Raw genomic sequence first — 121,896 nt, 5'->3', positions numbered from 1 at the left:
GACAGCCAACAGCTTGCTAGTCTGAGGAATGGAGAAAATAGAAGCAGCAGTAGAAACACTGGCTGTGACAATCCCTGTAAGAAACAGCCATGTGGATAGAGGCGGCTCCTGAGACCGTGGGAAGAGGTCTTCTGGGCATTCAGAGGGACATCATGCCAGGACGCCAGCATGGTGGGCAGGCCATGAGCAGCATCTGCTTCATCTCATATTACTGAGCTTCTGACTTTTTTTTTTTTTTTTTTTTTAAGGGGTGTGAGACTGTCAGTTGAGGAAGACAGTATGAAAAAGTTGGAGATGATTTATCTGGTGATGTTTTCTGCATAAATTGCAAAATAACCAAATGAGGCAAATGGATTTAGTTACTAGAAATGGGAACAGGAGGCAGGATGCTCACCTGAGTATTTTGCTTTATTCAATGTAATAAACATTTTATTTATATAAAAGACAAACAATGCATAGAATGAAAATAAGTGCTTGAGACTTTTGATATAAAAAGAGTATATAGCATTCACATTCCTATTTTAATAAATGAGTACAGCTGAAGTGTTCCATAAAAGAATAAAACTTTCCCTTTATGTATAGTAGTGAAAAAAGTCAGTATTTTTAGGAACTACAGAATGTTATTCCTTGGTCTTTTTTCTTGAATAAGGAAAAAAAAAAAACCATAAACAAAACAAGCCACAGTATTGTCTGACACTACATTCCAGTTTATGCTGATAACCCAGAAGTGAGAATACTCTTGAATCTTGAATATCTCATGAATGGACCAGTATTCTAGAAACTCACCACTAGAGGTCAATGAGCAACAGCGATTGCGATGGTATCAGCGTGCCCTACGGCGCAAGTGGAATTTCTAGGCGCCTCTATGCTCCTGGAGCCACACTGTCTAACTCTCAGCCCACTCACACCGAGTAAGGTGCCTGGAGGTTCTGCCTAATTCCAAACTTCTGCATGTATCCTAACAATCTCAATAAAATGAGACTTTCCAACATCCAAACAGAGCTGATATTCTCACTGCCAGTCCCTCTCTAATATTCCTATTTGGCTGAAAATAAGTAGCTTCAAAAACAGTTTTAAAAAAAGAGATTACTTGCAGCATTAACACTTCTTTGCTGATTAACATGTTTCCTATGGAGTTTCAAAGCTCATGCTTTGTTCTTGTCCTTGTGGACACAAATTTCCTAACTGCAAATGGGATTTCTGTGTCCCACATTCAAGTCCTCTCTAGTAATTTCTGCAAAGGTTGGGAAGGCTGGCATGATGGGGACAACAGGAACCATGAGGAAAGCTTCTGGGAGTAAAGCGCTCTTCTCTCCAATGCAGAGGGTAAAACTATGAACATATAAGCAAAAGAAACTTGGGCTAACAGACCCTTAAAGGAGTTCCCCTTTAGTCCAATAAAAGGCCAACTTCAAATCTTAACACCAGATAAGGTAGTCAAAATCATACTATATACCCAGAGAATGACTGCTTGCATGGACATTTCTTACAAGGGACCAAGGAGATTTAATTCCTAGACGGGGGTCCAGGTAGGCAGTGGAAAGAGCTAATGTTTACAGTGAGAAGTGAGGCAGCTTTTAAATGTCTCCACACCTTCACATTTCCTGAACATGGACTGGAGATCACTGAAAGCCATCTGCTCTCCTTACCTGGGGATCCAGATTTTCCTGCAAAATCTCCACGTATTTATAAAGTGGCTTCACTTTTTGAAACGCTGTGCTGACCAAACAAAACATATGTTCAGAGTGCCCAAGGTCATAGTCCTGACAATGATAGTATTGTGTAGTTGAAATCCCCTTCATTAGGCCAAACTGTGCTTGAGCAATCAGGAGCCCAGAAAGATGGAACCCATTGGTGTTTGTATAGAAAACTAGAGAATCAAGTCAAGTGTAATGAAAAAGTAAACATGATAAAGCGTAGAGTGGGGATTTGCTCCTTTTTAGAAAATGATGAAGGCTGGGAGCAGAGAATAGTAACGTAAGTGCAGGGGAAAGATGAAAAAAAACAGAACAATTTTTCATTAGTAGATGGTGGGGCAATCGCATGGATGGGGAAATCTGTTCTGATTTTTCTGCAACTCATGAGGGTAAAAAGTGGGGCTCAAAACATTCAAGGTAGTAAAGACAGGGTAGAGTTTCTAAACTAGGTTAAGGGAAATTTCTAAACTAGCCCCCGCAGATGTGCTGCTTGCAGCTTAAATGAAAAGTCCAGGAGAAACAAGGGCACACAGGAACCCCGGGAACACTGGTTCCCAAACAGTGCCACTGTACTTAGTTCCATGGCCGGAAGAGAACTGCTAGGCAGGGAATGATTATTTTGCAAAAGCAAGTGCAATGTGGTCATAGCTGGCTGTGAGACGTGCAGCCTCTTGCCTCATGCAAAGTTCCCTGTTACACAGTTGGAGAACCACTGCATGTGTGATTGTCAAATGCTAATGCTGTCATGGGTCCCTTCCTTCTCTACTTGGTTCTGGAGCTCTCCAATAAAACCAATTTCCTGGGAATATTTGATCTTTTTCCTTGTCTCTTTTCAAGGTATGGCTATATATATAGAGATATAGACATATATAGATATATAGATATATATATATAACATAGCTATTCATATTTATATACAGGCATTAATAAAGTGCAAATGTTATTGGCTGTTGTAAAAATCAATCTCATTTCCTGAGGAAGTGCTAACACAGCTTATCCTATGACAATGTCAAAGGCATAGAATGCTCGATGTCACCTACTCCCTGCTGCTGTTGTTTCTGCTTATCCCCACAGCTTACAGGGAGGGGAGGGACCCCCTTGGTTTTCCAGGAAGCATCAGTTCAGGGGCAGCTTCCTGCTGCCTCTGTTCTTTGGTGAGAGGGGCAGCCTCTTTGGACATGGCCCAGCCTGCCCCAGAAGAGCTATTTGGTAGTGTTTAGGGAGCCGTCTTCAGGAATCTTCTCCTCGGAGCAGCTCCTCCCCGAGAGCCTGTCCAGGTGCTCCAGCTCACTGAAGCGTTCTGCCACACACTGGGCTGTGAGGCGGGCCTCTGGGTCGTGGTCCCAGCACTCAGTCAACGTCTCACACACCATCTGGATGCCCTGTAGTGGGAAAGAGATCCAAAGGGCACCATTAGTTGGTGGGCTCTGCGGAAGGCAAAGTGGCCTGCTGACCTGTTGCTATAGAGAGTGCAAGCAGGGTTCAAAAGTACCTGTGTATTTAACATGCGCTGACTGAGTGCCCGCTGCTGGGGGCCAGCCAGTTCCATGTGGAAAGCGAGGATTGTGCTGGGGGCGGCTGTGCTTGAAACCTACCATACTTTTTTGGCTCTGGTGCTATCTGATCACAATAGGTCCTGACAGCACAATGATCCTCTGCTGGGCTTCTGGGGTACACTAACACTCCCAACACCGGAAAATTCCCCATGCAGTGGCCCCTAATACCATTTTAACGCCTTTCTATTTAGAGAAGTTCTTGGTTCACAGCAAAATTGAGTGGAAAGTACAGAGAGTTTTCACAAAACCCCTTCCCCATACAAGCACAGCCTTCTCCACCACGATATCATCCGTCCGTGTGCTACATTTGTTCGAACTGATGAACTAACACTGACACATCATTATCAATCAAATTCATAGTTTACATTAGGGTTCACTCTCGGTGTTGTATATTCTATGGGTTTTGACAAATGTATAAAGACATGTATCTACCATTATAGTATCATGCAGAATAGTTTCTCTGCCCCTCAAATCCCCTGTATTCCACTTATTCGTTCCTCCCTCCATTCCCCTACATTTCTAGCAGCCACTGATCTTTTACTGTCTCTGTAGTTTTTGCCTTTTCCAGAGTGTCATATAGCTGGGTCATATATACACTGTTCTATTTTAAAAGGGCTGATTACCCCCGTCAGAGCTGTATGCAGGCATTAGCGTGGTTTCATTTTCTATAGGCCACATATTTTGTAGAGTGATTCAGTAGCAGCTTCTACGAGCTGCCAAGGATGACCTCTGGGATACTCCATTCCTCTCCAACAACATTAGGTTGGACCCTGTGAAACAGCTGCCTTTGAGGGTCAGGCATGCTTAACTCTATGCCGTTTCACAGGGTTCACCCTAACTGAATCAAGGCCCCATCCAAGGAGCCCATCCAGAAGATCCTGCCCAGGAAGGTGGCAAGAGTTTTCTCTCACTGGCTTAATTTTTATTTTGCATTGCAAGTATTTTTGGTATCATTTCAAATCCTTTTTGGAAATAAAGCAGGCAGGAGTTAAGCAAATGGTCTGATAGGTGGAAATAGAGTGTGCTCCTCCCAATTATAAGATCAACATTGCTAATGGGGGATCCATCACACAGGTGGCTGGGAGTGGGATGGATAAATCTCAAACCTACCTGGGAGAGCTGGCACTTTCTCTACTTGCTTTCTAATACGAACAACCTTCCAAACACACCTAGGAACCTATCTCTTTCCCTCCCGACACCGTGAGTTCATGATGTTAAATTAATTGCATAATTCACCTAATTGACAGTATTGACAGATGGCCCTGTTAAGAGTAGAGTACTATTGTTGGTACACAAGTAACATTTATTTTATTCTGGCACTGTAATTACAGGCAGTAAATTAAATTAAATATTAAGCATTAACTTGAAATCAATAGGGCAACAAATCTCATTATGAGAAAAAATGTATTATGCAAATTCTTTTCAGAATTTTATCATCATGAATAATGGCTTCATTACGAGAACTATATAGCAGAGGAGGCAACAGAGTTTGAAAGAAACATAATACTCCAGTACATTCTGATTTCAGAATTTATGCAAAACATTCTTACAGTTTTAGTGTCAAAGAGGATTTGCCCAAAACTCTAGCGAAGCCCGTGACCCACCACAGCCTGGTTCACCCCCGCCCCCTCCTTGATGAAGGACTTTATTAAGGTCTGTCTGCTGAAGTGGCTCTGCGCCAGGACTGGCACAGACCAGGCTTCCTGCTCCATTTGTCTTCCCGATTGTGCCTGATTTGTTGTTTCTGTTTCTTATCTGAATTTGCCTTGCCCTTAGGGAAACCTACAACTTAGCCTCAGCCTTCATGGTTGAGGGAATTCATCCAAAAGAGGCAATAAAAGGTTTTAGTCAGTAGAAAGAACAGTTTTCTCAGTGAGATAGGGTCACACAGTTCTCTCTCATTCTTCACTAAGGGCTCCTTTCTGGGTATGTCAGACATATGGCTGGTTCTGACTCACTCACAACCTATTGCTTTCTTTTTTCTCTGACCATTGCCCTCATCAAAGTGCCCCCACACAAACAATCTGGATCAGCCTCTTTATAAGTCCAGAACGACTGCCCTGCTATGGACAGCCTTAGCTACCATTTCTTAACGAGAAAAATTAAGAGGCCATTAGAATGTTCCCAACAGACAGATTTCTCGTTTCTTCCTGGGCATACTCCTCTTCTTTGCTTTCCTTAATTCCAGAGTGAGGAGTCAGTCTCCTCTTTCCCATGCGTGCTCACTCAGACCTCTCCCAAGTCTGTGAGCACAGTCTGCAAACACCTGTACACAGCCCTCTGCATGCCACAGTCACTTCTCAGTACAGTTGCCTGACAAACCCTGCTTGTTTGGCACGTGCTAAGTATTTCCTTATGGAACTGAAGATTCCCAGAAGAAAACATTTGGAATCCAGAGGGAATGAAATGTAAACTCCTGACGTGAAGGCCCAGGAGTAAGTAGCAAAGGCTGCAAACAAAATGTTTTAACCCAGGACCAAGGGGGCTTGGAAAATGTGACAAATGCCCTCCAAATGTCTATTCGTGAGCTCTCAGAGTATATATCAGCAGGTTGGAACCTATAATAATTGGGTCATCCTCTTTATTGAAATTTTCTTTACAAACAAAATTTAACAGGGCCATAGAACACAATGGGACCTTCCCTCAGATTTAAGGTCAATATTCCAGAATTTTCTGCCACCTAAGAGGCAACTTTGGTTGAATCTTACTGACCTTTGTAAACACTCACTCCTTACCTGGTGGTTGAGCCAGAAGCTGGGAATTTCCGGTCGTCCTCGATCTCTCAACACGTTGTCCTTCATGCTTTCGACACAGGGGTGCTCCCGCACCTTGGAACCAAATGGAGGCTCATAATCTTTTACTTCTGTGAAGAAAGCCAGCAAACACAGGGTCACTGAGAATGGTGTGTGCAGCCAAAGGAAATGAGCATGGTGAGATGCCTGACTGGGGAGCATGAAGGACTAAGTAACAAAATACATCTGTGATTACTCTAAGAGCAAACTTTAATAATAATGGATTAAGATAAGAAGGAAGGAGTGGTTAGGGGAAGGGCTAGAGAAGTATTCAATAAATGATTGCTGATAACTTAAAATGTGCTAGGTGTTATGCTGGGGGACAGAGTGGACAACAAAATAGAGAGGGTCACGGAGCTTACGTTTTAACACAGGCATTCTCTACAGGGTGATACGGCACCAAAAGGGTGAAATTGGTTCTTGGGAAGTGGAAAAATCTTATGTATTACAACAGTTTGTGAGCCTCCAAAGGCTCAGAGTATTCAAAGAGATTTAAAATGTGGTATTAAATTTCATGCAGGTATTGAGGCATAAAAAGGAATGAAACTCTGGCACATGCTACAACATGGATGAACCTTGAAGACATTATGCTAAGTGAAATAAGCTAGACACAAAAGGATAAATATTGTATGATTCCTCTTATATGAAGTACCTTGAACAGGTATATTCAGAGACAGTATAATGGTGGTTGTCCAGGGGGCAACCTGGGAAGAAGGGGGTATGAGAAGTTATCCTCTAAAGAATTTCAGTTGAGCAAATGAAAAAGTTACAGAAAAATGAATAATGGTGATGGTTGTAGAGCACTGTGAATGTACTTAATGCCAGTAAATTGAACACTTAAACATGGTTAAGATGGTAAATTTTATATTATGTCTATTTTGCTACAGGAAAACATCATGAAGAGTAGTGATTAGAAAAAAGTTGTCTATAGGCCAGGTGCTGTGGCTCGTGTCTGTAATCCCAGTACTTTAGGAGGCTGAAGGAGGATTTCTTGAGTCCAGGAGTTTGAGACCAACCTGGACAACACAGTGAGATCCTCTATCTATACAAAATAAAAAACAAAACAAGCAAACAAAAAAAGTTGTTTAAAAAGGCTCCTTATGATATCACTGATTTTAAAAAAGGTTGAGAAATGCTGTTTTAGTGGGAAGACAAGGGACAGATTAACAACGTTAACAACATTTTAAAAAGATTTTTAAAAATTTTAAAATTTAAAAATTTTCCTCAGATGGTATATTCAACAAAGAAAATGATAAAGGAGGAGGTAACCCTTCACCAGGGCTTCAGGCTTCAACTAAGATCAAATTCTTTATAAAAACTTCCTTGAACATCCTTAGAGTCTATCTTGGTTAAATATCCTGGGCAGGGCTCTATCCTTGCATGTGCCCTATTTTATTTAATATATTCACCTGTTTATTTTTCTCCCCTAACTGGACTGTGAGCATTTGGGTGCGAGTTGAGTCCCTTTCTCATTCTTGCATTCTTGGTGCCAATTGAAAGGGTATCCCATGCCAAAAGGCTGTCAACAAATGCTTTGTTGAGTGAGTGAGTGAATGAATGAATGAATCTTAGATTCTCTCCAAAGTGGCAGTGCATAAACTCTGGCCGAATATTAAAACAAAACACCAATGTAAACGAGCAGATTAATATAGTGTAAACAGAGCACAGGACAGTTAAAAAGACAGAAAACATCCCAGTACTAAAACATGTCTGGGCTGAAAGGAGAGACTGGGCTGAATTCAACACTTTTCTCCAAAGTTAAGTTGGATCTTTGGCCTTTAGCTTCAAAATAATCTTATGTAATGAGTAAAAGTTTCAATAAATTTGCACTTCTAGGTAACGAAGAAGCTTTCATGGCAAGATGGCATTTTGAAAAGGGATGGCTTGTTTTTGTTCTTTGTTTCATTTTCTTTTTTCCCCTTTTCCAGAACTCTGCTTGAATATTTATCTTTTTCAGCTTCACCCAAATAGTAGAGCTGCCAGGATATGTTCTTTTTTATAGTTTTAAATACAGGGGAATGTGGGATGAAGGCCTCCCATCACATTAAGACAAACCACAAACTATCCTCCTGTGTGTCATGCTTTTGCCTTCAAGTGCCCAAGCACTTAATCCACACTGCTCTTGGATGAGATCCGAATTGTGATTTGCATAGTATTTACACTCTTATTTTTTTCTTTCATTCCCTATCTTCAACCAGACTGTAAATGCCTAAGGCACAAGGCAGTGGCTGAATTTGATGTCTTTTAGTTATCTGCTCAGTGCCTAAAACTGTGCCTTATACGTAGTAAGAATTTAATAAATATGAGGTGGGTTGAATTCAAGCAAAAGAGAAAACTGAGAATCAGATCTAGTTCCCAGTAAGTGTTTACTCTCACCTACTTCTTCTCTTCTGTAAAATGAATAGACTGAACTGAGCTACCTCCTCTTCAGATTTATCTTGTAATCCAACCTAATCAAATATGATGCCTCTTTGATAACATACCTTGAGATATATGTACTACTATATAATAGTAAAGGATAGGATTTGAATATGATATAAATTGCTCTTTAGATAAGGTACAGTCCATAGACCTTCCATCTTCAATTGTTTTGGCTTCTGTAGCAGTTGTAGTTGGTGCCTGCCGAGGTCCCCTTCACCAAGATAGGGCCAGCAGCCTAGAGTTGCCACAGGTGTTGGCTCATAAGGGCTCACACCTTCACCCTTTTCTGGGGGATTGCCCTTGGCCAATGGGAGTTGCCTATCCTGGAGATTCCTGGACATGACTGCCTTACTCTCAGAGGCAGCGTATAGCCAATGACAAATTAATGTTGAAGTTTAACAGTCCAATTCTCTTGGCTCTTGGTGGGTAACTATGGTGCAATTCACACTTTCCAGAGCTTTCTGTGAGATAAAGCTGAGGTTAGACCTCTCTTGAACTACAAGTTCACTTAACTCCTTCCATGCCTCTTCCTGCTTCTCTTATTTCCGTCTCGTGAGAGCTTATCCTTAATAAATCATTGCACAAAAGTGTGTCAGACTCCACTTCTAGTAAAGCTGGTCCGATACAGCTTTCTCTTCTCTCCCTAGGCCTTTGTCTCAGTGAATCTGCACCATCTGACTGTAGTTGCAAAGCTACCTTGGGGAAGCCTTGATGTAGCCCCTTCTTCTGAAGGTGAAATTACTAAACCAGGAAGAACATTCTGAATCTCACATTGTATTACTGTTACTCTGATGAAACTCCTTTGCCTTTCCAGGAAGCTTTCATGCTTTTTCCTTTCTACCAAGCATTTCAGATAGTTCTTTCTCCTCTGACTATCAACAACAATCCTTATACTCATGGTCAGAAGTGACAGAGGAGGACATAACGAACACCAGAGGAGGAAAATGTTGGGATCAGAATATACTCCAGCTGTCAATCTCATGGCTGACAGTCCTTGAGAACAAAGAAAAAGTCTTTGTCCTTGAGACTAGAAACCCAGAGCCAATTCCTTTCAAGTCCTAATCTTCCAAGTTACATAAACTATAGAATTTATTGTAATTTTTTTATAGGTACTCTGTGGACCAAAGCAAGTTTCCATGGGGAATGAGAGAAGATGGCACTAGGCGTATTTTTACTTAAAGAACAATTAATGAATGCTATTTTAGAAAGGAAGACAAAGGCAATAATCCCTTCCCAGAACGAAGAGATTTATAAATAGGTTACTTCCTATTTTTCCTAAAATCTTGGAAAGTTGTGAGATTCCCTAATATTCCCAAGGGATACAAGGCCTGCTTCCCATCTTTGAGTTATGGGTAAATTTCACAAGGAAGGGAGGTCACGGGTAGTCTGAGAGGTGCTGGTAAAGGGACTGGCTCCTTGTGCCCCACTGAGAGAATTTATGGCTCTTCTGATTCCTCCTAAGCTTAAAATAGACAAGTCTGGGGAGGGACGATCATCATTTGACCCAAACTGTCATACTCTAATCCTTTAATATTAGTTTTTCAGATAAGGAGTAGGGATGGGGATATGCAGTGTGTGCATGATTTAGGCTGACCTTTCTTTAACTTCTGAAAAATGTCCTATTTATGTAATATAGATTTACCGAAACAGCTAAACGCATGTTTGCTTTTTTCTTTCTAATTATGGATTTTTTCAATTCTTCTTTCTTTACCCTTCTCTCTCATTTTGGACATCCTACTCCTAAGCCCCATTTTTTTTTTCTCATGCCCTGCAATGTGTAGGAAGACAGTTTAATGTTTAGCAGTGTGTATACATGTGGCTCTCAGTTAACATCTTTGATATTCAATTGCAGTGATCAGGCAACGTTGCTCGTTTTTCCTTCTATGGCCATCAAGGCAATGCCATTCTCAGGGCCTCCATTAGGACTTGTAGGATGACCATGTCCCATGGAGGCCATTCCCTCCTGGAGGGTATTTCTTAATTGCTCCTCAGTTCTAAGTGTCCCTCAGAATGCCTCGGATATTTGCTTTGACTCAGCAGAAGAAGGGGGAGAAGGTGGCCAGAGCCAGCCTGAACCCTGTGAGAGGAGGGAGAAAGCAGAAAGTCCTCTGTCAGTCAGGTGGGTACCAATGGTCCTTCCTAGGATGAGACCTCCTGTAACAGAACCCAGGCAGTCCTGGGGAACTGGACAGAGCTGGTGATTGGCAACGAGTTGATGGCCTGAGACCTTGGACACTCCAACTTTTTCCCCAGGGTTTCAGGCAGCTGGGACTGGGATGTTTAATCCACTCTGGCAAATGAGCACTTCTCAATCTATTTTTTATAAAAGCCCAGATGTTTTGCCCTCACTTCATTGGGAATAAAGGCTTTGGTAAAATACAGTAGAAATGAATTACAAGAAAAATGAATCCCACTTGAGTGTTGTGGCAACATCAAACTGCTATTAAAGGTACTAAACACATCTTGGTTTCTGTCCTTATATTGCAAATCTGAAACAGAGAGTTTGAGGACCAGCACCTTCCAAAGACCACATGTGGGGCAACATTGCTTTAAATGCTTCCTAAGAAATGTGAGATGCATTTTGACACAGGAGAAATGAACACAAGTTATTAAATGTATTTTAAGGGTTTCAAATGAGTCAGACAAAGATTATTGAAAAAGTCTTCAAAGACGGGATCCAACATCCTCATGTTACAGTTGAGAAAACTGAGGCCCAAAGAGTACACTGGATTCCAGGAAGAGCATTTAGAATTGTGCACTGTATTACTGTTACTCTGAAGAAATTTGCCTTTGCCTTTTTAGGAAGCTTTCATGCTTGCTCATCTCTGCCAAGCATTTCAGAGATTTCTCCCCTAACCAGAGCAAGTACAGCTGGGGCAGTCCCTGGTATGAATACGCCCTTCCCAAATGTGACAAGGGTGCCCCTCCCTGCTTTGATGGGGCCCTCTTTAGCATATAACCTTGAGAAGGGGAACCTTATGGGGTCTGCCGGATGGTTATTTGTAATTTCTAAACAAGCTATGCAAAAAAACAATGACAAAGAGCAGCCTTCTCCTTAGCTGGTATTATGTACTCACATTAAACCCCAACACTTGTCCTTTCTGGGTTTAGGGAAATAGATGTGACTGGTGGTGGAGGTAAGGATGAGAATCTCATTTTAACCACAGGCATCAGATCAGGGCATAGGTGGCAATAGAATTAATGCAGTTCCTCTTTGCACATTTGATCAAATGATGTTTGACCTTGGGCCTCTCTCTTGTGAAGAACTGCATAGACAGCAAGTTCAGGAGCATGTGAGATGAGTCCCGAGAAAATGTTACACCTGGCTAACCTATAATAAGAACCACCTTTTTAAAAAAATTGGAATTGCCTCTAAGAAAAAAGTGAAGGGCTTAGAGAGTAATGACTGAGTTTAGCACTTAAAAAGTGGAAGAGCTAACAATATGCATTGCAAGTCTTATTTTGTTGTTTTTGCCCTGACTCCTTTAAAAAGTAGATATGAGGACTTAGAAAAGAGATGTCAAGAGTTTGTGCCTCACTTCCTATATCCACAAAATAAGAAGAGTCACATGTGCCCCCCACCATTATTCAGTGTGATGCTGCAAGGCCAGCTGCACCACCACCTCCCAACCCCATCGCAATGGCCCTTCCGGTTAGGCTGGCCCAGCTCCAGGAAGAACAGGCGAGGAGGGCTGGGGAGTGAACCCTCCCAGCTCGGCCTGGAGCAGCCCTCCAGCAAAGACTGATGGGAGTTGGAAAGATAAACACCCGGCTTCCTTAACGTCAGGTGGTATGACACTGAGGTGTGTGTTCTATACCGCCCGTAGTTATACTCCAGTTGCCCACAGTGGTAACTCACTTGATAAGATATCCTTTACTGGTTTCCTTCCCTCTTCTGACTCATTTCCTCATTCTCTTACTGGCATTTCCTGCAATCTCTTCCCAACTAAACTACTTGCACTCAAATTCTTGTTCCAGGGTCGGAGGCACTCCACCCAAGACATATGCCTACACAGCAGAATTAGTTCATCAAACCAAGTCTTTGTCTCACCCTCAGACTGTTTCTGAAGCCAGACGGACAGGGCTGAACACCTCAGAATTTCCTTGAGTGCCTCAAACAGCATCTTTTCTTAAAAAAAACCCTCTTTATTTCACTGCTTGAGAACAACTTTCTCTTCCTTCCATCTCCCTCCTGCCACCTCTCCCTGCAGCCCTTTCGCTGACGGAAGCCACCCACAACTGCCTGGCCCTCGCAGCTTCTTTTAATTTGTCTCAAAAGGCTCCTAAGAGAAAACCATGCTTGCCTGTCTCTTCCCAGTTCCGCAACACTCAGAGGGCAGGTCTCTGGGACAGCAATGGTATTCTTCGGAAAGTCAGCATCTGGTGCACAGCTGTTGTTTCGACTATAGTCCCAACGTAACAGGGCAGCAAAGTGGTTGATGCTTTTCCCCAAAGCAGTACCCCCGAGTCTTCATATCTGCTTTCCAAACTGTGCTGCCTCGGAAATCCAGGAAAATGAAGTGTTTCAATCCTGGTCTCTCCTCAGCCCTCTTTCCAACGCCTCCTTTTTTTCTCTCTCTTTCTTGCCCCTCCCCCTTCCCTTTCTTTTTGGTTCATTTGCACTTTTTTTTTTTTCCCCATCTTACAAGACTCAGCAACTTGACAATACGCTAAGGAGCCCTTCTTGGAGTTGTGCTACTCCTCGTTAAATACTTGCTTAGCTGGCTGCTATGAGTCAGCTTCTATTCGAAGGCCTAAATGCCAGGGATGTGGAAGTCAGTGTGCTTGTGGGCCAGTTTGGCTGGGGATGACGAGAGTATTGTGCCTGCTGTGTTCACCAAAGGGTTCCTGAACGGGAGCACCTTCACCCGCCTTCCACACAACACACAAACACTTGTATGAACACCAAACAGACTGAAAGCCTGGGACAGAGACTTCTTTGTAAGAGAACCCGTCTCCAGTTCTGTTCTTGCTGAACGGCGACTTCATGAAGAAGCTTTTTCTCCTTCTTCGTAGAACAGTAACACACCAGTCACCTCCTCCTGTCTTGTTCTTACTTCAAACAATTGTGAAAGATTTGTTTTTTCTTTCTTTTGTATTCTTTCAGAGGATTAAAATGTCTGAAATGACAGCCTCTTTCATTATCTATCCCCCAAGTCTATTTTTCTTTCTAAAATCATCCCACCCACCCCACCCAACTCCAACATTATACTACGTATCTCTTTGTTCATTACCTGTCACTAAAATACTGGCTCTTCACTAGACTTCCTGTCTCTCGAAGAAAGACACTGCTTCTTAAACTACAGTATCCCTGGCATTTTAAATAATGCCTGCGACACAAGAGGTACTCAATAAATAATTTTTGAGTGAATGAATGAATAAATGTATCTTTAGGGAAATAAAGACAAAGCAGTTATCTCAAATTTTAAGGCATCAATACTGTGACATGCTACACAAATTAACAGCCTTGGGTTCTGTTAACAGGGATTCACCCAGAGAAGTGAGGCTATCACTGAACGTTCCTCAAACATGTGATTGTCTCCTTAGCTTCTGCTGGAAAGGCTTCGTATCAACTGCCAGGATGCACAGAGTAGCTCTGACTATCCTATCCACACTGCTCATAGGAATCCTAGCTACTATTTTTAGGGGCAGGGCTGGGGACGGAGTCTCGCTCTGTTGCTGGAGTGCAGTGGCGTGATCTAGGTTCAAGCAATTCTCTGCCTCAGCCTCTTGAGTAGCTGCGACTACAGGCGCCTGCCACCATGCCCGGCTAATATTTGTATTTTTAGTAGAGATGGCGTTTCACTATCTTGGCCAGTCTGGTCTTAAACTCCTGACCTCATGATCTGCCCGCCTTGGCCTCCCCAAGTACTGGGATTACAGGCGTGAGCCACTGCACCCAGCCATAGCTACTATTTTTAAAACATGTTCTGCATTGGCCAGGCTAGCAGTATACCTGCAATACTACGGCCAGTGAGCTACAGAGTCAGACAACAGGGCTTTGATTCCTGGCTCCACAACTTTCGCACTTCCTGAGCCCTCAGTTTTCTTGTTGTAAAATGGGATTCGTAACAGTACACACCTAAAAGAGTTTAGGTAGATTAAATGAGTTGTCTGGAGCAAGTGCTCAAGAAGTGGTGGTTATTCCTTTATGGCTTTATCTGGACCAAATGTACTTTCAACATGAAGCTGTTCTCTCTGACCAGCCTCTTTACCTAACTGCAGCACATCTCCCGAGCTCCCTGGTGGAATTTTGTGCTAAATGAAGCTGTACCACCTGGCTTTTGAAGAGCTCTATTATCATCTGCTTATGTTTTCTCATCTGATAAAAGTGAGGCTTCTCCAGTGTAGTGGTGTTCTTTTTGTTTTCCCTGTGCTCCCTTGCAGTGAGGAGTGATTGGCTGATAAAGAAGTAACTCAGAAGCACGTCTTCCTCTTCCTTCAAGAGCTGACCTAACTCTCGTTCCCTGACCCTAACACTGCACTCCCTGAAGCCAACCTGGGCGTTCAGTCCCTTGAGCTCACTGCTTTCCCGTCCTAAGCATTTATCACAACTGAACCACACTTGCCTGTTAAAAACAGTCTAGTTAAGTGTTCCAGTGCCAGGAAATAGCGTGAGACAAAGCCTGGAGGTGAGACCTAAAAGACTTTCATCACGATGAACTGATGAACACAGAATGAGAATGTGGCGTGGAGGTGAGCTTGGAGCCTTAATATTCATGTTTATGAGTCACTTAAAGGCAGGAGACATGGGACTTCACAGTTTTCTGTGAAATTGTCCCTAATCCTTGTATCCTACTTCATTCAGTTAGATCTTCTGCTACTTAGAACATTTTTCTTCAAGTAGTGAATAGTGTAATGTCAACATCCAAGAAAGTAAAATAAACAGTCACTTCTGCAACAGCTCATTAACAATTGGTAATGGAGAGGTTAATGTTCCATAGCTTAAAAAGGTATCAGTACAACTGGGGACTCTGTCAGTATAGGATGGGGTGCTATATCCATATTACCAATGGCAGTCATCCTAAGAAATCCAAGGAGGCTCATTTATCCTCCTTCAGCGGGTAGATCCACTACACTTGCCATGTAGATTAGCTGTTTTCACTGGAGACTTGGATCCCACCATCCTTCTGCACACAGTTGAGGTGGATCATACCTCTTGAGTAGGCTTCTCTGTAGGTGCTTGGTAGCTGGCTCAATGGGCCAGATCAAAAGCCTTTCATGTCACAGAAGTGGCCCCGATCCATGATCCCACAAGCACACAGACTCAGAGCCTACAGAGAAGATGACCCTGGAGATCTGGTTCCCTTTACTGTCCATCTATGATTCATCATACAAAGGTAAGCATATTCCACATTTCCTTTTTTGAAATAAGACTGCTGATTTTTTAAAAAGTGGTAATTACATATGTTGCACTGCAAACTGTGGAAGTTCAAGCTTAAGGAAAGACCTTTCACATCCTTCCCTCTTCCTTGTATCTTAAAATTAAAGTCTAACATCAAACAGGGGGATTCACTATTTATTTAATTTGTAAGGTAAGAAACTTATCTGCATGTGTAAGTTTTTGAAAAAGAAGGGAGAAGAAACAAACAACTATTTCCTGTAGACTATAAGCCTCTTGAGGTCAAAACCTGTCCTTCCATCTATGTTTCTACAAAAGCTACAGTTGGGACAACATCAAGATGCATGCAGTTGGAGGGAATCCATCTGTCTTCAGGCTTCGTGTACTTTCCAGAGGATTTTTTGAATGTAAAAGAAAAGCCCCTGAAACTAAGACTAGACTGAAAATCTGTCTTTAAGGTTTTTGAGACACACCAAAAAGAAAGCAACAAACAAAAACCACTAATGCTTTTAAAAGAAGAAGTCAAGGTGGGAGAAGGAGCTTACTACGTGAGTTCACATACTTAATCAAGCGAAGGGCTTTGTGTCAGGACGAACGTGAGGATGGATAAATAACCCTGGTGTCTGCAGCCTGAGCGAAGATGGGAGAAACAGGACTGTGGGCTTAAGATCAAAGGAAATGAGAACTGGGATGGCCTCTTTCCCATTCCCCAGGGCTGTCTGTTCTTATCCTAAGGTTATAAAAGATTTTTTGAGACTAGCTGAATAAACCAGATCCTGTTCCTTCCTTGGGAAAACTTGTTTATACTGTAACTGTTTTTAGACCTCGTAAAAGTTGGTGAACTTCTTCCTCATTAGCTTAAATTTTTCCACACTCAGCAAATATCAACAGGCAAGGGTTTTAGTCAGTGATAACAATGAAAGCTGGGAGCTCACCTAGGGCCTTAATAAGCTGGCTGCACTGACAGAGGGAAAGACAGAGACACAATCTCCCGCTCATGTTTATAGAATAACAGGGTTGAAAGGATAGGGAACGATACTGAAATCTAGGTAAATTTATTCTGACAGTGACAACAGCATTGTCTCTGACACAACTCATACCCGGCTTAAGATTCATTTTGGAACTGTCAGAGCTTTCAAGCAGAAAATTATTCTCAGTGGCTGAAACTTGGTTAAACAAATTTCACTGTGCAAGGAAAAACAAAGTTAACTTTTGGAAGTGTTTTGGGGGAAGAAACTTTGGTCAAGAAACTAGAAAATAACTATGTCAGCTAGATAGGAAGTGCCATCCCCATGCCGGGGTCTCAGGAAAACACATGAGGTTCAGCAGCATGCAGGATGGGAGAGGGTGACCTAGACCCACGCTGGAGAATTGGCTCTGCATATTCTGAACAGGATGAAGAATCAGAGCCAGCAGTGGTGCCAACTGAAAAATGCTGGGTAGTTTGGACCAGTGACCCAAGCTGTTGCAACCTGAGCAACGAAATAAATAATGACAATACTGGATATCCATATAATAAAATAAATATCCAAAATCCCCTGCTGATATAAATGCATAATTAGTAAACAAAGAACAGGGGATGGTGACAGAAGAGACAGCTCTTTCTTAAAGTAGAATGCATATTAATAAATGTAGAAGAAACAAAAATAGAAAATCTTCCTTAAGCAAGCATTATAGTAATAATTATTATAGGCATGAATTAGTCACAGATCGTCAAATTAGTGGGTAAATTATGAATAAGAAAGTTCTAAATAGGTATTTAGTACTTGCTAAATTTTGCTAAAATTTTAAATTTTGCTAAATTTTCCTTAAGTTTGCTAAACAGGTATATAGGATCTTTAGAAACAGGTCAAAGGGATGTATTACTTACAAATGGACAAATAGTATTTTTTACAGAGGAGAAACCAGCAGGTCCCACTTTAACCAAGAGACCAAATTTAACATTAGTCATCAGACACATGGACATCTTACTCCCCCTGATATGACACACTGAAGACAGGCACACTATCGTTTCTGTGGTAATTTTGCCCAAAATATGTAATCTCAACAAATCATGAGAAAACATCAGTGAAACCCAAGGTGAGAGACAGTCTAAATAACTGTTTTAAACTTTTCACAAATGTCAAGGTCATAAAAGACAAAAATAGACTGAGGAACTGTCACAAGGTCAAGGAGACTAAGGAGGCGTGCACATTAGATCAATGCAGGATCCTAGACTGGACCCTGTTTCAGAAAACAACATTACTGGGGACTTGGAAGTACAGATAGGTATATGGATTAATTAAGAACACTGAACCCAGGCTAATTTGCTGTTTTTGACAGCCATACTATGGTTTAGGTTAGATATTAACAACAGGCAAAGTTGAGTGAAGAGTATATAGAAACTCCACTAGTTTTGCAACTATTTTGTAAGTCTAAAATTATTACAAAACAAAAAGTTAAAAATGGAATGGAGGCTGGACACGATGGCTCACGCCTGTAATCTCAGCACTTTGGGAGGTCAAGGCAGGCAGATCATGAGGTCAAAAGTTTGATGCCAGCCTGATCAACATGGTGAAACCCTATCTCTACTAAAAATACAAAAATTAGCTGGGTGTGGTGGTGCGTGTCTATAATCTCAGCTACTCAGGAGGCTGAGCCAGGAGAATCACTTGAACCCAGGAGGCGGAGGTTGCAGTGAGCCAAGACTGAGCCACTGCATTCCAGCCTGGGTGACAGAACGAGACTCTGTCTTTAAAAAAAAAAAAAAAAAAAAAAGGAATGGAGTTAGTTTGGCTTCATTTGGCAGCCAACCAGGATGAACTTGGGTGCACAGATTTCTCAGGTGAGACCTAAGACCTTTTCTCACCTGAGAAATAAAGAAGGACATGAATAGAAACACACAGTGGACAGGAGACAGCAAAAGGCAGTTCTAGTTCAATGAAAGCTTGTGCTCGGCTGCTTTCATTGGACAAGCATGCCAGAATTCTGTTGCTTTATGTGTCATTCATCTGCCCTCCACGGTACTGAGAAGAGTCAGGAAAGGGTATAGTAATGTACACCTTAACTGTTCTTGCCTCCTGGACAATAGGGGACAATACTTCCTAGAACAATAGCCTCACCCTGGCACCCCAGATGTTTGTTGCTCATCCTATCCACAGGTTCACGGTCAATAGTAGTAACAGCCTCTAACAGTGAAAAGGACTCAGCATACAACCTGCAAAGAAGACATAGCAGAGGGCATCTGGGAGGCTATGACAGTGTGTTCAGGGAAAAATGATCCTTATAGAAAAACAAACAGTAGGTGGCTGAACTTGGGGAGAAAAAGAGCAAGCCAGCTGGACACCTTGGGCTTTTCAGGAGAAAAGTAGGCCTCCCAATCAGTCTTGCAGGCTTAAGCAGTGAAAGGACAGCTTTCCTCAATAACCTCTTCACTAGAATTTTCAAAACCTAAACAAATATCTCAAACAATGATTTTCTTTTTTTGCCCAATAAAAGAATGTCATGTCCATAAAAGTAAATTTTAAATCAAATCCTTTTCCCAGACATAATTCTGAAAAACCTTAAAACACAAAGTAAAAGAAATCAGATGCTTATCTGAATATCATCCTATGATCATTAGAAGTAATTCTTACACATTTTATTAGTATTCATCTCTTGCCAGATATTTAAATAACTGTGAAGAGATGTGTCAAGAGAAGAGTAATTATACAAAGCTTTATAAAAGGAGATACAAAGCTTTATGCTCTAAATGTGGCTTTCGGTTTAAAAACCTAGGCTGTTTAGCACAACCCCAAATAGTTCTGGGATGGTTGCATAGTATCAGATCTCAAGTAGCTCTAATAACTGCTTTGTAACCCCTGGAATAATGATCGAAGCAACACAGGATCTTTTTTTTTTTTTTGAGACGGAATCTCGCTCTGTCTCCCAGGCTGGAGTGCAGTGGCCGGATCTCCACTTACTGCAAGCTCCGCCCCCCTGGTTCACGCCATTCTCCTGCCTCAGCCTCCCGAGTAGCTGGGACTACAGGCGCCCGCCACCGCGCCCGGCTAATTTTTTTTTTTTTTATTTTTAGTAGAGACCGGGTTTCACAGCGTTAGCCAGGATGGTCTCGATCTCCTGACCTCGTGATCTGCCTGTCTCGGCCTCCCAAAGTGCTGGGATTACAGGCGTGAGCCACCGCGCCCGGCCAACACATGATCTTATTTTGAAGACAAGTTTACCACTACACAGTGATGCTGGTCCATACCTACCTCCCACCGCATTACAGCGTGATGTCATTTCCCAGAGCACCAGAGCCATGGAGTAGACATCGGTCTGCTTAAAGGACTCTACATTCTCCAAATTCATCCTGGATTCTAGGACTTCTGGAGCCATGTATCTTGCAGTTCCCACCTACAGCAAAAACAGACAGTGAGGCCCATCATTTAATTCCAGCTGCATTTTTATTTTCACAATATAGCTGATAGTGGCTCCTGACATGTGCAAAGGATTTTTTCAAAAAAATCACAGGGCTGTTTTAAAGAATGAGAAATGCACAGAAAGGTACAGGTAGATGGTTATTTTTTAAAAGAGATGTTCTCTCCCTGAAAACCCTCTAAAGACTATAAACAAAGCATGCCAAAACAGGGAAGTGCCAAACCCCACAGCTGCCTTATCTAACCCCATGACTTGTGTCATCACATTTTTCAGTAACATCCTTACAGATAACCTGAGAGACAATATTTGTGATATTTTAAATGTTTATTTTTGCTTTTCAAAATTAAGTTTTTTTTTTATTCCTGAAGCTCCACGACTTATGGTAAAAATAATAATTGCTATCAGTTTTGATCACTTCAGGACTGAGTCTTAATCTTTATTTATCCCATGGCACATTCCAGTGTGCAAAGGATATAGTACCATTGCATATCATCTCTATTAAATTAAATTGTATAAAAGCATTTTCACAGAAAAAGACCAAATCTGGATCACTTTATAATTTTCACGTGTGGGCCATATAGTTTTATTTTGACTTTTAGGCCTGTGCTAATCTCTATGACTAATAATATGCAAACGTGGGATCCATATGAAAAAGGAAAAAAAAATTCCAGGGAATGGATCACTTAAATATTTAGTATTGTAGTATGTATAGACTGACTAAATAACAATAAAGTCCTGCCTTCCCAAGGATCTAGGGAAGCCGAGTGAGTTGATATTATCATTCCAAGGAATGTTTCTCATTGGCATGTATTAGAAACAATTTTTCTTCTCAAGAGGTCATTGCATGGCTCATTACTCTGGCACATTAGGCTGCCCATGTTTCGATGTTTACCTCAACACTGCGTGTGCTGCCATGGACACAGAGCTGACTGAGCAGTAACCAAATGCTTCAGAGTGTGTCCTGCCACCTGGCTAAAGAAGACAGTGCTGCTCTCCACAGACTCCACTGTGTGAAAACACTGGGCTTGTCATTTATAAGAGATGTTGTGGTGATTTCTAATCACCTTCCAATAGTTTCTTAGCCAAAAACATTTCCATTTTAATCTGTGAGAGTGCTTCAAGAGTGGAAGCGCTCACTCAGTTGACAAGTACTTATTTTACTTTCAATGTTCGAGGCATTGTGCTAGGTATCTTGGGTGACCATGTGGATGTAGATTTGGACTTCAGGGAGATCCATGACATTATTAATAGGCCTTCCATGACCCTATTAATACAAAGAATCATACAAAGAAACCAACACAACTACAGCTAATATAGAGTAGAAAGGACTGAGTACAACCATAAGAGAGGGAAAAAATAGAGGTAAAGTACTAACAGCGCTTGAAAAAAAGAAAAAACCTTTGCTGGAAGAGAAATGAGAATTGATCCAGGAGGAAAAAATGTGCTGAATTGGGAGGGATTTGAAGACAGGAGGAGAAATGCTGTCCATTAGCAAAAATGCTCAGGCAGGAGAGAGCAGAGCATGCTCAAGGCAGACTCGGTACTTTGGCTAGATTCCCTAGACCAGCGTCCAGAGTATAGGGCTGTTTGAGATAAGAGCCAGGAGATACGGATCAAGAGGTAGGGTGAGGCCAGGCTCAAGGTAAAGGGGATCTAGCACTATCTCTAACTTACCTGCCCGCTGTTAGCCAGGTCATCCACAGACAGAGTAGGGTCCAGACGCAGGGAAAGCCCAAAGTCACACAGGCAGCAGGTCAGGTCGTTCTTCACGAGGATATTGGAGCTCTTGAGGTCCCTGTGCACGATGGGCATCTTGGGCCTCCCGCACGGAGTGTGATCACTGTGGAGGTGAGCAATGCCCCGGGCGAGGGAGCTGCCCAGTTTGCGCAGGTCCTCCCAGCTGATGACATGCCGCGTCAGGTACTCCTGCAGGTTGCCCTTGGCATGGAAGGCAGTGATCAGCCAGTACTGTTTCCCCAACTCCGTCTTGCGCTCCTCAGCTGTCAGGAACTGGAGTATGTTCTCATGCTTCAGGTTGATGTCTGAGAAGATGTCCTTCTCCGTCTTCCAAGAGGCATACTCCTCGTAGGGAAAGATCTTGACTGCCACTGTCTCAAACTGCTCTGAAGTGTTCTGCTTCAGCTTGGCCTTATAGACCTCAGCAAAGCGACCTTTCCCCACCAGGGTGTCCAGTTCAATGGGCAGCAGCTCTGTGTTGTGGTTGATGTTGTTGGCGCATGTGGAGCTGATGTCGGAGCGGTCGTCTTCCAGGATGATGGCACAGTGCTCGCTGAAGTCCATGAGCTTCCGTGGCTTGCCAGCTTCCCAGGATGAGCTCAGCTTCTGCTGCCGGTTAACGCGGTAGCAGTAGAAGATGATGATGACAGATATGGCAACTCCCAGTGGTGGCAGGAGGCTGATGCCTGTCACTTGAAATATGACTAGCAACAAGTCAGGATTGCTGGTGTTGTATTCTGATGGGGAAACAAAACAAGGAGAGAAGGAGTTGGATGTGGTAGGTATGTACTGTCAGGAAGCGGGTTCATGCCCGAGCATCTACAGATTTTAGCGTCTGTATAGTTTTTGTAGATACTACCTTGTTAATTTTTATTTCAGGGATGCCAGTGCACACTTGTTCAGTCTTCCCTGCCTCTGGCCATCTATTTGACATCTCCTACTCTTCCTTCAAACTTCAGCTTACATGTCACTCCTTAAGAGAGACCTAGAAAAACTTGGAAATTTGTCTTATTTTATACATTTTCATTGCACCTTATACCTTTCCTAGGTAACAATTCAGTGCAACTTAAATTAAATGACCTATGACTCCACCTCTTGATTTCACGTCTGTCTTTCCCCACTTTCCCCATCCCCCATAGACAGGGAACTCCATGCTGGCAGGGACCATGTCTTCTTCACTACAGTAAACTGCACGTAGCACACGGCAGATCCTCAATACTGCCAAATAAAAAGACAAAGCATTTATTGAGTGTTATCGAAGCTCAGAACATTGGGAACATGGAAAAAAATGACACAGCTTCTGCCTTCAAAAAATTTGCATGTATGATATCTGGTAAAAACACAGAGCATGCCACAGTTTCCACCAAAATCTTTGCTCTTTTTCAAGCTCCAACTTGTTCTGCTCTGATCAGCATTCAGGCTACCCTAGGCCTATGGGTGACAGGGAGAGAAGTCCGTGGAAAGGATCTCTTTGGACAGTTATCTTACACCACCCAACATTTCTCTTTTCAGTGTGCATGTAAATTGTAGTTTCATGGAACTGAAATATTTAATAGCAACGATGGAAACATTGCCACAAAGGTAAGATAAGTTAAAAATGGAAATGCTGCAGTTTTATGACTTGAAATTCTGGAGCAGGCCCCTGTGAGCTGATGAATAGAGTCCTTAGCACCAGATATCTAACTATAATATCTTGTGCTTCAAACTTTAGTTCATATGCTGGCCTTGTTGGCTCTGGTGAAAGTTTTCCTCTTTGGAAGAAGGACATGAATAGAAACAGACAGTGGACAGGAGACAGCAAAAGGCAGCTCTAGTTCAATGGGAGCTTGTGCTGGGCTGTTTTCATTGGGCAAACATGCCAGAATTCTACTGCTTTATGTGTCATCTATCTGCCCTCCAAAGTACCCATTAATCAGCGGGCCTCATGCTCAGATCCTAGAATCATTCATTAAATATATCACTACTGTCTACGGTGGGCATGGCACTGCCCTCAAAGAGTACCCAATAGAGGACTTAGGGCATATATACAAATAAGGAATATATGGCATCTGGGATAGGGGCTAAATGTACAATGCAATCTATATGTTAGAGGAATGTGGCAAAGTTTAGAGAAACATGGAAAGCACAGTAGCAAAAAATTGCCTTTAAGTTGGTCTCTGAAGAATGGGAAAAGTCAGTGATGAGTGGAAAGAGTGCTCTGTTCAGGAGAAAGAATATATGATCTATCTAAGGAAGAGCAATTCTCCCATACTGACCACCCTGCACCTGGGGAATAGAAAGGAAAAAACGGGTAGGTGGTAGGGAAACAAACTCCATGTCAGAGAAGGATCTTTTGATTATTCAATTGTCAGTTTTCACCTACAGTAGGTGTTTGAAGTGGAAAAAAAAAAAGTGATGAGAATATAGTCCAGGTGGAATGAGGATATAACCAAATTCTCTCGAGGGGAACCCATTACCTAAATGGTATTGATAAAGGAGTTAAGAAGAAATTACTTGGGCAGATAGTAAGGGTATGGGAGTCCAAGGTAAGGCTTTTCTTTTTAATGAAAAGCAGCCCCAAATCATTTTCTAACAAACAGCAGCCTGTAAAGTCGAGCTTCAGACACAGGCAAGCTGGGAGCTTGCACGGGTGAATGCCGGCAGGAACTAAGGACATGTTCAAGACGGTGGCTCCATCTTCCCTTCTCTGTCAGCCATGTGTACAGTAAAGAGCAGACAAGATGGTGCTGATCAACTGGAAAGTCCACTTGCATAAGATTAGGGTGGGGTGACCAGTCCTCCCCATGCACTATGTAAACGTCATACCTGATTGAACCAATCTGTGAGCCCTATGTAAATCAGACACTGCCTCCTCAAACCGGACTATAAAATCCAGCACATTCACCGCCAGCCCGTCGTTTCTGCTTGGAGACTCCTTTCTCTGTAAAGAGTTGTTTCTCCTTCTCTTCTCTTCTGCTTATTAAACTCCTCTCCTAAACTCGTGTGTGTTCATGTCCTAAATTTTCCTGGCTCACGATGATGAACCCCAGGTTATATACAGCATCTGATACTTTCATGGTTTTTTTTTTTTTTCCTAAAAATGGAGTCTTGCTCTGTCACCCAGGCTGGAGTGCAATTGTGTGATCTCTGCTCACTGCAACCTCACCTCCTGCCTCAGCCTCCCAAGTAGCTGGGATTACAGACGTGCACCATTACGCCCAGCTAATTTTTTTTTTTTTTTTTTTTTTATTTTTAGTAGAGACGGGTTTTCACTATGTTGGCCAGGCTGGTCTCGATCTCCTGACCTCATGATCCGCCCGCCTTGGCCTCCCAAAGTGCTGGGATTACAGGCGTGAGCCACTGCACCTGGCCCAGAATCTGATACTTTCATTTAACAAAACACAGTGAGAAATGGAGCTAGTATATATCAATTTTTAAGGTTTAATATGATTACTTGTTCTTAAGGTAAGTCTAAGTAGAAATGCCAACTTCCACTGACTGTATATTCTAAATGAAAATCTTGGGTCTAGTAACCAGAGAAGTAACCCCAATATATCAGAATTCCAGAAACCAAGAGAAAAAAAATTAACATTTTTTGGAAAGATACATGAATGCATTTAAAAAATATAGGGAAAGTGAGAAAATTTGGTGACTGACCCTTAAAAACATAAATTCTTACTCACACTGGGAGGCTTGGGTTGGGACAAAGAACAGGCAAGAGTAGGGCAGAAATGGGGTGGGACAAAGCAATTCCAGAACGATTCAAATGCAAAAGAAAAAAAGATGCTCTTGTAGAGATGTATGGACTGTCCCTGTTGTCCAGCAAAGTATAAACCTGGAGAACAAAATTAAGGGGGCAGATGAACTAATGTTCAACCACAACAGCCGATCCAGCAGTCGGCATTTCCACTTAGACTTACCACTTCCACTATGTTCCCTCCCTGAAACTCCACCTCTATTATCTGTGGTATCCAATGAATGTGTTTGCTTGAAGTACCCACTTGTCTCCATTCTCTGTGTCTGTAACTACATGGAATGTCTTATAATCATAAATCCACTTGATTATCTGATTGCTTCTCCCTGACAAAGCAGGGTAGTGGCCAGATCTATTTGGTCACCATGCTATACCCAGTACCCGGGGCAGAATGGGGCAATTTATGGTATTCAACAAACGTGTTTTAGAAACTGAATGATAACTTATGTGGAATGATATTTCTCAAATTTCTAATATTTTATAGCAAGGTTTGACAAACTATGGCTCAAGAGCCCATGGCCTGCTTTTGTATAGTCTTATGACCTAAGAATGATTTTCCCCGCATTTTTAAACAGTTGTTTAAAAAACAATAAAACTAAGAAGTTCATGCAACAGAGATCTTATCTGGCCCAGAAAGCCTAAAATATTTACTGTCTGGCCCTTCACAGAAAAACTTTGCTGACCCCTGTTCTAGAGGTGTCACTTTAATAACCTCATTGGCAGAATCTCGAGAGACTTCACTTTGGCCAAATGTGAATATGTAGTCAATTTTTTTTCACATATGAGAAAATGAAATTTGGAAAAATTTAAATATTAACTGCATCATTACTTAGCTGTGTCCTTAATTCACTAAAATGTCCAAATGAAATGTTGATTCATCATGGTTAACTTTAACTCCTATCTATAAAAACAGTCTTCTTTGCTCATTTCAATTCCTTTTTAGCCTAAAGGAAACACAAAAACAGAAATCCCCTTAAGTGTATGTGCAGCACTGACTGAGGAAGATTCTAGAAATCCCCAGTTCAATGTCAGAAACCAAAGTTTTACTTTCTCCTAAAATCTCCTGTTATCTCTTTAGAAAACTTACACTTAAAAAACTTTTGGTGGGAGGAGGAATTCTCGAATAACATCTGTCAATCTTGAAACTTCAAAGAGGTGGTGAAAAACTCTAACAATAGCAACCAAGGTTGGAAGGAAGCTTTGGGATGTGGCTTTATCTAAACAGAAGCCACCCACACCCTCTGGCAGTATTAACCCTTGGGTTGCTACTAGAAAACCCAACAGCTCTAGGTGTAGGTACAAGCCAGCATCTCCTTTACTCGGAGACCAACAGGAAATGTTTCTTTTCATCAGCCCCCAGTTACAGAGAAACTCGTATCTGAACACTTACTAAGTTCCTGGCTGTGTGCTAAGGATTTTATAAAATATTTAAATTTAATTGCCAGAAAAACCCTATGAGATAGAAACTGCTATTATTATAAACCCCATTTTACAGATAGGGAAGCTAAAGGTCAGACAGTTTAAGTAATTTTCCAAGATGATAAATTTAGGCCACAGCAAAGCTGGTATTTAAAATGAGCACTACCTGACTGGAGAGACTTCTGATCTCAACCCCATGCCTGATCTCTTAACTTCATATTGGTGAGAGCCAACTAAGAATGACAATGACTTTAGGCTGGGTGTGGTGGCTCACGCCTGAAATCCTAGCACTTTGGCGGGAGGATCACTGGAGCCCAGGAGTTCGAGACCAGCCTGGGCAACATCTTGAGACTGTCTCTACACAAACTGGAAAAAAAAAAAAAAAAAAAAATTAGCCAGGCACTGTGGTGCTTCCTGTAGTCCCAGCTACTAGGGTGGCTGAGGCAGGAGGATTACTTTACTTGAGGCAGGAGTTCAAGGCTGCAGCACACTAGGATCCTACCACTGCATTCCAGCCTGGGTAACAGAGCAAGACCCTGTGTGTGTGCGGGCGGGGGTGGGGGGTCCCAATTTGATGAAGTGTTTTTCTTTAGTGTAGCCTGGACTAAGTGATTTTACAGCCATCCACCGAGCGACACTGGCAATTCTTGTATAATGTGTCTAAAGGACTATATTTTGGGTATAGGGACTATTTCCTTTCCTCTGAACTAAGAACCACAGTTTAGCAGTGTCTCTGTAAATATGCATCCTTTTCCTGCCAGGAAATAAAAAGTTTTATGTGAAGGAGAACCCCAAAATCTTTTTCTTTTCTCAGAGCCTATTGTCATGGCCTAGACCTTAGCAGAGCTCAAAACATAATTGTTGCACTATTAGGACATTCCGTGAATAGTAGTAACATCGAACTAGATCTAGCTCTGAAGGGCATGAAAAATAAGGGTGGAATTTCTCCAAGGCCCATACAAAAATGAGGCTATAATAGTAAACATTTTTAGCCTGGGCTCGGTAAATAGGGTTCAGTGGGTCTGTGAATCTGAATGGGCAAAAATTGCATCTTTTTTATTTTCTCTAACCTTTAATGAAAAATTAATATTTCCTAGTATTAGCTGTACCTATGACTTTGTCGTTGCAGACATCTCAGCATGTGACTTACGCTCATCATTTAGACATTTCAGTTGTTTAGATCTGCTGCTATTGGTATTTAAAAGCATTACTATAGAAACACATATTACTGTAACACAAATTCATTTTTAAAATATTTGATCATTGTATGTCAGTGTAATTGGTTTTCTTTGACATACTCCGTGTTCTATTTTATGCATTTAAAAACCATCACAGTGAGAAGGGGTCCACAGGCTTCCTTACTTTAAGAAGTCCATGGCACATACACACAAAAAAGGGAAGCTCCCTTGGCAGAGTGAAGGCATTTGGGCTTTAGTCTCTTCTCCAGGACTCCTACAGCAGGGATTTTGGGACTGATGGGTCTCTCTAGGAAGTTGGTAACTAGTGCCAATGGTAGATCTGCCCGGCTTGATTTGTTGTGCTGCACATGGACAACGGTGGGTGCTGTCACAGCTCCTGTGGAGTGGGAAGGCAGCTCCGCAGTGGAGAATGAGGAGAAGCCCTCCTTCGAAATCTTGTAACAATAAGAAAGATAACTCATATATGATGTGCTTTGTTGGGTTAGGCACTGGGCAATTTATTTTGTAAACATGATCTACTTTATTTCTCCAACAACCCAATATATGAGTTAGATTCTCTTACCCCTGTTTTACAGAGCAGGATACTGAGCCTTGGTTGCTTCTACAACATTTTTGTCTACTTAGTAAATAAGTATTCTTGCTAAGTAAAAGCCGTTCCTGGTAAGTACTCAATAAATGAATGCTGTCCTTTTAATGTTATAATTAACATGACTTGAGACAGGAAGTTCTTCCTTCCCCTCAGCTATCTCTCTTTAGCATAGTTTCCTTCTTTGGATCTCAGCCAGTTGTATATATACTCTTGCTTTAGGTGAACATGCTGGCATGTGAACATTCTTGTGGTTAAGAGCTTCACTGCCAACTTCACAAAAATCTCTCTTGGCATCTGAGGCTCAGTAGTGTACTAATACACCAAGGTGTGTGAAAAACTATCATCCATGTATCCCACTAAATTTTTGCCCTAAAGTCCTTTATGGAGTGGAGGAATTGCCAAACTACTTCAAATATTAAAGTAGGAGCCTATCTCCCAAATTCAGCTATGTTGATTTGCTTTTTATCAAGACACATTAACTGATCCACAGAGGATTTTACTTACCAAGTTGGCCTTAATTTAATGTTTTTATTTTTTTAACCAAGTGACTTTTATTTAAAATAGTGAATTAGGGAGGTTCGGTTTTAAGTTCCTTTTAGGAACTAGTGTCGGCATAACAAAGGATTTAAAGGAGGCTGAGAGCAACGTGTGTGTGCGTGCACGCGCATGTGTGCGCACATGCATATTAAAGTTATAAGACAAACTGTTTACTTTTCAATCACTCCAAAGGAAAGTATACCACAGGATTTCCCCTTGAAGTTTTCTGCCAGTGCGTATTTTTTTATGGCATATTAACACTTATCTTTGGAAGACAGATAAAAAAAGAATTTGACATTTGTCTTAAAAAAAATATTTATGTAACAAGACTCTGACATTTGCAAATGGCTCCTTATTTGCAACTAAGTCTGGCCTCTATGTGTGACAGAAGTGATTGGAAATTTTCGGAATTATTAAATGGATCTCAGAGTTCATTGTTAAGGAGACAGCTTGGTGGTATGGAAAGAACAAAAGCTTTGAAACCACTCAGATGATTAAAAAAACAAAAATGGGGGCAAACATGGTGGCTCACACCTGTAATCCTAGCACTTTGCGAGGCTGAGGTTGGAAGATCACTTGAGCCCAGGGAGTTTGAGACCAGTCTGGGCAATATAGTGAGACCCTGTCTGTATAAAAATAAAAAATTTTAAAAAATTAGCTGGATGTGGTGGTGTGGGCATGTAATCTGCGCTACTTAAAAGGCTGAGGCAAGAGGATCACCTGAGCCTGGAAGTTCGAGACTAGAGTGAGCTATAATGGCGCCACTGCATTTTAGCCTGGGCAACAGAATGAGACCCTGTTTCAAAAAAAAAAGTTAGCCTTCTCTTTCTCTTTCCTTTCTCCTAAGGGTAATTTAAAATAATATACTTAGCCCAAGAGCACGGTATGGCCTTCAGAATCAGAGAAATTACTCTGATTTCTCTCTTATGAAAAAGAATTCATTCCAAAATGAAACACAGATAGAGAAAAGTACATAAAACAAGTGTCTGGATTAGTGAATTATTATAAAGTCAACACTCTTGTAACCACTGGTCAGGTCAGAAAATATAATTTTGCTGGCCATCCCAGAAGTCTGTTCATGTTCCCCAACTCAATCGGAGATCTCTCCCTTCCTCTAAAAAGTAATCACTATTCCCGACTTTTATAGTTATCATTTTCTTGAGTTTTCTGACTGATTTTATCATCCAAGTATGCATCTGCAGTCGTCTTGCTACTAGTATGACTGAATATAAATGCAAAACCTTGTTTTTTTGCAGAATTACTGTTTTAAAAAAACTTCCTACGATAAAAACACCAGTAGACTCTTTACAGAAATGTTTAATCTGAATTAATCAAATCATCAGACAAATCTAGAAAGTGCCTTTATAAAGGAAATGAAATGGTCTGACCTAGTCAAATCAAAGTCAATGTCATGAAAACCAAAAACACGCTGTAGAGGCAAAACAATCAATTCTAATGTGTTGTCCTTGACTGGATGCTGAATTGAAACAACAGACCCATAACCTTGAAGGGATCTGAATACGGACTGGAATGTATATATATTCAGATGTATATATGTGAAGGTATCTGTGTCTGAGTCTCTCTACACACACACACAGAAAGAAAGCGAAAGCTAAGCACTCACATATATACTTCACACTGCAGAGTTCAAAGATCCTGCCATCATTTTCTGCACCTTTAAAAATTTTGTTGACATGTTACATACAGAATAACTTGTCACCTCGTTATTCTAAGTGTGTCCCCAGACCAGCAGCCATCAGCATCCTCTGGGAACTTACTGGAAATGCAGAGTCTTAGCGCTGTGCCCAACTAACTGAATCAGAATCTGCATTTAAAAGTTCTTGCAGTGATTCATTTACTCATTCAAGTTTCAGAGGTAAATTTTATTTTTGCTAAAGAGTTTAGCAAAAATTAAGTTCTTTGGTACTCTGCCATAGAGATGCTTTCCTCCTACAAAAATTTTTCATAGTGGAATTACTTGTAAAGCTCTGGTATGGTTGTATTCAGCACTAGCCAATGAGAAAATGGTCCATGATAATTTTCTAGTCAATTAACTGGTGGAGGAATGTAGAATGAGATATGCTTCCCCATCCATCATCCCAGTAAAAAGCACACCAATTTAAGCAAACAATAAAAAGTCATTTTAATTAAACAATGAAAGGACAGTAAGCTCACTAGCAAGGCAGGATTTAATTTAACTTCTAGCTATTGACAGCACTGTTTGACATTCTGGATATAGTTTGAGAGTATTTTTTCCCCAAATGATGAAAGCAGCATTCTCTCCAATCAATGTGGTTGTTTTATTCCAACTGCACATATTTCAGAACAAAGCTATTCTCCATCTCTCCTATCCCATGGCACAGTCTCCTTTGTATTATTTCCTTCTTATCTCTCTCCCAGATGGAAAAGCCTTGCATGTATTCTAATCCAGTATGATAACGTCTTTTAGAATTCCCATGAGAGGTAAAGGTAAAACCTCTGCCTGAAAATGTTACGGTAGAAGGACACCACTCCTTTGTTATCATTCCTTAATTAAATCACAATATTTCTAACTGTAGATATATTGGGATAAAGTCTAAATATTGGGATATTTTTAAAATTATTCTTTACATTAAGTCAAATGGAGCCTCTGTGTACTTCTATTACTGGCCTTTCTGCTGTTCTCTAAGGCAAAAAGCAACAAAATGAATCCATTTTCTATGGGATGAGAACACTTAAACTCCTGCTGGACATTAAACTCATATCCCCTAAATCACTTCATTTTCAGGTTGAACAGCCATGTTTTCTTCGGTTACTTTTCAAGATATTTATGAGACTCTAAACTCTGACATATTTATCAGACCCTAAAATCAGCCTGCCCAGCATATAGTACCCAATAAATGCCAGGACCTTTTCTCTATGGATAAAGCGATCTATTCTCCGAAACCACGCTTGGCTACTTAAGATCCTTCATCATGTGTTTTGCTAAACACAGATATAATACTTGGAATGCAATCTGTGTAGCAAAGATTACAGCAGGACTCTCACCTCCTCTTCCACCGAGTGGAGTTTAAGGCTCTTGATGGTTTGTTCTTTCTGTTTTGACTCTTTCAGCAAGATCATCCAGATTTCAGAATGACCTTAACTTACCTCTAAACCCTGGGGTCTTCATCACAGGAGCAGATTCCCAGCCACTGTTTTGATAAGTGCTCCTTTGCAATTGATTGTTTGAACCTATATGTCTGATTTTACACCTACCTGATAAGTTTTGGAAAATTGGTCATTTCAGGCAATTAAAACCCTGATTCAGCCTTTGCTCTTTTAGGCATCCCTTCCACTGTGATTTTCATCCTTTATGTTCCTCCTTAGGATATAGATTCTTGCTACCTCTCTTGCTCTGACTTTAAAAAGAGGGCAACAAACATTAGGAGGGTACCTACAACGTACTAGGCTTTGTCCAAGAAATGATGACACATCTGTCCCTCCGCAGAGAGAGCTTCACACCTCATATATGTTCTTTGGAGCAAGATGTTTTTTTTCATTTTCTTTTCTGTGTTATTACACAGAAAAGTCTTCTGACTACTAAAAGCTGAGGCTTTGTTAGGATCCCCACACCTGCCCTGATTCTTTAAATCTTTTTCTGGCTGGCCGTCTGAATTATACCTTGTATTCTGTCTAGGGGCCCTCATGTTCTCAGGAAACCTGAAAGCAAGATGCATTTCTTAAGTTATTTCAGGATCCTCTCCAACATGGGGACCAGATCGCTTTGGAAAAGCATATTCATTATTCACAATACCTGTTAGGTCACCAAAATACATCCTCTCTCTCTCTCTCTCTCTCTGGCTTTCCAGGTGAACCACAGGCTTCTGCAATTCCTTCCCACCTGAGTTTCTTTACCTCCTAAAATCACGCACAGAGCCTTCCTAGTCCCTGCCTTGTCTCTGACAAGGCAGTGGCACCCAAACCTTGCCATCCAACCTTTTGGACACATGAAGGTTTAAAATGTGCTTTCCTTTAATGTATAGTTTAATCAGTTTTAAAAGCTAAGATGCCTAGTCCCAATGAGGCCCTTGACCTTGTTCTAAAGCAATTGCTTGTAAATTGTTAAAGAAAAAAAATAATACCCCCACTTAAAAAGTCTTGTGATTCCTCCGTGGATGGGGTGACACAGGTGTTGGTTTTTCTTCTCCTCTAACCTTCGAAGGCAGAATTTTGGCTCCTTCCTGCGGTAGCTGCCATTCTTTAATTGTTACCAGCCCTTTCCAGGTTACATGGGGAACGTGATGAAAAATATAAAAAGATTTGGCAGAACAAACTGTCTTGAGTCCAGTGGTTCCCAATGTTGGCTGCATATTAAAATACCTTGAAGAATTAAAAAATAATTCCTGATACCAGGCCCCAGACCAATTAAGTCAGAAACTGCAGGAGTAAGACCCAGTTAATGAGTAGTTTTTAAAGCTCCTCAGGTGTTTCCAGTGTGCAGCCAAGGCTGAGAATGACTACATCAGCCTGGTGGAAGAAACAGGTATTTTGAATAGGATGGGGCCTGGAAAATGGAAGACATGGAAATAATTTTAATGACTAAATTTCAGATAAATTGTTCTTGACATTGGAACCAACTATATCCTCTAATTAGGCAACAAAAGTCATATATATGTATATTTTTAAAAGTAGATAAGCAAATATAAATTTTTTCTCTAAAAGTTACTATTTTGTTTTTTAAAAAAAGCATAACTTGTAATGGCAAAACTGATATTTTCCATAACAGGTAACATGCAGGAGTGATTTAGAATAAAAAAAGACTTTCCAAAGGCAAGTCATCCAGATGTCCAAACGGTGGTGAATATAGCCTCTGGAGTATATGTGGGTGGAGATAAAAGTCAATTTCACAGTGGTTAGCTAACTCCTTGAGCCTTTTTTCCCCCGGTGGGACACTGAGACACGTGCAAAGCAGCAAAAAGGCTCGGTGCACCCTTCTTGCCATTACTCATGGGAGTGGAGTTTATGGAACACATGGAGGCCGCAGTGGGAGAGACCTGAGGCTGCAGAGGAACCACCAGAACCTTGCTACAGCACCAGCAGTACGGGTCCGATTGCTTTCTTGGTCACTCACGGCCAGTGGATGGAATTTGAGACAGCCTGTGTCCATACTGGATTCCACTGTGCTGATTCATATCAGAATGAAGTTCTAGAGTACAAATATTCACAACCAGAAATCACATCTGGCCTCAGTGCAGCTTTGTTTACTTTGCTACTTGAGAAAAAAAAATCTTGAAAAGTGAGTTGCTTTTGCCTTAATTCAGTTCAAATACATTCTAAGCTTCCTTCAACTGCATCACAGTGTCCTCTAGCATGCAAATCTTTATTATTTCCTTGGCCAGACACAGGGCCATATTGATGAATTCCAAGTGTGCTTTCTAACCAAGGTTCACAACCAAAGGCTACTTCAGCTCTGAGTCATCACCTCAAATAACTGATTTCTCTTCTCAGGAATGAGACTAGCAACTTGAATCCATAATTTTCTTCCTCTTGTAACAACTTTTCTCAACCATATTTCCACACTTAGTTTTCCTTCTGCATTGAGACCAGAAAGTAAATCTGGTTTGTTTCTTTGGAAACAAAAATGCACAGCTGGAAAGCCAGCTATTTTGAGGCGTGAGTGCACAGTTCCAAGGCAGGATACCCAAAATCCCCCAGAGCTACCAAAACACCATTTACTCTTTTCATTTCTTACATGCAAGAGCTAATCATTTCCCCACGAAGCCAGCTCCCTGGTGCTGGAGCTGAACAAACACAAAATGAGATTTGGGAGAAAGAGGGCAGCATTTCTAAGACCTGCCTTACTCAGAAAGCAACGGAAGTCAACAAAATGCTCAAGGCATGTGATCAATACACAGAGTGGGTTTGCTGGATGGCGTAAAGCAACGACATTAAGGACACAATGGGTCCAGAGGGAACCAGCTGGCTGAGATGTTCTGCTAGCAAGTTAAACATAGACAGGAAACCGCGTGTCTGATACTGTAAAAAAAATAATTTGTCTTCCTGCCAGAGTTAGGCTTGCAAACCAAAAAGGCTGTTTTCACTTAAAAGAAATGCTACAACAATGATAGAGGAAGGAATGAAACTTTGTGGCTACAAGAAGTCCTCTTCTCTGCCCTTCTCTCAACATCTCAGGTTAGAGAGCACACACCACCACACTAACTGCTACAGCCTGCACATAGCTGGCGAGTCAGCAACGTGCACCACTGCGCGTACATCTTATGGTCTGCTTCCCTATTTAACCACATAGATTGAACTTTGAGTCAGAACTGGTTTCTCAAGTCCTGATTTCTAAGCTAGCAAGATATAATCAATTTATTTACTTACAGTCCTATCCCATTCCAAAAACAAAAACAAAACAACAACAGTGAAAGAAGATAAAGTCAAGATAGGAGCTAAAATTATGACAAATGGAATAGAAACATGTGAACACAGGGTAAAAACTGGTAAGCAAGGGTGATATTAGTACACTAAATGTGTAGGTACATATTTGCTAGAAGCAGGATTCAGATTTGACTCTAAGCTCTTCTGATAGTTAGCATTTGAGAGAGAAACACAAAAACCATGAATATCTCTATCGGGGGTTGGCCTGAGACCTGTTTTTGTAAATGAAGTTGTACTGGAACACAGCCACGTCCAGTCGCTTACACACTGTCTGTGGCTGCTACCACAGAAGAGTTGAGTGGCTGAAAGCTGAAAATATTTACTATCTTGCCCTTTATCAAAGAAGTTTGCAGACCCCTGCTCGGTGTGCTTCAAAGCGTCCTTAAGATCAGAGGCAGGCCGGGCGCGGTGGCTCAAGCCTGTAATCCCAGCACGTTGGGAGGCCGAGATGGGCGGATTACGAGGTCAGGAGATCGAGACCATCCTGGCTAACCCCGTGAAACCCCGTCTCTACTAAAAAATACAAAAAAACTAGCCGGGCGAGGTGGCAGGCGCCTGTAGTCCCAGCTACTCGGGAGGCTGAGGCAGGAGAATGGCGTAAACCCGGGAGGCAGAGCTTGCGGTGAGCTGAGATCCGGCCACTGCACTCCAGCCTGGGCGACAGAGCGAGACTCCGTCTCAAAAAAAAAAAAAAAAAAAAAATCAGAGGCAAACAGGTCCTCATGAGGAGAACACCTTTCTAAAACAGAGAGCCAAAATAAATGTCTCCTCCTGGCTTCCTCATGAAGATAACAAAACAATGCAGTGAACCGCATCCTCCGCATTCTTTACAGTAAACAGATCACATTGATTCACAGGACTCTTATAATGGAGAGCACCTCAATAGGACTCAGGTGGAGGAATTTTCAGGGAGGAGGAGAATACATGACTTTAGTACAAAGCTCCTCACTCATCTGGCTAAAGCCAAAGATAAGAAATTTGAATCTAGTGGAACAGTAATAACTATTTACAGTCAAAATTTATTAAGTGCTTGCTCTGTGCCGTGCCAAGTTCTCTACATAAATAAATACATTTATCCTCAAAATAATCCTATTAAAAGTATTCATTATTTCTACTCCCATTTTTCAGAGAGGAAAACAGGTGAAGTAGTTCTCCCAAGAACCAAGAGCTTATATAAGGCTGAGCTAGGATCTGAACACAGGTAATCTCAGCAGCGAAGCCATGCGCTCAGCCCTGTCCTCTGTTGTCTTCCCAACAGATGAGCATCTAACTGGTCATCGTTTATACACACCGTTTCTCATGGACATGGAAACAGTGTCAGCCTGAGGTTGTGCTTCTTGCCAAGGACATGATGAGTGGTGGGTCTGGGCTGCTGTTCAGCAAACAGAACAGGTAGCTTCTTACGTAAGGTGTGCAGCCTCCCACGGGTTAAGACTGATAAAAAGCAAACACGCCACCACCACGGGAATGTGGAAGGGTAAGGCTATTCCTTCTACAAGAGACAAGATTATCTGGTTCTTCTATGACTCTCCTATGGACAAAAAGTGAGGAACAAACTATGAGATCTTGGAAAATCCCAGCTCCTCTCTGGAGACCCACTTTTTTGTCATTAAAATGAAAAGTCTGGAGGAGCCAATTCACAGGTTTCACTTCATCATAGAAATGTAATGATTCTAGGAAACAAGACAACACACCTGAAAGTAGTTAGCACAGGTGCACATATTCAGAGTAGGCTGCAATCTAAGGCAGCAATCATCACTATGGTTGTTCTATGAGTTCCCACAGCCTAGGCCACGGGCTTGCCACCACCTTGCCTACATTTCAATTGGAAAAGGGGTGGGACCCTGTTCCTGCAAACAAACTACTGAAAGTCCAGGACTTGGGTCCTTTCCTACGTGGCCCCAGTGCCTCTCATTTTCTAGAATAAGCAGTTCAGTTCTAAGTTAGCAGGAAAAGCAGGATGGCCAAGATCCAGACATTTGGGAGCTGGAAGTGGTCCAGCAGCATGCCTCCCTTCATCCTCCTTGGCTTACCATCTTGTTTTCCATGTACCCACCTTCAGCAGATAGTCTTAGCAAACAACCCAGGAATGAACTGATTCAGACCAACTCTTCTTAGCACCACACTATTACTCTCCAGGGCTTTCCAAGGCCACCAAACACCTCCTCTGTAGATCCAATTCAAAACAGTATCTTGTACAATGCATCTTGAAAACATTCACAAATGTCTTCTTACTTTGGGAAATATTAAGGGACAGTCCCACAGATAAACTAATACAAATACTATAAACTAACATGAACATGATCATAGAAACAAAAGAAATGCCTGCTGAAAAGATGTCTGATTTTCTCCACATTAAGATCCACACCAGAACAACGTCTGTGGAGTATATTTAAAAAATAAACCTTATTGTCACTGCTGAAAAACACCCACATGCCACTGGAGAGTTCTGTTACACAAACTGACTGAGTAAAGTATATTGAGCTCATTTCCAAATGACCAGGCTTTAAACCAAATTTATTCCTCATGGGCCCATTCGCTCAGGGAGTTACTAGCATGAAGTTAATAAGACCTCCATCTCTGGTTCCATCCCTGCCTGGTGAGTTCACACCAGTGCTTCTCACACTTCAGTGTGCAAACAAATCACTGAGGGCCTTGTTATAGGCAGATGCTGATGCAACAGGCCCCGGGGGGCCCAAGGTTGGCAGTTCTAATAAGCTCCCTGGTGATCCTGTTGCTGCTGGTCTAGACAATTTCAGTAGCAACCGTTTATACCATTCAGAAGAGGTATGTGCCTTGGCATAGAGTGCTCTCCTTAATCAGGGTAAGAAGGAGTAAGAAAGGATGCACCTACTGTATGCCAGCCACTGTGCTGGGCGCTCCCAAGCATCATCTCCTTATATCCCACAACAACCCACAGGTACCATTTATCCGTTGGTCAAGTTATTGGATCAATTATGGATGTTGACTCGCCTTGGCTTGTGTAGTCTTAGCGTAGGTTATTACTACTTGGCCAATAATGGTGCAGTCATTCAAAGAGAAGGCCTTGTGGCCCAAAGCAAGCTTTCCATGGAAAAAATGAAGAGGGAATGAATCCCTTTGGCAAGTACAGAACTGCGATTACCCTAATCACTGATGTGAAAGGCACTTGTGAGTTGTTTCAGTTTTATTTAGCTGCTTCCTGCTGTGATTCTGAGTCAAAACAGGAACAACGTGCCTAATTTGTAATATTATCCAACAATGCCAGGGATGTGGTTAGCTTTGATTAGAAATTCTAGACTCAGCATGCTCCCCTTGCCTCTGTGAAGGCATGTGGAGAAAAAGAGAAACTGGATGAAACAGGGATTAAAGCAGAGTGAGCCCCTCCAAAACCTTGTGGTGTGATGTGTAGGTATCCGAATGCTCGGTTTATGCACCACAGTCAGCACTCAACTACAAAACCTCAGTGTGAGAACAGACCTAAGGCTACACAGGCCTGGTTTCCTGCATTCATACAAGCACAAGTCACCAGCCCTCTATAAAAAACCCAACTACTGCTAACAGCTAACAGTGACATGTCAGGCAATGTTGCAAGCACTTTACATGCATTAATCTTCTCAATCCTCACAACACCTCCCACCTGCTTTGGATTTCCATTTTACAGATGAAGAGACTGAAGCATGGAGATGTCAAGTCACTGGCCCAACACAGCAGAACTAATAAGTTGTAGAATAAGCCTTAAATCCAGAAGATCTGGCTCATTCTTGAGTACGACACTAGACTGCTTCTCTCTTACCTAAACCAGCAGAAATCACCTCTTCGCTCAGTGTTCTGCAAATTAAATGTCTCACTGCACTTGGAAACCATTTATGAAATGAAAAAAACTGAGTTGCTGTGTTTGATTCTTACAGGTTCAGTGAGAGATCAATAACCACATCATGTCTTTGCAAAGTGGGGATGTCATCTGCAAGTAAATAGGGTGGCTATTTGCTCAGGATTCCTTCCTCTCCTACCTCCTGTGCTGCCTTCAGTCCTGGTGCCCATCAGGTCTCATCTGACTGACAGCTGTCACCAGGCCATCCATCATGACCAATCCAAACAACTTCTCTTCTAATTGGAATTTTATATGTTGGTTAGTACAGGGATAGACTCTGATTTCCTTGGAATTCTACACAAAATGTTTTGGCAGGAGGGAATCCTCAGAGACTGGGAGGGAAGCATGAATATGAGAGAACAGTTGTGCAGTGCAGATCCAGCCCCATTCTAGTTGTTTCTTGACTCATGCCTGCCCTTGGTCACTGTAGGAAGGCACGGGAACTGGCACTAGCCCCCACGGAGGGATTCCAGGGTTAAGGGTAGGTACCCGGTTTAAAGAAAAAAACAGCAAAGTTTCTTTAACTCTTTCATTCTAAAAACCATGACCTCAGTCCTCTGAAGAACTAGCTTTGATACTCACTCGTTGTTCGATCATAGACAAAGTGTTAAATTTCTCCAGGCCTGGTTTTCTCATGCATAAATAGGGATATTAACAGTGCCTACCCGCATGGGGTGGCTATGAGATGAAATGAGGTCATGCTTGGAAAGGGCTGAGCTCTCTGCATAGCAATAGCATGTTTTCTCTGAATATTAACTATTATTAATAGTATCACTAGAAATAAAGATCCATACTTTAAAAGAAAATCTTGTGGCTCAACCTTTTTTTTCTTACATATTAAAAAAGGTAGATGTACATAATTATCATCCATTGTGTAGATGCAGATCAGGAACTTGCCAGCAAGAGTACTGTACTACTAATAATATAGCCACAGTGCACGTCATAGCTTTTGTGTTCACTACCTTGTTGGACTTGGAGTAGAGAAATCAACATTAAGAGTTTTCATTCCGGCCAGGTGCGGTGGCTCACGCCTATAATCCCAGCACTTTGGGAGGCTAAGGCAGATGGATCATCTGAGGTCAAGAGTTTGCAACCAGCCTGACCAACATGTTGAAACCCTGTCTCTACTAAAAATACAAAAATGAGACAGGCGTGGTGGCAGACGCCTGCAATCCCAGCTACTCGAGAGGCTGAGGCAAGAGAATCGCTTGAACCCAGGAGGCGGAAGTTGCAGTGAGCCAAGATTGCACCATTGCACTCCAGCCTCGGTGACAGAGTGAGACTCTGTCTCAAGAAAAAAAAAAACAAAACAAAACAGTTTTCATTCCTCAATATAAAGAAGAGATGGTGGCAATAAGAGGAGAAATGGAATACAAAATGTTGCTCCTAATGTCTGCTGTTTGAGGTGGAAGAAATACCCCACCACAGAGAAGAGAGATGCTTAAAAAGCAAACACCGCCCCCGCCCCCCACCTCCTGAAGCATTTTAGAAGACTCTGAAATCACTCAGACATTTGAGTCATCAGCTGTGAAAGGCTTCCTGTACTGTACAGTGAGAACCTGTCTTTATGCTTATTATCTCACTTCATAAGAAAGTCTGAGAGTAAGAGGAAAAATACGAGGGATGCCCATGATGATCACCTGAGTTGAAATACTCTGAAAATGGAAGTCATTAATATCTACAAGGCTTATAGTAAAATATAAAACACATGAGATATTTTGACAAAGATATTCAATAATAAAATATAGAACCAACTTGTAGGCCATTTACCAACTTTTGTCCTTTTGGAGGAAATAAACTTGTCTACTGTAGAAAAGCCAGTATACAAAAGGAGAGAAAAGTTTCTTCAATGCCAGTAAACGTGCCTGGGTATTCCGCTATTAGAGATTAATTCCTTTGGCTTAGGCTAGGCCTTCTTTTAAAAGGTGAACTACTTGAAGAAAGCTGACGTGGTAAGTCAGAATATCAGGTGCTACCATGTTTCGTGTGATTTAATCTATTTAGATTTCCGTCCTAACTCAAATCACATAAAGAACATGAGGCCAGGCACAGTGGCTCATGCCTGTAATTCTAGCACTTTGGGAGTCCAAGGCGGGTAGACCACCTGAAGTTAGGAGTTCGAGACCAGCTTGACCAACATGGTGAAACCTGTCTCGACTAAAAATACAAAAATTAGCTGGGCATGGTGGCACACTCCTGCAGTCTCAGCTAATCAGGAGGCTGAGGCAGGAGGATCACTTGAACCTGGGAGGCAGAGGTTGCAGTGAGCCAAGATTGCACCATTGCACTATAGCCTGGGTGACAGAGTGAGACTCCGTCTTAAAATAAAAGAAAAGGAGAGAAATGGACCATTTATAGGACAAGAACATAGGAAGGAAGAGTAACCTGGAAAGTGTTGCCCTGACAAGATGTGCATCCCTGCCTTCAGTTCACTGGGAAGTTGGCCTGGGGGAAGCTGGACAGGAAGAGAGGGAGAATGGCAGTAGGTGAAGGACACAGGAAGAGAACAAGCTGGATCTGCAGTGCTACTGAGCACCAAACACGAAACACGAGGACACATCTCTTCTCCCAAGTGGAATGCACACGGACACAGAGATAGGGTGTAGAGCCAGCACTTGTGTTTCAAAAAGATTTTTTCATTAAATCAGACCTATTGTTGACTAAACTAACCTTTCCCTTCCCTGAATTTACATTCCTAGAACCATGAGAGTACTATTAATATTTATTTACACTATCACGTCGGTAAAAATGGAAAGACTTATCCATCCCCAGTGCTGGAGAAGGTACATGGAAATCCGTATGTTCACATCCTTTCTGGGAGGACAATAGTTTAGTAGTGCTTATTCAAATTTAAAATACACATACTTGTAATCTAGAGATTTCACTTCTGGCAATCTGCTTTGCAGAAATATTAGCACAAATGCATGAGATATTTTTACAAAGCTATTCAATGTAGCATTAAGTGGAAAAATGGAAGATAATCCATCAACAGAGACATGGTAATATCCACCATGGGAGATAATAGGACATTTGAGACTAAATTAAAAGATATACAGTATATCTATGTGTTCTATCTTGTTTAGAAGGAATTGTAAAAGTGGTTGGGTTTAAAAAACGTTGCAAAATAATATAGTATGATCAAATAGTTGCACTGAAAGATGGATGACTGGATGGAATGGATGGAAGGATGGACAGATGGATGAAAGCAGGGAAGGAGAAAGGAAGAGAGGCAGTGATTGGGAGAGAGGACAGAGTGGAAGATAATATGAATGAATGATAGAGACATGTGTGCATCTAATACATTGTCAATACAGATGATCTGTTGCAGTGGGAGTGAGGGGATGAGGGAAATGTACTTTCATTTTTAATTTCCACACACTGTTGGATTGTTTGAAATTTTTGATGAAGAGCATATAATACTTTTATAATTAAGCCACTGAATACTCTTCTTATTAAAAATTGAGGGAATAGTCTATGCCTTCCTTTCAAGCCAAGTAAACGCTGAACTTCAAAGATGAAGGCTAGTATCTAATCTACTCTTCTCCTGGCTTCAAGGGTAAACTTTTTATTTTACCCTTTATCCAAGAGTAAGCTCATTATTTCCTCTCTGTATTTCAATTTTTCTCTCATATTGGATCGATGACAAGTACCCTAAAGACAAATCCTGGGACTATGTACAAGAAACAACGTCAGTTATAAAGAAAGTCCTCCTCGAAGATTAAACAACCCCATCCAAATCTTTAGAACAATGATTACCAAATTTTAGCTGCACCAAATTACTGGGAGGGCTTGTTAAAATACAGATAGCTGTGATTCACCCCCTACGTTTCTGATTTAGTGGGTCCTGAGAATCTGCATTTATAACAGGTTCCCAGGTGATACTCATGCTGGCTGCTCAAGGGGCTGCACTTCGAGAACCACTGCTCTAGGTGAAAGAAACTATTTGTCAAAGATAAATAATAATGTTAGCCCCAGTCAACCATATTTGATGAGAACCAGAACAAACCCTGCTACTCCCTAAGCCCATCTTTCCACCAGCCGAATGGGCTCCTAATCCACTGTATGGAATCCACCACAGAAGGAACACGCTCTATGACACTGTAGACCAAGGATGCAAAAAATTGGCACAGATGTCAGATCCCAGACCCTTAAGAGAAGAAAACTCACCTTCTGAGAAGATGATGTTGTCATTGCACTCATCAGAGCTACAGGAACACATGAAGAAAGTCTCACCAGGCTTTTTTTTTTCCTTCATAATGCACTTTGGAGAAGCAGCATCTTCCAGAATAAAGTCATGGTAGGGGAGCTTGGGATCATGGCAAACTGTCTCTAGTGTTATGTTCTCGTCATTCTTTCTCCTAGAGTGCAGAGATTCATTGGAAGCAAGGGGAGAGGGAGAGAGAGAAAGAGAAAGAGAATAAATGAATAATTTGGCTCCAGTCAGAAAGGCAATCTGGAATACTTTTCCTTCATGAAGTTGTTCCTAACAACGGCAGCTGGTTCCTGTTCTCCAGCATTCGCAGGCTGTCCTATAGTCTCCTATGTTTTTCTACCTTTTTCTGTTTTTCCTTTGTTTATTCTTGGAACCCATTTGTGGTTATAAACATCACCTGGAGCAGACAGCGTTCCATGGGGGCAGTCCTGGTGGAGAATTTTACACACTTAAGTCTTAATTAAATCATTAAAGGGGAAGACATGGAAAAAAAGAACATTCCTAGGTACTCAGGATAATTTTAAATCTTCCATCCTGAATGTAATGCAAACCTCACATCACACCCCTAGTTTAACTGGCAAAATCTGTCCTGTCTAGCTATACTGTTTTCAAAGAGCATGCCTGGGGAAATAGTCACAGTTCCTCTTTTTTTGTTTGCTGGGCCCCAGAGCATTGCGTGTAAAGGGTATACTCCTTGTCAACAGCTGGTTCTGCTGAGAAAAACGGGAAGAAACATTCCAGATAAAGAATTGCAGTCTTTCCCAAATTACAGAAAGGAGCAATTCAGAAAAATAAATAAATAAATAAATACATGAAACGGAAAAGGATTTCAGGGTGTTCTTCATTTACAGTTCAATGAAATATTTTATGCTGTCATAAACTAACTACTTTTACACTTAGTATCCCTTCATAGCACATATTTGAAGACTAATTTAGCCCAGGGCTCAGAGAATTTCTCACACAGAATTTTCCCTGGGTCCTAGGAAATGCTCAGTTGGCTCACAGGGTACATTAGATTTTTAAACAACATGATTAATGCCCACTATTATGATTGAACAAAAGAACACTTTGGCTCTCTTGGAAAAGGGCATCACCTCTCTATCCAGTTCCCTCTGCTCCCTCATGAACATACTATCTTGGATGACTGTCCAACAAGGTTAATCTGACATCCTCCCTTTCACCTCTGTCCTTTTTAGATGCAAAATACCTGCTGTCTTGAATTGCATTCTCTCTGTCTAGAGAGGGAGCAGAAGGAAGGGCTAATTTGGACCAGTCAGTTTTGCTACAGTAATCGTCTATGAAGATTCTGAGTGCACACATGAGCCAATGCGAGCATGTAATCGCTCACCAATTTTCCCCTAATCCTCCCTGCCCCATGCACAAAGGCTCACTGCTCACAGCAAGGAAAATGGAAGGCAGGCTAGAAGCAAGAAGCAGCTAAGACACAGCTTGCACCTATAAAAGATGTGGGGCCATCCCCATAAGAGAAAGAGCAACTTTGACCAATACCTCCTTTTAAGTGCTTAAGTCAAAGACACTAAAGGACAATCTGTTGACAAAGAGATACAGGCAAGGGTATGGGTGAGGACAGCCCAGGCAGGAATGGTGCCAGTGTTGACATTCATGCAGCCCAGAGTTGACTCTAGTGGAGGTACATGTGTTTGCTTGCGAAGGGGCTCGAGGGCTCTTCAACTAGAATTCCAAAAGACACAAGAGGAGCAAGGCTTTGCTAAGTTGGTCCCCGCTGTGACAGGAAGAGTGACAAGCAGAATAATTGGTTGAGGGTGGCTATCAGGACATCAAATGAAACTAAATGAAAGTTGGCATAATCAAACAACAAATCACGTATATTTAGAAATCTACCCATCCTAAACCCCAAAGCTACTGGACAGTCTTCAAATCAGCTGTAGTCATGGAACAAGAATACCTTCCTCCCTGTCCCCACAGTTTTGTGTGTGTGTGTGTGTGTGTGTGTGTGTGTGTGTAGGTTGTTTTTGGTTTTGGTAATAAAATGAAGAATGAAGGTACACTGTGCCCAGGGAAAGTTATAGTCCCTCTTCCTTATGATGCTTACAGAGGCCAAAGAAGGAACCGTGAGCCATGAAAGAAAGCTGCTCTATAATTATTGGGCAGCTCTTCCAGAGCCTCTGGTTTTCCACCTCTTAGCTACTTAGAGAACTAAAATCACAGAGAGAAAACAACTGTAACACTTGAGACCCAGTAAAGTCCTTAACTGCCTTCTCCACTCACTCCTGTAACAGCCAGGCACAGCTAACTTTTCAAACCCTTTTTGGATACAGCTGAGCCTAGGAAAGGTAAACACAAAGAAGTAAATACGGACTTTTTTTGTCCCACAACATTTACTCTTAGCCATTGAAGAGGTTATCAATTTCCACTGAAAGAAGAACCAACATGATAAAATTAATTTTGGAGGCTGAGCATGGTGGCTCATGCCTGTAATCGCAGTACTTTGGGAGGCCGAGGCAAGTGGATCACACAGTCAGGAATTGGAGACCAGCCTGGCCAACACAGTGAAACCCCATCTCTACTAAAAATACAAAAAAATTAGCCGGGTGATAGTGGTGTGCACCTGTAATCCCAGCTACTTGGGAAGCTGAGGCAGGAGAATCGCATGAACCCACAAGGTGGATGTTGCTGTGAGCCAAGATCACGCTATTGTACTCCAGTCAGGGCAACAGTGGGAGACCCCCTCTCAATAATAATAATAATAATAATAATAACAACTTTGGTTATAAAATATTTCTATCCTTGGAAGAAGCTTAAGCATTTTACATGGAATGGGCACACAACTGACATTAGTTAAATGAATGAATGAATGAATGAATGAAAAAAACACTAACACTGATCAAAAAAAAAAACCCCACTGAAATCTACAATCATAGTAGAGCCTTTCGGTTTCCACACTGGCTATTTTTACAGTAGCCTCCTGTCTTAGTTTAGGTTTCCTGGAAACAGACCTTGAGGCTGTGAGTTCTGAGCAGGAGATTTTTGGAGATGCATCTGTAAGGGACTAAAGGCAGCAGTATTGCACAGAAGGAAAAAGCTAAACCATAATGCAGGTTGCAGCAAAGGCCTCAGTGAATGCCTTGGAAGCTCTGAACGTGAGATGGTCCTTCAAAGATGTCCCACATTACGGCAAAATAACCAGGAATGTGTTTCTCTGCATCAACTAGCCATGGGATGCTGGATACCCATGAAAAGTGTCCAACGTGAATGAAGCAGCTCCCATCACTGGAGGGAAGACTCAGCAGTGAACCTTCAACAGCCAACACTCCCAGGGAGTGAGTGCCTTGGTCATGAAGGAGGATCAAGGAGGGCACTATAGCATCCCCTACACTTCCCCTTCTCATTAGCAACAGCCCTGGCTTCACAGGAGAACTTTCTTTGGCCAAGACAGGTCAAAATAATGTTCACTGTATTTATCCTTTATAGCTGGGACACAGAAAAAACAGGGAGGCCTCCTCTCTTCGACATGCTCACATTTTTTTGAGGCTAGCAAAGCCTCTATTGTAGAGAGACTTGATTCACATTCAATGATTTGGGCTTGTATTACTGGTCAGAAAAACAAAAATCTTAATTAAAAGAGCCTTCTTGGGTGGCAGAAGTAAGCGCTCATACCACCGTAGATATTTGAGAAACCACGGAAGGAAGCTTTGAGGCCATCTAGTCTGGTGTCTCAATCTTTCCTGCATTCTATTTGACACATGGTCATCCAGCCCCTCCTGAACTTCACTTGGTGCTTACAGAAAAGGAAGCCTGTTCTGCTGTTGGGAAACCATGATTGTGAAAATGTCTGAACTTACGCTGAGCGCAAGTCTGCCCTCTTGCCAATGTTATGGATCCTCCCTCTACCCTTCAGAGTTATGCAGAATATGTTTATTAGATTTTCTACCTGAGAGCCTTTCAATTTCATCAGCAGAACCCATGATCTCTCTTCACTGCACTAACCACGTCTAATTGCCCAGGCCATTCCTCAGACAGCATGATATCTAGGCCTCTAACCACACTGGTCCCTCTCCTCTGAACACACTCTTTGTCCAAATCCTTTCTCTGAAAGCACTACCTAGAAGTGGACATGGACAGGTATCACACCATATTGGCAAGTACGTCATGACAGGTCTTTGCTGTTAACATTCCTTCAGTTTTTCTTAAGAAACCAGTTCATCCCCTGGTATGTACAGAAATTGGTAAAGTTTCCAGATCTATCATCAAGGCTAGCTTTACAAGGTCTGGGGGTCTCAAATGACTTATTCCCAAAAAAGGGGGAGAGATATTTGGGTTTACATTCTTGTTTGTCAACTAACCAGGAGCCACATAAGTTACTTTTTAAAAAATGGCCAATAAATTAAAAACATCAGAATAAGTCTGCAAAATGTCATATCTCATTAATGAATTTATGTACTTTTGCAAAATTGCAACTCTTCTAAAGATCAAGGTTGTTTACTTCTTGTTCATGCTCACAATCTATAATCATGAATTAATCAGATGATTCATGAGTATCCACTGTGTATGTATAATTACTATTTGAGATGTGTATATGAGTTGGAGGTAATGAGAGAGAGAGAGAGAGTAGAAAATGTGATCCAATAAAAATATATAGTTCTGGTCGGGCATGGTGGCTCATGCCTGTAATCCCAGCACTTTGGGAGGCAGAGGCGAGCGGATCACCTGAGGTTGGGAGTTCGAGACCAGCCTGGCCAACATGGTGAAACCCCGTCTCTACCCAAAATACAAAAATTAGCCAGGCGTGGTAGCGGGCACCTGTAATCCCAGCTACTTGAGAGGCTGACGCAGGAGAATCACTTGAACCTGGGAGGTGGAGGTTGTGGTGAGCCAAGAATGTGCCACTGCACTCCAGCCTGGGTGACAGAGCAAGACTCCATCTCAAAAAAAAAAAAAAAAAAAGAAATATGTAGTTCTGAGCCGAGAAATAAGTCATACCTAGCCCAATGGTTATATGAATGATATAACCAGGATTTCTGACTAAAAAAATAGGTTGTTTTTCTGGTTCTCCACGTAGATTCCCCATTTTTGGCAGGTGGTTGTCTTTTCCAACAGCCAACGTTTCGTCACGTCTTCTTCCAGACCTGAGATTGCCTCATGAGAACAAAGCTCCTGGTCTCACTGTGGGGTACTGAGGAGGTGTCGGTTAAATGCCTACTAAGTGGCAAATCCCTCTTCTTGATACAAGAAAGAGTTTCCAGATTTACTATATTAAAGATAGTTTTATATACCATGACATACCCACATAAATATACACGTACATGCAGAGAACACCCTAGAAACTACATTTAATAATCGAAAGAGAGATGGTCTAAAGGAAAGGGAAATGGAACAGGTGTTTACACTTAGGGGACAGAGATACACTGACTGTGTGTACTACGAGAATACATTATGTAAAAAGGGGAAAAGAAAGAATAACTTCTTAAAAGGCTCTCTTACCATACAGCCACACAGACTTCCTGTGGCTTTTCACAGATGGAGGTGATGCTGCAGTTGCTCAGGCAGGATTTCTGGTTGTCACAGGTGGAAAATCTCACATCACAAAATTTACACAGTTGTGGAAACTTGACTGCACCATTGTTGTCAGTGACCATCATGTCATTGTTACCTGAGGAGAGAGAAAGATATATTAAATGATTATCCAACTGCCAGGCAGCCTGCCAATGAATTCCTGAAGATGTTATGCAATTTCAAATGAACTTGATGTCATGGAATGAATCTGAAGAAAGGCAAAATAATTCCTTCACATCAGATTAGAACTCCCTCATGTATGCAATCTGTAATAAAATCCATTGTACGGTGGTGAGGGGTGGGGAGGGCTTGGGGTGGTTGAGTAGCCACTTGCTTTTGTCAACGGTTGTCATAAGGCCAACTTTCTACAAAAACCTTATCATTCAATAAAGAACCCTAGATGGGCCCCTGCATAGTACGGAGTGCTGGGCCCACAAATAAAAGTACCCTTAAGGAAATTATAGTTTAGCTGGGTGAATAAGACAGGAAACAGACCAAGTCAGGGAGACCCAAAATAGAGGGCAGCGCAGAGGATGTGGGAGCCAGGCGAGCATCACCGCCCAGCTGGGCAGGGAGGTTACAACCTCACAGAGTCATGAAGTGCCACACAAAAGGAGGAACTGTTGGTGGAGGCACAAGACTTTACCACCATTTTCCTGACCTACTCCTGAAAGAGCTATAAGGGTGTTCTTTTCAAGGGACTAGTTCTACTGACTTCTCTCTGTGTTTGAGGGAAATCAGCTGATTAACGAACATTTACTGAGTGCCTCCTAGACATAATCCCAAGCATTGGTGAGGCATTGGAGTATGATCACAGCAAATAAAAGCTGAATCCACCTAAGGATCTGCCTTCCGTACCTCTCCCTTACCACCACCATGGCCAGCTTCCTGCCCCTTTCTGGGAAGAAGCCAAGTTCATTCCCTCCTCAGGCCTTTCACTTGCTATTACCTTTGTTTAGCTTCCTGTCACTTTTCTGGTCTCTGATCAAATGCCACCTCTTCATGCTACACAGCAACCTGCAAGTAACTACCACAGGACTCTGTTTTATTGTCTGCACAAACTATCCACATCACATACTTGCTAATAATCTATCCACAAATATGTAAGCTCCATGAGACTTTGTCCACCTCATTTACCTACTATATCTCCAGTGCCAAGAAGAGAACCTGTCACATAGAAGGTATAAAAAATGTTTATTGGATAAATGAGTGAACACAGGATGAATACAAGGAGCCCTTGATACCAAGTAGGATAGGATATAGAGCTTCTGCACTCAGATTAGAGAGGAGTGTGATTATAAATGTGATACTCATTCACATTTATTCAATAAAATATGGAAGACAGACTCTTCTTTGCAAAATACACACTGCAAGCTAGGGGCAGTTTAAATAAAGGTATAACACCCTAATCCCCATTTTCTTCCTCAATGAGATGGTGATCATGTTAATTAAAGACATTAGTTTCGACAGGCAGTGAAGTATGACAAGGCTACTAGGCACTTAACCAGCAAACATGAATTAATACTTACATGCTAGACTAATAAATATTAAGCACTTAGACTGAAATGGGGCACTGGAGGAGTTGCTGGGCCATAGAAAGTTGTGAGGTACTTTTCCAAGGCATAACCCTTAGAAAGGCCTAAGCAAAGCCTCGTGTTCCCTCTGCTCTTGCCTAGAGAGGAACACTTCAATGCCCTTCCACAGTCACTCTCTGTCCTGTGAATTTTAGGTTTCTGTCTTAGATACTTTGTCCTGCAACTGTCTTTGTAGCTTGGGCATAGCACCTGTTTCCTGGGTCTCTAAAAATATAAAGATATATAAATTTAAGATTTGCTTTCTTGTGGTAACAGTAAATATAGAAGAAAAAAAAATAAAGCCATTCATCCCTCTCGGGCCTCAAGTTCATTTCAGGAAGTATATTTTTAGGTAACAAGCTATTTTGAAATTCTCAGTGTCTCCCGGACCAGGAGCTCTATGCTTAGCTAAAAATATAGGCAGAAATGCTCTCTGAACTGTGCGTGAAATTTGGGAGAAACACAACAATGAACATGTATTTTTTTCTAACATGGTTATATTTGGATCAATTTTTGAAACAACTAATAATGCTTTAGGTTTCTTTAACATTGTTAAAGCCAAAAAAAAAAAATGAAACCACGTTTTGTTTATTTCATACGTATATATTTTTTTGTATAGGGTATGTTCTGGACAAGCACCTATGTGCTGATTAGGAAGGTTTGTTGTTTGTAAATATAAAATCAAATTTCCATGACTTGAAATTCAGCCTTCCATCATTTTAGAATTTTAGCTTAGATTGGTGGTTATCAACTTGGACAGCATGTTGAAATCAATCACCTGAGGAAATTTAAAAAATACTGAAGGGGTCCCACTCCCAGATAGTCTGATTTAATTCTTCTGGAAGGGAACGGAGGCATCAGGATTTTCAGAAGCCGCCCAGATGATTCTAATGTAGAACCAAGGTTGAGAACCCTGACCTATAATTAGTTGAAAAAAACACAATAAGCAGAAAACAAAACAGCAACCCCGACCCCCACCCCAGCACCACAAACACATATACAACTTATGCTGCTGAGGGGACAGCACCTGGATAAAGCTGGAAGAAGTTCCCTTGTGAAAAACATGCCCCTAAAGAGAGGTGATTAGCTCTTTCACACCTCAGATAGAGAGAAATTCTTCTCTGTGCTGGCCAGTCCTTTTCTAGCAAAACCTTAGAAACATGAAAAGTGACAGGAGTGAGCAGTGATAAGACAGAAATGAAAACAGATGAGATGGGTGCTGGGAGCAGTGGTGGCCACAGATGCGTTGACAAATGCAAGTGGTTTAAGTCTGATGCTTGCAGAACACAATCAACAGCGAAGAGAAAAAAGGACCATTAAAAGAAAGAAAGAGAAAGGGAGAGAAAGGGAAGTAGGATGAAGGGAGAGGGAGAGGAAGGGAGGGAGAGAGAGAGGAAGAGAGGGAGGGAGGGACTGAGGGAGGGAGAGAGGGAAAGAAAGAGGGAGAGACTGGACAGAGAGAGAGAGAGAAGGTCCACCAATTTGCACAGCTCCAGGTACACCACGGTAATGGGTCCCCTGGAGAGATAAAATACGTGTTACTTTACGGGTAGACCCACCAAGAGAAAGCCTCTCCATTGAATTTTGAAGAAAAGCCAAACAAGCAACTGTACTGCATACAGACACAGGCAGATGTGGGGAGGGGCAGTGCACAATAAGAATTTGCACATGCTGAGCACCCACTGTATACAAGGAAAGTTGGCTAAGATACATCATATCACTTCACAAGAATCCAGCCAGGATGCCACATTTTTCTCCCTGTTACAGCAGAAGCTACCAAAAGCTACCACTGCTTCAGCTTAACCTGAATTTTTTCCCAAAAGCCTGTATGCAGGACATGTTCACCACCAGCCAGCGACTCCCTATTAGTTAACCCTAGAAGACTCCCCAGCTTAACTATTCCGGGCAGCCCTTGAGGTCATATGCATTCCAACCTTTGTTTTAAACCAGTATTCTTTTCCTCTATATGATATACGCCCTCAGGTCCTTTTATGCACACCATCGGTACTGGTGGAATAGGTAGTTAAGTTCAGAGGGCAAAGCTACTCTAAACCTTTGCTGGGGTCACCTAAGTTTGATAAAAGCCTTATGAACACATTTTGGAGTGGGGGAAGATAAACAAATACAAAATTTGTAGGTCATCTGAGAAGGTCCGCAGATTCTCTCAGGCCCATAGGATCCAGTTAAGGCATCCCAAGTCAACCCCAGAATCCTCAAGAGTCACTAATAACATGCTAAGTAGTATACTGCTGGTCAGAGTGGGATGAGGGCCAGTGGGAGGGGAGGGGAACAGTCATTTGTTGCATGGGACATTGCATCTGTGCACTCCAAACCACAGGAAAAGATGTTACCAGTCATGACCTCACATATCAAACAACATCTCCTTATGTTTAATACATAATGTTTACAAAGCCAAAGGAATGGAAAGGAGAGTAAGTATATACACGTGCATAGTTAGAAATAAAGGTACTCCTCTAAACGACGATACAAAACCCACCTAATTAACCCTATAGCAAACCCTAATCCGACTTCAACATTACTTTCAATCCAGGTTGTTACATTAGTCTAAGTCTCTTTAGTTAAGATATTCTCATATGAAGGCAGGATATAGTCAGCCTTCTGTATCTGTGGGTTCCACATCTGTGGTTTCAACAAACCGTGGATGGAAAATATTTTTTTATAAAAATAGATGGCTGTAGCTGTACTGAATATGTACAGACTTTTTTTCTTGTCATTATTCCCTAAACAATACAGTATAACAACTATTTACACAGAATTTACATTGTATTAGGTATAAGTAATCTAGAGATGATTTAAAGGATATGGGAGGATGTGCATAGGTTATATGTAAATATTACACAATTTTATATAAGGGAGTTAAACATCTGTGTATTTTGGTCTCCTCGAGGAGTCCTGGAACCAATCCCCCATGGGTACCGAGAGATGACGGTACTTCGATTCATTCCTATAGACTCTCCGTGAGCAGCTAACCATCTTTAGAGAATTTTCTTCCCCAACAGGCAAATTCGTTATTCATAAAGTTCTCCAAAAAGAAGTTCCAATAAGAATATCTGTCACCTAGAAAGCCATCCACTAAAGGAAGTGAACATGGGTAGCACCTCTCAGCATATGATAGTATCACATGGCCCATAATATTTCACTTCTCTTCAAATAAGCCCATGAGTAATATCAAAACCTTCACTCTAGGTCATACCACCTTCCCCATTTTATCTCACATTTTCCCCACACTCACTGCCTACAGACAGAGGTTCCAGGTCTTGAGAATATGAATTGACTGCTTAGCTATGTCTATTTCTGGAACTGTACTATCGTCTTTGAGAGTCAGATGAGCAGCCTAATAAGATTTAGACTTATTTCAGATAAATATTAGAAATTCTGAATATGGCCTTAGTCCAAATCTTTGAAATAGTGCCTATTATTAGCTGAACCATTAGGTAAAATCTCAAGGTTTAACAATAATCATGAACACTTGTCAGAAATGCATTCACGTATCATTGAATTCATGCATTTGTGTATCATTCAATTCATGTATCTACCTACTGTTGTTTTCTGGAATGATTTTTGTGGGGGGAAACTTAGAAATTTATTTGTTCTACAAACACCTGTGGATGTCTTGCTTAGTGTTATATATTCATTATAAGACCACTGAAATTGACACAACTAAATGTAACATCTCAAAGAATAATCCATGGAAACTGGTGAATAGAATTTATTGTTTTAGAGTACTGCTTCTCAAATATTAATACACAAGTACTTTGGGAATATTTTTAACCTGCAGGTGTAGCATAGTGGTATTGGGGGGGCTGGCAAGTCCGAAATTTATAGGGCACACTGGCAGCCTGGGAACTCAGGCAAAAATCAATGCTGCAGTTTTGAGGCAGTATTTTTTCTCTGGGAACCCTCAGTTTTTGCTCTTAAGGCTGTTCAATTGATTGGATGAAGCCCACTCACATTATAGAGAGTAATTTCTTTTACTTAAAGTCAAATGATTTTAGCTGTTAATCACGTCTACAACATACCTTCACAGCAACAATGAGATTAGTGGGTACCAGGACCTAGCCAAGTACACATAAAACTGACTTTACGGATAGGAAGGGAGCTGCTCCCTGGGTGATGTCCCATTTGAATGGGAAGGCTGTGGAGAACCCAGTTTTTAATAATTGTTTCCCCTTCTCCACTCATTTTGGAGTTAGTGAAATTAAATACCTATTCTTCACCTTTTTACAGGCATTTCTCATCTTCCAGTTCTTTCCCTATGCTTTTCTCTTGAGCCTGACCTCTTAAATGATTGCAAACCCAGAGGCCCTGATCACCATATGGGCCCAGAATTGAAAGACGTGTTCTCTGAAAGGAGGTTTTTAATTGCCTGCAGCATTTCCGAGTCAGATACTGAGGCAGCCATCTGGCAGAAAGCCGCTGTGGCCTGTGATGCTGGCAACAGCAGCTCTGACCCTTGAGACAAGGTGGGACAAGGCTATTGGCTAGTCATACACTTCCTACCACCCAGAACAAAGAAGCAAGTCAAGCAATCTGGGAGGATTCCCTGTATAATTCTTCAGGAAAGAAAGCCATCCCCAAGCCAATCAGATACCTTGGCCAATTACTACAACCAACGAACCAAACAAACAAACACCTTGTGATTAAGCCAAAGATAGGAACGTTTTAGAAATATTTCTTTTTGCTGAAAATCTATTGCACTCTGTGATTGGAACTTCTAATACAATACCTTCTTTTTAGTTTTTAAAAATGTGTTTGAACCCTAATGCTTTATCTAATTACACCTTGAGAGAAGAGAGGTGTGGGGCTTTCCTTCAAGTGACAATCCACATGGTCTCTGGGGTACCAATACTAGAGAAACCATCATTTAGCTAACAGGGAGACTATAGTGTGTGCAGGAAGAAAACAGAGACAAGTGACTTGAAGGCATCGATTCACTTTCTTATGCAAATATTTTTGTAGTAATAATACTTTAAAACCTTTCAGGGATGAAGTAATTAATAATGTAAAATCTCTGTGAAATGACAATGCCTTACAATTCTTGCTTTTAAATAGTAAGTACTCAATAAGTGCCAGAAGAATTAATGCCATTTAAAATCACTATTAATGCTTATTGGAAACAAATAACATATCATGTAAGTTCTCTACATTGTGTTAAAAAAATGCTACTTTAAGTATTACTTCCTGACCATGCCACCAGAGAATAAGCTCTAAAAGTGAAGCATGTCAACCTCCTTGCTAACAAGAGAAATGCATACCATATTTCACCTAACGCATATTGAAAGAGATCAGTAAGTCAGCACAGTGAGCTGGGCAAAGTATGGGGAAACAAACATTCTCATAATGCCGGGGTGTAAACTGGTATAACATCTCAGGAGTACGTGTTATTGATATCAATCAGCACTGCAAACACAAATAGCCTTTTGCCTAGCACTTTCACTTCTAAAAATTTATGATATTCATTGATAAATTCACTGCAGTGTTGTCTGTAAGGACAAACAGGTTTTTTTTTTTTCTTTTTTAACCATTTATCAAGAGAAGAGTAGTAAAATAAATTAGACAAATCCAAACAAGGAATACAATGCAATGACTAAAAAGCAGGGGGCAGCTTCATGTGGCTATCTTTATAAGTGGTGAAGCCCAGGCTATAACATTCAAGAAAAAAAGCAAGGTAGAGATCAATGTATAGAGTTACTTGGGCTGGGTGTCTTCTATTGCCCTTAGTTCTCTACCCTTGGTCGCCGGAATCTCTGCCCCAGGAGGCTCATCTTAATGGACTACATCAACCAGCTCTCTTGCCCTCAAGCTTCCATTAAGTTTGGCCAATGGGTAGACCCGGCAGTATAGAAGGGAAGCAATGAGGAGCACATTTAGGGTATTTGTGCTCTGGCTCCCTCTCTGTGGAAAATTCTGTGGAATTGTTTCTAGCTGGCTGAGTCCCTCACTTGGAGGTCACAGGTTCTCTTGGGAAGGTCATTTCCAAGATTTACTTCTTCCCTCTCCTTGCCCCTTTGTGCCCAGCAAGTCAACATAGCAATTACTAGTCCCAAGTTTCTGCACTATGCTTTCTCCCCTTTTGTAGTGGTTTCCCTTGACTCTGTCCATACCTTTGTAAGTTCTTCTTTTACTAAACTCTCCTCAGATCTCCCTAATGTGAGGGTGCCATCTGTTTGCAACTGGAACCCTGGCTGACACACCACCATTTCTGCTTTGTTGTTATTGCTTTTTAAAGACAATACACACACACACACACGCATGCTTATATATGTAGACTGTCTCTGGGAGTAGATGCAAGAACATGAGAATCAAACATTATTTGGCCCTGTAAAAGGAAAATAAATGGGTAGAAAACTGAGGTTGAGAAGCAACTTTTTATTTCATACCCTTCTGTCATTTTTGAATTTTCTATTATTTTTCTGTACTTAAAAAAATGTTTTCATTATAAATAAGTAAATGCAAGGCAGATACTGTCATGGCAGAAGCACGCAGCTTTCATTCAAGTGACAGCCCTACAGAGCCTTTGGGCAGCATGATCAGAAGTGGAGAAACCATACCTAATAGGGAGACCACCATGTGGGCAGAAAATAAAGAGATAAGCTCAAAAGCATCAATTTTCCTTTTCATGCACATGTGTTTGTAATACTAATAATGTTTTTAAAACCTTTCACAAATGACATAATCAATACTCTAAAATTGAAAGAGCAGGAAATAATTCTAGTAAAAAACCTAGTAAGAATATACAGACACACACACACACACACACACACACATACATATATAGGGTTTTTTTTTTTTTTTTCACACTGAAATTACCTACCATCTGGCCAACAATTAAGGATATCAAATGTCTGGGACACTCTCCACACAACAAGAGATCTAAAACAAATACCAGGTTGGTCCCTACCCTCCTGTGGCTTATATTCTAGTCTGAGGGGCAAAATTAACAACTGCTACCTCATGTGAATCAGTTACTTGCCTTTAAATGCAAACATGAGGTCACAAATGGAGACAGAACTGATACAGGAAGTGTGTGTGTGAGCGTGTGTTTTTATGCATTTATGTGTGTGATTTCCCCGTTTGGACTTGTTCAACTGAGGGAATTTAGCTTTGTAGGTTTGAGTTTCACTAACATTTTGGCTCATGAATTTAGTAGTTTGCTATGATTGCTTTAAGAAAACTGCATAAACATAAATTTGTATTTACCAAACAAATTAAGGGATTAAGGAATGATTACTTGTGTCTCAAAGGAATTCATGCAATGAGGTACTTTAAATTGAAATCTTGGCTGTACCTTTAAACTCAAATTTTTTTAAATGTAATTTACAAGGAGGTTTTTTTAGTCTTCTACAGAATGAAACAAGCTGTAGCTGAACAGAAAAATAATTGGCTTTCTCCAGTGACAAACATAAAATAACTGAGCTGGAATTTCAATTGCATCCTTTCCTGTTTAACACTTACTAACCCCAATGACTCCAAATAAATCCTAAAAAGGCATACTCGGTTTTCTTGCTTTCTTGTATCATTGAAGAATGAAGTACAATTTGAGTCCCCCCAATACTTGCTGAATTTTCATTGATTTTTCCTTTTTTTTGTTTGTTTTTGTTTTTGTTTTTAGTGGCAGGGGACCTGACTGAGATACAGGCCACATAACGGGAGACAAAACCTAAACATTTAAAATGACTCTTGCAGGTGGAAATATCTACACATCATTGCCACAGGCAGTATTTCAGAATTCTAGCACTTGTGGCATATTCAAAAAGCTGAAACAATTGTAGCTTTCTCAATCATGCTCTTTCAGCTCTAATAGGACTCATGTGAACACAATACATTTCTGAAAGCTGGGGAGAAGCAAGCTGTTTATGGTAAATACTGTCATCAATACATGAAATTCTTCAGTTTTTCATCGATAAAGCTCACTTTAACAGTGCATTTACCTGGCAAAGACTGACGGCAGGGACTATGAGATGAGTCAAAAACCAGAATGTAGGGTTTGGGGCTGAGAAAAAGAGGAAGCCAGTTGAAAAAGTTAAGCCATATAAATGTAAATGGTATTATTAGATCAAGTTAAAGAGTAGAACGGAGCACTATTTCATGAACTGTCAAAATAATAACTTTATGCCTCTGCGGAGAAGTGCTTTAAAATTGGTACTTTACCTAAAGTGATAGCAACTGAGAAAACAATTCTCCCTCAGTTGACAGGACTTGGTGGGCTGTAGCAACAAGGAAATAATTTATTATTGAAAATAAAAGATGATTAACTCTCTTGGTGACAGTCAAAACAACACTGGTAAATAGCACAGTCTGATAGAGGCAAGATAATGATAAACGACTGATGGAGTTTTATAACATTCCAATTCAACTAAAATAATTTGTTACTTACCAGCAAAATTAGTCCACATAAACGAAAATGGGCTGCTCTCTGAGAGCCCTCATAGTTAAACCCTTGAGGGAAGGGAGGACAGGATAAGACATGGTCCTTTCCTCAAGATCTTTACGTTCTTCTAAGGAATTTTTTGAAATGCATGAAATGATTTTCATCAAAAGAGCTTTGGAAATAAGAAAGGTCTAAATGAAGATGTGCTTTTTAATTAAGTTATTCATTTAGGATTTAAACAATTCTTTATCTCAAAGTGCTGAGGCAGCTTAATGGAAAATGCAGAAACTAACACAAAATCTGGTAAGAACAGATTTTTAAAAGGTAGTGACTATTAGAGAATCAGAAAAATCAGCCCCTGAAATGAGCCATTTGCCTCAACTAAGCATGGAATTTGGTCCAAATATATCAATTTCCTGTGAGAGATAAATTTCTCTGTGGAGGCTTTTGCTCCATTTTTTCAAAATATGCCGCAGGGCTCTTGTGCATGCCTGGTACCTGAAAGGTTTTTCAATTACAGTTTTATTAAACATGTGAAAATATTGGTCAAAACAGATGATTTCCATATTTTCTCTGGAAAAGGGCCAGAGTACTACCATATTTGGGAAAGGCATCCATTTAAAAGGTACTATAACGAGGTCCAAGGCGCTTGGTTTCTAACAACCAAATAACTTGGGCACAGGCTGAGAAGCTAAAGCAGAAATTGCTACAGTGGGTACGAGAGCTGGATACAGAGCACAGATGTGTTCTGTTCGGCCTGAACTCTTCTCTTTTTATAAACCAAGTTTTAAAATTCGGATATTTCACATGCAAAGCTGGTTTTCTAATTCCACTTAAAGAAATAAAGAAGACTTGGCAACAGCGGGTCCACATCATCCCATGACAACAGTCAGCTGGCTGTGAGCTATGACGCTCCTCTTGAGAAAGTGTCTGTGTCCTCAAATTTGCCTCCTCCCTGTCACTCCTTCATGTCACCTACTCTCCTGCCAGGCCCCTGTGGCCACCTGAATTTTTACAATTAATGATTATTTCACCTGCCCATTCAATTCTCTCTTCTAATATTAGGGTTTAACCAGATGCGAAAAGTCATGATTTAACTCTCTAATATGAATATTTTTAACATGCATTTAATTCTCTAATGTGGATAATCACATTTCAGTTCAAGGCCAAAGGCTATCTACTTTAGAAATCAGATCTAAGTGATAATAATAATTATTATTACCATGATCACAACTCATTGAATGCAGACCAAATGCTTAGTCCAGTACTAAGTATTGTGATGATTATTTCATTTACTTATCACAACCACCATGCAATTTTGTCATTAATATTTTCTAGATGGAGAAATTAAGGGTCAAGGAGATGAAATAACTTATCACAGGTCAATGAGAGACAGCGAATAAAAGACAAAGCCAGTGGTGACACATAAGCCCACATCCTTCCTGATCCTCCACAGTGAAATAGATATTCCATCAGTAAGTTCAAGAGTAGAACTTTACACACATTCCGGTACAAAGCAAAGGCATGGGTTGGCTGCTAGGAGTTAAAGAGGGTATGCAAGGGGTGGGGAAGCAGTAAGTTTCCTAGACAAGAGCTTTGGTTCTTTGTAATTACTTCACTTATTTTAGGAGGCATATATAATAAGGTCAGCTTGGTGAAGCCCAAGAGTTTTAAGGTAAAAGAGTTTTAAGCCTGAACTGAGTATGAGTTCAGTCTCTTACATGTATTAGCTGTGGGCCACTTAACTTCTTGAAACCTCCATTTCCTGATTTATAAAATGGCACCTTGTAGGGTCATGATGAAGAGCAAACATGCTTGAAGTACATGTGAAAATCCTCTAGACGGTAAAAAATGCCACACAAGCATTCACTTGTTAGAAAGGTAACATTCCATGCAATGCTCTCTCACACCCAAGAAAATTGCAGGAAAGAAATGACCAGATAAGTATGAGTTTGGTAAATCTATTCCTACTCATCAATAGAATGTAGCAGTTTGATGACTTCTAAAAAACCTTTCAGGAAATTTGAATGAATAGACAAATTGAAATATAACAATTTTTTTGTTACTACTGTGCCCTGACGCTTTCAAATATATAATGGAACCAATCATTGTTACAATAAAGTTGCCAAGAGTGTTTAGGATGTAGAACCAAATAATCTGGTTTTGAAATATTGTTCATAACCAGCATAGGTCTGGCAAATAGGCAGTAACTTGAGAATCCAGTTCAATTTCCAAATTCTCTGCTGACTCCTGCACATTTATCAGGCGAGAGCTGATCTACCTTGGCTTTGAGACACTTAGTGTGTTATTTCGCAACATGCTAATAAAATTAGGAAGTTTGACATGCAGAGATGGGGAGGCAATGATGTACCTTAAGACTGTGGAATTCTAAAATATTGAAATAAAATTATGTTTGGCTTATTTTTCAAGGAAATAAAATTGGTATACTTTCATTCACAGCTGATGAAAGAATTACAGAAGAATATGGGCAATAACAATTGTATTAGATTTTTAAGTACCTAGTTAAACAGTGTTCTGGGCCATCCAGATATATGGAAAGCAATATGCCTTAATCTTCTCTGCTTGAGCTCATTTGCTCACGTAAGAGTTAATTATAAAACATTGCTATATGACTTCCACTGGAGGAGAATTCATCATGCTAGGAATGGCAGCAGGCTGCAGTGGAGAAGGCTCTAAACCGACCATGAGCTGACTTTGAGTTCAAGGGCAACTACCCAACCACTCTCTGTGCCTGTTCTCCAACCAGTCAAACAAATGGGTTGGACATGATGAACTTACAGGTCTCTTTCATTTCAAAAAATGACACAAGAAGGACAGAAAGACACATTCAGATTCACTTTGGTTTCTAAGATAACACCAAACACTTTGAAACTTCCCCCTTCATGTTTTTCAAGCAGAGGAAGTAAAAAAAAAAAAAAGAAAGAAAGAAGTTTCAAATATTGTTAAGGCTTCTAGAAAGGACAACAAAGGGCAGGAAATTTGAAACAAAATCTGAGAATCTGCCCTTAAACTGGGCAATTTTGCTTGTTTTCTCACAGTGCAGTTAGATGAAAAAGTGTAAGGTTGATCTTTGCCTTTCCTGAGCATTACTCATTGCTGTTGTGACCTTGATGCTATTTGCAGTAAACAGCATAAAGGGCTCTCTTGTGGTGAGTAGCTGCAACGTTTATGATGCTACCCTCCTGGTGAGTAAAATATTTACTCCCGGCCCGGCGCGGTAGCTCACGCCTGTAATCCCAGCACGTTGGGAGGCCGAGGTGGGCGAATCACAAGGTCAAGAGATCGAGACCATCCTGGCCAACATGACGAAACCCCGTCTCTACTAAAAATACAAAAATTAGCCAGGGCGTGATGGTGCGTGCCTGTAGTCCCAGCTATTCAGGAAGCTGAGGCAGGAGAATCGCTTGAACCCAGGAGACAGAGGTTGCAGAGAGCTGAGATTGTCCCACTACACTCCAGTGTGGCAACAGAGCAAGACTCTGTATTTAAAAAAAAAAAAAAAAAGGTCTACTCCTTTCCAAGTCCTACCAATCCCACTAAGGTTGGTAACTTAGTCTGTTTGGCTGCCATAACGAAATATGTGTGACTGGGTAATTTATAAAGGACAGAAATTTTTCACAGTTCTAGAGGCTGACAAGTCCAAATTCAAGGCACTGGCAGGTCTGATGTCTGATGAGAGCTCCCTTTCCTGCTTCCAAGATGGCGCCTTGTCGCTGTGTCCTCTAGAGAGGATTAGTACTGTGTCATCGCATGGCAGAAAATGGAAGGGCAAAAGGACCCAGGCTGTTACCTCCAGCCCTTTTACGTAGGACTAATCCACTCATGACTTAATCACTTCCCCCAAATCTCCATCTCAATACCACCACAATGGGGATTAAGTTTCAACACAAATTTTGGAAGGGAGACATCAGCCATAGTAGTTGGTGAGAAAAAAGGACAGTATTTACATAATGACAATTGTCAATGGGCTGTGGAAAAGTCAAGATAGATTCCAGCAGTGATTTTAAGATGGAAAATGAGAACCAAACACACAGTCTTCAAGGTGCAATCTTCCAACATAGTTCTGGAACACAGCTGGCTCTTTCCATCCATGGGAATGACCACATTTGTGTGCTGAAATAACATTTAGTACTAGAGATCAGAGTGGAATAAGCAATCTAAACTTTGAAATGTTTTGAATGACCTTTGGCTAGGATGTCAAATTACAATGTTTTCTATTTCTTAAGACAATTCTTTATGAAAGTTCTAGCATGTACCTCACTTTGGCACCTTAAATTTGCCCCATACTGAATCTTATCTATTAAACCTATCTCAATCTGGGGTGAGAACCCAGATGTATAAAATCCTACGCCAGAGGTGACTGAGAAGGGCATTTTGACTATGTTTCATAGTCTTTTATCCATCTTAGTATAATCTTTTTACCAGCACCAGTGGAGTTGTGAACTGGCTCAATTTCTTGTGATGTCCAGTGTCAAAATGTATGCCTATAAATGTAACTCTTAGAAAGAGAAGCAAAAATGAGAAACCATGGGGGAGGAGGGGAGGAAATAACAGGCACGGTTTGTTTTTAGGACACTGTACTTGCTGTTCCCTCCAACTAGAATGCGCTCAACCCAGAGATCTGCCTTCTTCATCCCGATTTCATACCAATTACTGCTCAAATATCACTTTACCAAAGATGCCATTCTTGACAACCGTTTCTAAAATTACAAGCATCTACCGTTATTCTCAGACCCTCGCGCTGTACTTACCTGCTGACATATTGATAGAATCTTGTTTATTAGCTTGTACACATGGACTTTAATTCACTCTGTATTCCCCAGATCTCAAACATTGGCAGGCACACGGTGGTTGGTACTCTAGAAACACTTGCTGATAGCTTTCCTTTCCCTAAGTCCTTTGAAACCAAGTTTCAAACCTCATTCTTGAGTTCCAAAGGAAACCTTCTTATCTGTAGAAAATGAATGCATATTTGCTGTTGCTGGATAAAGAATAAGGATATAGTCACAGAGAACAAAGGGCATGTTGAAGCCAGGTATGGAGGGTATAAACAGTTGGTGAAGAGTTTTAAGCTCAAGGCTTAGCCTGGCTAAATTAGCAATCAAAGGAAGTCAGTTTTGAAGTCAAAGAGAGTTCTTTCCCCGCTGGTTCATGAAAGTGGAGGGCCAGAGCCAAGAAAACTCTCCCAAGACACACTGTTTTAAAGTCAAGGGCATAATCTAGAGTTGCACAGTAGCCATGGACACATGGATTTATAAATTTAAATTAACTAAAGTTAAATGAAATCACGTCTTCAGTTCCAAGTCAGACTAGCCATTTTCAAGTGCTTAATAGCCACATGTGGCCAGGAATAGACAGGGTACTTTCATCATTGCAGAAAGTCCTATAGGACAACACTGATCTAAAGAAATTCAAAAGGACCTGCGTTCCTCAGCGCCTAAGGAGATCTGAAAACGAAGGTCCAGAGGGAACTGGAAGGAGAAGCAGGGCAGAGCTTGAAAAGTAATTGCGCTGGAAAGGGCCCTGACTGCTGGCTTGGATGCCTTGTGTAATTAAAGTTCTATCCCAACTTCTTAAGGAATGTGTCTAGTATTAAATGATCGGCTGTCTGTAGTGTCACTGCTGAGGTAGGAAGAGAACACAATTAGGGACAAGGAGTAGTGTTCCATGGAAAACACGTTAGCTATGAGTGGCAGGAGCAAAAGGTCTCAGAAGTGAGAGAAATGGACCCAACTAGGTTTGCAACAAGCTGAAACCTGTAAAGGCTCAAGTCAGCTGGCACAACCTCTCAAAATGCAAATCCCTCAGCCTAAGATAAAAGTAAGGCTCGTCTGACTCCTAAGGTATCAAATAATTCTTATTAAGCCCCATTTCAATGACTGAAACCTAATGCAGAGCCCAGGCACACAGATTAAGTTTCCAGTCAAAGCCTACACAAGCCTAAAGAAAGGAAATTAACACTTCAGAAAAAAAAAAAAAAAAAAAAAACCACTGGCTTTTTCAAAGGTGTTGTTTTTTTTTTTTTCTTTGAGTGGGGGTTTAAGTGACAGCATGCCAAATAAAGGTGAGTTTCTAGGAGAATATGGCACAGAGGTGACCAAGGTGGGTGAAATTTATTCACAGGGGAAAATCCAAATGCCTTCAGGGAAACCACTTTTGCAGGGTTCTTCTCATAAATACTGAACCCAATTTAAAGCATCCCTTCAGGGCAAGTTTTCTCCTAGGAGACTTCTACCTGCTGCTTTAACTTCCCTTTCCCCAGAATTTCCAGAAGTTTAACAGCTTATAATTCCTACCACTCCATGCTCATAGACTTTAAGCATATTTTTCTCCCACAAGACAGTACTATTTTTATAATCCTTTTAAGATTAAAACTAAAAACACAGATGATTAAAAAAAAAGGGGGGGCCTGGCTGCATCCTCCTACAATAAAGTATTATAATTACAGTGCACTATTAAAGAGTATTTCCACAACATTAGACTATCAGGTTTCCAGGACAAAGAAACAGCCTATAATTCCAAAGCACAGAAATGGAAAGGTACAAGTAATTTAATCTGCCCCACTGTGATTATAGGTGCTAAGAAATTACCTGAAAGCATCTCTTTGGGACTTGAGAAGAACAAGAACTTTAATGATGCTCCGTAACTGCCCTATTCATGATGATACCCAAGAGCCACCTGTGGCTATTTAAATTCAAGTTAACTGAAATAAAAATATATCTATATTTGAAATTCAGTTCCTTATTTGCACCTGCCACATTTCAAGCCACATGCATCATCTAAGATGGTCTTAGATCCACTGTTCAATAGAACTTTCTGCAGAGATGAAAATATCTCATACCTGTGCTGTCCTTAAACCTTAACACAGCCCAGGTATAAGATATTTTCATCTCTGCAGAAAGTGCTATTGAACAGTGGAAAGACCATCTTAGAGAGATAATTACATGATTTTTCCCACTTTCATAATAGAGATTATGAAGTAACAGCCTCCAAAACACAGGGGTTTTAGGCTACTGGCTACCTTCTACACTCAGGTGAACTCTTTGTAGTGGTTTACACATGTGTACCAATTGCCCTTATCTCCCCATTTTCAAGCACATTAAAATGGCATTCGATGTAATAAAATGCATGCCACTGAGACTCAGCTCAATTGAAGCTTGAGTTTCTTCAGAATTCCAAAGGATGGTGCATCTCTTTGTGAAACCTGAAGTCGAGAAATGCCTATGAGTGAATTCTAGGAAAAAAAAAGGCATTTTCCAAAATTAATAAATTTATTTCCTTGTTTTTTTGTCACACCTTATTCCAGTGGTGTCCCCAGGCTACTGTGTGCGGAACGAGGTCTGGACAGAATCTAATGATAAATTGGGGGACACTGAAAGTCCTGGCACTCTAAGGAGCTTCCCCACACATCTTTAGATTTTTTTTCCCATATGGGAAAAAAAGAAAGGGGTTTCCTATCTTCCCATCACAAACTTCTGGCTTTGCAGTGGTTTTATTACGTCATTCCCCTACTTACAATTTGCCAGTGACTCAGAGAATTTAGCCCAAACTGGTGCTTAAGGCTCCCATAATCTGATTACCTTTCTGCTGAATAACTTCTTTTATCAGAAACCCTTTGACCTGATAACTGCTGGCTTTCCCACCACCACAATTTCTACCTCCCTACCAGATTTATCAGGCAGATTTTAAGGTCAAGAAGAGCATCCCCAAGGCAGCCTGCCCAGTCCCTGGAAGGAGTTCAGTGCCTTCACTGTTGGCTGGGAAGTTTACGTGATGGAGGGAAGCGACTCCAAGAATGGTGTCTGAAAGGATGCCTAGTGTCTGATGCTGCCCCTCAGGAGTGGTCCAAGGTGCATCAAATGTTGCCTGCTTTGGCCATGGCTGACAGAGCTGAAGAACTGCCTCTACATGGTGGGCAGACACACACCCTAGGCAGGCACTTGCCAGCTTCCCTCTGAAGGAAGTGGAGTAGCATGGCCCTGGGGCTAACAAGTGAACAATGGTGCCTGCCTTAAATCATACCCAGCCTTTCAGACCCAGGTCAAGTGTTTTCTCTTTTGGAAAACCATCCATTCCCCCCACTACCAGCCCCACCAACAGTGTTCTGCCTCCTCCAGTTTTGGTTTTTAGCCATCTTTATTGTGAAGTATCCTTTTAGATAGGCCTGTATTTGCTCTGTTCTGCAGATGAGTTTCCAAAACCTTCTAAAATCTTGCTCATATTTGTTATGCTGGATGGGAGTTTTGAACCCAGTAAATGGCATTTCTTTGCTGTGGGAAATCAAGTACTTTGACCTCTCTGGTGAAATTCTTCATTTGTAACCTCACTGGGTTAGGCTAGATTAGTGTTTCTCAACATGGTTCCACATCAGAATCATCTGGGGATCTTTTAAAACAATAATGATGCCAAAGTCCTACCCCAGGGCAATGAGTCAGAACTTCTAGGTGTTTGGCTCAGGCTTTGGAATTCTTTTAGAAGTTCACAGGTGATCCTAACGTGCAGCCAGGGTTAGGAAAATAAACTGAGTTCAGGAAGGGACTTATCTATCCTACATGGATTGGAGAATCAATAGGAAAAAATGTAGTAGTTAGAGACGGGGTATAGCAGTACTGGACAGAGGCAGTCAGGCCCATAGTGATGCTTCTCATCTTTGCCTTGAGCTGTAACTAGAAAACCTGCAAACTGCATTATAACCAGAACATTATTATATATGTATACCTGTACAATCAAGCCCAACTCAATTAATTTTCTCATATGACTCAAACTCTAATGCCATTTGGAGATGAGGCAGGAATCATAAACATAATTGGCTGCAGGGCATTTAGTTGCCATTATATAAATTCTTCCTGAAAATAATTTTAGATTAATTTTTAAGTGTGGATTTTACCAGTTAAAGGGTGGTAATCCTTTGCCAATTCTCAAGGGGACAGTAAGCTTAAAGTAGATATGTCTGAAGGATCCGAGGAGCAAGTTTCCTGAGAAAGCTGTATTTCTAAAGTTTTGACCCTACAAGGCAACATTAAAAGCAAGTTCAAGGAAACAAATGTGAGAAAGGATATCTCCCTTTAGATAACCTAGCAAAGAAGTTAAGAAGGCAAATAGTTCCTTAGATCAGAATTAACAGCTGTGGATAGCCTTCCCTTCAGAAAATTGCAATGCTAAACAGACATATATCCTTGCAAACAATCTATCCTTGCAACTTAATTTATCTTCCTAGGCTCTTTAATATTTTTCTTTTTTATTCCATTAAACAAATATATATTGAGCATCACCTATCCACCAGATCTGAAGAAACACTATTTTCAATATGTTCAAAATTTGAGTCTTTTCTTGATACAATAACATCTGCCTTAACAGGAATCAGTATGTACAAATTACAATTTTTGAAGAATTATATAAAAGGTATTATTCCAGAAGACTTGCTATGGAATCCCTTTTAAAAAGGGCGTTCAGAAAAAGGTAACACTGAAATGTATTTCAGTTTGAAGAAAATCACTCCAGTTATAAATCCATGAACCCAGTCATTGTTTAATGAAGCTCATCTTTGCTGGAAAATCCCCACTGAGAACAAAGCATCACAATGATCCACACAGTCCCAACCAAGCCCACTGGAAAAATCACCCTGAAGAACACTGGTGGAAAAGAGAAAGAAGTCCATACCACAGTGTGAGGGCTAATTTAATGTGTTCTTCAACAAAAATTAAATAAAACAACATGACTCAATTTTTCTTTTATGTTGCAAAGAAAATAACATTTATATAAAGCTAGCAGTAGAAAAGCAGAAGCATAGCTTAGCTTTCTATGATGGCAAGTGAAACACAGTTTCTGCTAATCAAAGTGATTTTTTTTTTTTTCCTTTGAGATGGAGTCTTGCTCTGTCACTAGGCTGGAGAGCGGTGGCACAATCTTGGCTCACTGCAACCTCCACCTCCCAGGTTCAAGTGACTCCCCTGCCTCAGCCTCCAGAGTAGCTGGGACTAGAGGCACGTGCCACCACACCCAGCTAATCTTTGTATTTTTAGTAGAGATGGGGTTTCACCATGTTGGCCAGGATGGTCTCAATCTCTTAACCTCGTGATCTGCTCTCCTCGGCCTCCCAAAGAGCTGGGATTACAGGTGTGAGCCACCGTGCCTGGCCATCAAAGTGATTCTTAGCCATTTTCTTTGAAAATATCAGTCATAGAGGTAGGCTCTGTTACTCTTCAATGAATACCTTCTTTTATATAAAAGCAATTTGACTAAATTAGATGTCTGTGAGAGTCGCGTTCTGCTACTCAAAACAGTTCTTGTTCTATGTTTCTCTATATTTTGTTTGTTTGTTTTTTGGGATGGAATCTTGATCTGTTGCCCAGGCTGGAGTGAAGTGGCATGATCTCGACTCCCTGCAACCTCCACCTCCTGGGTTCAAGTCTCAGCCTCCCAAGTAGCTGTGATTACAGGCGCCCACCACCATGCCCGGCTAATTTTTGTATTTTTTAGTAGCGATGGGGTTTCACCATGTTGGTCAGGCTGGTCTTGAGCTCTTGACCTCAGGTGATCCACCCACCTTGGCCTCACAAAGTGCTAGGATTACAGGCATGAGCCACTGTACCCAACTTCTTCTCTGTATGTTTATTCAGACATTCATGTTTAAGAATTTCTGAGAAAGGAAGCCAAAGATGACAACACCTGACCTCTATGTCTATATGATGAAGAAGCGCACTTCATATATAAAGATGCCCGTATTCCTGATTAGGTTAGGCAACTTGAAGTTCTAGTGAAGGGCAAAACTACAGGACTGTAGGAACTGGCATAGCCTTTTACACGTGGCAGCATTTGTCTACTGACAATGGTGACACAACCTCCAAGAGGGCAGACCACACGGTGTCTAAAAGAGAAGCTGTCCCCATAAGAAAAGGGGAAAGGTAAAATGACTCATTACATACTTTGAACTCTCTTATGACAGGTGGACAAAACCCTCAAAGAAGAAATTCTCCAGTCTTAAGTAGGGCTTTTAATGTTCAAGGTAAGAACAAGTCTCCTGATGACTATACTGCCATAGCCTCTTTGACAATGTAGCTATGAAAATATGAAAATACGTGGAGACTACAGATTTTTACCTTACATTTACTGACAAATTAAGCAGTGAGGGAGCACAACGACTAAAAATAGAAAAATGATGAAAAGATTAATTAATGATAATGTACTATGTCTCAGTGGATGGGCAGTCCTATTACAGCTGGGGCAGATCATTTCGCCTTTCTGGGCCTCCATTTCCACATCTGTAAAACAGGATAATTACATCCATCTCAGAGAGTTGTTTTTAAGATTACAGATGACATGAAAGTGAAACTGTTTTGAAAATAATGAAGTTCTCTATTACTGTGAGATTAAAATATTATTATAACTAGACACGGTCAATATGTTTTCTTCAAAGTTATCAGACTAGACATTTTTCCCTCTGGTGCTCTTTCACCCATGTGTCTCAATCATAGTAAGATTATTCATATCACTTCTTTTTTCTGTTTTCTTGGTACTCGTTTTCTTTTTCTTCTTTTTTTTTTTTTTTTTTTTTTTTGAGACAAAGTCTCACCCTGTCTCCCAGGCTGGAGTGCAGTGGCGAGATATTGGATCACTGCAATCTCCACCTCCCAGGTTCAAGTGATTCTCCTGGTTCAGCCTCCTGAGTAGCTGGGATTATAGGCATGCACTACCATGCCCAGCTAATTTTTGTATTTTTAGTAAAGACAGGGTTTCACCATGTTGGTCAAGTTGGTCTCGAACTCCTGACCTCGTGATTCGCCTGCCTCAGCCTCCCAAAGTGCTGGGATTACAGGCCTGAGCCACCGCACTGGCTGGTACTAGTTTTCTATCTGACTGAAGAAGTAGGCAAATGACTATTTTCATGATTTTTTTTTTTTTGCTTTTAATATTATTTAACAGCTATTTTAACAATGAAAGACATTTTCTATATTCCCAAAAGGTATGCACCAAAGAAGGGTGTGGGCAGAAATGTTCACAAAATCAGGACCTTTAATTGCCTCTTGGTGACCGCCAATAAAGTACACAGAAACCCATAGTGAACTGAGGTCTACATGGCTGCTATCAACCAACACAATCTTGAACTGCTGAATCTGATCACTTTATTTTCTTAAAACTTCAGGACAGTTCAATTTAGAGAGCGCAAGAGCCAAGTTAGCCTTCCTGGTCATCTTAAGCAACATGGGAAGATAATTCAAGAAAAGCGACACCATATAAATCACTTTCCCAAGCTTTCCAGGGGCTCGCTCCAAAGACGTTCTTGATGATAAATTTTATTAAAGTACTGATCATAATCAAAATGGTACATTGTATCAGAGGTCAAGCATTGTTTTCCACTTCCTTTCCCAGAACTTATTAAAGATGTACGTCTGAAGAAAGATATAAAGAAGAACAAAATTCTTTCGACTGGCAGAAAATGGCTTACACAGACATCTAATATTTAGTCAAGTTGCTTATATATATGAAATAAGTTATACCTTGGGAGTGATAAAGCCAATAGGCTTGGCTCATAGGGGGCTAACTACAGCTGTAGCAGTTATTCAAGAAGTTAACATATTCTCTCCTGTCCCTTGAAGATATCACAGGCATCTCATTAACAAACTGATAACGACCAGTACTCAGAGTTTGTGAAAATGCTTTGTAAAGTGCTCAATAAATGTAAGTGACTATCTACTTACCACAAACATCCTCACCAACATCATCATTAAAATCTTGAAAGATAAGTGATTTTCAGTAGTTTTGAGAGTTAACCAATGACATGCTAAATTAAAAGCATTGTATTTCAACCATTTCCAATAAGTGCCGCAGAATATTTAGACTTAAGAATATTAAAATTCTGGCCAGCTGCAGTGGCTCATGCTTGTAATCCCAGCACTTTGGGAGGCCGGGGCGGAGGATCACCTGAGATCAGAAGTTCGAGAGCAGCATGGCCAACATGGCGAAACCCTGTCTCTACTAAAAATACAAAAATTAGCCAGGTGTGGTAGTGGGTACCTACAATCCCAGCTACTTGGGAGGCTGAGGCAGGAGAATCACTTGAACCCAGGAGCAGAGGTTGCAGTGAGCTGAGATCGTGCCATTGTACTCCAGCCTGGGTGACAAGAGCAAAATTCCGTCTCAAAAAAAAAAAAAAAAGGAATATTAAAATTCTTGTTTCATCTCCTTTTGCTCTATAGATAGAGCAGGTAGGGCACTGCCAGTCGAAATCTATGTAATGTTATGATGTCAGTGGTAGCTCCAGAATTCCCATAGAAGAGGGGCTACATGGGTGATGATCTGGCCGAAAGGCAGATGACATATTTGGAAGCTGTGCTTGCACAAGAGATCACTACCCGTAGTACCTACACTGCATGTTTATTCAGGTTGGATGGAGACTATGGCGGAGGAGACGGCTGAAGGCCAAATTCAAGACCTTCCTTGGAAACCCACTCCTATTAAGCACCCACGTCAGAAAGGCCTCATTCTTAAGTCTCCTTCGCATGTGTCACTTTAACAGGGCTTTCCAAAAAGTACAACCAGGAGTCACCTTTGCAATATGGGATTATTTACCCTCAGGTAGGTAGAAGAGTATCTTCAGGCACTCTCCATTTCACCAAGACCCCTTCAGCCATACTTATTCCAGGAATCCCAATGACTGAGATCATCTCTGATTCATAAAGAGGAAAGGCAGGAGTGGCAAAAAATTGGCCTGTGTCAGATGGTGTGATTTACTTTATGACTTTGTCTGGCCTCTATAGTCATAATGCATTGAGCCTTCTGCAAAAGATTCACACACGAGAGAATAAATGAATCAAAGGCGGAGCTGGTGATGGATGGAAAATCAACCTTAACACCCACACAGCACAGCTCCCCAAAATTCACAGAAACTAAAGACTTCAGACAGAGCAGCAAGTCTCCACTGTAAAGAACAATTTACACAAAGCAGATCATATGAGATTTTCCACAAGCCTATGGTTCTGTCAAACAATGCTACAGGTGGCTTTAAGCCATTGACATTTACACTTGGTGGTGAGGTAAGCCATCTAGGAGAAAAAAAATTAGCACTCCCAGCCTTGAATCTAAAAGCAAGTTTCCTCAGCCTTTAAAAGCAAGGAATTCCAAACAGCAACAAACACAACACATAAACAGAATTAGTGAGAATGTGTGCTAAGAGCTATGGCAAAATCAGACAGAAGTTTCTCCCTCAAAGAGTTTTCATTCTAGTAAAAGAGTTTAAAACACACAGAGATAGCACAGGTAGCTTAGCAAACAAGGTCAATATGAATGACGATGCAAGGCTTGTTAAAGAGGCTATGGGCAGGAGAAAGAATCGCAGTGGGATGGATAATCAAGGAAGGCCCAATAGAAAAAGTAACATTTAGACTAGGCATTATTTCAAAGGGTGGAGCTGTTGTAGGGCACAGATAGAGAATGGTAAAACTTGGGGAAGGTGGTGGAGAATGGTCACAAGCTAGGAAATTTGTAAGCAAAAAGGATGTGTGAGGCAGCTGGGTTCGAGTGGAACCAGGACATGAGGGATGCGAAGGGTGGAATAGATGATGGGCAAGAGGTTTGGCTTCATCTGTGCAGGTAGTCATCAAACTGGTCCTGTGTCCCATCGGCACAAGGCACTCTCTTAGGAGCCCAGGGACACTGAGGCAGCCCCCATGCTCAAAGAGGAAGGGAAGGTCATGTGATGATCTAGGATTCATAAAATCCATGGAAGGCTTTCTAGCAGGGGTCAGCTATTCAAAATGCCATCTGGGGGGAGATTTAACTGATGGCAATGCCTGTGTTATCGACAGAGAAAGAACAAAGGGTGTCCATAAGCAGAGACCAATTAGGTGATTTTTACAGATGACAAAAGTAAGAGTTCAGGTTTGGGTTATGGTAGTGTAATTCGAGGGCAAAAATAAAACCAAATGGTTATGCATTTTACGTAACTTTTCTGATGAATAACTTTAGAGTTGATGCAACAGGAAGCACCATGAGATATGACTTGCAATGGAAAGTTTTCTTTTTTTTTTCTTGCCAAGTACAGTTCAGATGTCAAAGGCAAAGAAAAAAAAGTCAGAAAATAAAATTACTTGGAAACATCAGAAACTGCTCGTAAGAACTCCTTATTGTGGCTACTATGTTACTTAAGAGCATTAAAAACTGACAGGGACCCATAATTCTGGAAGACAAAAGTAACTAAGGCACAAAAAGCTGCCTTATGATATTAAAATAAAGAAGCAAATCAATGAAAATGCCTACAGTGGCACCCTCAGGACAGTCTAAAACAAATGTTGAGTAATTCAAGAAAAATGTATTGAGTCTTCACTGAGCATCAGACAAGTAAGTTCCTCAAGACAAAAGAGGATTAAAAAATGTTGAAGAGTAAAACCACTTCCTGAAAACCTGTCATCGAATCATTAATTTATTGGGCACCTACTTTGTATAGAGCGGAGTGCTACCTATTTTAAGAAATGCTGAGGTATAATAGCTCCGGAATGAATTAAGGCCTACATATGTCAAGGCAGTCTGTGAGTAAATGCCTAATGAGGTAAACATGATTAATGCAGTGAGTTCAGTACAGAAATGGGCCCTTGGGGCCAGGCGCGATGGCTCACGCCTGTAATCCCAGCACTTTGGGAGGCAGGTGGGAGATCATGAGGTCAGGAGTTTGAGACCAGCCTGACCAACATGGTGAAACCCCGTCTCTACTAAAAATACAAAAAAAAAAAAAAAAAATTAGCCGGTGGTGGTGGCACACACTTTTAATCCCAGCTACTCAGGAGGCTAAAGCAGGAGAATCACTTGAACCCAGGAGGCAGAGGTTGCAGTGAGCCAAGATTGCACCGCTGCACTCCAGCCTGGGCAACAGAGCAAGACTTCATCTCAAAAAAAAAAAAAAAAAAAAAAGGGAAAGAAAGAAAAAGAAAAAGAAAAAAGAAATGGGTCCTTGGGTTCTACAGTTCACCACGGTCAAGGGAGGGACAATCAGTGGATAAAAGACTCATGAAGGATGACTGGGGAAACAGACTGGTTAAAAACGGACTCATTTAGTTGACTTGCTACCAGTGCCTTCTGTCTTCTGCTAGCTTTAGCATGTTATAATAGTTACCACACAGTTAAAACAGCTTAGGAGGAGTCAAGACTCTCATAAAACTAAGTGCAACTCTTCCTTGAATTCTCCTCTTCTTTACTGACAGAAACAAGCCTGATGTGATCCACTAAAACCACTGCAGATCATTTGGCTACTCTTTGGAACATGCTTTAATGCTATTTCAGCAGTGTTTCTCAAACTGCAATGTGTACAGGAATCACCTGGGGACCTTGTAAAAGTGCACATTATGTTGCAGTAGGTCTGGGGAGAGGACCCACAGTCCTCATTTCCAATAAATTCTCAGTGATGTCAGACCTCCTATGAGCGGCAAGGTATTAGAACACCTTCAGTTGCTGTTATCAGAAGATGATAGGAAACCATCATTTTCAGGGTCAGAATGCTGGAGCTCAAGATTTGAGCCTTGATGCATATGATAAGTCATAAAATGTAATATTCAGGAAGGAATGAGGCTCCTAAAGAAGTGAGAAAGTAGAATGAACAAAGGTCTAAGAGAATAGAAATGTATTCTAACATCTAAATTATAAAAATAAAAGTAAGAGTGCCCCGGGGGATTGAGATTGTTAGATTATTTTATAATGATATAATTTAAGGGATTCCAAAATAACGAATATAAAATGTTATTATTAGATTTTTAACACACTTGAAGGACAAATTATATCATATTGTCTTTTTTTCCCCGCAATACTATGAGCTTTAGAGAATGAGACGCCAATCTGGTATGTAGTAACAAGGTAGTCACTCAAAGCAAAAGTTGAAAGATTCCTAGTCTATTCTAACAAGTGTCCGCAGACTCTACAGAAATGCAATTATAGGTTGCAGCAGCTACTCCCCTGCCTAAAACAGCAGTCTGAAAACTGCCAATCTGTTGCAAATTCTGTCTTTTCTGAGAATATTTTAAGAAAAGTGGTAGAGAAATATTTGAAAGGCAACAGAACACTAATTATATCTAGACAAGTTTCCTTTTTTTTTCCCCCCAAAAATATGAAAGTTCCTTTAGGCTTTACTTCTCCTAAGCATAGCAAAGCATTTCATAATTTTCTACCTTAGGAAAAATTTTCAGACACTTTTACCAATTCAGAGGAAGGGGAGAATGAAAACACCATAATTAACCAAAGAGAAATAATATTACCACCAAAACCAAGTAAGCCTTTTATTTAGCAAGAAGGAGCGAGCTCTAGCCGAAGTAAACATGCTATTTAGTCAGGATGTATGCTCAGACACCTGTAGTAGGAAATTTTCAAAATAGCTATGTTTTTTTTTTCTTTTCTTTTTTTTTTAATAATAGTCGTCTCCAACGAACACCAGTGGAAGTCTGTGGTATTTCTCAGTTCTGACCTGTTATGACTTTTGTTAGTTTTCTATTTTGATTAGCTAAAGATTTTCTAACTCAACTTCAATGATTTATTCTACTAACAAAATAGTAGATGGATAAAAAAGAATGAAATGTTTCAGAAGAGAATATACTGGAAATCTTATTTAGTCCAATTCTTGTCACTGTATAGAAGGAAAATGAACCCCAATGGGAAGAAAGACAGCCCAGTCACCCAGACAACTTGATTCCTGGTGCAATACACTTTAGTCTTTACCAGCTGTCTCCTAGGTAGAGTCTTTCTAATCTCAAACTAAGGGTCAAAGCTAGGTGATCTTTCATCCAAGATGAAGGTTTGTGATAATTACATCTTTGCAACTTCTTTTCTACTTGGCGTGGGGCTCTAAAGCAGGAAAATGATGAAGGGTTTAGCTAAACCAGGAGGAAAAATATTTTCGTTTTGTGAAATAACAATGCAGATTTCAGTCTATGTTTGCAACGGGGGGAAGGAAGAAGAGGCAATTTTTAACATTTGTTTTCCAAAGCAACAAACAAATCCTACCATTAGTCGAAGACTCAGGTCTTTGGAATCTGAAGCTTATAAATTTCAGGGACACTCTTTAAGAAGAAAAATATAAAATTAAGAATAAAGTGAATACAAAATTAAGAATAAAGTAAATATTTATTTAGAATTAAAATAGTATACAGGCCAGGTGCAGTGGCTTACACCTGTAATCCTAACACTTTGGGAGGTAGAAGTGGAAAGGTTCCTTTGAGCCCCACAGTTCAAGACCAGCCTGGGTACATAGTAAGACACCATCTCTACAAAAATTAAAAAAAAAAAAAAAAAAAAAACCTGGCCAGTCATGGTGGTGCATGCCCTTAGTCCAAGCTACTCTAGAGGATTGCTTGAGCCTAGGAATCCAAGGCTGCAGTGAGTTATGATCACGCAACTGCTTTCCAGACTGAGTGACAGAATTAGATCTCATCTCTGGAAAAAAAAAAATTTAAATAGTATCATACAAACAACAAATTTTTAAAAGCTATAAATACTACAAATATGAAGTGTTAAAAAACAAATATTTTTATTAACTGCCATACCTCTGAAATATTTTTCCTATATTTTTTGGTTGCATACTCTTTGATCATCTCTTCCAATAACATTTTGTAATATTCTCTATTGAGAGAATAAAAAAAAATTCAGTCTTCCCTTTAGAACTGTAGATCAGAATTTGTAATTTATTCTTGAATAATTTGGAAAAGTTCCTTTCAGCTTCATAATTCATTATAGGTAATGTCATATAAATTTTTCGGATTGACTCCAAATTTGGAAAACTTTTATCAGGTTTCTTTTACATGTGAGCTGTAAGATTCAGGGCACTGCAAGATTTCGTAGTGTTTGACTTGATGACACTTGTTAGCCACATTTCCAGGGCCTCACTTAAAGTCAGGAGATGAACCTATACCAGGGTATAGGTAGCCTTGAAGGTTAAGTTCAAGCACTTCACAGTAAATCCACCTGAGCCTGGCATTTATATCCTCAACATATTTGATGCATCTGTGAAGTCTCCTAGTCCTTTCAAATGAAGTGCCTGTTTTACTCAGAATACCTCAACTCCCTGATGGCATAATTGTTCCATGATTCAGCCACGACTGTATCACTTGAGGTATATACTTCATTTTCCCATTGAGATCACAAGACAGGCATGATGTTTGACTACCTGGTGTATAAACCAAGTGTTATTTTATTACACTAAGGAAATCTAGTGGGATAATATATGAAGAATATATTAATATATTCTTCATATTCTGGACCCGGCCTGTATACTATTTTAATTCTAAATAAATATTCACTTTATTCTTAATTTTGTATTCACTTTATTCTTAATTTTATATTTTTCTTCTTAAAGAGTGTCCCTGAAATTTCCAAGCTTCAGATTCCAAACACTAGAAAAATGTTGGATATTATTATTTCTCTTAACCCCTCCTCTTCCAAAACCCATGCTATAATGGACAAGTAGTTTATATCAGTTAGGGCAGACTAGTCTCAGTACAGTATAACAATTAGGAGTCGAGATCCCCAAACCAGACCATCTTGATTCCAACCCCAGCCTAATCATTTTCTAACTAGGTGGACTTAGGCAAATTTATTAACTCTGGAGGATTTATAATAAGCATAACATAACCTACCTTGTAAAGTTGTTTTTGAGGGTTAATACACTTGAAGTACTCAGCATGATCCAAGTAGTAGCAAGACCTCAATAAGTGGTAGCTACTATGATTATTGGGAAATCAGTCCATGAAGTCTCTTGAGTTAAAGCTACAGGCGGCATAAGCCCAATTCCATTTCCCTATGTAGAAAAGTTTGCAGGGTTTGGGCGTGACAGGTAGTCATCCACAGAGCAGCAGTATTATCACCCCATACGAAATGAAGACTTTGTAATGATTTATACTTTAATAAAGAGCTGCTGCAGCACATACTGAAAATATGCACCCAACCCATATCTTCTTTCAAAGGCATTCATGTTAGTTCAGCCAAATCCCTGGTTCTCTAAAATGAAGTTTTAACAATCTTATATCTTCTAAAGCACTGGGAAGCCTTTTTCCTTGTTTTCTTTAAAGAGGCCTGAGAAGAACCAAGCCTCTTTTTTATTTGAACCATGGATGGTTCAAATAAAATATTTACAATAGGAGGAAAAAACATTCAGATAAACTTTGCCTTGCCCTGGTGGTCTCTCAATACACAGAAGAAATGCAACTAGGGCACTAGGAAATCTAAAAATAAAAATAAATAAATAAAAGACAAAGAAAAAAAAGTATAGAGCTAAAGTTCACTTTAGGACAACACAAACTAAGAAAAACTACATTTCCCAAAGGAAATACAGCACTATGTCTACGGAGTAACTCTTATCTTTTTCTTTAATGTTCAGTGCTGTCTGTTCCAGGGAAAAAAATGATACAATTAACCAAAACTAATTTCTACCCAACATCTCTGAAAAGGAATGTTGCTGCTGCAGACCCATCCCCAACATGGGAAGGCCCAAGGCAAGTGAGCAAATAGAGGCCCATGTACCATAAGTCAAAACATTTAAAGTTACAACTCAAGCTGGCGAACTGCTCAATAAAATAGGTTTCATTCATCCTTCTACCTTGACTGACAAATATCTCTTTCCAATGTCTTGGAAGACCAAGTACAACTTTAGAACTCCTACAATATTCATAGTCCTTCCTCAGAAATGGGTGGTTTGAAGACAGACATCATCCTGAGCCCTGGTAATGAATTTGCCTTGCTCTCCCCTGCCTGCTGCATCCTACATCAAGAGGGGCCTTGTGATATGTGGACACCCAAGCGCTCTCTCTCTCTCTCTCTCACACACACACACACACACACACACACACACAGAGCTATCCCTTGACCGACCCTCAGGCAGAGATTGCACAATCAGTAGCAATGATGGCCTTCAGGAAGATGGCTTCAAGGATCCATGCCAACTGCAGATACCAGTTCAGGGCCTTCTGGGCAGTGAATTTGGGTTCCCAGGTAACCAAATCACGGTCTAAAACCGAAAAGAGAGTAAGACTGGAAGGCCCAAAAGTCACCTCACCCCATAGGCACGGCTCTGACCAGAGAAGAATGATAGCAGAGTGCCATCTAAGGCCCAGGACAGTGGCCAGTTGTGTTCATATACTAGACTTATATTTTAGTTGTAGAGCTGAAAAAAATTGGAGGAAAATAGTCCCTCAGAAAAGAGAAGAAAAAAAAAAAAAAAGAGTTATTGTCTTGACCTTTCCCAGATAGAATCTCCTCAGTCATAGGTACGGGCCCTGAAACTAAATCTCGTCTATTGACGATAGCTTCAAACCTATAAACAAAACACAGATGCTAGCGAACCCTTAAGAGTCTAAGCAGGAGGCCATAAGTAGACTACATTGACTACACCCAAGAGGACAGTTGCTCCTTGTTGAGTGCTAAGACCTAAAAAGCTGACTGGCAAGTAAAAGGCAGAAGTAATCCTGATGTAATGGACGAGGAAGAGAACCTTACCCCCTGTAAGTTTTCAAATTGTCCCCTTCAAAAGCCAAACTGGGCCGGGCTCAGTGGCTCACACCTGTAATCCCAGCACTTTGGGAGGCCCAGGCGGGCGGATCACGAGGTCAGGAGATTGAGACCATTCTGGCCAACACGGTGAAACCCAGTCTCTATAAAAAATACAAAAAATTAGCCGGGCATGGTGGCGGGCACCTGTAGTGCCAGCTACTCGGGAGGCTGAGGCAGGAGAATGGCGTGAACCCGGGAGGCGGAGCTTGCAGTGAGTGGAGATTGCACCACTGCACTCCAGCCTGGGCGACAGAGCGAGACTCCATCTCAAAAAAAAAAAAAAAGTCAAACTGTCCCCTTCTTTGTTATGTTGAATAAAGTCGGCTCTTCTTGCCCTCATCAGCAGTTGTACACAATTGACTGTACACAAATGATTGTCCTACATGCTTGGAATTTGGGGTTTACAATACACATCTTTGCAAACTGCTATAAGTGGCCAAACCACAGATCACCCACCATGAGTCCTACCACTAAGGCACCATTGTCAAACTGCGGGTTGTAGAGTTTCCTTATGCAAAGAAACTCTGCCTTATCTTGATTTTCTGTGGTACAAATGTAGTCAGGAAGGAGGCAGATCATGCAAGCAAAGCAAATCAATTAAATCAGGAGCACTAAACTGATGACATTAGATGGTAAGCTTCCCCTCTCTCAAATCCGATATCCATTCACCCCTCTTCAGCCTCCCTCCCAACACACACATACACACATAGAGACCACAAAAAAGAGCCTAGCAGCACGCAAGCATGAGAAACTTGGGCCACACACATATACATGCACCCAGGCAAACCTCCAGAGAGACCCTGGAGAGAGAGACCCTCCAGAGAGAGCAGCATCCATCTTTCCATCTATAAAATAAAGATAATAAAACTTATCTTGGAGATTTCTTCCTAGGATTAAATTAGATACGTAACATCATGTGGCTGGCTCAGGGTAGGTTCTCAAATGTTAATTCTCTTTCTCTTCCTTCTCCCTGACTTCTCCCTGAGATGAGCCAATTTGCCCGTGCAGTATTCCAAACCCTTTTGGCATGCCAAACAAAGAAGTACGAGTCATTATCTTGCCTCAGTCACAAGCAACAGGTACCTGTGGAGCAAAATATTATCAGGAAAGTAGAGAGTGCAAAATAAGCGGTGAGCATTCTTGCCACAAATGCCTATCTGTTCTACTGAAAATCGTAACTTAAATCTGCGGAAGCTGTACATAAGGACCTGGAGGGTAGAAGCTAACAAGGTAACAGAGTTATGCTTTTATGTGGAACTTGGCCAAATAATGCCATGCTGTAGCCAGGAAGCATGTTTCCCCTGAACCCTATTTAAAACTGCTTTGGTAGTCTGCATCAGACCTAAATAATATCCACGCTACTCTAGGGTAGGCAGTGGTGGCTACAGGACCACACTTCCCTTCAACCAACGCCGCTTTACCCTTACAAACCAAAACATAAAACCCGATGAAAAAAGAAACTTAAAAACTAAATTTAGATTTTAGCACTTCATTCCTAATAAAATTCTCTTTCCAACACCCTTCTAGGAAAAAAAAAAAAAAAAGAGGTATCAGTACCTACTGGATAATTTCTCTGGTGACTTTATTTAAAGTTTTGCAGTGGCTTTCAAGGCCCTACACTAGTTCAAAATTTATGGCTAAAAGAATTGCATGAAAACTTCTAGCAGCTTTCCATCATGTTTGTCAGAAGTTGAAACATCTTTTTCCATATTTCATGAGAATACAAGAACCAATTCCATACTTCAAAAAGAGTCAAATTGCTTATTGTGATCAGAACTAAAACTATTTGAACTGAAAGTAAAGATTTTACTATTCGGACCAAACACCTAACAAACAAGTCACTGCTTAGTTAAATGCTCGACCTCAGTTGCACTAGATACAGTAGGATGAAGTGGAGGCTCAGCTCAGCACTTCCTGGGTGCTAAATGATGTGTCAGGCACTGCTAGAGACCCCGGAGATAGAGAACTGAATAAGATTGAGAGGATTAAAGGTCTAATGGGGCAAGAGAGTTACGAAAAGATATGACTTCGGCTTGGTATCATTACCATCTAAGTGAGAGGTCTGTATCTCATAGGAGATATTTACCTCAAACTGGGGCATTCAATGCAGGTTTTCCTCAAGAAGACGACACTTGAACTACGTCTTAAAAGATGAGTGAAAATTAGCCGGGTAGCAGGAGTTCCAGACATCCTGAACAAAGGCACAGCTGCCTAAATTGCTCACATCATGTGTATGTGTAGTGACACCAACAGACTGGGAAAGTGTGGGCTGTGGTGGGATGTGAAGCAGCAGAGTCAAATGGGAACCACGACGGAGGCCCTTGGTAAGACCAATTAAGGAGTTAACAGTAATAACAGAAGCTGACATTTATTGAGCATTTACTGTGTTGCAGGCACCATGTTAAATACTTTAAAACAATATTTTATTTAATCCTCACCATAACTCCATAATCCTCATTTTACAAATGAGACCAGGGATGACCAGTAGGTAAAGTAACTACAACAGGCTACACAGCCAGTAAACGGGAAGTGGGTTTGGAACCCAGGACGGCCTGATTCCAAAGCTTATACCCTACACTCTTCTACCACCAGCCTATCCTCAAAGAGAACACTAAATGAATGCACTGGGTCCATCATGCTGCCTATGGAATGGAGAAGGCAATTAAAGGCTGCCCAACGGGGGCTCTGTGATAAGGCAGGGATAGGAAAGTGAGATTCAAAATACATTCAATGGGACCTAGAAGGAAACATACAACATGCACATCCTCCTAGTGCATACAACAACAAAAAATGAGGCTTTTGAAAATGAGGTATAGAAAATAAAACACCAGTATTCCATAATGCTTTCAAATATAAAGAGTTAAAACATGTATCCTTTTCTTTACATATAACATGCTCCCAGCTGTTAAATTCAATGAAGGCAAAGACCAGGTCTGTCTTATACATCTGGGATGGTGTCCCAGGTCTGAGCGTCCTGCCTGGCAAGAGATACTCAATAAATATGGTTGAAAAGGTAGAAGAAAAAAATGCCCACTTTTTGCAATGATATCAATGAGATCCAGAATTAAAAACTAACCTTACTGAAAAAATTAAAAAGTCATGTTCATAATTGAGTAGAAAACATGTAGTAGTTACATTGACTACACAGACAACAGTCATCATTAGGGATTGCTACATTGAAAAGAAGGCATGAGTTCAAAATGTGATTAGTATTTTGTATAAAATATAACTCATTAAAAATAAGATGTTGTTAAAGGGAGTGGCCTAAAGGTAAAAATGTATTTTTATGAGGATGAAAAAAAGCACAAGTAGACCAAAGATAAGATTTGGGGCCTAATGATGTCTAGTCTCTTACCCTGACAAAATAAGCAGGTTATTAAAGAGATCTGAAGAACCTGTATCCCTATAACACTTTTACAAATTCTTTGTCCTCAATAAGAATCTACTTTTAGGAACCTGAAAAGTCATATTTTTCAGACCTGAAGAGCTATTGTACACTTTACAGTTTTCTCCCAAAGAGTCATTTCTTAATTTTGATCACTTAGAAAGAGTGAATGTCAAAAACAAGGAAAAAAAAAAAACTTTCTATTTCTTAGTGAAATTTGTTCTTATATTTAAATCTTTTGCATACTACTAAACAGAAGTACAGAAGCTACTAAACAGAAGACAGATTTTGGGGCTTTTCTATGTGACGTAAAAGGAGCCTGTTGTTTATTAAACAATCTCATTCCCTCATATATTATCTTGCATCAAGATATTTTGAAAAAATGTTTTCAGTTTACCAGTTATGTTAGAAAAATTCTGAAACCATTTACTTACATGAAAAATTAAAATGTAAGTAGAATTAGGTTTCTCATCTTCAATGTATCTATCTTCAACCTTCGGCCAACTTTGAAAATTTAATTTGAATCAAATGAATACAAATTCAAAGTATTCATTAATTCAACCATTTTGAAACTTCAATTCTATAAAAATAGGAAATCTGTGGGCCTTGGTAAACTGTCTAAATACCCAAATAAAAAGCCACCACGCTTTTATGCTAATTGTTTAAAAGTGTGTATATTGATGAAATGAAAGTGACTCATGAACTATTGGGTCTGGAATTTGCAAATCATAAATCTTATCCTTGTAAACAGAACCTAACAACATCAGGGCCTGCTAATTTCCTTCTTTTATAATCTGGAACAAAAGTTTTAATGATTTTTAACATCCACAGAAAATTAAGAGTGCCATTTTAAATATTTATTAGCAAAATACAACTTAGGTTTAAGAGTCTGGAGGAAAATGAGAGACAACTGAACATTCTGGTACTGCAATGCAGGAAAAACGCCAAGAACGAAACACTAAGATTTTATTAAAACCATAGGACTCAAAAGTGTGTTAAGACTTTTTGCTTGCAATAGTGCCTCTTCCTAATTAGATTAAAAACTTCCATCTCCATGCCACCTTCAATGTATGCCATAATTTTTAAAAAGTTCCCAATCCACTTCAAATACTCTGAAATTTACAACTGACCATGATGCGCGTTTTTTCTAGACAAACCAAAAGGTAAATCTGCCCATGTCTCTGGATAAATAAAAAGAGTGCGTCAGGGTGATGTGGACTGTCAACTCCTGTACATTTCATCCAAAGTCTACATGGGTCATCTCCAAGTCACCAGAAGAGCTAGGGGAAAGGAGGGGAGGGCCACGGCACGTAAGATGTTAAACACGAAGATGATGTAAAATTACCCAGATTCAACCTTGCCATTTTACAGATGAGGAAACTGAGGCCCAGAAAAAGCTCTATGACTTGCCCAAATACTCGGTTACCCAGACCACAGCTGCAGATACTGTTATTTGGATCACAGCTGCAAAAAGTCTAACTTTTGGCCGGGCGCGGTGGCTCATGCCTGTAATCCCCGCACTTTGGGAGGCCAAGGTGGGCGTATTACGAGGTCAAGAGATCGAGACCATCCTGACCAATATGGTGAAACCCTGTATCTACTAAAAACACAAAAATTAGCTGGGCGTGGTGGCGGGTGCTTGTAATCCCAACTGCTCGGGAGGCTGAGGCAGGAGAATCGCTTGAACCCAGGAGGCAAAGGTTGCAGTGAGCCGAGATTGCGCCACTGCACTCTAGCCTGGTGACAGAATGAGACTCCGTCTCAAAAAAAAAAAAAATCTAACTTTTGAAGTCTCAGGTGTTTACACTTTCCATAACAAATCATTAAGAACCCCCATTCCTGCATGCATATATATATATATATACACACACACACACATACATATATACATATATTTTTTTTTTCCTTAAAAACCTTCAGAGACAGCGATCAGGTGGGTAGCCTAGGTAGGATTTTAACCCTTCGGTTTCCAACAAACGATAATTGCATAGAACTATCAACTCCCTGAAGACAGGACTGTCTTGTTCCAGGCAAAATCTACAGCCCCTAGCACCCAGTGGGCATTCAGTGAGGGACTCTCGGTTTCACCTGAGCATCTCCACTCCCTTCCCATCCATGCCAAGGCGTCAGTGGAGCCAGCTAACTTTCTTTTGGAAATCGCTTATTTTCTTGAAACTTGTATCCAAAACCTCCGGGCCAAGAAGCCGGCCTGAGGGAAAGCGTAGCCGTGTCCAGGAGCTAAGGACTGAGGAGCTGGCCTTTTGAACGGGTGGCTCAGAAAGAGCTGGGTGGGCACGCGGCATCGCCACGGGCTGAGTGGCCCAGGTGTGCTGGCTGCTTTGGCAGCTCAGGCTGCCGCCCCGGGCCGCTGGTCCCCGGCCACCTTCAGATAACCAACTTCTCAAACTTCCCTTTCCGGGGGTGGGGGCTCGCCTCGAACGCGGCCAACACAACGCCTTTCCTGCTCGCACAAAGGGGACCAAACGTGCCCCGCGCCCCTTGCAAGTGAACTTTCCATCTTTTTTTCAAGAAAAACTCACACATCCCTGCAGCTACGGGAGTTGGGCTGCTGGAGTGCCGCGGAGGAAACTTTCCTTGTTTCCGCCCGGGCGCCGGGTTGCGGGGCCCGACTGTCAAGCGCAGCGGAGAGGCGGGGACCCCAGGAAGACCCCCGGCGACCCGCCGAGCCCAGGCTGGGGACCACTCACCCGACTTCTGAACGTGCGGTGGGATCGTGCTGGCGATACGCGTCCACAGGACGATGTGCAGCGGCCACAGGCCCCTGAGCAGCCCCCGACCCATGGCAGACCCCGCTGCTCGTCATAGACCGAGCCCCGAGCGCAGCGGACGGCGCCTTCCCGGACCCCTGGCTGCGCCTCCGCGCCGCGCCCTCTCCGGACCCCGCGCCGGGCCGGTCGCGCAGATGTGCGGGCCAGATGTGGCGCCCGCTCGCCAGCCAGGAGGGGGCCTGGAGGCCGGCGAGGCGCGGGGAGGCCCCCGGCGGCCGAGGGAAGCTGCACAGGAGGCCGGCTTCTGTCCCGAGCGGGTGCACGCGCGGGGGTGTCGTCGCTCCGTGCGCGCGAGTGACTCACTCAACTTCAACTCAGCGCTGCGGGGGAAACAGGAAACTCCTCGCCAACAGCTGGGCAGGACCTCTCTCCGCCCGAGAGCCTTCTCCCTCTCCTCGACGTCCAGCCCCTAGCTCTCTCGTAGCTGCCAATCATGTTTCCTAGACCAGCCCCTCCGAGCGCTTTGGCCGACTTTCAGCTGCCCCTCACCGCCCTCCCACACCACTCAGGAGTTCCTCGCTCCAAGTATTTACTCAAGAGTGACTAAGTGCACGCAGTTCACAAAGTAACAACAGAAAACGTCCACGTTTTCTCTGGTAGATCAGAACATCTGCCGCCTCCCCTCAGTTTTCTTCAGATTGCTCCTAGGTGCTTTAGAGATGCGTTTTCAAATTACACGTTGAGATCCAGGAGTGAACACTCAAATCTATTGAGTCGTGAGCACATTTCTGTCCCAAATAGTAACGGTAAATTTTACTTCATTAAACCTGTGCTTCGGTTGTGTCTTTATGCATGTATGTATGTGCATACACTGTCAAGTGGTAAAATGTTTTTTCTTTAGGTCGAAGTCTAGAAGTTTTTCTCAAGTTTTAATGTACTTATTGATCACCTGGGAATCTTGTTAAAAAATGCAGATTCTAATTCAGTAGGTCTAGGAGGCAGGCGGAGATTCTGCATTTTTATGAGCACCTGGATAGAGCCTCCCATTTCGCACCGCCTCTTCCCGGGACTGAGTCAGTGAGTAATTGTAAATGATCACCTATCACGAAGTGATAATGGTGGAAAATGTAATTTTCAGAATGTATAGAGTATAGCAGAAACTGTAAAATTAAAAGTGGCTTGGGAGTCACCTGAATGCTTGTGCTTTTATTCCCTTAATGCAGGTGAAGAGAATGCTTAGCCTTTCATGTGCAAAAGGGGTAACATGGGAGCAGAACAGTATAAACTTTCAAAATTCCTTTCTTGCTAGGGCAACCAGATTTGCCCAAGACATTCCTGGTGTACATGTTTTGTAGTTTAAATATTAATAGAACCCCTTTTCTCTTTAAGATATGTCCTGATTGGATAATAAACTATGTGATCAACCTACTTCTCTCTCTCAAAGATGGGATTCTGTACAGCCCTCTGGTCAGTAGATCTTCCAGCAATTCGTTTAATGAATTCCTTTACCTGAGAGAAAGATTGCAGAGGCAAGGGTTTGGGCCAGGGCCTCCAGGGAATAAAGGTAAATAGCACTCCCCCAAACCCAGCTCCCCAAATCTCCCCTGTCATTCTAAGAGTTCATTTGCTTCATCCTGGAATTTTACCTTTTGCTCCACCTAGTACCCGAGCTGCCTCTAGATAGATGTTCTGCCACTTCCCAGCACTCATGTTTAAGATGGAGAAAATGCAGTGAAATCAGGAGGGCTAGGCATCTTCTTTCCCATCAAGTAATTGCCTTGCCAAAGCTGGAGTGACTTTGTCAATGGAAGAAGATTGAGTTCCAAATCTTCTCCCTGTTCCCTCTCCTGCCACCAGCCCATGCCACTGCCGTGGCTTGAGTAGGAGTCTCCCACCAGTCACCCTCAGCCACGGCCATTCCGGGCTCTTTCACTCAGTTTCTCAAATGAGAGCTGAATTCAGTTTTTCAAAATACAAAACTGGTTATACCAACCCTCTGATTAAAATCATTTAATGGCTTCCCACTGCTCTTGAGATAAAGAGAAGATAAAAACCAGATCCTTGAACGTGCCTTCAAGCCCCCACCTCTTCTGTAAACTTTCACGTGGCTTCTCCTTGCTTGCTGAAAGCCTTCTCCAAATTTCGTGAATGTGCCTCTGTAATCCCCCTATTCTTTATGCACAGAGCCTTCCTTCCCCAGTATGGACTTCCTTCCTCTGACCTTTTCTTCTTCACCCAGCCAACTCCTGGTCTTCGTGGATTGAATGATAACTTCTTTGATGGGCAAGCTTTCACTGACCTCCATGAGTAGATCTTTTATTATAGGTTCTCTTGGCACCATATGCCTTTCTTTTAACAGCTGTAACTTTATAATTATTTGTGTCATTCTTTAATTTCTTTTCCTATCCTCCACTCAACTCCAAATTTGTTGAGGGCAGGTATTATATATCTTTCCCTCCACTTACTATTGTGTCCCAAACATCTAACACATAATCGATGTTTAATAAATATTTATTGGATGAATGAATGAATCAGGCAATAAAGATTTAGAAGAAAATTGTACTTGATTATTCTAGTTGCTTCATAACTCTGGAGAAAACATTGTTACCTAATATTTGAGATATAAACAGACTACATTTTAGCTGACAATGATGTCACCACTACTTCCTTTTCTTAAGAATGGAGAAGTATGTGGGTTTCTTTCTTCTTGTTTTTTTTTTTTTTTTCCTTACATTTGCCCAAGTTCCTCCGGACAGCATACATGTACTTTCTTTCTCCTCAAAACACAATGTGGCAAATAAATGTTCAATATATTCCAAAGGCTTTGTTTTCCCTAATTATCACAAAGACAGATGTTTTACATTGTTGGAGGCTAGGTATTTGAATCCATGGTCGAATGTTTAACTGGTGGTCTTTGTCACCATACACCATTAATGTTGATTTTAATTTTGTTTGCCCTTCACATTTCTGATTTAATCTTCATTCTCCTGTGAAATTGAGAAGAATCAGAATTCAGCATTGCCAATGCAAGCTAGCCTTTTGAAAATCATCATAATAGAAATAATAGAGATGTAAACTCAGCATATTGCAGTTTGATAATTTTAAAAATTCATCAGGCTGGGTGCAGTGGTCCACACCTGTAATCCCAGCACTTTGGAAGGCCTGGACAGGAGGATTACTCCTGGGCTGAAGCCCAGGAGTTCGGGACCAGCCTAAACAACATAGCGAGACTTCATCTTTACTAAAAATAAAATAAAAAAATAGCCAGGCATGTTGGCATGTATCTATAGTGCCAACTACTCAGGAGGCTGAGGTGGGAGGATCACTTGAGCCCAGGAGACTGAGGTTGCAGTGAGCCATGATTGTGCCATTGCACTTTAGCCTAGAAGACAGAGTGAGACACTGTCTCAAAAACAAAAAAATAGAAAAAAGAAAAAGAAAAAAAATTGTCATGATATCCTTCCTTTTCAAATTCTTATTGAAAGGGATGTCTGATACACTCAATCAAGACATCGTTTTCCCATATAGTTGTATACTTTTCTTAGTATAATATTTTGTGCATTCGCATAAGCAGTTAATATATACATGTAAAAAACTGGGCCATTTGCAAATGGGAGCAAAAAATAATAGCCCAACTCAGGGTTTAAAAAACAAGAAAGGTAATTTTTAAGCCCTTAATGAGTTGAAAAACAATAAATATCAACTTGAACAGAAATTTTAAAAGTTGACAATCTTTTTTTTACCAGTTTTTCAAACTCTGTGAGATACACACACACACACACGAACTGAATCAAATTGTGGTTTATTTAAACCTTACATTTCTTAGTTGTGATGAGGGAAGAACTTCCTACTTCCCTGAACTTTTTGACATGCAGCTGTTGAGGTTACTGTCAGCTAGAGCAGATAACAGGGAGATTCCTCTCCTTATAAATTAACCAATCTCATTCTCAGCTCTTATCTCTTGACCAGTTTTCCTTTTATTGTGAAGCAAACCAATAAGTACTGAGACTGTAGTTAATTTGTGAGGGTCATCCACCCTTTGTGGGTCATCCATAATGCTAGCTCCTCCAAGAAATATTTTGTGATGCTTCACCTAGTATGATCACTCTTCTCCCAGGGATAACCCAGGGAGCATTTCGTTTATTTAGCCTTTTTTTAAAAATGTTTGCCCCGGCCGGGTGCGGTGGCTCAAGCCTGTAATCCCAGCACTTTGGGAGGCCGAGACGGGCGGATCACGAGGTCAGGAGATCGAGACCATCCTGGCGAACACGGTGAAACCCCGTCTCTACTAAAAAATACAAAAAACTAGCCGGGCAAGGTGGCAGGCGCCTGTGGTCCCAGCTACTCGGGAGGCTGAGGCGGGAGAATGGCGTAAGCCCGGGAGGCGGAGCTTGCAGTGAGCCGAGATCGCGCCACTGCACTCCAGCCTGGGCGACAGAGCGAGACTCCGTCTCAAAAAAAAAAAAAAAAAAAATGTTTGCCCCATTCTAACATGGAGTGCATTACTGTTATTTATTTATTTTTTAGAATTCTACCCTACCAATTGTAAAGTTCTTGAAAACACAAAATATTCCTTTTTCAACGTAGAACCACACTCTGTGCTCTATAGATAATCAGTATTCAATGTGTGTTTCTTGTCTTTAATAGAGAAAAAATAAGAATATCAGTTTTCCTAATCCATTCTCTTATTTTCAGTTCTTCACAGATATTCATAGAACCTGCAATTATGCCACATGTTTACAGAAAGCATTAACAGCATGTTTTGAAAAAAAATAACTTTTTAAAAATTACAAGTGTAATATATGTTAATTGTAGGTAGGAAATATAGATTTTTTTTTAAGGCACAAGTTAAAAGGATTCTTAACCCTATTATCCAAGGATAATCCTTGTTAAATTTTGGAACATGTCTTTGCAGTACTATTCTAATCTTCCCTTTACAAATGAAGAATTTGAGGATTAAAGAGATTAAGTATTTGGCAAAGGTCATGCAGCTAGTAAAAGACAGAGCCCAAATTTGAACTTAGTCCTGTCTAGTTCCAGACTTGTTCTATACTCTAGAACAAATGGATAGATGGTTGATCTTCACCACCTGACCAGTGAAGGATTTCAGGAAATGCCACTCCAAAATATGGTGATTTGGTATACTGATTATTTTCAGTTGAAGGCACTTAAAGACCAGCAAATGCAGGGAGGATGAGAGACATGTGGAACAGATGTGGACCAACCTCCTGATTGAATCTAAGCCAGACCTCCATCAGCCAATCTCAAGCCTACCTCTAGCCAATCCATAGGAGTCTGAGTAAGAATAAGTAAATACTGTTTAAGGAAAAATTGGGGTTGGTTTGTTATCCAGAGTTTTTGAGGCAATAGCTAAGACATATAAGGGATCTGAAGGGCGAGGAATCAGAGAAAAGCAAGGTTAAATAATTTGCAGGTGGTAAAACTACAAAGGGGTTCTTATAGACAAAAACTGTCATGAGGTTTGTTATGGGAGCTGAAGATGAAGAAGGCAGTAGGACTCCAATTTAGACTTTTAGGGTCATCTACAAAACATACAGTTAAAAAACAAGGGCCGGGCATGCTGGCTCACGCCTGTAATCCCAGCACTTTGGGAGGCCGAGGTGGGCAGATCATGAGGTCAGAATTTCCAGACCACCCTGATCAACATGGTGAAACCCCATCTCTACTAAAAATACAAAAATTAGCCGAGTGTGGTGGTGCGTGCCTGTAATCCCAGCTACTCGGGAGGCTAAGGCAGGAGAATCGCTTGAACCCGGGAGGTGGAGCTTGCGGTGAGCCGAGATCGCACCATTGCACTCTAGCCTGGGCAACAGAGCGAGACTCCATCTCAAAAAAAAAAAAAAATTAAAAAAATTTTCCAACACCATTCTTTGTTTACTTAAAATCCACTTTCTCTCCCATCTTGCCATTAGTTCACTAATTTTGTTTAGGATTTGGATGCAGCTCCTCTTAAGGAAAAGGCCCATCCTTGTCTAAGGGTGGGTATGTGACCCAGTTCCGGTCAAAGTGCTGCAAGAAGAAATCTGATGGGGGCTTGTGGGAAATTTTTTTTCTACCTGATAACAAAGAAGTGCCTGAGGAAAAGGACTCACCTGTTTCCTACCTTTGAACATAATTGGAAGAGGATAAAACAGTTGGAGATGCTCCAGTCAACTTTCAACAATGAGAGTAAGGCCAAAAGTATCAGAGTAGAACCACTGAATCATTAACAGCAACTACCTCAATGCAGACATTATTTGAGTATGGTTGATAGTCTGTAAAGATGGCCACTATCGCCCCCTTTTTTCACTGTATTCACACATTATTCTGCACAATAAGAGGTGTGATGGAGTGTATTTTTCCTTTCCTTGAATCTGCCCTAGCTCTGTAACTTGCTTTCACCAGTAGAATATAGTGGGAGTGACACTGACCATTAGTGCCAATTCTGGGACTGGTCTCAAAAAGAGACTTCCTCTCTCTCAGGAACCCGTTTTGCCAGATGCAGTGGAGTGTATCTATAGTCCCAGCTATTAGGGAGACTAGGGAGCCCCAGCCGTTAGGGAGCTATTAAGCAGGAGGATTGCTTGAGCCCAGAAATTTGAGTCCAGCCTCAGCAACATAGTGAGACTCTGTCTCTAAAAAAACTAATAAAAATAAAATAAAATAAAGAATAGAATCAGGACTGGGTGCAGTGACTCACGCCTGTAATCCCAGCACTTTGGGAGGCCAAGGCGGACTTATCACGAGGTCAGGAGATCAAGACCTTCCTGGCTAACACAGTGAAACCTCATCTCTACTAAAAAATACAAAAAATTATCTGGGCGTGGTAGCACACGTCTGTAGTCCCAGCTACTCAGGAGGCTGAGGCAGGAGAATCATTTGAACCTAGGAGGCAGAGGTTGCAGTAAGCCAAGATGGCACCACTGCACTCCAGCCTGGGCAACAGAGCGAGACTCTGTCTCAAAAATAAAAAAAAGAATCAATTACCACATAAGAAGTTTGAATACCCAGAGTCTATCATGCCTCGTGGAAGCCCAAGCTAGCCATTTGAGAGGCCACATGGAGAAAGAAAGAAAGAAATGCCCAGCCAACTACCCTCTATTCTAGCCCTCCTACCTGAGGCACTAGATATGTGAGTGAAGAAGCCATCTTGGATTTTCTAGCCTCAGCAAATACCAGGGGGAGTAGAACCAGCAGGATGATCCCCATTTTGCAGATTGAGAAATAATTAATTGATATTGCATAAACTGTTAGTTCCAGCCCAAATCATTTCTAATACAGAGAAATCCACTGATGAAATTGAAAGAGGAGGACATTTCAGTTACCATAAGCTGTTAACCTGTGTACCAAATACATAGCCACATCAACTATTAATTGACAATTGCATGGTTTCTTTAGTTACCTTTGAATTGCACAGTTGTATACATTTCTATATTGTATATGTTTAAAGTGATTCCGTGTTACAAACCCATAAATGTAAAACATATTGTGATTTCTATTTTAGCATTTATTTATTTTTACACACTAATAAGGAATCTCAACACCCAAGAGTGGCCCAGCATAATTTGAGCTCTGAGAGGCCCTGTGTTTCATTTCAGAATGAGGATATATATAAAGGCACTGAAGGAGATTTTGATCATGGGAGGGAGAGATAATGGATAATCAGATAAGATTTTTCAGCCAATGATTAGCAAGTCTGGATAGTGCATCCAAGGACGTAAGGCTGTCAGAAAAACAAGTGTGAAATAACGAAAGTCTAAACCAAAGTCATGACCGTGAGAATAGGGGGAAGTCGATAGATTAAAAAGATAATACAGAGCTCAATCTGGTAGGAATTGGTATGTGAGTTGACATGGAGTGACACAAAGAGATATTCTAGCAGGAGACAGCTCTCAAAGCAACCTACACTTAACATGATAATTCTAGACAACATGTATTATCTGGCATATTTATCTCTACGTGCCATACAACATTCAGAGTGTTTGTGTGAATAAATGATGTTACTCCTCACAGCAATCCTATGATAGCATCACACATAGTCATTTTATAGGTAGGGAAACTGAACCAGAGAGAGGTTAAGAGATGGCAGAGTTGGAATTCTGGCTCAATACGACTGGCTGCAGAACCCAGGCTCTAAGCCACTCTGTCATCTGCTGCATGACACCAGCCACCTCTCAGTCTTCCCCACTAGACTGTGATTTGCTGAGGCAGGGACTGTGTCTTTAGCATCTTTAGTTTCTTGTGCCTGATCCATAGTTTTTGCTCAATGAATACTAGTGAATAAGAGGATGGTTCAATGGATAAACCCTGTAATTTGTAATATTTAAGAACTGGAACTTTGAAAGTTGTGAATTTAGGAAATAAAATCTGCATTTTCCACCACGCCTGACCACAAAATGAGGTTCATAATGCTCATCACAGAATTTAAACACCTGCATAAAACTTCCTCTTAAAATGATGAAAAATGCTTTGTAAAAGTGAAAATGGTACAAACAAATGAAGACAGATTTCATTTCCAGAGAGAGACTTTATATCCTTTATAGTTACGTTAATAAATTTCATCCTGGTAAAATATTCATCTCAAATTCTTTATTTTTTAAGAAGGAAAATTAAACAGTTTTAAATCTTTTTGTCAAACTCAATATGTGCTTTCTTAAAAATACTAGATGACACTCCTATGTGGCCATTATATTTCAAGTGCCACGATCACTTTGTTTAATAGTTATTAAACAGACTGTACTACAAACCTTGGAAGCTAGACACCTCATCAAACATAGTTAATTTCTTTAATTACAACAAATTGTTTCAATTATTCATTTCTCAAAAGTACAAAGCCACTTACCAATACAGGTTAATTGACTTAAAAATATTTACCTTAAGGTGGATTTATTTAGTTGCTATCACAAAAAAGATGATAATAGCAATTTTAAGAGTTATGTTTCATGGGCATATACTTCAAATTCATGGTATTACACATCTTAAAACATATACAATGTATGTGCATTAATTATATTCAATATATACTTGAGATTTACTAGAATAATTTCGTAACTTAATAAAAAAATAAATATTTCAAACATATTGTAGCATTTGGAAAGGTCTTCTCAAAAGACTGCTCCCCCGGAAAGCTTCTGGAATTGCTTCAGCCAATCCTCTTCTTCTTTCAACTCCAGAAGCTTTGTTAATTCGCATAATGGAGGTGAGAAATACATTTTCATTTTGGCCATTATTTGTGCTCAGTATATACAGACTGGCTTACAGGATTTTACAGGTATGCCTCCTGTGACATGAATAGGTCATAAAATCTTACATCCTTTGGAGTAGAGCCCTAGGCCTATGTATCCAGTCCTGTCTGAAGCCATTTTTGTAATATTCTGCCATTTGATCTCAGACTAACTGTATACTACTGCTCAAACATTTTCACAGTTTTCTAAAAGTGGTAATTTCCTGCAAAAGGCTGTGACAGCATGCTGAAGGATCAAAAGCAAAGTCTTCACTTAGTTTACAGAAGAGTTCCATGCGGGTTGGCTAATACAAATTTGTACATGTAGAAGAATTCAATCTGAGATTTATTTTTATTGTTAAGTGTTACCTGGGTAGCAAGGATGTGGGGAGACCTTGAATTTCTTCTCCATTTCTAACTCCTCCCATCTACCAAACCTAACTAAATATTTGTCAATGACAAATTGGCTTTGGTCAATTCACAACAGCTCTGTAAATGCAGAAACTTCAGATTAATGGCTAAGAAAGATTGCAAAGAATACTTGGTAACAAAACACTTATGCTTTAGTGTATCAGAGGTTAGGAATGCACAGTGTGTTATGTGCTCTTGCATAATCGTTTGCGCAAGTCTCCAGAGGATATTAATTATTAACCCACAGAATCATTTGAACACCCTGTGCCACTTTTGCCTTCAGGCATTTCAAAGGGTTGCCTCCTTCCTGAACCTGACAATAGACTCATTGGTTATTGTTTAGAATTGCCATGGTAAATGCTTATCTCCAAGTTATAAAAAACTGGACCATCTGTTTCTCACTTAGTCATTCCTCACCTAAAGGCTATCAGAATGCTACCAGTTTTTTAGAATTCCAGAAAAAAATAGTTCAGGGAGGTTGCCTTTGATATTTATCATTATAATTTTGCCTCCACGTGTAAAACAAACCCCTAAAAGACAGTTAAAACATTGAACTATTTTTGTAACACTTGGTGTTTTATTTGACTAATTTTATAGATACCTTTTATTATGCTCTACTTTTTTTTCTCCTCAGCCATCAGCTCCAATGAAACATATTTTTTCTCTATGGGGAGCACCCATGTTTCCTAGGACATTTTTCTCCAAGTAGAGAAAACTAGATCATGGTTTTACCATAGAATTGTTATATGTTTTCATATTAATCCTTTACATAATTATCTTACAAAAGGTAACAATTATGTACATAAAAATTCTACTCCTGGATGAAGTATACAGTCTCTAGCTAGACCTAGAAAATAATATTTGTATAGTATTTTCCAATTCACAAAGAGTCTCTGCATGTACGATCTTCTTCACTACACATAAAAACCATATGATGTGAAATTATTAATATATAATTATTGTTTATGTTATTGTCAATATTTTACAGATGAAGACACGGATATTCAAAGACATTAGTGACTTATCCAAGGCTACCTAGCTAGTAAATGCCAAAATACAAATTAATTATCTGACTGTTCTTTCCTGTATCCCTCATAGCCTTCTTAAACTTTCTTTTCTGTTGTCCTATATGTCAAACTCTATGCTCGTCTTTTACCTCTGTCCTCAGCTCAGGGTACACTGGTGTACTTAAGTCCATTTGCAAAGTCCAAGCAATATCATTTGCTTTCTATCCAGAAAGGGTCCAGAAGTGCTCTGGAGCCAGAGTGCCCTGAGGGCATTGCTATAGCACATCCAGCATGGTGATCATCAGTTAGCAGATGGTATCTTCACACACAGAGGAGCCCGGAGGAGCTGCCTGCACAGGTGAGTCATCCCTAAGGGGTGTGGGGATGGGGATGGGCATCTTCTAGTAAAACCACTGCTCTTGGCACTCCATGATGCCCCTATGGTTGTCCTCTACTCATTCAAGGCCTCAGAGCCTCTTCATTCTGAGAGCCACACTTGAACCAGCACACTCCCTTTCAGAATGTGACTCTCTGCTCTATTCTTATAAATGTGGCTTCTCTCTTCCCTACATACAAGCCTACAACATGCTTTTTCCCACAACAGGAGATCCTGACCTAGTATTCATGGAATTAACTCAAATGAAGTGCAAACTGTTGTATGTATCTACATAAGTATGTTTTTCTTTTCTTTTCTTTCCTTGTTTTTTTGTTTTTCTTTTTTTAGACAGCATCACACCCTGTTGCCTAGGCTGGGGTGCAGTGGCACAATCTCAGCTCACCGCAACCTCCGCCTCCTGGGTTCAAGTGATTCTCCTGCCTCAGCCTCCCCAGTAGCTGGGATTACAGGCACCCACCACCACACCCGGCTAATTTTTGTATTTTTAGTAGAGAAGGGGTTTCAACATGTTGACCAGTCTGGTCTCGAACTCTTGACCTCAGATGATTCACCCACCTTGGCCTCCCATAGTGCTGAGATTATAGGCATGAGCCACCATGCCCAGCCTATGAAAAACATAAGTGTGTTTTTCAGAAGAGAAGATTTTAGCTTTTATCATATTCTCAAAGGGGCCTGTGGTTACAATAAATAAATAAAATAAAATAAAAATTTTCTAATAATATTTACAGTGAGTGATAGATCCAGAAACCAGACTCAGGCCATTTCACTCTAAAGTACTTATGACTCAGTTCTTTCTTGATTTTTCACTTTCTAACTGGATGACCCTGAACAATTTATTCAACATTCCTGAGTCCAATTTATTTTTGATAGTCATTCCAGACTTCCATTTCCACGAATATGGCTTAGGCACAGTTTTCCTATTCCTATTGATAAGTACAATAAAAGCCCCAGACATTATGTATTAGGCAAATGTAAGAAGACTATAAAAGGAGAAAAGATACAGACAAGCCAGTTCGGGATGCCTAGACCTAGGGAAATCACATGGCAGTAATTGTCATGGGCTTTCTTTTTGGTTCACATATCTCAGACATGAAGCTGAAGAAGCCGGAAACCTATGAACACTAATAGGCAAGAGAAAATAAAATTTAAGCTCCAACAAAAGCTTCTTCTCTCTAGCCGAACATTAGGAAATAGGCAACCTATCAAGACAGAAACATTTTACACAGTAAGTTCTCCAACAAAATACCACATGAAATACTGTGGCCCCAGACCTATCTATGCCAGTAAAAGATGAACATGGAGCCTAGATTTCCACCCTCGTGAGTCTGTAATGAGGAACCCTAACACTTCTACTAGGATAGCTTCAAAGAAGGCCAAGTCAGAAGAAAGAATTTTCATCCCTGCTGGCCAGTAATGATATCCCCACTCTGCTCCCCTCTGCTTTCGTGATGGCAGTGCAGACCACATGAGCAGCTTGGACCACATCCAGCAGTAACAAGGTGTCTCTATCCTTCCTCACTGTGGTGGTATCAGAAGAGACCTATTGGAAATTTAGGACTTTAATGAGACCACTACTACATCAGTGGAGACCACATGGGGAGCTGGAACTCCAACCTGCACCCAGCAATAATGAGATGCTTCCCTCCCCACTGCCTCTACCACACAGGTGTCATTGGAGGTAAAGGAGGGAACCCAGACCTCTTCTGGCAGTAACAAGGTGGTAACTACTAGCAGTAACAAGGTGGTGCCTACCATCTCAGTGAAGCAGGGTCAAAAATGTTCAAACAAATGCTTTGTAATAAGATTGTAAATCATGTAACATGATGCAAAAATGTCCACGTTTCAATAGAATATGATTCATCATGCCATGAACCAGGAATATCTCAAACTTAATGAAAAAAAGATAGTCAATAAATGCCAACACCAAGAAAACAGAAATGTTAAAATTATCTGCTAAAAATGTTAAAGCACCTATGATTAGAATGTTTGAACAAGCAATTAGGACCAATGCCAGGAACAAAATTACAAAGTCTCAACCAAGAAATAGAAAATCTCAGCAAAGAAATAGAAAGTATAAAAAAGAAACACATGGAGATTTAGAATGAAAAATATAATAACTGAAATAAGAATCTCAGTTGATGGAATAAAAAACAGGTAGAAGAGGATTGAGGAAAGAATAAAGGAACTGGAAGATAGCACAATAGAAATTGTCCAATCTGAGCAAAAAAGAGAAATAGGCAGATAAAAAGAGCACAGTCTTAGGGATCTGTGAGACTATAACAATATATCTAGTACTTATGATATCAGAGTCTTGAAAGGAGAGAAAGAGGTAAGAACTGAAAACATACTTGAAGAAATAATGGCTGAAAACTCCCCAATTTTGGAAAAGACATAAACTTATAGATTTCAGAGGCTGAACAAAGCCTGAAAATAACAAGGCTAAATAAATTGATGTCAAGATACATGATAATTAAAATTTTGAAAGCTAATGACAGAGAAAATATTGAAGCAGCCTGAGTAAAACACCTTACTTATAGATGAAAGAACTCAAACAAATTTACAAGAAAAAAACAAACAACCCCATCAAAAAGTGGGCAAAGGATATGAATAGACATTTCTCAAAAGAAGACATTCATACAGCCAACAAACACATGAAAAAATGCTCATCATCACTGGCCATCAGAGAAATGCAAATCAAAACCACAATGAGATACCATCTCACACCAGTTAGAATGGCGATCATTAAAAAGTCAGGAAACAACAGGTGCTGGAGAGGATGTGGAGAAATAGGAACACTTTTACACTGTTGGTGGGATTGTAAACTAGTTCAACCATTATGGAAAACAGTATGGCGATTCCTCAAGGATCTAGAACTAGATGTACCATATGACCCAGCCATCCCATTACTGGGGTATATACCCAAAGGATTATAAATTATGCTGCTCTAAAGACACATGCACACGTATGTTTATTGCAGCACTATTCACAATAGCAAAGACTTGGAATCAACCCAAATGTCCATCAGTGACAGATTGGATTAAGAAAATGTGGCACATATACACCATGGAATACTATGCAGCCATCAAAAAGGATGAGTTTGTGTCCTTTGTAGGGACATGGATGCAGCTGGAATCCATCATTCTTAGCAAACTATCACAAGAACAGAAAACCAAACACCGCATGTTCTCACTCATAGGTGGGAACTGAACAATGAGATCACTTGGACTCGGGAAGGGGAACATCACACACCGGGGCCTATCATGGGGAGGGGGGAGGGGGGAGGGATTGCATTGGGAGTTATACCTGATGTAAATGACGAGTTGATGGGTGCAGCACACCAACAAGGCACAAGTATACATATGTAAAAAACCTGCACGTTATGCACATGTACCCTACAACTTACAGTATAATAATAATAAATAAATTAAAAAAAATAAAAAAATAAAAAAAATAAAAAAAGAAAAATAAGGATGATGGCAAATTTATCTTCCTAACTATGAAGGTAAAAATGAAGTGGCATAATATGTTCAGGCACTGAAAGGAAAAAAAAAAAAAAAACCTGCAAAGCCAGAATCCTATATTTAACACAAAATATCCTTTAGAAAACAAAGAAATTCAAGTCATTCACAGATGAAGTATAATTAAGAGAATTTGTTGCCCAAAGACCTATCCTAAAAGATGTTTTTTAAACAGGAAGAGAATGATAAAAGAATCTTGGAAATCAGAAAGGAAAAAAGTACAATACAAAGAGTAAAAATATGAGTGAACACAGTAAATTTTCCTTCTCTTTTTGAATTTTCTAAATCATGTTTTATTATATAGCACCATCTGATGTGGTTCTAAATCTACATAGAGGAAACATTTAAGATAATTATTAAAAATGGATGAGGGTTAAAGATGAAAAGACAGGTGATAGTTCAGCATAACATTCAAAGTGATAAAATATTGGCACCAGTAGACTGCAATAAGTTATGTATATATCCAGTAAAACCACAAATAAGCTGTACAAAGAAATGTACTCAAAATGCTATAGGCCAAACAAAATAGAATTTTTGGAAAAAATGTTTGAGTAAGGGAGAAAAATGTAAACAAAGAAACAATAACCAGAATAAATAAATAGGAAAACAAAAGTAGACTTAAGTACTAGCTTATCAATAATCACATTGAATGTAAATAGTCTAAATATACTAATTTAAAAACAGATATTGGAAAGAGTGTGTTAAAAATGACCATACTACATCACATCTACAATAAACCTACCTCAATATAATGATATGGGCAGGTGAAGCTAATATTATAGAAATGTATGTATCATGCAAATATTAATTAAAGGACAGAAGGAGTGGCTATACCAATAGTTGATAAAGTAGATTTCAGAGCAAAGAAAATTATCAAAGACAAAGAGAGACATTAAATAACAATATACCATCAATTCACCAAGAAGACATAGCACTCCTAAATGTATATGCACCAAACAACAGATCTGCAAAATATGTTAACCAAAATGGATAGAACTGAAAAGAGAAATAAATAAGTCAATAATTATAGTTAAAGACTTTAACACATCTCTTTCACTAACTGATTGAAAAACTAGACAAAATCAGCAAGGATAGAGAAGAATAAAATAATGCCATTGACTGACAGGAATGAATAGACATTTATAGAATGCTTCCCCATACAACAGCAGGATATAGATTCTTTTGAAGTGCCCACAGAACCTATTCCAAGATAGAATATCCTGGATCATGAGACAAACCTCAACAAATTTAAAAGATCCAAAATCATACAAAGTATATTTTGAGACTACAATAGAATCAAATAGATATCAATAACAGAATAATAGAGAAATCTTCAAACACTTGGAAACCAAATGACATACTTCTGAATTATATTAGATCAAAGAAGAAGTCTAAAAGGAAATGAAATAATACATTAAACTGAAGAAAAGTAAAAATACAACATGTTAAAATTGTGAGACACAGTTGAAGTAGTGCTGAGAGGAAAACTTATAGTACTAAACACATAAATTAGAAAAAAGGAAAATTCTCCAATAAATAATCTAAGCTTCCACCTCAAGAACCTTGAAAAACAGAAACCAAATAAATACAGAGCAAGCAGAATAAATGGTGCAATAAAGGTAACAACAGAAATCAATAATCTTGAAAATAGAAAACTATAGAAAAAAATCAGTGAAACAGAGAACAGTTTATTGGAAAAGAGAGATAAAATTGACAAAACTCTAGCAAGCTTGACAAAGAAAAATGGAGTGAAAACACAAATTACCAATATCAGGATGAAATGGGGATGCCACCACAGACTCTGCAGACATCAAAGGATATTGAAACACTACGGACAATTCTACCCATATAATTTGACAACTTAGATAATAGGGATCAATTCCTTGAAAAGCATAAACTGCCTCAACCCACTAACCATAAAATAGATAATGTGAATAGATCTATAACTATTAAGCAAAGTGAATTTGTAATTTTAAAACTCCAAAAAGGAATTTTCTGTCCCAGATGGTTTCACTGAAGGATTCTACCAAGAGTTTAAACAATTAACACCAATTCTATGCACTCCATTCTGGAAAACAGAAAAGGAGGGAGCACTTTCCAGTTCATTTACTGTAGCTGGTATTGTCCTAATACAAAAACCAGACAAAGACAGTACAAAAAAAATTAAAGGTTAATACACTTATGAATATAGATGCAAAAATCCTTAATGCAATATTAGCAAATGTCATTCAACAACATAGTAAATGAGTGAAATACCATGACCAAATAGGGTTTATTGTATGAACACAAAATGGTTCAATATCATAAATCGATCAATGTAATCCATCAAATCAATAAGCTACAAAATAAAAATTATATAATTACATCAATTCACATAGAAAAAGCATTTGACAAAAGTAAATATCCACTTCTGATTTTTAAAAAACTCTCAAAAATAGCAATGTAGGAGAACTTATTTAACTTTATAAAGAGCATCCATAAAAAACTTGTAAAAACAAGGAAGAGTGTTCACTGTCACCATTCTTATTCAACATAGTGCTAGATTTTTAGCCAGTGCAAAAAGACAAAAATAAATAAATAAATAAATAAATAAATAAATAAATGGCATACAGATCAGAAAGGAAAAGTGAAAACTGTTCTAATTTGTTATTGACAAGCTACAAAATAAAAACAACTCCAAGAAATAATAGGTGGCTCAAAAGTGAACTGAAATACTGGAGTGAAAATTGAACAACATATAGAACTTGTGTGCTAAAAACCAGACAACATTCCTGAAAGAAATTAAGAAAGATCATAAATGGAGAGATATGTCATGTCCACAGATTGTAATACTCAAAATAGTAAAGATGTCAATTCTTAAAAGATGCCAGTTCTTAAAGATGTCAATTTAAGAATTGACATCTTTAGTGTGTTTTCTATCAAAATATCAGCAATATTTTTATAGATATAAAATATTAATAGAAAATGAATTCCAAAATTTATATGGAAAGGCAAAGAAATTAGCTAAAACAATTTTGAAAGAAAATAATAGAGGTAAGGAAATCAGTCTTCAAGCTACAGTAATCAAGACCAGAAATAAAGCCCAGAAGTAGACTCACATAAATATGCTCAAATAGTTTTTTACTAACATACAAAAGCAATTTAATTGAGGAAAGAGCCTTTTCAACAAACGGTGCTGGACCATTTGGACTTTGGATTTCCATATGCAAAAAGCCCCACATACACACACACACACACACGCACACACACAAACCCTCAACCTAACTCATATTTCATAAAAAAATTAACTCAAAATGAATTACAGACTTAATGTAGAAAGTACAGCTATTAGAGTTTTAGGAAAATAAACATAGGAGGATAAATCTTTGGAATCTAGCTTTAGGCAAAGAGTTTATAGTCTTGAGAAGAAAGGCACATTCATAATAGAAAAAAATTAATAAATTAAATTTCATAATTTAAAAGTTTGCTCTGTGAAGACCTTGTTAAGAAGAAAAAAAAAGACAAGCTATAGAATGTGAGAAAACATTTGCAAACCACATATGTGATACAGGACTAGTATCTGTAATATAAAAAGAACTCTCAAAACTCTGTAGTACAAAGCAAATAATGAAACTAAAACATAGGCCAAAAACACAAGAGTACATTTCACCAAAGAATACATACAAATAGCAAACAAGCACATAAAAAGATGTTCAACATCTTTAGCCTTTAAAGAATTGCAAATTATAACCATGATGAAGTATCACTAAATATCTACAAGTATGGCTAAAATAAAACATAACAACATTGTCTTTCTGTACTTAGATTTTTTTCACTTAGTAGAGTGTCTTCCAGTTTCATTCATGTTGTTACATATAACAGGATTTTCTTCTTTTTAAAAGCTGAAGAGTATTTCATTGTGCACATAAATGTGTGTGTGTGTGTGTGTGTGTGTGTTTATCCATTCATCCATTCATCTGTCAATGGACATTTAGGCTGATGTCATATTTTTTTCTACTATGAATAATGCTGTAATGAACATAGGAGTGAAAATATCTTTTTGGAATACTGATTTCATCTTTCCTTTGGATATATACCCAAAAGTGGGACTGTTGGATCTTACAGTAAATCTCACTTCTATGTAAAATCTAAAAAACTTGGACTCATAGAAGCAGAGAGTACAATGGTGATTGCCAGGGGTTGAAAGTGGGGGAAATGGAGAAATATTGGTCAAAGGCACAATGTTTCAGTTATGCAGGATAAATAAATTCTAAAGATCTAATGTATAGCATGGTGTTTATAAGAAATAATAATGCATTTTATATTGAAATTTGCTAGGAGACTAGATCTTAAATGTTCTCACCACAACCACACACACACAAATGGAACTATGTGAGGTAATGAATATGTTCATTAGGTTGGTAGTGGTACATATACCAAAACATCATGTTGCATACTTTAAATGTATACAATTTTTATTTGTCAATTATGCCTCAATAAATCTGAAAAAAGTAATGATAACATCAAATTCTAGAGAGAATAAAGAGAAACTGATTCACTCAGACATCGTTGGTGGAAACGTAAAACAATACAGCCATTTTAGAAAACAGTTTGGCAGTTTTAAAAATAAACATGCAATTTCCATGTAACCCAACAATTTCACTCCTGGATACATATTCCAGAAAAATGAAGATGTGTGTGCCCACAAAAAAATGAACACAAATGTTTATACCAGATAAATTCTAATAGCCTCAAACTGGAAATAACACCGATGTCATTCAACTAGTGAATGATTAAACAAACTGTGATACATCTATGCCATGGGACTGGTACTCAGCAATAAAAGAAAATGAACTACCTGGATACATGGAGCAGCCTGGATACATATCCAGAGAAATCTGCCAATGAATAAAGCTGATGGCAAAAACTTACATGCTATATGTTTCTATTTATAATACTCTTGAAATTACAAAATGATGAAAATAGAGAACAGATTAGTGGTTGTCAAGGATTAAGGAGGGGACAAGGCAGTAGGGAGTGGGTGTGACTATGAAGAGGCAACATGTGGAAGTTGGCGGTGACAGACGTGTTCTGTATCTTGACTGTATCGATACCAATATCTCGGCACTGCGTGCTTTGACACTGCATTTTTGCAGTGTTATCACTGAGGGAAAACTCAATTGGGGTACATGGACTCTCTCTGCATTATTTCTTATAACTATATGTGAACCTACAATTATCTCAAAATAAAAGTTTAATTTAAAAATCTTGTCTGTCAATGTTTTCTTGAAAATCAAATGTGATCATATCTATGAAAACTATAACTTATAAAGCACAGATACATGTTGTTATATATGCATGCACATATATATAACATAAAGGTTTTATATATATGTTTTTTATATATATAACATTAAACTTTTTCTTTATAGGTATTTGAAACTGGTATTTCATTATTCAATTGGACTCAATGCATTTTCAAGCATTTGTTTGCCGAGTTCTCCAATGTCCATGGAAAGAGAAATAGTTAATGAGGGTGCAGGCCTCATTCTAATTATAATGAGAAATAGATAAGAACACTCTTGGGTTAACACACACAATGTGGCCTTTGTGTTTGAGGATGTTGCTGCCAAGAAGATAATTAACTATCAATGATGCAGCAGTGAATGGATTCCAAAATTGGCCTCAAAAGTGATGGCTGGAGATCACTGGCCAACTATAGCAAAGATTACATAAGAGAAGGCTTATAAATGATTAAACTTAGTCCCAAGTACATAGTAGGTATACAACAAATATCTGTTGACCAAATGAATGCCATACTACTAAGTAAGTGATAGCAGTTTGCACTGCAATTAAATCTGCACTAGAATGTCCTGCAGACACCTCAAATTTATCATGTTTCTCCCGGAACTGGCACCTTTGCCTCTGCAATCAAATCAGACACTTCTCTGGCATTCATTTCTTAACAAATGACACCAACATCTACCGACATTAGTTCCATCATGCCAGCAAGCTTGAGGTCTTTCTAGACTGCTCTTCCATACCCAATGTCAAACTGGAAATTGAGCACTTAGCATCTCCTTAATTGTCCACCTTCCCCACCCTCACTAACTCTGGCTTCCTTCCTTTGTCATTTCTCAATGGGAAATTTCACATTGCCTCTGTCTTCAACAGTCAGAGTGACTCATCTTGTGGAAAGCTGTCCTGATCAGATCAAATCAAATATTTTTAAGATAACATTAATAACCATTTGTTGAGCTCTTGCATTACTATATACTATACTAAGCTCCTTTCATACACTAACTGTGAGGGTGGTTTACAAGGTATTTTGATTGCCTTCCCAAGTGAATCTAACCCATTGCCACCCCTGTCCTTAACCTCACATAATTTTCCTTTCTGGATTTCCTTACATATTTTGTTCCAGTGTTTTTTCACCGTAAAACCACATATCCTAGAAAAAGAGCCTCTTCCCTGAACATTTCAGAGGATAAATATTAATTAGTTTGGGCCAATCATGCCATTTTACTAGCTTTCACATCTAGAGGTTAAGACATGGCAATTCAGGCCAAATAAGAGGAAGTTTGCTGATAGTGGGTAGATGGGAGAAGAGTGGATTCTGACAGAATTTTGTTGCTCTTAACAAGAGATGCATAACTTTCTTTTTTTTTTTTTTCAAAAATATACTTGATTGCTTAGAACAGTTATAGATTTATAGAAAAATGGAAAGACAGTACAAAGAGTTCCCATATACCTCCCACACACTGTCCCCTATAATTAACATCTTTACTTTCCCTCTGAGGTCTGCTGACATGGCTGTATGAGGAGATGGATGGATCCCCTGTAGCCATCTAGCAAACATGAAGGTAACACTGAGGGCAAACACCAACATAGCACAAGGAATGTGTTTATGACCTCACAAGTATGGTATAGCAGAGCTTGAATTCAAGCCTTATGTAATTCCAAGATTATGTTTTGATTATGCAATTCTTATCACACAATATTGCATTTATTCATCACATCACTATCTCTTTTCCTAGACTATAATTGCCATATAGGTAAATTTTATACAGTCTACTGTGTGATTTCTTCCAGTACAAGAACCATATATTTTCATATGGCTGGACATAATATTAGGGCAAGTAAACAGTATGCTTAACCTGGCTAACCATAAGTAGAAAGCTGAAACTGGATCCCTTCCTTAAATCTTATACAAAAATTAATTCAAGATGAATTAGAGACTTAAATGTTAGACCTAAAACCATGAAAACCCTAGTAGAAAACCTTGGCAATACGATTCAGGACATAGGCATGGGCAAGGACTTCATGTCTAAAACACCAAAAGCAATGGCAACAAAAGCCAAAATTGACAAATGGGATCTAATTAAACTAAAGAGCTTCTGCACAGCAAAAGAAACTACCATCAGAGTGAACAGGCAACCTACAGAATGGGAGAAAATTTTTGCAATCTACTCATCTGACAAAGGGCTAATACCCAGAACGTACAAAGAACTCAAACAAATTTACAGGAAAAAAAACAAACAACCCCATCAAAAAGTGGCCAAAGGATCTGAACAGACACTTCTCAAAAGCAGACATTTATGCAGCCAACAGACACATGAAAAAATGCTCATCATCACTGGCCATCAGAGAAATGTAAATCAAAACCACAATGAGATAACATCTCACACCAGTTAGAATGGTGATCATTAAAAATACAGGAAACAACAGGTGTTGGAAAGGATGTGGAGAAATAGGAACACTTTTACGCTGTTGGTGGGACTGTAAACTAGTTCAACCACTGTGGAAGACAGTGTGGCAATTCCTCAAGGATCTAGAACTAGAAATACCATTTGACCCAGCCATCCCATTACTGGGCATAAACCCAAAGGATTATAAATCATGCTGCTATAAAGACATATGCACAAGTATGTTTATTGTGGCACTATTCACAATAACAAATATTTGGAACCAGCCCAAATGTCTATTAATGACAGACTGGATTAAGAAAATGTGGCACATATACACCACGGAATACTATGCAGCCATAAAAAAGGATGAATTCATGTCCTTTGTAGGGACATGGATGCAGCTGGAAACCATCATTCTCAGCAAACTATCACAAGAACAGAAAATCAAACACCACATGTTCTCACTCATAGGTGGGAATTGAACAATGAGAACACTTGGACATAGGAAGGGGAACATCATACACTGGGGCCTGTTGTGGGGTGGGGCGAGGGGGGAAGGATAGCATTAGGAGATATACCTAATGTAAATGACGAGTTAATGGGTGCAGCAAACCAACATGGCACATGTATACATATGTAACAAACCTGCACATTGTGCACATGTACCCTAGAACTTAAAGTATCATAAAAAAGAAAAAAAAAAAAAAAAGAAATACTGCTTTATCTCCCTTAGCAGGGAACATTCTGCTGGTCCCTTATGGATTTATTTCACTCTTTACCCCAAATAACAGACATAAGGTTTGTATGCGATTGACTAAACCCCTAGCTCTAGCAATCACAATTGGCCCAAGTCAGTCAAGATAATTCCATCCTTTTTTCTGACATTTTTAGTTTGAAGATCATAATATGACGAAGGATGATATAATCAATGTGAATTTCTAATTAATGGTTGAGATGAAAGTCATGTCCTCCACCTAGAAGTGAAGAAGGAGGTCCGGAGTCGTAGAAATCACTGGTAACTTTCTTCTTACCATTCCTACATGAGGGAAGCCAGCTTAAGGATGAAGAAAACACACAGAGGAAGTAAAGCTAAGAGAATTGCAGGAAAATGAGACCTGATGACATTGTGGACCTTTGAATCAAACTTAAAACCTGCCCTAATTCTGAACTTTTCAACCTCATGAGTCAATACATTTCCTTATATTAACCAATCTGAATAGGGCTTTCTATAACATGCATATAAAGAGTCCTTACTGACACAATCTTAATTACTTCTTAAAATCTATTTTAGATAAAATATCGCACTGGCAAATAATGTAAATATAGACTCCAGTCTGTATTATCTAGCAATAATAATAGCATTTATTACATATATTCCTTTTTAGTTATATCCTTGAAGCATTACAGTTGTATACCTAATATTACATTGCTTGATGTAAACCATTTAAGAATTTTAGGAAGTCGTCAAATGTGAATATTAACTTAAAAAAAAGAAAGAAGAAAATTTTGTCTATGTATAATTCATTTGTCTTTAGGTGTCAGTCAAATCATGATTTGAGTATAAATACATATCCTTTGTATTAAAAAGAAACAAGATCAGTGTTTCATTGCCAGTGATTCATTCATGACACTCCTATTCATTGTGTAAACTTAAATCATATAGTCCTTGGAGCTCAGTTTCCTTCAATGAAGTATTTTTATGAAATGATTTATGTGTGTATTATACATATATATATTTCTGATTATGAAATTTATGTTTTCGTTATGAAGACACAGGTCTGAGCTTTTAAGATCTTGACATTACATTTGTTGAATGAACAAATATGGCAAAGATTTTTGGTAAGATTTCATAAGGAGTTCAAAAAGGCCTCAAAGTCAAACTGTTACATGGAGAATCTGCTTTTGGAAAAATTTATTTATTGGAGATGAAAAAGTGGAGATGCAACTTAAATATTCTGGTTCAAAAATTGAAATCCGTATGCCATATATTAACAGGCAAGGAATAGAGAGAAAAGTGCAAAAACTCATTCTTTGACTATGATGTTGAAAGTGAGTTCAATAGCCATGAGACTGCTATTGAAGTGAGCGTCACAATGCTTTGAAACAAGTAGACTCTTCTATTTGTCTTTATAAAAACTTGCCTTGATTCTTAAGAGAGTTTTACAACCTTCTACAATAAAAACTTAACCATCAGGCAATAATGACTACTTGGTCTTGTTCACAAGCTGTAGTTTAATGACTTTAATGCTGCCTATCTACTTTTATCTCTCTGATTCTTCCGCTGGACTTTGCCCTTTTGATAAAGAATTAATGTTTGAACAAGTCTTCAAAAGGAATGGTGGGGCAAAACAGAGGAAGGGGAGTGGTAGGAAATGAGAATAGAGTGTAGCCAAGGCTGATAATAAAGAAGTTTATTCTATCAAGAAAGCTCTAGTGTGCCTCTGAAGGAAACTAAGCAAAGGAGAGCTCCTTGGTTTTCAGGTTTAATTATTCCCTTAGTGGAGTTTGGTACAGTCCTAAAAGAGATTTCCTCCCTAAACTTCTCCTTATTCCCATATGGCCTAGTTTACTCACTCTTTGCTGTATCCAGTCCTTACCACCAATCATGGGTGCTCCATGCTTTCTCACAGGCCAGGGATCTCCAAAGATTTTTGGTTGTATGCCTTTATCAGTTAAAAAAAAAGTGAAAATACAAAAAATTTTCTCTCATATAAAATGAGACTGTTATGGCCAATATGGTGACTCCATGATATCATAAGCTCCTTATATCTTTCTGTCCCCATATCTCTCATGTGGCTTCTACCTTCAAAGTGAGAAGATGGCAACCGGAGCCCTGATCATCACATCTGGGTCCAAGAAGGGAAAACAGGAAGGATCTTATTTCCGTGTTTTCTCATTTTAAGGAGACTTCCCAGAGGTTCCATCCAATAACTTCGAATTGTTCAGAATCTAATCACTTTACCATAACACAATTGTAAAGAAGACTGGGGAATATAATCTTTTAGCTAGGCGCACTACCACACCCAACAAATATCACAGAAGAAGAGAATGCTGTTTCTGCCATTTTGCTTCAGAATCTTGTTTTTTCTATTAATCATCAAAGCAGCCACAATTCGTTGCTAAAATATCCTTAAGAATATATTATTTCCTCTATGCACATCTTTCATTTTAACAATCTCCAAAATGTATTTCTTCAGTCATTGCTGCATCACAAAGGAAATGTAACGAATAACATTAAGCTGAGATGAGTTAACACATTTATATGTTTATTCAGCTGGTAAATCACCTTTCTACATTGTGTGATTTGCTCTAACATTTGTCTCTTTTATATCTCCAGCAATGTCTTCTATGCATTTTTGAGTAAGTTTACTGACAAATGCTTTTTAATTTGCTGCTACATTGTACCTTGATGTTATTTCAGCCATTTTTACTATGCCATGGAAAAAAAACATTTATAATTATTGCATGTCATTTTGTAAAGTATTCAATTGAGCATATTATGATTTAACCTTCACTAGATTTCCTGGATGTTTGGCTTTTAGTTATCTAGATAATCATGATGTCTTCATACTAATATTACCTATAAATTCAACCGACTTCTCTGTAGGAAATTTTAGTATCTTGCTGCAGACCTGAACTTCATGTTAGTGACATGACACAGACCTGTGCCTTAAACTATTCAAATCAGTTCTGTTTAATAACCATTTAATGTAAACTATGGTTGTAATTTAAAATTTTCTAGTGCCACATTAAAAAATATAAAAAGAAACATAAGATTATTTTTAATAATATCTAACCTAATATATCCAAAAATTTCAAAACAAAATCAATAAAACATTTAGAGACATTTTAATTTTCTTGTACTGTCTTTGATTTTCATTTTATATTTTACATTTACAGTACATGTTAATTCAGACAAGTCACATTTGAAGTACTCAATAGCTACCTGTGATGAATGGCAATGGTATTGGTCAGCACAGGCCCAGATCTTACCATATCTATCTATGCCCTGAAGATGGGGACATGGGTCTCGTGACTCAAGATCAGTTCGTAAAATTCCATATCCCAAATAACCCCTTTAGGGATTAAGTTGTTTCTTCATTGTAATGTGTGACAGTGGCAATGATATTTGGTAATTTGACTCAACTCCTCCCCCTCTATTTCTCTCAGTGGTCTTACAATTTTATTAGTCAATATGACTTGGCTTGACTTCCTAGAATTCCTAAGGTGTATATGCAAATACTACCTCACAGACACACAAACTTTGCACACCTTCAATAATATTTAACCCAGAAACATCTCTTGTCCTTCACTGAGTGCAACATTCCTTTGTTCTGTCTTATACTAAACGTCTACTCCTTTCCTTTATACCTAGCTTATGCCGTGTACCGTTTCTGACTCAGATTTCCCAATCAAAGACCAGTAGCTTCTATATTATCCCTTAGGAAACTTCAGGCTACAAGTAACAGAAAAACCTTACACGTAGTGTATTCAAACACAATAAATTGTACTAATGCACACAACTAGAAGAACACAGACAAGTCAGGGGTCATGGCTTAATAATGGTTTCAGGCACTGTCTTAGGTTGGGGTTCCCAAGAAGTAGAATCTGGGACAGGGATTTGGGTCTATGTATTTTGTGGAGGAAAAACCTTCAGGAGAAAGGAAGTGAGGAAAATAGGATGGGGCAGATGAGGAGCGACGCAGAGATGTGATTTCAGCTGGAACTGGCTTCTGCCTAATCCCACAGGGAACTCTGGGCAGAAATTACGCCACAAAATCAGTCCCGCCTTGAAGCAGGAAGGTGGTCTTCGGTACCCCTATGGCAGTCAGTCATTTGCTGAGGGTTATTTCAGGGATGAAAGAGGTGCATAACTTCCAGCAGAGGGGAGTCGGGCTTCTCATCTGAAGGGAGAAATTCTTAGGAGGAAAGGACAGCTATTAGCAGTGGCATGCTTTAGTTGATTAGGAGATCAGGGCAAGGCACCCGCAGGATCCAATACAGCTGCATTTTTTCTGTGGTTCTCTTGGACATGTCCTCCTCTGTGTATGGATTTTATCTTCAGCATTTCCCCTCTCCCCTGGAAAACCTGCTTTTCTTATGCAGATCCTGGGGGAGTCAAAGTGTTAAATTTCCTATGAGTCCACCGGGGCTCAGTGGCTCACTCCTCTAATCCCAGCACTTTGGGAGTCAAGGCGGGCAGATCACATGGGGCCAGGAGTTAGAGGCCAGCCTGGCCAACATGGCGAAACCCCATCTGTACTAAAAATACAAAAATTAGCTGAGCGTAGTGGTACCCACCTGTAGTCCTAGCTACTCGGGAGGCTGAGGCAGGAGAATCCCCTGAACCTGAGAAGCGGAAGTTGCAGTGAGCTGAGATCCATCACCGCGCTCCAGCCAGGGTGACTCGTCTCAAAAAAAGAAAACAAAATTTCCTATGAGTCTCTCAAAAGAGTTAGGAAAACCTTCTTAGAAGCCCCCAACAAACTTCCTCTTGCTTCTGGGCCAAAATGTGGTCATATTATCATTCCTGAAGCTTTCTTTAATAAGGAGGATGGGATTAAATGTTGACCCATCAGTTTCACACCTTCGTATAAGATCAGCTCTTACCAAGGGAGAAGTGGAATATGGTGTCAGCCTCAAGGTACACAACTCACAGCCAGAGAAAGTCTGAGAAACTAATTTGCTTTGAGATATAAACAATCGTTAATGGTTTCTGGGAAGGCTGTCTGTCAGGAATTTTTATCTCTCATAATACAAAAAGGAGAGGATTTAGCCAAAGAATATTGTCACACAGAACAAATGTGAGTTGTTACCTCTTTATTTTTCTAACAACTAAGTAAAAAGAAACATAAATAAAAAGAAGTTGAATTATGTATAAGTATACACACACATAGATATGAACAAGTTTTATAGTTGATGAGCTGAAATTGTCAAAGGTTACCAGATCCTCTTAATATAAGAAAGTGTATACTTAGATATCTGCGTATATTTTTATTTTCCATTCACTCTATAAAGTGAAGCAGATTGCATCATGAATTAGAAATCCTGTTTTTGTTGTTGTTGTTGTTGTTGTTGTTGTGTTTGGTGGTGGTATTTTTAACATAGGATCTCATTCTGTTGCCTAGGCTGGATTGCAGTAGCAGGATCATAGCTCACTGTAACCTCAAACTCCTGGGTTCAAGCAATCCTCCCACCTCTGCCTCCTAAGTAGCTAGGACTACAGGTGTGTGCCACCAGGCCTGGCTAAGTTTTTAAAAATGTTTCCAGACTATGTTGCCCAGACCAGTCTCGAACTCTTGGCCTCAAGCAGTACTCCTGCCTTGGCCTCCCAAACTGTTGCACATACAGGCAAGAGTCACCACACCCTGCCACAGAAATCCTAGGTTTTGTACTCAGCTGCACCACTTACTAGCTGTTGTGATTCTAGTAAACTGATTTAACCTCTCTGAATTTCACTTTGTTTATTTCCAAAATAAGGAAAAAGATTTATCCGGCTTAGAGAAGGATACTGTGACACAATGAGTTGGTGAATGTAAAAGTGCCTTACAAAGTATGTGTTCACATATTTTATGATTTATTTATTACAGTATTATTACAATGGGGAATTGATTTATGGCAATATGATCTATAACATTTCTGGAACTCCAATAGTATTCCAGGTCTGAATTGGGCCTGATGCTTTCAAATATAGTATCTATGTGCCCTCTTGAATTTCAGGGCTAGAACATGCACTGACCCAGAGAGCATGGTAAAAATGATGCCATGTGATTTTCAAGGCTAGGTTATTAAAGACTGTTCAGCTTCCACCTTCTTTGCTGAAACACTCATTGTAGGCATTCTGAGCTCTATATAAGAAGTGTGAGCACCCTGATGTCTCCATGATGGAGAGGCCTGGAGGAGAAATCACCGAGAGAAGCCCTGAGACTACATTGAGAGAGACGCCAATGAGCTTTAGCCATGAGTCACTCTGGCCCAGATATCAGACCTGAAAGTGAAGAAGTCTCCGGAGAATTCTAGCCTCCAGCCATTCAAGTCAACCTCAGCCATTCGAGTTTTCCAAGCTGAGGTTCCAGACATTGTGGAGTATAGTCAAGCCATGTTGGCCATGTCATCTGAACTCCTGACATACACAAAATTCATGAGCATAATAACATACTCATTGTTACACCAAGTTACACCATACTCATAACAAACCACCAAATAATCAAAACAGTTTATTAGTAAAGTGTTTTGATTAGTAAACCATAAAACTCTGCATCATCTCTGTCAACTGAAGAATGATGACGTTCATAAATTTGGAAAGGAGAGCATTATTTCTCGTAAAGGTTTGCAGTCTGCAGGCTAGCCATCTTACAGGGAAGCCTCACTTCTGGCAAAAGATGAGAACAAGCACTTTGAGGGAGGGTTAAAGGGAACAGGAATTTATGCTGAGCATAGTGGCTGAATTTACACAGTCAATAACCTATAGGAGGAGTCATGAATATTTCACGAAAGGAGAAACAAGGGCACGCACAACTGAGCTTCATGCCTCTTCATGGGTTGCATGTTCAAAAAACAGCAGCCTTAGCATGATTCACAGGCCAGGGTGTGGTGGGGTTGGCCCTCTGACAGCAAAAGGTGAAGCAGAGGACAGGAACACCATCACTGTCCATCCTCTGTGAGCCAGCCAAAACCAGTCTGAAGATGGAGGTCAGTTTTTAGGAAGGGATGCATTGTGAAACTGGTGAGCTGTCCTGTTGAAACCACAAAGAGGGAGAGGGAGTCCAGTTGCAGCCTCAGATGACTAACTAAAGGCAATAAAGGAATGAATCCTTTATTGGTAGTTTTCCAGAGTTTGTTTCTGCTTACTTCTTAGGAAAGAATTCTGGTTAAAGTTTAACAAGGAAAGGGGCACACTGAGGCATATCCAACCTCTGGTCCTGTTATGGCCAGGAACACAGTTTTGAAGGTTTCTTGAGTTACCTTGGCCAAGAGGGAGTCTGTTTAGTGGGTTGGGGGTGGGGATCTTATTTTTAGTTCTCATCTCAATTTTTATAGATGGGAACTGGGAGGGAGAGAGCTTAAGTAACTTTTAGTCTTACTATTGATAATGGTAGATCCAGGAGAGTAACTCAGGTCTGCCTTAAGGCAGAATCTATGTTTTTCTAACCACAGTGGGACCGACCTCTGGGGGACATGCATGGTCAGCCTGCTGAGTCCACAGGATGAAGAGCAGAAGGAGAAACATGTTTTTGCTTTCGTGTATGGAGTTGCCTTGGCCAAGAGGGAGTCAGATCAGTGGACTGGGGGTTCGGGGATCTTATTTTTATTTCTCATCTCCGTTTTATAGTGGAAACTGGGAGGAAGCAAGTAACTTAGTCTTACTATTGATAATGGTAGATCCAGGATAGTAACTCAGGTCTGCCTTAAGGCAGAATCTATGTTTTTCTAACCACAGTGGGACCGACCTCTGGGGGACATGCATGGTCAGCCTGCTGAGTCCACAGGATGAAGAGGCAGAAGGAGAAACGTGTTTTTGCTTTTGGTGTGTGTTTGTCTCCAGGATGTCTGCTGGATGATCATCCAAGGAGACCTCTGAATTTGTTATTATCTGCTTCAGACATCTTAATTAAATGCTTTAGAGGCCTCTACCATACAATCAAAACTCTAAGCACTCTTCTCCCTATGGGGAAAAAAAAAAGTAAACTAAAATTCCTGTCCACTGTTAAGATTCCAGCTATTGATTTCTGCTCATTTTTAACTTACTTTCTCTCTGAGAGTGCAAGTCCCCCAACAAGAGAAGAATAAACAAGAGCAAGTCAGTGCCACCTGGGTGATAGAGGAGGAGGGGGTTAGAACACCCTGATAAGGGTCTGAGTTGATGGTTCAATAGGAGAAGGGTTAAGAGAACGGAAGTTAAAACTTGTTTGAACTTGTAAAACCCTTTTTTGAAACTCCAGGAGACGGCCTTTCATTTCACAGTGAACCTTGCTCCACATATACTCTCGCAGTAAGAATAAGAAAAATAAAATTTAAGAGAGAGAAAACAAGAAGCAAAAGGATGTCAAATATTGAATATTTCATCAACTTTGTAAAGAGAAAAAGAATTTTCTCCCTTAATTTTATTAAATAAAGGGACAGGTCCAGAGATCCCATGTGCTATATTTGAGGTGGCGGATAACTTATGGAGGCAGCGCCTGGAGAAGAAGCCTCCATTCTGTCTGTTGCTTTCACACTATATTGTCCCTATTTATTTTTATCCTATGCAACTGCTGTGAGTAATATCTGTAGCCTAAGATCTGGTCACTTGTTTCTGTGAGGCTATATTTAGAATAAGAGTGGCCAACAGATTATTAGAGAAAGTGAGAAGTGGAGAAAGAGGGAATGCAGTCTGTTCAAAAGGTGAGACATACGTATCATCTTAGCAGGTGTAACTGTCAAGTACCTGAATAATCTATGCAGGACTTCCATTTGGTGATTTACATGTTTAACCTTCACAAAAACTCTCTGAGGCCAGTCTTCTTATCTGTATATTTATATGAAGCATTGACTTTTAAAGAGGTTATATTACCTTGGAAGTGGCAAAGATGAATACCTGTCCATCTTACCCCCAAGTCTATGTTTATTCCACTCTGCCGGTATTTCTCACGGTATATACAACATGCTTTTAGTAGACATGATATATTCCAATATTTATGTGCTTATTTCAGTGTGCATTAAAAAATGTAATAGGCATATAAAACCTTAATATTCATGAATATTCTTTCTTACAACATGGATAAGGTATGTATTTAAGTTTTTTTAAATAGAAATAGCTAGAGCAAAAATATTTACTAAATAATCATATATAAATTAAAAAATGAAGTGGCATGAAGTGATTAATGTTTGGGGAACTAGACTATTCTGGGCTGTCCTCATTTCATTGATTGGTTATTTGAGAATTTTGAAAGAATTTGTTCAGATTTACTGATAAAACACAAGTTAAGTTTTGATTTTACAGTGATATCAATAATATTAGGATAGAATATGCTCTTAAAGAAAAGGTGGCCGGGCGCGGTGGCTCAAGCCTGTAATCCCAGCACTTTGGGAGGCCGAGACGGGTGGATCACGAGGTCAGGAGATTGAGACCATCCTGGCTAACAGGGTGAAACCCCGTCTCTAATAAAAAATACAAAAAATTAGCCGGGCGAGGTGGCGGGCGCCTGTAGTCCCAGCTACTCGGTAGGCTGAGGCAGGAGAATGGCGTAAACCCGGGAGGCAGAGCTTGCAGTGAGCTGAGATCCGGCCACTGCACTCCAGCCTGGGCAACAGAGCGAGACTCCGTCTCAAAAAAAAAAAAAAGAAAAGATACCATTCCTTTCAAATGTATCTGTTTAATTTAGTAGGAATGTAAATTGCATGTATTCATGATCACATGAAAGCACCGTTCTTTTATTCATGCATTTATTCATCTATTCAATGAAATTTATTGAGTATCTGAAATGTAGTAGAAATTAATTACACACATCCCATGTTTTGTAGGGGCTCACGTCTTCTAAGAAAGTCAATCATCTAAACATTTATTCATGACATAGTTATTTGTAGACAAAGTGCTATGGGATCTACCAAGGAGAGAATTACTCTCTACCTCTCTAGGAATGGGATCTCTGGGGAAACAACACAGTGCAAAGAATTTTATTTTAGATAATAAGCTGGCACTGAATTCAGTCCAGATCCAGCACAGTTGAAAATCTGCTACCTGCATCTGACAAATGATGGGATTATAGTTTGGGGTTAAGATAGTGCTTAACATTATAAAAGATCTAGCATGCCAGATGCGGTGGCTCATGCCTGTAATCCCAGCACTTTGGGAGGCCAAGGCAGGGGAATCAGTTGAGGTCAGGAGTTCAAGACCAGCCTGACCAACATGTAGAAACCCTGTTTCTACTAAAAATACAAAACAACCAGGAGTGGTGGTGCATGCCTGTAATCCCAGCTACTCAGGAGGCTGAGGCTGGAGAATCGCTTGAACCCGGGAGGCGGAGGTGGCAGTGAGCCGAAATCATGCCACTGCACTCCAACCTGGGCAACAAGAGCGAAACTCCATCTCAAAAAAAAAAATCTAGCGTAATTGATACCCAGAGCTGATTCTATCTTACTTAACAGCACACTTCTTTATAAGATAAAATCATTATCAATATTAACCCTGAAGTAAAAGAAATAACAATAAAACTGGCCAGAAAGGAAATATAGTATAATAGATTAATATTTTTAATTATTTTAATGAATTCTTTGAACAAAGGGGAATATGTATACCATTATACTGGTCACTTATACTAATGAATAATTACATTAGTTTGGTTTTGAGTCTTAACTTCTGTCATTGTTGATGACTTCATCAAAATTAATCTTCTTCATCATACTCCTGCAGAAAAAATAGTCTAGTTAGGGCTTTTAACCTATTTCATTCACAGTTGATCCAATAATACATTTTATTAATTTTCATTTCAGACAACTTCTTTAACATGAAGCAAGATATACAAAATAGTTATGTAAAGTATTAAACATAAGGATAAGTTTGGCAGAGATGATAAAAATTCCATTTTATAATAAATTTCAGAAAATGCCACTACCCATATCTTTGTTTCTTCTTTGATAGGGTAATTGATTTTAAAGCCTCTAAATATTTCTGCTCTTGAAGAATTGTAAACAGAAATTATAACACCATAGAATGACGTATTAAAGTCACGTAAATTATGTTTCTTGTCTTTGCAATCACTGTGCTGTCATTGTTTACTTCAAAGCTACTGCTAAACACAGGAATATGTAACGCAGTAGGAGTCAGAAACAGAACTTTAGCCTGAAGCAAGCTCAAAGGATTTCAAAGTGTTACAGACTTCCTTTCAAAGTGAATTTATATAGCTGAGCCTAGGTATTCTGGGTCAAGCTGTCTCACCAAAGATTCTCTCAATTTTCATGTAGACTATAAAATGTATTAATGTAGAAATTATAAAATATGCTAACTTGCTACTTATATATTGTGTTGGCTTGAATGTGTTCCTCCCAAAATTATGTGCTGGAAACTTAATCCCCAATGCAACAGTGTTAGGAGGTCGGGCCTAATGAGAGGTGATTAGGCCATGAGGGTAGAGTGAATGGATTAAAACCCATATTATTACAAGAGTGCATTTATTATCATATAAGTGCATTCATTATAAAAGTGAGAATTTGGCCCCCTTTTACTCTTTCTCTCACCCTCTCTTTGCCCTTCTGCTATGAAATGACATAGCAAGAAGGTCCTTGCAAGATACTGGCCCCTTGATCTTGGATTTTCCAGCCTACAGAACCATGAGCCAATAACTTTTTGTTCATTATACATTACCCAGTCTGTGGTATTCTGTTATAACATCACAAAATGGACAAAGAAAGTTGGTACTAGTGAAGTGTGGTGTTACCATACCAAATACCTGAAAATGTGGAAGCCTCTTTGGAATTGGTAATGGGCAGCTGTTGAAAGAATTTGGAGGAACAGGCAAGAAAAACGCTGTATTGCCATAAACAGGGCATAAAGAGTGATTCTGGTGAGGTTTCAGAAGAGAACTGTAGTAAAAGTATGAAACTTTTTAGACATTAGTTTAGGATTTAAATGATTTTCAGTCTGGTCCTGTGGTA

At 40.1% G+C, this 121,896-nt stretch overlaps 1 protein-coding gene across 2 annotated transcripts; it reads right to left on the bottom strand.

Annotated features, from left to right (window-relative positions):
- Positions 1–354: 354 nt before the first annotated feature.
- On the bottom strand, positions 355–87,495 carry TGFBR2 (transforming growth factor beta receptor 2). Of its 2 annotated transcripts, XM_003895209.5 has the most exons (8): positions 87,020–87,495; positions 70,597–70,671; positions 49,352–49,520; positions 43,843–44,033; positions 21,881–22,680; positions 20,041–20,182; positions 5,989–6,116; positions 388–3,079 (listed from the first exon to the last, which is right to left on the bottom strand). In XM_003895209.5, exons 1-8 carry the CDS (start codon positions 87,111–87,113, stop codon positions 2,900–2,902), a joined length of 1,779 nt encoding a protein of 592 aa, XP_003895258.1. In that variant the 5' UTR covers positions 87,114–87,495; the 3' UTR covers positions 388–2,899. The 2 variants fall into 2 exon arrangements, with proteins under 2 accessions (XP_003895257.1, XP_003895258.1); XM_003895208.5 differs by lacking the exon at positions 70,597–70,671 and having other exon boundaries at positions 355–3,079.
- Positions 87,496–121,896: the final 34,401 nt, after the last annotated feature.

The sequence above is a fragment of the Papio anubis genome, chromosome 2 (assembly GCF_008728515.1).
Source record: "Papio anubis isolate 15944 chromosome 2, Panubis1.0, whole genome shotgun sequence".
Lineage (NCBI taxonomy): Eukaryota > Metazoa > Chordata > Mammalia > Primates > Cercopithecidae > Papio > Papio anubis.
The sequence above is the reverse complement of the archived record's forward strand: the minus strand, read 5'-3'. Positions and strand labels throughout refer to the sequence as shown.

What these genes read in the sequence shown, in the direction of transcription:
- TGFBR2 (XM_003895209.5), bottom strand. Translation starts at nt 87,113, where the DNA reads ATGGGTCGGGGGCTGCTCAGGGGCCTGTGGCCGCTGCACATCGTCCTG. An exon ending in ACCGCACGTTCAGAAGTCGG is followed by an intron (nt 70,672 to 87,019) that starts GTGAGTGGTCCC and finishes CCTGTTTTACAG; the next exon opens with ATGTGGAAATGGAGGCCCAG. An exon ending in ACCTGGCTAACAGCGGGCAG is followed by an intron (nt 20,183 to 21,880) that starts GTAAGTTAGAGA and finishes TTTTTGCTGTAG; the next exon opens with GTGGGAACTGCAAGATACAT.